Genomic DNA, 144,179 nt, shown 5'->3' with positions numbered 1-144,179 from the left:
GTTATATATTTCCAAGTACTTCAGTTGTTAATATTAATCTTCAAAACATAGAGTTCATTGGTATAATATTCTTTTCTTTTATGAAACATAGCAATTAAAAATTTTAAAGGTATAGAAATAATTATCTTCAATTGTCTGTTTTACTTTGAGAGAACCACAGATGCAGAATGTAGCCATATTAGGTGAATATGATCGACGACCGGTAAGAATATTGAACAAGAACTCACTTAACATGGCAGTTTTGTGAGATCGTACATTACTGTACAATCAAAATCAACTCTCTGACTCTTGATATTCCAATTGAAGTCGTCGGGTTCTGGCAGCAATCATTGTAGAACTCGCAGTTAACATTTTGTGTTTTCCGACTAAACTTCTTAGATAAACTTTATATAAACTTTTCACTTTGAATCAAAAAAAAAACCATCATCTTTGGTTTAATTTTCTTGACATCACCTTGTTAAATCTCCGGTCATAGTGGTTAGCATACTTCTCGGATAGATTTGGGACATATCTGATATGTCTTCGCAATGCTTAACTTACACAAATACTTTCAGCATGTTTTTAACATGTGTTTGCATTGTTGAACTTTTGAGAACTTTCGATCTTCCGTCAGAGTGTGCACAACCCAGACCAAATCTTGTGATAAAATTCACTATCTATGAGTGATCACTGCATTCAGAATGTATATGATACTATTTTCATTGGATCTTCTACGTACTGTATACATATATATGTGTGCATGTATTGTCATATCATAATAAGCTTACGTTAATAAAGTACTCCAATTAGGTAGATATGAAAATATCATCAAATAGTAAATAGTTATGCACTTCAGTTAGGTATGATAGTGTGCACATCAAAGTCACTACTTATCTATAAAAAATCACGGTGTTCAAAGATTTGAAGAGCACATTTTTGGCAAACAGTAGCCCTTCGTGATTTGTTGAAAATTTATGAATAAATATATTTTTGTTTGATAACATTGCATAAATTTTAATATTATTTTCACTTCATTAAGTTTTTTTTTGAAATTTTGATTACATATTCATATATATATATATATATATACGTATATATATATATTGTATATATATAATGGCAATCATTCAACAGTCAATCAGCGTTACTAAAATGCCTTTTCAATCGCTGATTTTGAATTTCTCCTAATATTTATTAGCAAGATTCGAATAGATTACGCACGAAAATTCAAGCAATAAATTTTTAAAAATATGATTTATGAAATTTATAAAAAAAAAAATAAAATATTAATTTTTGTTTTACATAAATCAATAGCTGAAAATAATAAAAGAATTTAAATTTATACAAAAATTAAACGAAAATACATTTAAAGCAATTTGAAATTTAAATGCATATAAAATTTCTAATTACAATAATCATCTAACATACCATAGTATGTATGGAGTTATATAGTATATATAGCATATATACTATATACTATGCCTATAAGTAGAAGCTTACAAATAAGAACCATTTGCTTTTTCGGGTAGTGCGAATGTTAGATGATTATTGTTATGATTATTAGATGACTATATATAGTATATATGCTATATGTACCATATATACTACATTTACTATATGTACTATATATAGCATATATAACATATAGAATATTTATAATATATATAGCATATATAGTAAATATAGTATATCAGATCAGTTCTTTTATTAAAGTTAAGTGCATTATTTGTGTAGGAAAATGTTATAAAATATTAAGAAATAATAGTTAACAAACGCCAATAGTTACTTCACTTATCACAATTTACCACGAAGCAAATGAAACTATTAAAGTCAGTATAAAAACGAACATAAAACCATTTGAAATACGACTCGCAATAATCAAAAAAGTAGAAGTCAAAAGTATTAAAATAAACGTAGAATCAATGGCTCAAATCATCCTCGGATGTGCGAAAATTGCCAATACCGTTAAAGCTAAATATAAAAAATAAAAAAACACAAAAAAAGAGATATTAAAAAATTTTAAAATTCAAAAATGTTTAAATTTAAAAACTGGTTAAAATATTTTTAACGCAATTTTGGTGTCATGCACATTTGGTAAAGCGTATGAGCAATATTTTATATATTATATGTATTTAGCATATACTAAAAAAATCTTCAAATTACTAAATACATGAAAATTGCAAATTGACAAAGTATAAATTGAGTACAAGTTACAAATTTGAAATTGCTTAAACTAGCAAAAATTATTATTTCCTTCCAACGATTTATAGTTTTTATTAATGAATTCACGCTGCATCTTGAAGACTCTTTAAATATGACAAATATTTATAATTGTAGTATTGAGTATTGAAAAATTACCGGACAAAACAGGCTTTTCATTTACCCTGCAGTTGGCTTCAAGCACATATAGTCAAGAATTTGTTTACAAATTACATATCAAGATTTTATGATACTAGCTGTAATTAGGAACGAAAAAAAGTTAAAGATATATTATAAGATACTAAATCAAAAAACATAGAGACAGAAAGATGTTCAAAAAGTTTTGTGCCCCATCTAGAAACGTACGTTTTTATGTTTTTTGCGGTTGGTTCCTTTAGAACACAAGCTCCAATACATTCCGTAAAATATCCATTTATGCCGGATAACAACTTTTCGCTCTTACCTAGAATTTTTCTTCTCCGAACCAAATTTTAAGAACACTAATTACCAGAATCCGGTCCAATGAAAAAAATTATTAAAAATAATTTTTGCAATAAAAAACTATTATTGTTTGCATTTGCATTTTCATAATCCAGCGTAAAATCCACTTTAAACTGAAAACTATTTATGTATGTTAGTACATAAAATATAGTAAAGGGTGATTTACAACAAGGTTTTATTTATTTTTTGCTTATAAAAAACGTTCGTATATTTTAAATTAACCATATTGACTGAAGTGCAATAAACAAAATACATAAAATTTTATTAAATAAATTTTTGTTGTTGTTTCACTTCTGTTCGAAAACCTCTTTATATAAAAAATTATTACAAGAAATAGTAAATATTCTTAAACATATATTTTAAATTTGCCATTATAATAAAATATGTCCAAATAAATATTTTAAAACCACTTAATTCTTGGAAATACTTAAATAAGACAGCAAGGAAAAGAACACATTACGTTATATAGTGTTGCATTACCTTCTCTTAAGAAATCATCTGCAAGGATGATTAAGGAGTTTAAAATCATCTAATGAAGTAAAATGTGACCTCCACCTAGTTTCGTTTTAAATAGTAATACTATTATAGGAGTGCACAGTAAGTTATCTGGTCTGTTATTCAGGCCCTGAATTAATGCTTCCATATAACTTGGAAAGAAATTTTCACTATTGACATAGCTGATAATATAAATTATATTAAAGTTTTAAGACTTCTATTCTAACCATAAAAATCAGGTGAAAATATAAGATCCATTTATAGACAGGTGAAATTTTCATTATTGACATAGCTGATAATATAAATTATATTAAAGTTTTAAGACTTCTATTCTAACCATAAAAATCAGGTGAAAATATTAGATCCATTTTTAGACAGGTGAAATTTTCACTATTGATATAGCTAATATTAATTTTATTAAAGTTTTAAGACTTCTATTATTACTATAAAAATCAGGTGAAAATATTAGATCCATTTGTAGACAATTGAAATTTTCCCTATCAATATAGCTAATATAAATTTTATTAAAGTTTTTAGACTTCTATTGTTATTATAAAAATCAGGTGAAAATATTAGTTCCATTTTTTGACAGGTGAAATTTTCACTATTGATAAAGCTAATATAAGTTATATGAAAGTTTTAAGACTTCTATTGTTACTATAAAAATCAGGTGAAAATATAAGATCCATTTATTGACAGGTTAAGAATAGAAGCACAAAACATAAGCAAACGTTTTATCTTACTTTCGGTCAAACTACAGCAGTCTAACTATTCTATAGACCAATAATATTCATGAAGATCATACTGTATTATATTATTATTATTGTTAGGGGATGTGGCACTGCGACCGTCGTGTCTATTGTGCCCTCTTCTGGGCTTTGAGTAGGTCTTTAAGCCCTGTTGCGTCAATAAAATACTGTATTATATACTGAATATGAAATGCAGATATTACTTCTATTTTTTTGCTATTATAGACAATAAACACAATAAATGAGTAAATGTTTCCACTTATTTTTGATGAAACTATAGATGTCAATATCTTTAATCTCATCTTAGAGAGGTGAGAGTTAACAAGACCATGCTTTGCAAACACATTAAATTTTTATAATAATCAATTAAAATTTTAATAAATTCACAGGGATCAGCATTCTAAAGTTTCATCTATAGAATATAGTAAATAATAGGTGCATGTTTTGCTAAGTAAAACGGTTTAAATTGAAACTTGCTAGTATTTTTGTTGAAGGGTCTTACATTTTCAATATTAGGTTATGATCAAGCTTGTAGCCAATCTTTCAGATAATATCAGTAATATTAAAAAAATGTTTATTTTATTGAACTTTAATGATATATAAATAGTAAATATATAAATACAGTCATATGGACTCCTTTTTTACAGTACCTCAAATCTCTCTCTATAGCTGGGTGCTTGGTCATGGTTCATATTCGATGTTTGTAAAAACTAATGCATTCTCATAAATGTGAATCCCCTAACATAATTATAGTAATTACGTTTTTATTAATTTTATTAAATTCATATTCATTTTAAATATAATCAAATTTTTTTGTTATTATTCTTTACATATATAAAAAATACAAATTTTAAAATTTATAACTAAATCGAAATAATTTGACTACTTAGTACAAAGTCATTATTTCTCTATCTAAAATATTTTATTTTACTATTTCATAAAATTAATCTATATATTATTTTATTAACTACATTTAGATTTATGTAGCTTACCGGAAGCTTTATAAGTTTTATAGTCTAATATTTACTTGCTAATATTCGTTATAGTGGGTGTGGTTGGCTTAATATGATTTAATATATTTCGTAAATTTTATTTAATTTTTATATTTTCAAAAGATATTGTTTTTTTTACATTTTTTTATACAGCTTTTATGTTTGATATTAATTTTCGAAAAAAGACAAACGACTATTTGCGTAGCAATTAGCATATATTTTAATGAAATTAATTTCGTCTGCATTTCCAAAGCTGAGCTGTCTTAAATCGAACTATTTCAGTATTCATACTCATACAATACAATATTTATTTGTATATAAAAATGTACAAAATATCTTGTGCCATAATTCAGCATACAAAAGACAAAAACTCAAATGCGTGTCATCGGAGCCAGCATTTATCTATCCATCGAACAATACAAACCGATTTGATATATTCTGAACTTGTTTTCCAAAGTTGTCGCTATTGTATCTTGTATCTTGATGAAATTAGCAATCAATGTTGAGACTTATTTTCTTTGTACAGATATACACAAACACACATGTACATTTGTATTGATCACGCTTTTGCAGTTAAGAGGAAAAAGCAACGTTGTGAGATTTAAATGCTTAGAATGTAAAGATTTGTTTAGCCATGTTAACACCTTTTTCATATTGTCAAATGCTATATAAATTTTGTAAGCCAAGCTAACGTCATACGCTACATATATTTGGTAATTATCTTATGTAATTTATTACATTCCTACACCACCTGAAATAATGGTATATAAAGTTACTACATCTGTTTGTTATAATAGTCTTATAATAAAACATATGTTGTAAAGAGATTTTCAAAAAGTAGTGAACTACAACAACAAAAATTCTTTTTTTTAATATTATTTTAATTAATTAAATCTTTGGCTGACCACACAGCTATTTCGAGTATTGTCCAATACCCATCATCACATTTTGGAACTGAAACTGCAAGTACTAGAATCGAACTTGTGCCCTGTCAAATTGGAAGCTCAGAGTCAGCGCTCCTTAACGAACTAACACAGCTTATATTGCTATTTCATGAATTTATTGAGTGATGAGTTGTATATAAAATATGTGAAAGAATTAAAGTCAATTTGCTGTTGAGTTAGCATTAGATCCACTACTAGTAGATAACAGTCTTCTTTTGTCATACGGCTATAATTAATTTATTAATTTAATCTATAATAAATATATAATAAAACTATAAAACATAAGTTATAAATCACTCTTTTGAATTTATAATTACTGATCTTGTTTTATAATATATTATTATTATATAAATGAATTTGTTTTTTTTGTTATTACTTTTTAAAGAAATTTAAGCTTGCATAATTATGAGTTAAACACAAATGTGTTTGAAGTGTTAATACACAAAAAAAAACAAAGAAAAAAATAAAAACAAAATTAAAATTAAGAATGCGTCTTGTATCTTATATCTTTATTTGTTATAGTAATAAATTTGTTTCCTACAGCAATTCCGAAAATAAAGATAGAAACTACAACAATGGGAATAACAAGCTTAAATCGAAACTAAAATTAAAATCACAAAAAAAGTAAAAAATAATATAAAAAATTTACTAATTCAATATGCGACCTTGAGCAGTTTTATATGCAAATAATTAGAATACCCGTATCTAGATACATTTAAAAATTTTAGTCAAATACAAAAACATAAAACAATTCCAAACGTACATGCGTCAGAAGCCAACATATGCAATCGTGGTGAGCAATGAAAGCGGCCGGAGAGGCTGCCAGTTTGCTAACTTGTCCAACAAATAGGAAATGCATACAAAAGTCGTAAACTAAGAAATTAAACCATAAAAATTCAAATAAAATCTCAAAATGTGTACAAAAATAATCAAATAAATAAATTATTTAATTATTGGGATATAATTCGGATTTTCAATATCAATTTTTAGACTTCATATAACTTCGGATATGTGAGCTCAATAAATTAATAAAAAAGCGAAGACGTACTATATCAAATATTTGATCAAAAATAGTTTGAAGGTACAACAATAAACTATTTTAATTAATATTAATAATATTGATTATAACAAATAGATTTATATATCTATAAGTGATTTTCAAGTTTGTTTTCATTAATAAAAATTTAACTCAAAGTAACATAGAATCATTGATATTATATATATATCAGTTATATATGAGTTGAATTTTGAAACACATTTATATGTGTCCATTTTACAAAGAAAAAAAAATTTAAACTTTCCTTATAAACAACATTCTTTATAACTATGTGATCTGTAGACAAAAATTTTCGTAGTAAATTTTAATACCAAACTAACTTCCCTTAAGCTTCTTGTCTGTTCAGATCTTGCGCTCCCAATAACTCCACCAATATTATTGAAAACTACTCTCTGTGAGCGGCTGAACTTTGTCCCTGATATAGCAGTATTTCATTATTGATTGCTCTACGGATCTAATGCTTCGTCTCGGCCAGCCAGTTTTACCTATTGTAGTAGCATATAGTATCCAGTATAGTATATAGTATAATATAAGTGTATAAGTATTTCTATAATTATATTATTGTTATATTATTACATATAAGAAATATGTGACATGGCAACATGTATATCAGACAAAAGAAAGACAGCTCGTTTTAGTTCTTAACCGCTCGACCACAATTGATCAGAAGTGAGCACAGTGATAAGAGCACACATTTAAGTTTAATAAATTTAGAATGTTCTCAATTACAGTAATTTAATTTAACATCGAAAATTTTCTCTTATCTGAATGGACTTGCCTTCTTGTAGATATATTTCTTCACACAATATATTATGCTCGAATCAATGAACTGCGTCAGAAATCATAAAGTATGATAATTCGTATGAAATCATTTCTGCATTTGAAATCATTCTCTTAAATAAATTTTGGACAAAAAACAAAATTCTTTAATAGACCAGACAGATTGAACATTTGTGGTTTTTTGTGTGTGCATAGTTTTTGCATTTACATAGCTGCATAACCTATTATAACTATGTACTTATGCATCTTAGTTGAAATTCAAATATAATCAAATCTTAGACAGTGAACCAGAAAAAATAATAAAAATATAACATTACCAGTAACAATGCCTATAACAATGCTAGAAACAGTATACTAATTTCGGAATAAGGGTTTCATTACGCTTAAAAAGTTCCTAAGATATAAAGCTCTTAAGTCCCAGTTTACACTTTGATGTGAAGTGCTTAGTACCGTCACTATGTCACTTAAAAAAAGACAAAAACGCTATCTCGTCAAATTTAAATAATTTAATAGATCAGTCGTCCTTATAAATATATACAATATATATATGTTTATAAATAAAAATAAGATATTACCAAAGATATTCTTCAGAGTTCAAAATCTGTATTCCTTCCAATGAACATATTTTGTCACATTCAAAATTTTAAAATGTATAATAAATTATTAAAAGATCGCTCCTATATCAGAATATGCTTGTATGTTCATATTACTTTCTTTGGAATGCTTTTAATATTTTAAATATATATACCATAAAGTACTTCGATATTTCAATAATCCGTTAATAAACTTTATTTTTAACGGAGTAATTTTTGTTTCTATTTCAAAATTTACCAAAGTCCAGTATAAACAATGAAAAATTTTGAAACCCGCTTGACCAAAATATATTCGATTTAAAGAATCCAGTTTTATTATGAAAAAATCTCTATAGTTTATTATTGTTCTAAAATTGATACCGTTACCGGAACAGTAAGAATGCTATGAATTGCTGTTTTGTCAGTTTATGCAAACCCGTTAACCTGCACGGTTAGAGCAACAAACTCAACTAAAATATGTTAAATATAAATTAAAAAGCAATAAAAACTAAATGCAATTAAATATATATTACTAATATTAATATATACGGAGACATATGTATATATTAATGTATATATATTTGTTGTATATATCCTTTTGTTATAATTTTTTTTTTAATTTAACAATTTATACTACAATATAATAGCTTATATAAAATTTGGGCTTCAATTGAATTAATCTTTAGAATTATGAATATATTTTTTAAATATTATATATAAAGTTTTAAATATTAATGCTTTTGTATTTTCAGCAAATGAAATAATAAATTAATTTTTATTAATAATAATGTTATAATAATAATTAATAATATATAAAATAAACTGATTTATCACTATTCATAAATATAAAATACTTTTATAAGCAATGCATCTTTTTATATATGACACAATATTAAATAAAATAAATAAATAAATTTGAAAATAAATTTCTTTTAAATAAATAATATATTACCTAAATTTTTATTTTCTTATGTTCATATCAAAATGATTTTCCATACAATATACCAGATTAGATTCGATTAAATTAGGTCAGATTAGGTTGTATTATGTTTCCACTGCGCCTTAAATTTTTTATGTTAATGTAATAAGGACTTGAGCGTTTCTATAGGCATAAGCTGATTTATGCCTGTGAAATAGATATAACATATAAAATATATGACAAATAATTTTGGTCATTTCCATTATGGGAAATTTGTTTTTAAGTAAATATGTAACACAGTTTGAGGCTTAAACCCTCTAAAACCACCTTTTAAGAATTAATGGAGAAAAATTTTCACAGCCATGTGCAAATTTTATTCCAGTAATCCAGGGAGAAAGATATGAGTAGGCTTGTATCAAAAAATTCATACCAAAAGAGTGGTTTTCTATAAATTAACAATATAAATTTCATAAACTAAAATTAAACTAATTTTTAACTTAAATTTTTAATGTCGAAAATGTGCCCATATTTGTATGAGACTTCATAAGGACTGCATATAATTCATATAATTTTATACTTAATTTTATTTTACTCTAAATATTAACCAAATTATCAGGCTTTTTTCAAATCAATAAAAAAGAACTGTCAAATATCGAAATAAAGATATAATTAAAAATTCACTAAAAAATTTATTATAGATTTATGACTGAAAGAGCAGTGAGGTTAGTATGCGACTGATGAGCACACAATCTCACTTAAAAATACAATATATGACTTAAATGTTCAAATTCTTCACTTGGCTAATTTATGATTGCGTTATTTATTATTAATTTTTTTTAAAACTTTTTTATTAATTGCAAATTTTTAATGCATTTATTATTTTTAATAATATTTCTTATATATAATTAATGCTTTCGTCTGCACTTAATATTATTTACACGTTATTATTGATAAGATTAATTTTTATTTTTTACCGGTCATCATACAAGTATATGGCATACCGGTAACTATTACTCAGTAAAAAAATTCTCAGGCTGGCAGTAACAACAACTGGCATGTGCTAATATTAACTAATTCCAAACTTAACTTTTTGCAAGATCAGTTAGTTAAGATCAGCGTAGTTCATCCCATTGAATCTCATCATCACTCAGCGTATTTCATCAACATTAAAAAGATTCGACACACCGCCACCGTCGCCACCAATGGCGAATGCTTCACAAAAAAATTTGTTAAGTATTTTATGGCAATGTCGGTAACGGTGACTTGGAGTGTATAGACGAGTATTCCGGCCACGTATTGGTGCCGTCTTTAGTTTCTTTATATGGATATCTGTTTTGTATCTGCAAGCTATTCTAAAAGAAAACATGTTTGATTCTACAGCTAAATATTATTCTTCATTATTTTGTTTTTGCATTTTTCGTTAGCAATGATCATATAAAGAGTAATATAAATTTATTAAATTGTGGGTAATAAATTCTAAGGTAATTTCTAAGCCGGTTTTTTCACTTTTACTCTCAGCATCATCATCAGTAATAACCACAACAACAATCTTATAATGGTGCACATGTGCAAAGAACCTTAACTTTTTTCTTTAATTTAACTTTGTATTTATTAAATGGAATTTGTTAGATTAAACCATTTCATGGTTTTATAGTGCCAATTAATTATAGAATATGTTATCGTTTAGCAGGTTATCAGTATATCTAATTTATATACTATAAGGACATGGTCATTTCAAATTGAAATCAATAAATTATTAAATATATTTTATTTAGTTAAAGAAATATATTTAGTATAAATTCTTAAATTGTTTTATTAAACAGCGATATATATAAATTCCTTTAATTCCTAGAAGGAACATTCGAACGAATTGCAAACTGCGAACCTGGAGGAATGTGAACCTGGAGAGACAACATCCATTTACGGAAAAGATTTTGATTATATGGTAGTCAAAGGGTTCTCTTCTGATGGCCGTAGACCTTTGTGCAGTAGAAATTAAGTTTAAAACGTTTCTCATTTATCAAATGGGTTGTCATCTAATAACCTTGGAAGCCATTGTCAGGTAAAAATCAGGTTTCTAATGATCGAATGATTAATCAGAGTGATTGCGATTACTTTTAATAAGATTTGTGATGAACTGATCTGATTATAACGAAGACAATAGAATACAATAGGTACAAATAAAGTGTAGAATGATATTTCTCAGGCATTCTTGATTAGTGTGACAATTTAGAATCTTATTAAAAAATTGATTATCTCTCAACGCAATACCGAAATATTTTTGGTTACCCATAGCATTAGAGTAATTATTAAACCATTTTTCTTCGTAAACATTCGATTAAAGTAGCTACCATTACAAACTAATATAACAAATTTTATTTGATTATATGATCTGTAAGGTAATCTATATAATTTTTTTCGTTTTCGAATAGTTGAATTGATGCATATATATAGCAAGTGGATATATTGTACAGCTCCAATGCGGTATTAACCCAAGTTGTCTAATTAGAGACATTGTTCAAACATAACAGTACCTTAGCTCCATCAACTTTAGATGGTAGCATTATTAAAAGCATTCTTAAGCAGGAGTTGTAATTACTTTTATTCACATTTCAGTATTTTTGAGGACTATAACAATAGCTACTTATCCTTTTCCCTCTAAATACAGCGCTTTCAAATTATTGCATTTAAATATCGTCTACAAAAAACTTTTGACAGATGGTTGGAGTTTTCGTTAAAATTTCCAATTAATGTTCGCAATAAATCGCTGATCGCTTTGGTAAAATTTTATTCTACAGTTCCTTAGATGATTATTGACTTCATAACTAGTTTGTTTAGAAACAGAGTAGTGTTGTTGTTTTGCATATTAATTAGAGAGTTTTTGTTTTTTGCTGCTCTAAAAAACGGTCAATACAACTTATATTAAAACCAACTTTAGACATATTTCTATTGTTCTCGTAAAGGACTTCAACAAACAACAATAGATCAAAATTTGAACTATTATCAGTTATTAGTAATTGTTTATAAACTATTATTGTTAATGACTGATTAAATTAATATAATTTTATTTTCATAGATATTGTAATTACACAACATATACATAATTTAATATAATTGTTGCGTAAAATAATTTTATTGTTAATACTCGTATATGGAATTTGTAGAAAATGGGTATATATAATGTTGGAGCTATCTATATAAAATATAAAACAAATCAAATAATAATCTATAAACACAAAATGACTATTTAAAGCTTAAACATCTTTTGAACATCTATAAATTATTAATAACTAATTGACTATTTTATAGCTTCGCTCAACTCTCTAACACAGTCCCAGTTGTAACTAAAGTCCTTTGAAACATATATTAATACATTATGCATCATGGGCAGTCATAAATAATACTTATTGTGTCTTGTTTGATTTCGCATGCAATTACACAAATTTTACTACCAATTTATCTTAATTGAGCACCTTAAATCTAAGTCTTAAGACTATTATAAAATTTCAAAAAAAAAAAATTATTTTTCGTTTCTTTAGTCATTTTTATTGAACTTTAAAATGACAGTGCAGCCAATAGTATTGAATATTCCCACAGTATATGATTGATTTATGTTAAATTTAACTGAAATGATTTCTTTTATTGAAATCTATTTTTTTGTTTTTGTTCGAAGCAAATTGATTTGATTATGATTCCATAAACGCGGATCTTTGTCAGATATTAAACGCAAGAACCTTGTTTCATATTTAACACGAGCTATTTTAATTGTGTTCACACAATATCTCAATAACTGAAACGAAAATGCTCCGAAAGCTGGAGCGCATGCGCAGTAAATCGCAATCAATGGGCAAAAACACACACAAAACTATCAGAAAATACACACCTTAGACATTCAATAAACTAAATGAATTATGGTGCAAGTTTCATTGGAATAAAAATATAATAAATAAAAAAAAAAACTGCTAATCAGCATAACAGACACAAAAACATTATTATGGCCTGGTCATCGCCACCATCGCCATCACCGTTGTCTTCGTCTACTTCTTATACAATTTTTATCGCAATCATGATCTAACCATCATCGTCGCATCATTTTAAACCAATTGTCCATCCATCATTATTTGTTATTGGTACATTACTTGTCGATCTATACGATACTAATTTTTTCCAATTATCGCTTGGCTAGCAGCTCGCATTTCCAGCTCTGCTGGCTGCTTCATCCTCGTCAACTCATTGTTCAATACTAAGTATATATATTCTTATTTTTGTAAAAGATTTTGCGAACTTTCGACCTTGTCTTTTGAAGAAAGACACACAATTGGTTTAGAAAAGGCAAGTGGTCATGCAGCGAAATCAGTTTAATGATGCCGTGCTTTACGAAATGCTCACCACACTCTCTACCGATAGTGCGGAGTGTCGTGCTAATTTATGAGCTATTACCTCATAAAGATGCAAGTCTTGGCATCTACACAATATAAATTAACTAAATGATTTTTAAAATTTTTATTTGACTTCACTAATGCTGTTAATATGAATTTGCATTTTTTAATTAAATATTACCAATTTAGTATAGTTAGCAAAACTTTTTTTTTCGAAAACTTTCTTTTAGCTAGTAAGGCGCTCAGTTTCAGGAATTTTATGTAATGTTATTTTTACCAAAAAAAATTGAAACACTTTATAGCACAGAAATTAAAATTAAACTTAACCTTAGCTATTATTAATTTATTATTAATGTGTTATCGAATTATCGATATTCGTTAAAGCAACACATAATTCTTTTTGTTATTTCATTCAAAGTAAATAAAAATATTAAGAAATTACGTTCCGGTACAGAAATTAAACATAAATACTTATAATTAGTTTTTATTAATATATTATTAGTGTGTTATTAAATTATCGATACTCGATTAAAAAAAAACAGATTCAAACAAAAACTTGAAAAAAAAACGATCATACTTTTATCATTTTATGGAATATTCTTATTATTCTATGAAGAAAAATAAACCATTTTAAGTTTTTAAAATACACAAAATTTTAACTATATATAAAGATTTATTGTATGTTAACTAAGATATATTTATTATATATTTTTAACACATTATATTAATTATTTGTTATTATATATATATAATTATATACTAAGTTATATTAATTAGAAATCAAATATCAAATTCTTGTTTTTCCTTAATTGAGAAAATATGCTGGAAATCTTAAATATTAGGGAAGTTATAACAAGAAGTACTATATACTTTAGGCAATAGAAATATCTTTATATTTAAATTAAAGTTAATTATTTTTGCCTAAAGCTACGCTTCTTATGACAACAAACACAAAGAAGTTATTTTTTTTTGAAATTTAGAAGGATTCGAATAGCATAGAAAAGACAATCACAAAAATTTAGTTAATTTATTGTAATATGGCTGCCAAATTAATAATAAAAAAAAATTAGTCAGGCAGAAAAGATTAATAGCTTCTGAATAATCTAGTAATACCATTAGAAACTCCTGAATAACCAATGAATACATTCTAACCACTAAATAGGCTAGTAATACCACTAACATCATGAAAATAGTTATCGAAATATTATCATAATAATATTATATACAAATTATAGACAACTTTTTAGTCAGTGGCAAAGTCTAACTGTGTATTGACTTTTTAAAAAAAATTCCAATAGTTTCAAAACCTATCCACCTTTATACGGTGGATAATTCCAATGCAAATGTTTTAAAGTGAAGTATTAAGAAGAATATAAAGAATTAATATACGAAAATTAAATTAAAAACAACTTACTTTATGCGAGGTTTCTCGCATAAATATTCGGTAATATTCCAAAAAAAATTAACTTTAAACAACCATTACTTTTATTCAATAAAAGTAAAATAAGTGTTAGGTATTAAAATAAAAATTTATTTAATAAATTAAAATGTAAATACAAATTATTCAAAAAATTATCATCATTTTTATTTAATACAAAAATATTGCATTTTTTTTTAATTGTTAAATTTTTTAGAAGACTCTCTTTTAATACATAAGGAGTTTTTTGACTACATTTTTTTTTGGTATAGTTGCCTCTTGGTACCTGGTATGTATCTTAATAAATATTGAAAATGGACCTACAACCATACGATCTTCTTCGTTCCTTCATCCAAGGAATCATTTGCAAAATGTATATATATATTTGTATGTATATTTAATATACAATTGCAACATAATATAACCAACTAATTTTGTGAGAATATGAAAATATAATTAAATAAATATATATATATATGGTATATAAATCAAGTCTTACCGAAATAAACGTTAGATTAATTCATTTGGGTATGTTCCATAAGTGAATATGTCACAAATCACTTGAAAAAATGTATGTATCCTCTATTTTAAATTATTAAATTTTATTTTGAAATTTTTATTACGAATTTTTATTTTATTAAAAATATGGCAACTTCTTTTCATAACTGTGTGGTATTTCTTGTGCTCTTAGAAGTTATTTAAATTTTTCTATATATTTTGTTTTTGTAAATAGCACGCAAGCTTTTAACTGCTTAAGCAGTTGATAATATCGATACTACACCTTTTGTTCAAAACAAATAAACGATATACAAGTATATTAACTTACTCTATAAATATATACACATATACAATATTTAGTTATTGTAAAACAATATGTGTATTATTAAATTACATATTATTTACATGTATTCGTGCCTTCCCATAGAGTTTGTTGCCTATCATTAGTGCATGGACTGCACATCGTTTGCTCTATTTTCACCATATTTATTGGCACACACACATACATATATTATTTGTAAAACACTTTCTTATTGTCTCTTTTTTTTGCTCCGTTAATATATTACTTGATTAATAAGTTTGTTACTCAAGATCATTGCTATAACGAAGAATATAATATTGTATCAAAATATTTTTCGTAGTTATATGAGTTTATAAATTATTATTATTATTTAAAAAAGCTTTATATTTATTTAGAAATATAAAAATTATTTTAAAAACAAATATATATTAACTCATCCTTTATTGCATTAATTGAAAAAAAATTTCTGCGGCTGCGCTATTTGCAAATAATTATATGGTATTATTATAATTATTAAATTTATTACATTTCGTATATGTGAAATAATAATTATGAAATTATTATTATATGACTTTTTATGTTAATTTATTATTTGATTTAGAATTTTTTTACAAAAAAAAATTTTAGTTGAAAATATTTTGTGTATTTTGGTAAGAATTTCAAAATGGCGAACCGTATCATTGCTTCACTTAGAATTAACTGTTTTCAAAATTAATAGCATAATTAATACAATTTAAACATATTTTTAATTGGTATTTTAATCACACAAATTAAATCACAAAATTATCAATTAAAAATTTTAAGTTTATCTACTATTAAATTTAAATACTAATTATTGTAGTCCGTCTTTTGCTAATATCAATCACGACTCGCCTTAACGAACTTTTTATTATTGATATCATGCAATTGCTTTCAACCATATATTTATTTTTTTTTTTGTTTCTCCCAATGTCTTAGCCATAATCAGATTAGTACTGTACTAATAGGTAATAAACCATAAAGCGATGTCGATGCAAGTCAATACAAATTATGTAAATGTTTTAAAAAACATTATTCATGTTAATGATCATTAAACATTGGTTTTTGTTAATTGTGATGTGATAAAAAAATATTCCTAAAATTTCTATTCAAACAATATCCAATTATTTGACTGTTTTTTGTTTTGTTTCTAAATAAATGTTTTCTTGTTTTTGTTTTGTACTATACTGTATTCTTTTTACAATATTCAATCTTATAATTTTTAATTAAATATCATTAATTAAACAATAATATAATCAAACAAAAATTGTACTTAACTTCTTTTTATTAATAAGTTTTACAAAATAAATTTATAAACGAAGAAGTTTTTGTTTAATATTAATTACAAAGCCCTTCACACAAAAAATTTGCTATTTTCGTAGTAAATATTCTCAATTGAATTTTCAAAGACAACTTTTGACTTTAAACGGATAGTTCAATTTATATACATATAGATTATATACTCATTATTTAGAATTATCTAAAATTACTTTATATGACAGCTAAATTTTAAAATCAGCCAATTTATTAAAATTGCTCTGCTCACAGAAAGTCTCTAGGCAGACAAAGTTTCGATCGATTAATTTAATTAGTTATACAAACAGACATTATCAGATCATTACGATTTATCAGACCGATACAGAATATGTCATGTATTTGAGAAGTGAAGCAGCGGATCAACATTTAGCAGATAAAGCATTGAAATCATTTTTCCATTCTGTAAATAATACATTTCTGAAAAAAGTAAATTTTAACGACAATATTATTTTTAAATATTTTTTTTCGTTGTTCGATATGTATTGCATCAAAAATTAATTATATACTTTATCTTTCCTAAATTAATATGCAAAGTTTTGCTTTCTGCAACCTTCTTAAATTAAATGGAAGAGAAATAGATCCCATACAAAATTCAGGAGAACAAATAATTACCAAAAAAGTGTACATAAGGATCCAATGAAAAATATCCTTAGGTCTGGAAATTGTTCGAGATTGGCTATTATTTTTTTGAAATGTTGGAGAGATTTTGTTGATAAACTGGAGTATTCTATAGAATATTGCAAAATAAAACGCTACAAATTTAAAATAACAAATATATCCTCTTATAAAAACTTGTAGTTTGACATACAATACACAAATTGTTTTCCGCATACATTAGCTAACAGATCTAGACCCACAGTAAATTTTTTTGATTTAATAATTGAAACTTTATTTCAAAGAGCAAAATTTTAATGCAAACTAAGAAGTTATATCAGGTATACACAGATATTTTGACGATGTTCATGAGATGCAGACCTTAAGAAGGTTAAAAAATATTTAACATTATACGAAAAGGTTGATCAAATATATACCTGATAAGATAGATATACTATAAAATATTCTTTATAGTACTACTTTATTTGGTCTATTTTTGTGCTTTAAACACCTTTTACTGTGGCGCCTAAAAAAATACTAATTACAATGAGAAAATGAAATATCTGTTGCGCCGCTTGCATCTAAATAGAAACTAATTAAATTGGAATAGTAAAATATCGGTTGCTGCGCTTGCGTCTAAATAAAAACTAATTAAAATGGTAAAATATCTGTTGCTGCGCATATACCCTAATAAATAGCATAAGATAATTAAAGATGTTCTCGACTGAACATATTATCTTATTATATTAAGATAAGATATATGTTCTTACTTGAACAGTTATGTTATGTTATACATAATAATATATCTCCATTTCTCTTATTACAAACATTTTAAGCAACTAAAGTGTTCTATATTCAGAATAATCATTATATTGTTTAGTATAAAGATATATATTATAAGTGTAGTTTAAATAAATATGATGTAAGCAGATCTTAATTTATATTGTGAAATAGTATTGTACGTGGATAATTTATTCGTATAGTCGAATTATTTAAAAGGTGATATCTTAAGTTTTATATCTTAGTTTTTTTCAACTAAGATACTCATACGAATATTAGTTGACTTAATATAATTAAGTGAAAGATTCGTCATTATTCCTTTTCATATTCATATTTCTTCCGGGGAAAAAATTCTTGACTATTCCTATTAAAATTAACGCAAATATTAACTAAAATTAATTATATTTTGTAATATTTAAAAATGACAAAACACTAACGAACTTGGGGAACATGATGTTGCCATTTGCTTACTTACACAGTTGACCATATTAAGCAATAATTTTTTCCACTATTTATGGATCTTTAAAACTCTATGCAACCTCTCGGCAAAGCTAAAGTACTCATATTCCTGTCATTGGAAACACGGACATCATTTGTTAACCAAATTGTGTTCGCCGGTGTTCGCTAGTGTTTGCCAGTGTTCGCCGGTGTTAAAGTACCAAAGTATCTTTATACCTTCTTTTGTAATATTTTTTGATTAATATTTATTTAAGCGGTTTTGTTGTTATTGTTATTATTATTGCTGCTGCTGCTGCTACTGCTGTATGTGCGAGTACGCTGTTATTATTGTTGTTGTTGTTTTGTGAGTACGTTGTTGCTGCAATTGCATATTTGAAATGTGCAATATTCGTGTTTAAAACATTAGTTTTTCATTTGTTTAGTTTTGAGGTTGGTTTCAAATAAACAAATATAGTGGAAGAAATTCGCATGTACATCATTTATCTTAATCGCACCAAAGTTTTCTTGCTAATTGTTAAGTTAAGCAAAAATGTTTATGGCCAAGTTGACTTGACAGTATGCACCGGCAAAGGAAAATAGCGGCAAATATATAGTGCGGGGGGATAGCAAACCCGTTAATACCCTTATTAAATTAATTAAGTTTTTCGTTTTTGAGGTTTTTTTTCTGTTTATACCGTTTTTGCTTTTAATTTATGTTCAGACAACAAATAGGTTTCAACCATAAATAAATTGACTTAATGCATACTTTCAAAATGAAAAGGTGTCAGTCATTTCAGATATTTTTAAACATTTCATAAACCAAATAATTATAGTATTTTCTTAATTGTTGTATTTTAAAGTAATTACTTGGCATGAATATTCCTCATAACTTGCACATGATTGAATATTTATAAATAATAAGAAAGATCAAATAACGTCATGAATGATATTAAAATTAAGCAAGTTACCTGAGTATCGTGGAATTTAGGAAGGTGTGGGAAATGCATTTTTCTTGCGGAATCGGTAAATGCAATGAAAATGAAATCACGTAAACATAATTCGTCTAGCTTAACTGAAAGACTTTGAAAAAGTAAACAAATATATAAAAAACCCATTTATAATATATCCATGACTTGGTCTTGTAGTATAAGCCTATTTAAAATATGCAAATATTTAGAGAATTTATCTATTTGCATTTTTAAGTTAACGTGGAATCTTTCTTAGAAATTTATTTTAACAAAATAATTTACGATAATTATAGTACATTAGTTATAAAAGTTATAGTAAGGTTGGTGGACACATACATACCTTTTAGATTTCAGCAACTACCCCCGTAATTTTTACTCACGTTGTACAATCAACATATGTTATCCGAATTAATTTATCCATGTTATGTTATCCATGTGTTGTCTTATCCATGTTGACTTATCCATGTTGAGTTATCCATGTTATGTTATCCATATTGTGTTATCCATATTGTGTTATCCATATTGTGTTATCCATATTATGTTATTTTATCCATATTGTATTATCCATGTAATATTATCCATGTTATGTTATCCGTCCTATAATATATATTATGTTATCCATGTTACGTTGTCCTTGTCATTATATTATACATGTTATGTTATCCCTCTTATAATATATATCTTATAATATATATCATGTTATGTTGTCCTCGTTATTTTGTCACATTTTCCTGGTTATGTTATCCGTGTTAAATTATCCTTGTTCTGTTATCTCTCTTATATTATCCACGTTGTGTTATCCAAGTTATCTTATTATCTACTTTTAAAATGTAATAGCCAAGATTATTAAAGAAAAGCGTTAATTTAAACTTATGTGTCGCCAGTCCATGTTTCGTTGTTCTTGTTATTTTCATCGCGTTACATTATCCCGGTCATGTTATCCGTGTTAAATTATCCTTGTTCCATTATAACTGTTAATTATCGTGTTAATTATCCATATTGTTTTATCCAAATTATCTTATTATCTGCTTTTAATTTTTTTTAAATTTATTAAACTTATATGTCATTACTCTGTTTATTAGATCAGCGGCGAATGTTTTCCAAAAGGATAACAACCAATGTTATGCTTCTTAGATTATATTGAAAGACAAAGAGATATTTTGTTACCCATATTATGTTATTTAATTCAATTTAGTATCAACAGCTAAAGTACGTGGAGTCCATAGTTTTTGTAAGTGATTACCGGTACGAACTGTAATCATATGTTTGGATATAGTTTCCTACTCCGAATGAAAGTAATGAATACAGTCACGTCTACGTGATATCAGATTCACAGCTCAGAGCAAATGTGTTAAATGTCGATTGATTTGATTAATAGTCTGACCATTTTCACATGTCATGTTACGTTAATTGTGTTCAACCTGACATGTTAAAGAAAGAGGCGCCCAACAGTTTATGCTTGGCTGGTGCTGTGGTATCGTGTGCGGATAGACATGTACTACAGAAGATTCGACAGGGCTGTAAGAACTGGTTCGATGCTATTCTATAGTCATATGTCTCGTTGGGACAAATCTGGTTCCTGAGAAAATATGAGTCCAATTTCTATCACAAAAAGTTTGCTTGTCACAAAAAATGGTCGTAAATCATTGTATTCGATTTTTTTTTAATTAATCATAACTTTAATATTGTTATTGTTATTAATTTAAGTAACGACTTCATCTCAATGACATTATTCACAATCCTTTTTGAGTTTGCAATGTATACATACATATATATATATACATAATGCAATCTAATTAGATTTTTCTCATAGTTTTAAAAGTATATTACAATATCTAAACATTGTGTGCTATTGTCATTATTTAACCTTTTCAATAATTTTGTTATATATGTATGTATGTATGTATGTATGTATGTGCGAAATTAGTACATTGGCAACGTTTTTAAAGAGTAGGTGTAGGATACAAAAATCCATTTACTAATTTATTTCTCACAATATAAATAAAATTGAAAGTATTTTATATTTTTTTGTTTTTTTTTTTTGGTTTTATCTGTAACTAACCCACTAAAGCAACATTAAATTCCGAAATGCTTTACAGCCGGCAAATATGGTACATGATTTTGTGCACATCTTCTCGTTATCTTGTCTCTCCATAACGCAGTATCATCCATTAATTTATGGCACACGTACAAGCTAGAAAAATGCTGTGAATTTCAACAGTTTGTACCGCAATCAAATCTAGCCTCTGCAAAAAATGGCAGGGTTACCAAGGCGAATGCAACGTATGCATATGCACACCTTCCGAGTTCATTATTATCTTCATCATTATTGTCCCGATATTAATTTTTTTAAATTATATTAGTGCTTCTTGGGTTATACGATAATAACTTTTTTTTTGCTCAGTTTTTTGGATGTGGCCAACTCACGTTTCTGTTGTCTTTGTTATACGCGGGAAAATATGGAACGACCTGACTCAAAAATTGTTAACGTTGTTTATTTCCACTTACTGAGCTGTACTGAGGTGTACTAAGCAGTGAAATACTGGTATGTTGTGTGCTATGTTGTTCTGTGCAGTACTGTGCAATACTGTGCAGTACTGTGCTCATCAACCAACTCGATTACTATATTTTGTTGTTAAATTACATGAAGCAGTGTTGCTGGCGTTGTATGCTATTCGCATGAAGTCAAGTATTTAGCACAAAGCTTCCCAACAGGTTGCAAGCGACTATATATACAACATCAAGCACATAGCATTCACCAACAACAGCAACACCAATACTAATAAACAAAAAAAAAAAAAACAATGGATCCAACAATAACAACAACTCTAACTCGCTTTAACCAAATGGAATATAGAAAATAGAAAAAACGAATCCGTTGATCTTGGTAACCCAATGCAGCATGTCAGGCGCAAATTGAGCCTAACCCATATATTTGTCTGTAATGCGAATAAAATTTGATTTAACAGCATAGGCACACACCATCAACCGTAAGACAGACGGCAAGGGAACGACTTTTTGACTATAAAGACAATAACAAAATTTTTAAATTTAAAAATTCAAAAGAAAAAAAAACACATTGCAGTTTACATATTTGCAAAATTTGGGTTACCTCTGCATCTGGTGAATCAGTTTCCATTACATTAGCATTTTGGGAACTAAGTACTAAGTACAGGGAACTTCAATTCAATGCATTTCACACTCGTAAACCTTCAAATAAAAGTGGTTTGGTAATGTGAGTCTATTTATAAATTGACAGACTTATGTTTTGAGATATTGATGCAGAAATTAAACCTAGTTTAATAATCATTGTTTCCGACCTGTTCACAGTGTTTAACTGCTATTACAATATGCATTATAAGTTTTAAGTTAAGTTTATAATATGCATATAAGTTTTTATTAATTAATTAAGTTTAATTTTAATTTTTAAATTTATTAATTTAATTAATTACAAATTTAGAGGGGTTTTGGCTTCTTGTGGATAAACACGATTAGTCATCGCTTCTAATTTGACAGGCACAAGTTCTAAGCCTGGCACTTGCAGTCCAAACAAATTATATACGGACTATAAACTAATTAAATAAAATTCGATTATTTCCAAAGAGTACTTGGCAATACTCGAAACAGCGTTGTATGGTCAGCCAAACTTCAATAAAATTAAAATAAATTTTTGTGTTTGTCCTTGATTTCTTTCTTTGCTATTCAAAACCCCTCTAAATTTTAATAAAGCTTCTTTGTCACCATACAAAGAAAGTCAAGCTTTACAGCAATACAAATACTTTATTCATTAATTACAAATAAATTTAAAAAGTTACTTAAAAATGTGATTTTTTATTTGTAAATATTGATTAAATAAGGATATATTTATTTAAGACATATGTAATTAGACCTGTTTAAATTTGCTCTACTTTAAACAAACGAAAAAGGCTGCTCTAACATGCCTAGCCGCAATATGCGCACTACGTTGCTCTGGTATTCTATTTGATGCTGGACTTTATTTTCTTTAAATAATGTTATTTATTAATTCAACAATTTGATTATCCTTTGTATTGTATACAACTCCATTTTTCTAGTTTTTTTTTTTTTGTAAAAATTTTTATTTTTAAATTATAAATTATAAATTGTTCTCACAATAATTTTATTTTTCAATCCTACTGCAAATAAATTAAAAAATAATTAAAAAGTGTCACCACTCCAGTGTACCTCCTATAGTAATTTTATTAATATTAAAATTCAGAATATAAAAATAAATACACAGCTACTTTTTTTTACCTACGGATATATTGATAATTATAGGAAATATACGACAACATAATATGCGCAACACGTTGTTCTGGTGTTTCCTATTTCCTATTTGTTGCTGCAAATAATATAATTTTTTTTAATATTTCGCATTAAATTCTCATTTCCCATTTTAATATAAATACTCTATTTTTTTTAATTTTCCACTTTTTGTAAGCATTTTTATTTTTTTTTTAAAAAAAATATCTATAAATTAATTTAATTATTCATTAATATTGCAAATACTCGTAAATTAAAAAATAGGTGATTTACTATACTGTAATACCCATAGTAGCTATATTAGAAATCAATATATATAAAAATAAATATACGAATATTTTTTTTAATACACGGATATATTTCAAAAATATAGTATAAAATAAAAAAAAAATATAAAATAAAATATATAAAGTATAATATTTAAGAAAAATATATTGAAAGTATAAAAAACTGATATTTACAGGAATGCATCCCAAGTTATTGCCATATATTAAGTTTGCAAACATATATGCAGCGTAAAGTATCTGTTTCATGTTCGGGAGTGAAACTTTTCAAACATCATACATATTAAATAAATATATATTAAATGTATTGACAGTACAAACAACTAATATTTTCAGGAACGCATTCTAAGTTATTGCGTTATATTAAGATCGCAAACATATATTCACTGCGAAGTATCTGTTCCATTTTCGGGTGTAAAACTTTTCGAACAACACATATATTAAATAAAAAAAAATTTAACTATATATTATATATATAATTAGTTATAATTATATAAATAAATAATATATAATATATTTATATATACCATATAAATAATTAATTGTTTTGTTATAATGCAATTATATATGTATTATATATAAAATTTAAATTTTTTATTTTATTTTTTCATATACCTATGTAGTCCGTATTATATACTCCAAAAAAAAAAATATCTATTTCGTACATTAAATTAATAAATTGTTAAATTGAATATACTATTACAATAATATCTGAAATTATTTATAAAAATTCACAACGTACAGTTCATATAATTTAGTGAACCTATGTAAATATTGAAATTGATATCACCGGTATTATTTGGCGCAAAATCTACAAATTTCGTGGCATCAACTTGTGCACTACGAAACTGTTATTAAATCAATAATGAAATTCACGAAGCCCGCAAGCTTAGTTTTACACCATTAGATTGATGAATATGATACATACATATATATATGCATGTCCATATATATAGAAGTGTATATAGTGATAAATTCACAACGTCTGTGAAGACGATACCAGCAGCAACAATCATTGCCCGCCTGGCCATGCAATGTAATAATAATGAACATCAACTTCATGATCGAGATGAGCATGGAAACTTGCGAATTACCTTACCATCCCAAGCAGTTGCCAACATATACCAAAATATTACCAACTAACAACAACATTTGGCAACAACTCCAAACGACAACAACGACGACACATTGCTAGGCTAATAGCGATCGTGGAGTTCACAGAACGCACCCATAAAGCCAAAGATTTTGTTACTTAGGTTTGGTTTCATTTCATTCGAATCTCATTTGGCTTGGTTTGGTTTGGTTTGTTTTGTTTTGGCTCAGTTCAGTTTAGTTCAGCTTAGTTTGATTAGAGTTGTTTGCATTTTTGGTGGCTTCTCCTAATACCATTCCTTCATGATTCGACACTGTTACTGTTACTAACACTGGTACTGGTACTGGTACTGCTATCGTTGTCGTTGTTGTTATTGTTGTTGTTATTGCTAGCACTGTTTGTATAATCACACGTATCTTTAGTATGCCTGCGCGATTATTATGGATCAAACTATTAACTTATTGTTAACTGCAATTCTTTTATAATGTTCTGAAACGAAAATATCTTTTATTCACTGCTTTAGGAACTTTATGTGGCATATTTGTTTGATGTGTACTTTTTTGCTAGATATTCCTAGCCATAAGTCTTAAGTTAAGGCAAGGTTTTGAGGTTAACAAAGGTGTGATAATATTTTAAATAACAAAAAGACATATTTTAATTTTTTTATTTTTTTTGAGAACTCAAAATTTGAATTTCAAATTAATTTAAAATTAATAAGTTGTACAAGTTATTTAATATAAAACAGAGATTGTAAGTTAGTTTTTCAATAGGTGAGAATAATATGATTGTATTTCATATCCCAGGTCCAAAGGCTTTATATTGACACTAAATACTATTCATATTATTATTTTATTTCTAGTATTTAGCAAAGTTTTGATCGCATTTTCTTAATTAATTTTTTTTTTAATTTTTTTTTTAATTTTTTGTTTTTAATTTTTTTTTTTAATTTTTTTTAATTCTTAAAAGCATTATGTCGAAGTGATTTATCTGCTACGTGATCTACATAAAATTTCAAAATTATTATCTAATCACAAAGAAGAACTTTCTTGCGCAAATCAACCTACTAATATGTTTTTAAAATTGTTCTCGACCTACAAAATTACCTATGCCTTTGACCGTGAAGGTCCTTGCGCAGTCCAAATATAATTTTAAGAACAGTGTCTCTTAGCCAGTGATCCATTTTTAGTTGGTGAATGTTTTGTGTAGTGTATGCAAAATCTTATTGAAATGATAATTTTGTCTCATCTCTCTCAGTTATGGTTTTAGACCATATTTTGAAACATTTTAATAACATACATTCTTATAAATATTATACTGCAATCTCAAAACATCACAGCAGAGAGATTTTTCACCGTTAAAAAAATCTACACTTAAAAAGCACTATAATATTAGGAATTGATTATAAACATTACTAGTTTTATTCGACTATATGATACTATATGAGTTCGACAAGCGTTTTGGTTGTTGTCTTATAAGAAATCAAGAAAAAGTAACGAAGTTTGGACAACATAATGCCTTAAGTCATTACTACTAACTTGACAGGTTTAAAATTCTAAACCATACATTTATTGATTGATTGGTTGCAGTGGCTGCCTATTTGATAACTCTCATGTACCTTAATTAGCGATTTTTTGCAGTATTGCTACCACATGGCTCACAAGAACCCCTAGAAGAGTAAAGACTAAATTCATCCCTTTGACATTTGGTAATTTATGAGGTCTCTCGTCTTTACCGATGAATAGTTTGATAAACTGTTAAACAAATAGCTTTCTAAAAACCTAATTTTCTCGATACCAAAGCCGGATATTCACAGAGAAAATTTGTTATGATTTCTTTACTATAGGTTTCCACAACTTGTGCAGTGATAATGGTGGGTGCCTATACACCAATGATCAGATAGAACTGCAGTGAGACTTGCGGTGTTTACGCGTTCTCTTTTGATTAGTTCCAAGTATCTAATTTTATTATAAGTGAGCCATATTAACCTAGAAGTTGCACAACTCAAACATTTGTAGTCAATTATAAAATAATACAATAATTATAAACGAACTTTAAATATTTCTAAAGCCCAGCTAAAAATATTCAATTGAGTAAAATTAAAATTTTGTTTTTGTAAATCACTATTATTCAAAAACTCTTCAATTTTTTTTAACATTTGTTTTATATATAATCAAAAATAATTCTAATAAGCTAGAAAGGAATATAGTTGTTTGAAAATATAGATCTCTAATATGCATTAAAGGTGTTCAGCTATCTAGGATGTATTCCACATTTGTTAATTTCTTATATAAATTGTAAATAGTTGGTTTGGAACCAGTTAGTATATGTAAATAATTTGATTTTCATATTATTTAAATAAATTTTGGAAAACATTGAGTCACATGTCATTGCAATGGTGGTTAATAAATTTTAACTATAATGTTGTCATTTTATAATAAAATTCGAAATTTTTTCTGCTTCATTGCAATAACTTCCTTGAATGCAATGCCTCTTGTATCAAAATTATTTCATAACTAATAATGATTATCAGATATCATCCGAATATCTTCAAACTACAAAATACTGAAATATCTTTTTATCATGCACCTATTACTTTCTAGCATAATGTGACTTTTCACCATAAGTTTTTCCGTTAGTTTAAACAAAGCGATTAAATCTCAAATCTCGAAAATCTAAAATCCAAATAAGAAATAATATATGTTTTTTTCTCGAAACTCATTTCGTTTTAATTATTTTTAAATCTTTTGCATAATAAATATAACTTTTTGCCATCTGTGGCGCTTCCACACACGCAAGCATATTAATGAAGATGTTTTTATCGCAGTTGCATGCAAAAGTATCTTTTCCTGCACTTCGCTCTACTGAAAACTCAAGTAATGTAGATTCGCACGTCTGTCTATTGCTTAATTGCTTTTCAGTTTATAATAATTAGCAAGGTATTTTAATATGAATTTCTCATTATCTGCACTGTTTGCTTGGTGTTTTCTATTTTTTTATTATAAAAGCCTTTTTTGTGTTTGTTATACGAGTATTGATAAAAAAGATTCGAGTAGATTTCAATGACTAGAGTCACGAATTTACCGCAGGATGCGGCAAATATTCATATAATTTGACTAAAATGTTTATATTTTCCTTTTAAAGTGCAATAACTCAATAGGTGGTTAGTACGAGACGATTGCAGATTGCATTACATATCAATAGAGAAGTTTATGCTTAAAAACTGCACATTAAAAGGTTGAATTCGACTTATAATGACACCAACTCACAAAAAACAAAAACAAATAAAAAACAGTGAAAAAATTGAAATTTACAACAAAACTTAATTGAAATTAATAAATAAATTTTGCCAAAACAGTACTTTCAATTAAATTTTGTATTAATCGTTAACATAAGGAATATCTGTAATTTGAAAAAAAATTGAGATTTTAGTTATTTATTAACCTAAAAAAATATATTGACAACAATTGGTAAATGTTTTCCTAGTCATTTTAAGACGAACTATGCATTTGTATATCTTTAAGTATATATAAAAAATATATCTTCACATGAGAATTGAGTTAATAGATGCCATAATAAAATTAACATTTAAATGTTGAAAATTTAATTTGTAATACCTATACTTATATGAATAAATTACATTAACGAATTTACACAAATACGTAGGAGATACTTTTTTTAATATAGTTCGCCATTAGAGGAATAAGTAAACATACATGATTCTATTTTTTTTTTTTTCATAACTAATATTTTTAATAATAATTTTATTTTTTAACAGGCTAATTGGTCAATAATATACTTTTTTCAAAATTTGTTTTTGGTTTTAAAAAAAAATTTATTTTAACCGATATTTCGACTATAATCTATAGTCATCATCAAGGTGGTTTATTTTTGAATTCCATTAATTTTTTATAAACAGTCCACTTTTTTTGACTACAAGTAATATTTCAGAAAAGTTGTTCTAGATTCATACAAAGACGCATGTGCATGGACTAAAAAAGCATCTCTCCGCGTTGACTTTGATTCTATAAAAATTTGCTTAGCGTAGTGACGTCTATGAGTGAATAGTGGCAAGGAAATGATGTACATTTTATCTATTTGACATCAAAATTTTAGAGAGTTCCATTGACATTTTACTGTCAATAACAGTTAATATAATGTCCTTTTATATATATCGACTGTGTATCTGTAAGATGTATCTGTAAGATATACAGAAGAAGATAGTAAAAAACAGACTAAGAAAATTAAATCAAAAATTTGAGTCTTTGCACTCTTTTTGTAACATACAGACAATTAAAATCACTAGAGATGTCAGCATTTTACATACCTACATATATGTTAAAAATGTCTCGAAGAAATCCGTCAAACTTGATATTTCTAATACAAACAGAAAACAAAATATCAGAATACGACAAGGATTTCATAATGAGAATAAAGGGAGAGAAAATCAGGATTCCAATATACTGACCATTATCTTCGATTTATAGTGAATTATTTAATTCACATAATGAACATTCATTTGTTTTAGTATAATTTCACACTGAGTACTTCTGCTGTAGTAATTGCTGTTGGCGTCCTATATATAGGTGCGATCGTACCTATCAATAATGACAGATGTTAGCAGATAAACACTACTTCTTATTAAACTGAAACTATGTTTCTTTTGTTGCGATGGGTTTGGTCTATAATTCAGTTATTTCCTACATTTGCAGTTGCTTTTGTCTTATAAGTCGTTTTAAGAGTCGTTTACAAGGATCTCCATCTCTACTATTACTGAAGCAAAATAATAGAGTAGTAACGGCACTACAATTTCTCACGATATAATTGTGACATTAAACCCAAATAAAATGAATATTGTTATTTTTACTTATCTCAGTAAAAGATAATACAGTTGATGATCTTAATTTAAGAATATTTATATATTCATTGCCATCGTGTAATTTTTGCTAAGATATGCATTCGTTTTATTGGTTGCAATCCAGTTATCGGTATGGTAAAATTTTTACTTAAACTACTACAACTAACCATTGTATGATCACCCACTTCAACTATTTCCACTATCATTAACCACTTAATGTAAATATAGATGTAGATGCATATACGGATATACCTGCATCTATTGACTGTCTACATATATACATATATATTTATATTTATTTGTATATATTACAGTATTCATACTATAGTATGCACATAAATCTATTTGTTGTAAATTAATTTGCCATCGCGGTTTGTGGCATATGAAGAATTGCCTCTTTAAATTTAATTACTGGGTTTTCAATACTTTTTTTCTTCTCATTTCATTTTGTGCGCTATAGCATTTACATACCCAGTCTCATATAAGCATTTTTATTGAAACGGCTAATACAAAATATATATAAACATATAAATACATTTTTTTATATTCCTCAACTCATAAGTAATAAATATTAAAATTATGCAAATAAAATTTGTTCAACTTGTAAACCTCATTGGCAAGAAAACAATTAATTTTGTTTTTATTTATAATTTTTATGAGTTTTGTAATTTACAAATCATTTATTAAATATTTATATTTATGTATTTATAAGCAGTTATTCGTATAATTATTTCTATAAATAAATGTATGTATATTGTATATGCACATACGCGAGAAGATAAAATATACATTTTAGTGGAAAAAGAAGCTGTAATAATTTTAATTAATTGTGGGTGAAATCAATATATAAAATTTCAAATCAAATAGACACCAGAATTAAAAACAGTGCCTTAAGACTGGTAAGCGAATACCCTTACACAATTGCATCTAAGATGCAATTGACTTGGCGGCTGAGTCAAGAATAAGTTAACCAGTTAGCCTGCCGAGCACTTTAGAAATAATTAAAAGTCATAAATTAAAACTTAGTCATTAATACTAACTTATAAAAACAGCAAATCCGATGATTACAGAAGAACGTTTATTCATATGTACAATTGTGATTTACAATTTATTAAAAACAATTTTTGGAAATCATCATTATAATTATTATTTCATCATTTAAACTATACTAAAATATCACAAACGATATTTACATAAAATATATATATATCTATATCTTACATATATATATTATAATTCACTCTTTAACATTGACTTACATGCTTCATATAAAGTAAGATACTATTAAATAAACTTCATAAATAAAGTAATAACAATTAAATTATATTTTTTGAATTTAAAAAAATTAAATAAAATTAAGTTTAATTAAATTAAGTTAAATTAATTAAATTACATTTAAGTTAAATTAAATTACATTTAATTAAATAAAATTATATTAAATAAAATAAACTAAAATGAAAAAAAATATATAAATAATATAAAATAAAAATAAAAACTAAAATAAATAAAATAAAATTCAATACAATAAAATAAAATATCATTTAATAAAATAAAGTGAAATAAAATAAAATAAAATAAAATAAAATAATATGAAATAAAATAAAATAAAATAAAACAAAATATCTTTATTTTATAATATAAAACAAGTGAAATAACATAAAATAAAGTTAAATAAAAACAAATTCAATAAATTGAAATAAACAAAACGAAATAAAATAAAATATCAGAAAAAAAATTAAAATAAATCAAATAAAATCCAAATTAATAAAATAAAATAACATAAAAACAAATAAAACAAAATAAAACAGCAAAATAAAATGAAATGAAATAAAATAAAATAATATAAAGTAACACAAATTAAAATAAAATAAAACATAATAAGATAATATGAAATATATTAAAATAAGTTAAATAAAGTATAATAAAACTAAAAAAAAGGAAAAAATTAAATTAAGCAAAATAAAACAAAATAAAATATATTACAATAAGTAATATATATTTAGAATATATATATTATATATAATAATTTCCTTTATTATATATTAAATATAATAAAAGAAAATTAAATTAAATTAAATAAATAAAGTATGGTCAAATAAAATATAATATAATAAAACAAAATAAAATAAAATATAATAAAGTAAATTAAAACGAAATGCAATACAATAAAATAAATTAAACTTAAATAAAAATAAATATGAAGTAAAGTAAAATAAAATAAAACAAAATAAAATAAAAAAAAACCAAAGAAAAATAAATGAAATAAAATAGAATAAAATGAAATAAATTAAATTGAAATAATACGAGTATAAATAATAAATAAAATAATAAAATAAAAAAAAATATAATAAAATAAAATATGATAAAATAAAATCAATTAAAGTAAAAATACTTTAAAGTAATTAAAGTAAATAAAATAGATTATAATAAAAAAAATAACATAAAATTAAAAAAAATAATAAAATAATATAAAATAAAACAAAATATAATAAAAAAATAAAACGAAGTGAAATAAAATAAATTTAAATAAAATTAAACTAATTTAAAATAAATGAAATTTAAATAAAATAAATAAATTGATTAATATTAAATGACAATTTAAATTAAATTTATTAATAAACGCAAAAAAAATTGCAACCTATGCGTAATCTAGCCTTGATTCAACTAAATTGGTACCAAAGATATATAAATCGTTCGATATTTTCAATCCAAATTTATTCTAAATAGTCTTTTTCCAACTGCCTTGCTCTTGATATACTAATCAAACTCGTCTAGTTCATACCACTTTCTGGCGTCCTCGTACACGTTTTTCTTCCATCTCAGCTTTGGTCTGCCTCTATGCCTTGTTATCACCGGAGTAGCATTAAATACATTGACCGGATTTTTTTCAGGTCTCATTCTTACAACGTAAGCTATCCATTGTAGTCTTTATACTTTGACAAATCTTTTTATATATTTTCATTTTTAAGCAGGTCATCAATTTCTTTGTTTATTAATCTTCTGAATGTTTCGTCGTCCATTCAAATAGGACTATATGCTTGGTGAACTATCTTCTTTCAAAAATCTGTAGCACTTCTTCGTCCGCTTTTGTCATTGTTCAGGACTCCAAGCCATAAGTTACTATCGGTAGTATTATCGTTATATATAATCGGAGTTTAATTTCTTTAGATAGTAGTCTATGTATTTATAAAATCTGTTCGTCGCTTATACTCTGACATTTATAGTCATTTTTATATCATTATTTTTATCAGAGAACCAAAGTAGCTGAAGTTGTTTGCGATTTCAAAATTATATTCATCAATCGCTATGCTTCTTGCATTTGCATTATCCTTTTACCTTGTTAACTTCAGATATTTTATTGAAGTTTCATTCAATTGCATAAAGATGTTTGACAGTTCTCTTTGGTTTCTTGCAATAATTGCAATATCATCTGCTTACGAACTCAAGAGATCTCAGATCTCTCAAGCTTTATATTGTTAGTTCTATATTATATTGCATATTGTGTTATTAACAGAGATATGCCAAAATTTTTAATTAAATAATTGAAGTGTGTACCACTTACATACCGTCATACACACATAGATGTCTCTACGCTAGGAATATATATGGAACCAGTCTTGGGCTTAAAATTGACTGTGTTTATAACTAAAAGTAATTGTTAAGATATTAAGGGTTTATTAAGTTAACAACATCTATGTTATACAATTTTTTTCAGTTATTGGACAAAAAATCTTATCCTGAATTAATACCATTTACGTCAAAAATACCCTTCATATGTTACAAAAAAATATGCATACATATATAAAACTCTGAAATCCATGTACACAATCATTGAGCCACAATTGTGTACATACCTTAGACTAATAATATTGTGCAATGATTGTGTATATTTTAGATAAAATTTAATGATGCATCTGAATTGCTTTAAATCAAATTAAAATGCTAAAATTTTCTATCAAAAATATTCAATTCGATTTTAATTGTTGCATGTCGAAATCGACCAAATATGATGGTTCTCTGGATCATTAAAAATAATATTTACATCGAAGTTCTAAATTCATGTATCACAAATGATTTGTTACAAAATTTTTGCAATTTAATTACAATTTTGATTTGGCTATTATTTTTATTATTTTTATTATAAAAATTTATGTTCCAATTTTCCATATTTTGCAATAAAATTAATGTCGCATGCATTTCAAAGAATTTTTGTTACCCAGCAAAGAGGCAAGTGAGTCAAAATTCAACAAAATTCCAGTTTCAACAGCAACGGCAAAAAAATCGCCTAAATAATATCTTTATAAATGTATTATAATTTAAGTGTTGCTTATTTACATTTTTATTAATTTTTTTTTTTTTATATACAAAATATATACAATTTTGTATATTTTTTGCTTTGTTTATTTTGGTGACCACATCAAACACATAATAACTGCGAAAATCATCGAAGGCCATCTTGGACATTTCAAACAGAGTTGAGTGCGGATTTAAACCGCAATAAACACGCAAGCGGCTGCGCATCGCACATCGCACATCGCAAATCGCACATTTTGCATTTTAAAACGCTTCCCAACCAGTTCAAGACACACAAATCAAGTAGGAAAAATAGTCGTCAGACAAAGCTGTCGTTGTCAACATCGCAATCAATATTGTACCGACTAACAGATCCACATATGTAACGAGCATTCGTTTACATGCAGGCAGACAAGCTAGGGGACATGTTCTTACAATCGCTCTTGCGTCGCTCGTACGTCGCTCGTACGTCGCTCTTACGTGTAGTTCAAATTTAATCTTCAGTCTTCCATTGACAATTCACAGTCTTCTCTAACACTTTGGGAAGAAAGCGATACTCTAATGTTGCATACATTATATTCTCATAATATACTAATTTTCAATTTATATGAAAATATACTATTCATTAGTGTGAAATATTAAGCTTATAAAGAATAATTAACATAGATGCAGGGTACAGCATTCATAGCATTTTTAATTAATTCACATTTTGAAATTCTCCAAGTTTCCAGAACACGTCGCTAAAAAGTGTTCTAAGTAGAATCTAACGATTAAAAATTATTTCATTTTTTTCATAAGATTTCAATTATTTTTTTTTTTTTTACTTAGATTTCATATTTTTTACTTTTCGTATTGAAATACATTTTAATGTCTGCTTCCTTTAACAATAAGTTTATAACTATCTAGGGGTTTTGAGGGATTGAAATAGAAATAATATATATATATATTTAAAATATTATTTACTTACAATAAACTAAACAATTTATTGTAGTTGTTGTTTCTTCATGAATGTTCGAACCTTTCCAACAACATGCTGATGAGTAGCCAGGGGCTTGGAGGAATTGAAGTAGAAACAATATATATATATATATTTAAAATATAATTTACTATTAATAAACTAATCAAAGTTTTGTAGTTCTTGCTTCTTCATTAATGTTCGAACCCTTCTAATTTTCTTTTCATCATAAGTCACGTCACATTCGACAAAAAAATCCACGTCAATAATTAACTTAAACAGATTTAATCTTAAATACACTTCAAGCCAACCTTATTTATTAAATTATGTATTAATAATATATATAAAACCCAAGATATCATAACCCGCGACTTCTTTTTATTTCCGAATATATTAAAATAAAATTAAACTAATTAACTAATTTGAGTTTTAGGCCGCTCTAATATTGCGGAAAGTTGTAAAATTGTTAAGCTGAAACGGTACGTCACTACCTTTTCGGATAACACAATAATATTTGTATTGGGTAAGCTAGTTTCCTTCTTTAGTCATCTTATTAAACGAAAAACTAATCACATATCAATGAAACTTTGATCAAAAATATCCAACAAAAGAGCATGCAGATAAGAAGATAACTTTATATGCCCCCAGTAGATACTTTTGTAGAAGTAACAATTGAAGACATATTACTATCCAGTTCTCTGCAGTCATAAGGTTAACTTATTAGAAAGTTTTTACATTGAGGAATTGGCATATCTTTCCACAGTCGATCCAATAAGGCTTTTTAAGGTTTCTATTTTAAACCCAGTTCATCTAGAATATGTTAAAAAGTTAAGATAAATTTCGCTAATAGTATAACAACGGGACTTTTGAAAAACGAAATGAATTTCATTTATGCTATCACAAAGGAGCCTTGAGAAGGACGCATAAATTTTTTTAATAGCATTATATAATGACAAGATAAGACACAAGATAAATTTTTTTTTGAATACAAGGTGAGTTTCTCTTATAGTATCAAACCGAGCTTTTGGGAAGGATAGAATAAATTTCTTTAATAGTGTAGCATTGGGGTTTTAATAAGACGAGATAAATTTCTGTCCGTATTACAACGGAGTCTTGGGAAGTGAGCATAAATCCCTCTAATAGTATAACAACAGAGTTTTGGAAAGACGGTATACATTTCTATGATAGTATAATATAATGGCCTTAGGAAACATAATATAAATTTTTAATAGTAGTTTAAAAAACAGACTTTGAGCAGACGATATAATGTTCTCTAATAGCATCATAACTGGGTCTTCGAAATGCAGCATGAATTTCTCTAACAGTATCTATATGTTAGAGATATATAACATATATATAATATATATAATGGTTTTAGGAACAAAAGATAAGTTTCTCTAATACTATTTACACGTGTCCTTGGGAGGACTAAAATAAATTTGTCTGATAGTATCACAACGGAGCTTTGGGGAAACGAAATAAATTTTTCTGATAGTATCGCAACAGGGTTTTAAGATGATAAGATAAATGTATCTAATAATATTACAACGGAGTTTTGGGAAGTTGAGATAAATTTGTCTAATAGTATTACAACGGAGCCTTGTTAAGGCAGCTTAAATTTCTCTAATAGTATGTATCACAACTGTTGTAACAATTATAAGACGAAATCTTAGAGCGAGCTTAAGTCATATCTAAAAAGGTGTTCCAACAGTGCTTCTCAAACTGTTAAGATTAATGAAATAGGTACATACTGTCACTCTGAACTACTCTGAAGGAAAAAACTTTATATTGAAGTTTAAATTAATATTTTTGGTATAATTTAAAAATTCTCGTTACTTTTTGAACAAACTCTGATTATTACAAATATTGAACGAATTACATAAATTTGATTTATTTTATATATTTGTATATGACTTATTGTATATATAATTACTCTTATTAAGAATATTACTTTAACTTTTTAAATATATTATATGATCATAATTAACATTAAAGATTCTTTTATATTACAAATTTCATATGGATATATTTATGTCTATATAGTTGTGTTTTTGAACACAAAGTCTCTTTTTTTTGTGAAATAGTCAAAACTATCACAATCACTACTGATTTCAATTCATTCAATTTTATATATTTTTAAATGTCTGTCGTATTTTGTAGCAATTAAAATACTTACTAAAAAAATTTACTCATATAATTTGTACCTGTTGTCCACGATTCTAACGAATTAATAAAAAACCCGTCATCTTTTTTCTTGTACAGGTTATCCAAAGCTGATAATTGTAAACGTTCAGAGTATTGTGGCATTCCATTAATTATGGTCACAGTTCAAAGCAATGCGATAAAATTTTTTATTGAATAATGCACATAAAACCAAACATTTTTCGAAATTACACAAAAAATAACGATAAAAATATTGTTGCGAACGTTCTGCAAGGTTAAAAATTGCACACATGCATTTGCATCAGAAGTTGCACTTGCTGCATGAGATTCTCAGACTTAATCTTAATCAGTTCGTTATTTTATTATTACAATTTTTTTTTTTTTTTTGTCTTGAAAATTCCAACTAATCACAGTTCTAAGTGTCGACTTCTACTTCTACTTCTACTTCAACTTCAACTTCGAGCAAAATGTTGCGCTCATGTTGCGATGTATCTTTTACTGTACATGCGACAGTAAATGTTGACTGCAACATTTGCATTTATATTTGCGTTTTATGCAATTTATTGAATATTTTGTTTAATGTATATAACATTATAGCACTATTTGCATATGCATCCATTAATGTGAGCACATATTGTAGTTGCATATTTACTCATTCATACTATACTATTATAATTTCAATCTAACATATTTGTATTCATTCATGAGTTCTTTAGCTCCATTAAACATCCAACATTATTGCCGACAGTTTATAAACATTTTATAAAGTCTTTAGAATATTAACATTGATATTTTGCAATAAAATTTTATGCTTATTTGTAAATTAATATAACATAATTTTTGCAGTGCCTCAATATTATTATTGAAACAATTTAATTTGGTATGTTGATTTACATTAAGACTATAACATTTCATAACTGAAAAATGCAACCTTTGTCATGCAAACTCTGTCAGTAAAAGATAGTTGCAACATTGGCCCCTATTTGGCCCAATTTAACTGCAACTTTTCGGAACATTCTGTTTTGTATTAGAAGTTAAGTTCTATTAAAAAAAATAGAAAAAAATTTTGTAAAGAAGTTTTTCGAACAGTAGGGAACTACAACAATAAACATTCATTATATATAATTTTATTTAATTGAATTTTTGGCTGATCATACAGCTGTTTCGAGTATAGCCAAATACCCATCATCAGTGGTCTTGGAAATAATTTTTGTATTTAAATATTCGTAAATTAAATGCGTTTATTTTTGTTTTTTAAAATATACTAACTTTTATTTCGAAAGTTTTTTTTTTTTTGTGTATCTCTACACGTGTTTCGGGAGAATTCCTAATATTAAACAAAAATTAAAACAAAAATAAATTCGTAAATTATTTTCTGACTCTGCACTTAGCAAAAACCACAGGTCTGATTCGGTGAATTCGGTGAATCGGTGAATTCTGCATTCTCTAATATATATTTCCAATAACTCACTTTAAATAATAACTTTAAATGCGAAATGTAAGTCTGAGACATCGTACTATATACTATAATCATACCATCACATAGTTTCGAGTCACATTACCATGCATAGCTTGTCGTAGGAAGGGTAGACTTAAACCAACTAACAGTACAGAAATTTGTTTTCAGGAGGGATAGGGAATAAACTGTATTTTTTTTATAATTAAATAATATCTATGCATGCGCCCCGATCTAAAGAATGTATTGTGCGCTCAAAAGTCCAACTAAAATAATTCTAGACTATTTATAAATCTCATAATTGCTGTGGGCTTAATTGTACCTATTTGATTTAGGACCAAAATCCCGCTGCCATGGTAGTCAAGTCTACGTCTTGCCGCCGCTGAGCAGTTGCATAGAACATATTCTGGTATTTCCTTTTCCTCATGACAGGAATCACTATCACCTACATTCTTCATGTAATAATTGAATCTACAGTGTTCTGTAAAAAGTTAAGTGTAGAGTTTAATATTGTTTTTGCTGAGTTTTAGGGATAGCGTCAACTTTAATGTGTTCACGATCAATGTATCTTCTTGACTAAGGCATGCCAATTTGGGCTCTCCAATGTTCAAGTAGATTTCTGTTTCTGTCATTCACATAATAAGTTATTTGTGAAGCTATTTGTTACACCGCATAAGCGCTCTGGATCAATGATCTAGTATGTTCTAGGATCTAGTATGTCTTACCGATAACTCGGCATCTAAACTACCTAAACAAAAAATTATATGTATTAACGAAAAAGTGGGAGTGTATGTAAAAATATTGACATAGGGGAATATTAGACTATAATCAATACCACAGATTGCATACGATTAACAAAAACATAATCTACATAAAAATAAAATAAAAAATCGAAAATAAAAACATTAAAAAAACGAATATGAATATTGTCACATTTTTTTAGAAAATGTTTATTTTATAAAAAATAAACATATACAAAATATAAATATACATTTAAAATATATTTTATATATATAAAATTTTCTCTTATATAGATAAGAGAAGGTTATATCTATGACCTTAAAGATCCATTTATTCCTATTGTGTTACCATTGTGTTACCGCATGAGAATTTAGAGGTTCGAAAACCACGTTGAAGTGGAAGGAACCTGGAGCTGGAGTATTCAATCATCTAGCCTGGTTCCTTAAACGTCTATGATCTGTCAACAAACCCCTACCACATGATACAGATGCCTACAGATGCAGATGCCTTCATATCGGTTTTATAAAGTATCTTTTCTTATCTTATAAACCATAAAAATCCACTGTCGGAGACATTTGAAAAAGTACGGTCGCAGTGTTGCCATCAATTAAGAAGTTATGACAGTTTAAAGTTGGTCACAGTTTAAGTGCGCTGCCCAATACATTACGATATAGTGTTATACTACTATATAGTTGTTTTTATATATATGTAAATGTAAATCAAATTAAAAGATTCTTCGCTTTCATTGCATACAATTTGTTTGAAAATACAACGCTTAATGTGTTTATTATGCTAACTTATGCATAATTAAATGATAAGATCACATTTCGTACAGTTTAAAACAATGATTTAAATATCAATCCTATTACGAGTTCTTCCAATTGATGAGTATCGGCAATAAATAGTGAAAGTCTTTGCAAGTCACAAAATAAAACAGCGCTAACATGCATCTTAGCAAAAAGCATTAGAAGCAAAAAAATTACCTTATAATAGTAGGAGGAAGTCTATTAAATGAAACAGAAAACACAGTACGGGCTTAGACGAACTACCAAAAAAAAAAAACAAAAACCTGCAGAAAAAGGCACTTAAACATGAGCAATCAGACATCGTGGGTTTCCAAAGCTGATACCATCAAAGATGCATTGGTGAACCTGCAACGGTGCTTAACAACAAAAATAACTAAACCGGCAAAAAAACACCAATAAACGCCAAAAAAACCAAACCAAAAAAAATAATTCCCTTTCAATGTAATATTCTCACAAACAAATTCAATTTCACACGAAATTCGACTGGCAAACTCTTTTAACGTCGAACGGACGATAGTTAAGACAGCTCAACAAATAGTACCGAAAATTATGGGTAGCGGCATTCTATGTGTGCAGTGCTGTGCTCTTGTCTTTCAGTCTTGTCTTGATATGCAGGCTTGAATATGGCTTAAGCTGGGTTTTTGCATTTGCCAAGCATGAAAATGATGTGAACTCACCTCACTTGTACGCTGATTGTGTGGCAAAGTGTGTAAAAAGTTCAATATGCTGCCATTTCTTTGGGTCACCGGTTGGGCGCTTTGTGCAGACACTCATTTAATTTAGTCACTAAGTTTCATGATAAATCGATGAATACACAAGTAATGAACACAGTAATTATGTTAATACTAATAATGAAACTTGAAATAATGATGTTAATGATGACATCGTTACACGTAATGAACGTCCTTTAAGACTCATGTTTTGCAGCTATAGAAGTATGTACATTGAGTTAAATACACATAAAATAATTATTGTCGATCAGAAACGACTAAGATACTTTGACTATTTTTAAACAAATTATTCTCATATTGGATATAGTTTTTGTACTTCAAAAAGAGATATATAGTTTGTTATTACCATATTTGGTATGCTCTATCTAAACGAAGATTTTAAATAATTCAAAAGAGAACTTCTTTCGAAAAAAAGATTATAATATATAATACTCCAGAAGATAAAGATTCTTAGGAAGATACTTCTTTGATAGTTTATCAGACTGTTCATCGGTGAAGATGAAAGACCTATTAAATTACCTAAATTCGGCGTTATGGATTTAGTCTTTACTCTTCTATACTAGGGTTCTTACTAGGCATGTGATAGCAAAACGGCTAAAAATCGCTAACGGAGGTACATGGAAGTTATCTAATGGCCCACCACTGCAACCAATCATAAGAGAACTAAAACGAAAAACTTTAATAGAATCATGTAAAATAACTATATGTATAGCATATATGGTATTTATAGTAATTATAGTATAGTACAACAACTTTTACTATATTTTAACATAGGTTTTAGTTAATCCCGTATATAATTACTGATTTCAATAATAGTATCACAATACATTTCTAAAAAGATATGTTCTTCCGACATAGATAGTAATATATTATACACACACTCATATATAAAAAAAATCATGTTGACAAGAAAATAAAATATATCATAAGTTTCAAAGCTTTAATTCTCTTATCTGAGATTTCAATTAACTTTGCAGAAATATCATATTACTGAATCTCTACAAACTAATCAATAGTTATATTTTTTATAATTAACTAATTTTATAATATATCACGCTGAAGAAGCCTCGCTGAAGAGAGGGTGTTTTAGTCCGTATACTACATATTAATTTTAGGGCACACCATTCCGACGACGGTCGGTTTGACGGTGCATAAAGCATTCCACCTCCTCACCACAAAAAAATAAAAAATAAAAAAAAAAAAAATGTATCACTATAATTATTTATTTGTAATAATATAATTACTACTACATGACAACGGCAATTTTATAGACTTATCACTATTAACACCATTAGCTTCTCCAAAATTCCATAGTCAGGTGTTAAGAATATTTGTATTAAAATACTTCCAATATAAGTAAATCTATTTGAAAAAAATATATTTTTTAATAAAAATTTTTATCATCAGATTATATACCAAAAACTGGTTCACACGGATTGGCAAAGTATTCTTCCAAGTCGAAATTTTTCTATAAACTCTAATATGGAGTCTATTTTACAAAGTCTTATTATTTTATACGATGTGAGAGTCCATCCTAAACATTTCTTTCATTTATACATCAGTATCCGGCAAACTTCCAACACGTGTTGTAAGATTTAATGGAACCAGTTTCATTAAAAACTAATTTTCACTTTCATGAACAGAAAACTTAACATATAGTGCTCTGCCAGATTTTCAACCAAGATATATTTTTCGCTAATAAATCAATACCGGGCAAACTTCTAACATGTGTTGTGAGGTCTTATACTCTTTCCAATTCTATTTTAGTTCTGTTATTAGATTTCTAGTTTTCTAATGTGATAATTTAATATAGTGTTCTGTCCGAATTCCTGTTACGATTCAGAAGTTGTTTTTACTTAGTTATATACAATTCCTAAATCTTTTTAGACTGAAAGTTTCTATATAGCTTTATTTTCGAACAAATAAAAAGAAATTCCCATCTCCTAAAACATAGAATGGTTTCAGGTCTACTAGAGGTATTATAGATACACCCCAAAATTGCTAATAACAACTGAAATAAGATCTAAATAAGATCATAATTGAGTGGGAATATTCGGTTAAAAAGTTAAGTCAAATCAAAAAGCTAAGTCTAAGTGTGTGTCTAGACATTCATACCAAATTCTTGAGAAAATTCTTTGTTATTTAATAACACGTATTAGGGTTTGCTTTTGTTACAATAGGACTCTTCTGGGAACAGTACCGACTGTTGAGCGATTTCACGGCAATAATGTTAATAATAAAAATAAAGGGTTTACTTGTCTTCTTCTTTTTTTACAGTTAAGTGGATATGATTGTACCATTATATGGCGATATATATAAAAAATATACCCTTAGCGTCAACATTTATATTCAATTTCCGAAAACTACTCGAACCGTTGACTTTATATTGACTTATTAGAAAACACTAAAAATAAATATTCAACTATTTTTGAATATAAAACTTATAACTATTTTAATACCAAAATACTATAAAAATAACGGCTCTACGAATATACCAACCACGTTTAAGTGTAGAGCACATAAAACCTAAGCTCATCATTCACAAATGAATTTATGTCTATCGACCAATGTGTTTGGACCGCAAACTTCTATTGTGGTTCATAGTTCGAAATACGTCACAGGAAAAGACCGCGCTGTAAATACACGATAAATAAAATAATAAATAATCAAAATAGTTACAGAAAGGCACAATCTAAGCCCAGGCGATGCCATGCAATCGAACGTATGTATAACGTACAGTTTAAGCTCGAGTAGACTGGGCCAATCTGTCCAGGCTAAGCAAAAATCAACCTCAGGCCATTACAAGGCATGTTGCAAGCGCAAAAGAAAATAATATGTATTAGTTATATAGTTATATTATATAAAATAAAAATAAATGAAAATATAATAAAAAATTTTTTTTTTCAAAAATTAGCAAACTTATGTAATCCTAAGAAGACACGAAGGAGTCTCTACATTTTTACTTATCTTTATTTTGTTTTTTGCTTTTTTTTTGCATCTTTTATTTCGGCATTGTTGTTGATCTCTACAATGCAGTGTTGTTGTATTTTGGTGTTCCCAAGTCATTATAATAAATTTGCAAAAAAATTTTTATAAGCATAATGCGGCAACTTTTTGGAGTTGATCGGGTAGTAAAAATCATACAACAATAATAATAACAATCGACCATTGTAAATTAAAATTGACCAAATACGACATACGACATACACGTATATGAGAAATATCTAGCAAAATTAAAGCAGCTTATCCCCAAACTTGCATATACTAATTCTTAAACAAACATGATGTATCTAGATACTTGTACAGAAATGCATATAAAAAAATACATGTGGATAACAACAAAGTCAGCCAAGAAAATAACAATAATAATAAATTAAATTCATTACTTTTTTTCAAAAGTTTTTTTATAAAACGAAAACAATTTAAACGAATTTAAATAAATTCGCTGAAATTTTGAAATAATTTTTCAATATATATAAATTTAAATAATGTATCTTATTAACTTAAATAAAAATGACCCAAACAGATACGTTGGGAAAGAATTTCATTTAACAAAAAATCAATCCTCTCATATGATAGATAATACTGATTAATAGAATTAACAAATGTTTTGAAAAAAAATATCAAAATAAACTCTAATGTAAAAAGTTATAAATAATTTTAATCATAATTAATAAATAACCAGGAGTCATTTATGACATTACTTAAATTAATAACTAATTAGACTCTACCAACACTTATATTAACTGTTAAAAACAAGCTTATATAGTAGTATGAAAACTATATATAGTAGTATAAAAACGATATAGTAGACTAAAAACAAACCTTCCAATAACTTCCCAGAGAATTAATATAACATATTACTGTAATTAATATACCTATAACATATATTACTAAAATTTATGTATATTTCATATAACTTTTAATGAAGAACCAATGAAGAACGATTGTTAATTACAATATATATTAAATATAATTATTATCTATAAACTTAGTTTTTAATATTAACGCATGTTCCCGCTGTCAAATAAAATTCAATTAAAAATATAAAATATTCTTATAGATATGTAAAATACATCTATTTACTAGAGGGTTACTTTTTATATTAATAAATATGCCGGCTTTTAAAAAAAATTCAAATAAAACATATATACGTATGTAGAATTACTTTTTAATATTAAAGAATAAACCAAATATCACAAAAGTTCTAATAATAATACATACATCTATTTATTATAGCATTAGTTTTTTGTTTTAAAGGATATACTGGAAGTTTAGTAAAAATATTATTGAAATAATTTAAATAAATATTTTAAATAAAACTTTCTCAGCTGTAAAAAAATTCAATCTTTTTCTTTAATGACACAACAGTACTTCATTTGTTATAAGGAAACTTCGAGGTATAAACCTTCAGATTTCTTTTATGTTTCTACCATAGGTTGTTTATCGCACTACAAAAGATCAACTATACTCGCGGTACTCTGCTCTGTTAGGAGCCGGTACCCTGTTTATTTTTATTCTAAATAGAAATTCTCTCGTTTCTTTGATCAAATTGTTCCATCAATTGCTCTGCATAATCATTCCAACCTAGATATTAAGTAACTCTTTTTCTTCTGAATTTAAAGCTATATTTAATTGTTTTTTCTAATATTCATTCATTCTCTCACCATATCTAAGCTATTGTGATTATTATATGTTAGTTTAGTTAATTTTTACTCTCCCAACTGTATTTCGAATTTATTGAAAAATTTTGAAAGTGATACCTATTAGCCAGTAGAAGAATCAAAATTTATACGCCATTTTGATATTTTATTTTTCTTTTGAGTACACTCAGATATCTATTTCCAGCGCTCCATTTATTTTTTTTTATTAGCAATTAGAAGCTGCAGTGTTGGTGAGTTTTTTACAATTTCACCGAAAATCGCGCAGTGATAACCTTCTTAACTTCTTAAAAACACTATATACTGCTCTTTGAAAAAATACTACTTCTACAAAAAATAATCATATATATTGTATATATTGAAGCATCACTTTTTTTTTATTAACTTCACAACTATACTCGTATATAGCTGTCATTAATGAACTTTTATTCAAGCACCTACATATATAGGTGGCTCAATCATTACCTTAACCAATCATTATTTCTTAAAGGCTCTCTGAGAAAAAAAAAATACTACTTCTACAAACAATAATTATATATATAATATATATTATTGCAATGCTTATGTGCAGATTTATACCGAAATACATAAAAATAGGTTTGTAATAAATTTCTGATTATTCGCCCTATTTGCGAAAATTATCAATTGCTTTAATATAGCCATTTCGGTAAAAATATATAACCAATTGGAAAAATTGCCAACAAAGACGTGATCACAGCCAATCTGAGTGCAGACACGATGCAGCCAGTTTCTGCGGCAGTTGGCGATGTGGTAGCAGATGCTGCCGTAGTTGCCGTGGTTGCCGGTGTCACTATGGAAATACGACTAAAATGTCTGCAATGCACATGAGTTTTTTTCTAATTAAGACATTCGATATAGAGTTTGCGTGTGGAACGCAAGGCAAGGCTCATGTTAAAAAACTAATAAAAAGGGAAATAACCAAACTCATTTCAAAGGAAAATATAGAAACTGAAAGTAATGGATAATTGGGCGGTTCGAAAATTTTGGCTGTAGTGCTTAAATAATTAATCGTAAACTAAATTTAAAAATAATTAATATGAAATTACACTTTTTTTTATACAATATACAACTGATACATATGAACTTATAAGAAAAATAACATACATATATACATGAATTTTAAACTCTTTTTTTTTCTTTTCCTTTTTCCTAAATTCTTAGGAAAAATAGTAATTAAAAAGCACCGACAAGTGCTTTGGTTATCCTCTTAAACCATGCCAAATCATTGCTTTTAATTTGATAGGTTCAAAGTTCCAAACCAAATTTTTTTATTTCTACATTTTTTTTTAACTTGGCTTAACTATGTCAATTTCACGGTTCAACCCAAATAGTTCGTCATGTCACCGAGTGAGATATTCACTATTAATATAAATTTGAGCAACGATTTTACATAGAATATTTGTCTCAGAAACTTCTACCATATAGATTCTTGATCGTAATTCTTTGTCACCCATGCTTCTTTGCCATATAATAGGCGACGAATAAAATGTGCAACTTGTAGATAAATATTTTCTTTCATCGAGAAAGTGAGTGAACTACTCAATAGCCTGTTAGCAATAGTTCATAATAGCACCTATTGGCAGGTTTTACGCTTAATCCATATAAGAAATTATAAGAATTATAAGAAATAAAAAAAAATAACAATTATTTCACTTTTAAAATGGGTCTAAGATTTATTAAAATCAATAAACCCACATTGTCTTTGGAATTAAGATACAATTGCTTCTTCGATTCGTAAAAAGTATTAACCGCCAAATAATTTCCAATACAAATCTACAAAATGGTCGTTCTACATCTGTTTACACTTGGGTCCAATGTAGTTTAATCTATTCTAAAACTATTGGATAAATTGTTTCACCAATATTAAAATTAATTTACTTTATCATAACATCACAATGATAAGTTAAACTGCTTAACAAAGCATGTTTTGAATATATCTGTAATAGAGCGATCGCTTCATATTAACGAGTGACAATGACCGTGTACGCCATGTGAGTTACCTTACGATGTACCTAGTGCTGAAGAATCAGCTGAGATTATCATAATCTACGGTTAGTTTAGTGGAAAATTATCATTCGCGTGCAAACCTGAAAATTGTGATAACCTTTCGTTTAAATTTATTAGTTAATTCTAGTTTCAGTAATGGCCCATCTCATCTCAAAATGTAACATATGTTTAGAAATTTCTATTGTTCCAAACAAAGGCAAGGAATGGTTGGAGGAGCTGGATACACACTTAGCACATGTTCCTAAGTAATTTGTCCTTCAACAAATTTATTTATTAAAAATTTAGAAAGAAAAAAAAACTTCTGATATTAATTTTCTCAATTTAAGTGTTGATTTTATTATTTAATTAAAAATCTTTGACTTTAATAACCAGAATATTTTTAAATAGTATTTAGGAAGAAGCGACTTTCATTTATCATCTAAACTCTTTTAAGAAAACATATTTCATACAAAAATTACGTATATGCTTATAGTAAAAAGTCGTGATGTATATGACATGAATATTAAATATAATCAGAATATTGGAGGCATTAACAAATGATAACCAAAAAATAAATAATATCTGTTAGCAATGTATATAATTACCATTTAATTGGCCACCACTTAACTAACCAAAAACCAAAAAAAAAAAGAATAAACATAACTTTTAGAAAACTTTAATATTAATTCTCTGCAGATAAAGATACTTTCGTGTTCAAAGCAATGTACAGACAAATCAACTATTAGATAAACATATGTACGGACATAAACATACTGTACAGGAGTTGTGATTTGTGGCTTTTTATTACGCTTAACTTTTATTTACCATTGCAAAATTCACGACCCTCAGTGAAACAAGTTCCAAAACTTCAAAATTCCCGCCTGCATTCGTAGTTGCAACTTGTTCACCTACATTTACGCTTCTCGTGCACTTGTCCAAACGGTGCGCATATTTCAATATCTTGAGATTCGCACTTGGTAGCATGAACGTGAGGCACGAAACGCAATGTATCGGATACTAACAATTTTTATGGATATGAAAACAAAATTATAATGTTCATAGCGTATAAAATGTTATGACATCTGCTATTAAGGCTTTTAATTTACTAAGATTGCAGATACCCTCCATTCTGTTTTTGACTTGGTACATTGTACAATATTTCAAAATGATATCAAGAAGTTTATATTATCAAATAAATCAATACTAGTCAAGAAATTGCTTAAAGAAATTTTAAAAAGCCTCCTGCAGTAAAGTGTTTTTAAAGTGTTACTTTGCAAAACATTACAAACTAAGATTTTAATAACAAAACAAATAGTTTACCAATTCCCACTTATACAAATAAATTTTGTACACACAAACAAAACAACATCATTGTTATTGCAAAATAAATTTTATACACACAAACTTATTTTTCACACAAGACAACAACATTGTTATTGTCAAATGAATTTTATACACACAAACCTTTTTTGCACACAAAACAGCATCATTTTTAATGCAATATTTTTATTTCTTATGCATAAATTCAGTATTTACACCGGCTTTTGCTTACGTCAAAGTAAAGAAACAGAATAAAATAATAAATGAACCCTTATACTTAAAAATATATATAATAAAATATTATATAAACATTTTCAGTACTAATAACAAAACTATATTAAATTCTTAAATATTTCCTTGACACAATGCATGCTTACTAATTTATATATTGTTTAGTTAAATCAAATTTTTTTTATATGTATATCTATGTTGTCTTCCACAAAGAATATGCATAATATAATTTTTAAATGTCATGTGATATTTAAACTAGTCCCTGAGGATTAACTGACACTTAGAAATATTTTATTTCCATTTTTTTTAATAGCTTGGTTTGGTTTATATTTCAGAACGTAATATCAAAAATAAATAACTAAAATTATAATTTTTGCTTTATTATAAATCTTTACAGGTGCATCCGAGAAGTCATTAAGCGCTACAGACCGTTTAACAGCAGCAAATTACAATACAGCAACTGAAACAACATCAACGTCCACAACAGCAGCAACCAACAACAACAACAACTTAACATTAACCGTCGTTAAACCGAGCAAATCGAAGAACGACAAAACATTTCAAGCTCCACAGAACAAACTTAGCAACTCGAGGCTTAATAACGCTACAACAAGCATGTTACTGTTGCAACCAAATGTAAGCTATATATATATGTATATATTATAGATCCTTGAGAACCTTGAAACTTTTACTTAAGAAAAGTCACAAACATTTTTGTATGCTCTAAAGAGATGCTAAAAATATTTGTATCGATCCCTAAAAGACTAAAAAGCTACAAATATATCTCTAGATGCTTACGAAATTTACGAGCTACAAGTAATATTATAGGTCCTTGAAAACACATATATTTTTATAAATCCCATGGAATTTTAGTAGTTAAAATATTTTTATATTTTGTTATAAATATTTTTATAGAACCTTAAAAAGCGTAGAGTTTTAAAAACTTCAAATTTTTTTATAGATCTTTAAAATGCTTAAGAGCTACATATCTGTAGATCCTTTGAAGCCCTTAGAGCCACAAGTGGTTTCGTAAATTATTAAGGACATAAAACCGAATGTAATTATAAGGCCCAAGTAGGTATTAGGCTCAAGTAACTATTAGACCCAAGCATATTTTTTAGGCGTATTTATTTAATCAATAGCCTTATAAATAATATTAGAAAAACTTGTGAATATCAGGGCTTTCCAAAAGTTATATTTAACTTTTTTTTATCTATTAATAGTAAATGGTTTTCATGTAAATTATCTAAAACATTATCTAAAAGTTTGAAAACTAAAGAGTTACATATTTACAAATTCGAACATTTTTATTTGGATTAATATATTCGCATTTTTGTAAACTAGATATATACATTCAATATAAAAGTTAATTATAACAGTTTTAATATACTACTACTACTACTATAAAATAGAGATTTGCTACACTGTATCCAGAAATCTATGCATTTCCATCTACTGAGAGCAGCTCCAACGTGACTATTCATATATCAGCGGAATATATGATACTATGCTTCGCTCCACTATGAATTCACAAATCTATGTATTCCTATCTAGTTTGAGCAGCTCGAACGTAACCGTTCATATACGAATCTTTTCCAGTAATGGCTCCACTAATAAGTCACTATGTGTGACCCTCCACGTATTCCTATCTAGTTTGAGCAGCTCGAATGTGACCGTTCCTATACGAATCCTTTCCAGTAATGACTCCACTAATAAGTCACTATGTGTGACTCTCCACTAAGAATCTCCAAGAATCTTTGCATTCTTATCTAGCTCAAACTTGATGGTCAACATTATTCTGGTATAAAATTTTAGTATTTGTCTGATATTTATAACACAAATTAGTTAATAGTCACTATAGAACAATGCTAATTTCCTCTAGCATTTTTGAAGTATTCAGCCGTTACAAGTTTAAATATAGCATTTTCAAATCCTTTATATTGAAAACGTTTTCAATTATTTATGTTAATTTGTTGATGAAGTTTTGCAAATTTCGCATATGCCCATCTAATAACTTATAGACACTTTTGACAATACCTCTCTAATTGAATTTGCATTACGTTCCGCCTAATATGTTTAAAATATATATTATATATATTCAGTTTCATATTTTCCATTTTACAATGAAGTAACCAACAGGCGTGACAAATTAATTTTCAAGAATTAACACCTTACACACGCTATACAGGACTCATCCGTTTCAATCGTAAGGCATTATGAACGCACCATAAATAGGGTTGAAAATCGTTACAAGGAAGCACTTAAATAGAAAAATGATTGTGGAAAAAAATATCATAAACAATTTATAAAAATTTAATAACCCAAAACATATTAGAAAGTGTAAAAAGGCAATGGAAATGCAAGAATTATCCTTACCGCCAACTTAACCATAAGCATATAAAATATTCATTAAAGTCTGTCCGTATTGTTTGCTTTCCGTAATAAATCTCAAACCACCAATCAGAGTTTCTATTATGTGGCGCATGTCTGTGCCGCGCAATATATTTTAACTTTAACTGTTTTAACAAATCAAACTTCTTATTCAGTTCTTTGTTTTATGTGAACCATTACAGAGCTCTTTTAGTTCTCTTTCTCCGTTTGACAATTTTTCAACGCAACAGTCGAATAATCAGCATCATCACCTGAATCAGCACAACCAAATACACTCAAATAATCTAAAACAAGAGGGACAGCAACTGTTAGCAAATGAGGAACAACTAATTGGCAATCTAACTGGTACAAGTGTCGAGCAAACAGAGCTCATCGATCATACATTTCATCAATTGTCAGATCTTTTCTTTCCAACTGACTCAAATCAATCATTACTATCTCCCAGTCTTGATCAACATCCAAACTACGCTGAACCAAATACACAACAGACGCTACAAGAACTACATTCGTCCTGTGAAACCTTAATTGGTAGCAACGAAGATATTACAAGCTCAATTGAGAATCTGACAACATTGACCTGTTTGCGCGATAAACGTTTATCCTCAATACCTGAACAGCATACAATAAGTACACCGAGCTCAGAGCAAGAGCATTCTTTATGTTTTGATCGTACAACATCACAGGAAATCGGTCTATTAACATTACGTTCAAGTAGCGATCCAGCTATAGCATTGCACACACTAAAAGAACATCAAGCATTACAGCAACAAGCACAATTACACAACGGTCGTACCGGTCTTGAACCACTAATTTCGCCAATTAGCGGGCCGCTCTCATGTGGCAGCTCATTACCGAGTTTTGAGGAAACTTACTCTCTTAAGTATAACTCAACTGCAGCTAATTCACCTACACATAATACAACATTGAATTTAAAAATGAATGACGATTGTTTCCAACTATCAACAACAGCCGAAGTGATCGGCAATCATTTGCTTAATCAACATTCGCAAAATAATCAAATGCATTTACATCAGCAAATTCAACATCAGCAACATCAACAGCAACAGCATCAACAGCAACAACAGCAACAACAGCAACAACAACAGCAACAACAACAACATCACCAACAACATCATGTACAACATCATCAAGTGACACAGTTAAACAATAATAACGGCGGTAATAATAGTAATACTACACTGAATTCTAATAACAACAACAACAACACTAACAATTACAACTATCATGGGCACTTCAACACCACAACTGCATCGGCAACTTCGCCAAGTTCTTCGGTCTCATCATATGAGTGCAACAACAGCGCTATTCCAACTGGTTCTACAACGGAACAGAGTCAAAATCATAGTCATCATTTCAATTCCACCACTGACAGTTTCTATCCACAATATCACTTAACCCAGCAACAACCTAATGTAAGTAGAAAGTTATAGTTTAAGCCTTAATGCAGGAACGGATCAACTCAAAAATATATAATATAATAATATAATAGTGATGAAAGATAAGAGCATTTTGTCAACCGAAAACTATTTATATCTATAACTCAAAATCATAAGTGACTCATTGAAGTAGAACTCTGAGATTTTTCCAAATCCCTGAGTTATCTCATCTTATCTCATCAAAAAAAAAAAAAAAATGAGTTGACTCTTTTTTGTACTAAAGGCTTTAATTGTAAATACAATATCCTAGTATCAACTATGGCCGCAGTGCCCTGCCCCGTTGGTCGTTGGTACTATGTTTATTTCATTTTTCATTTTATGTTAATAACCAGTACTAGTCTCATCTATTATTTATAATTATAATAAACAAAAATAAATTTTATTTATTATATATTTAACGTTTTTAATTTTAGAGTTACATCGTATCAAACGCAATGGATCGTTATTCTCTTCCAACGTTTCCCACTATATCCGAACTACAAAACGTAACAGGCACGACAATTTCCTCTTTGCGTCGCTCTTCATTACCAATACAGCGCTCAAATTCCCCAGCCAATCATAGTCCAAAGCTACCCAAACTTGTGCTCAGCACAACTGGTCTACAACAACGTCATCGACAGTCAGGACATCATCACCATCCACTACAGCTGTCAAGTGCGCCAAGCTCCGCTTCCAGTTCACCAAGTTGTCATCAACAAGCGAACATTAACGTTACTAACACACCAACAACTGTACTCCAATACAATAACGGTAATATCAAGCATATGCATAACCTGAATAGCTCCTCAAATGAGTTGCTTAACGGTAGGGTCATACAGAACGCATCACAGCTTTGCGCTGTATGTGGCGATACAGCAGCTTGTCAGCATTATGGCGTACGCACCTGTGAAGGTTGTAAGGGTTTCTTTAAGCGTACTGTACAGAAAGGTTCCAAATATGTTTGCTTAGCTGATAAATCTTGCCCAGTCGATAAGCGGCGTCGCAACCGTTGTCAGTTTTGTCGCTTTCAAAAATGTTTAGCTGTTGGTATGGTCAAGGAGGTAGTACGCACAGATTCACTTAAAGGTCGTCGCGGACGTTTACCTTCTAAACCAAAATCTCCACAAGAATCTCCGCCATCACCACCGATATCATTAATAACTGCTTTGGTTAGAAGTCATGTAGACACAACACCCGATCCATCATGTTTGGATTACTCACAATACAAAGAACCAAATCAGGAAGACTCGCCAATTGTTATGAGTGAAGCTGAAAAAGTGCAACAATTCTATAATTTACTTACCACTTCAGTTGATGTTATAAAACAATTTGCTGACAAAATACCGGGATATGGAGATTTGTGCCCAGAGGATCAGGAATTACTTTTTCAATCAGCTATGTTAGAACTTTTTGTACTCCGGCTATCATATCGAGCACGTAGTGATGATACTAAAATGACGTTTTGTAATGGGATTGTACTCCACCGTAGCCAATGTGAACGCTCCTTTGGTGATTGGTTAAATGATATTTTGGAATTCAGCAAGAGTTTGCACAACTTGGAAATCGATATATCTGCATTTGCATGTCTCTGTGCACTAACTTTGGTAACAGGTAATAACTAATATATAAATTTTAAACTGTTAAGTTATTACTTTATATATAAGTCTGATACAACAAATTTAAAACAAAATATTTGATTTAAAAAAAAAAACAAAAATGTATTTTCACTATAGTTTATTACCTGACCCGGTCTCTACACTAACTAAACTGGCAAATTAGACAAATTGACAAGATTTTTGCATACAACCTCACTTTTTCATTAAATATACAAATTTTTATTTGCAAACAAACTTCAAAATAATAAATATTTGCAATCAAATATAAAAATCCTGTCAAAGTCTTAGCAGTGTAGGGTCCGAGCTGAAAACAACAACAAATGTAGTTATCGACTATAATTTAATCGTCTGCATAACATGACCCTTTGAAAATTTATAAAAGTTTCATATATTCGAGCTGTTCGAAGCCTCGTGCATATTAATGTTCAAGGATCTTTGTATTTGAGCAGAACGAGCCGCTTGAATATATTCGAATATTATATATTGCTCGTGCATTTGATAAAATAAAACGAAAATAAAATTAAACATAAGTCACAGTATTTGGAATATTTTCGAGCAGCTCTAGTATCACTAAATATTTGAAATATTTCATGCAAATGTTAAAGTTCGAGTATATTCGAACTGCTTCAGTACAGTATTACTCGCACACTTTGAAAGACTAGTATGAATACATAAAATACATCGGAGCTTTATATATTTTTCAAGCTGTTCTAACAAACATTTTAATATTCTAAGCTTCAAGCATTTTGTTGTTTGAAACTACAAGCAGTTTGATGTTCGAAACTTTAAGCACTTTAAAAATATGTTTGTTCTAAATTTCGATTATTTTGATCTTCGAAACTTTTAGCAATTTGATTTTCCAAGTTTTGAATAATTTGATGTTCTAAATTTCGTGCAATTAGATGTTCCGAATTTCGAAAACAATTTGATGTTTAAAATTTCGGCCATTTTATTAATCGAAACTTTAAGTATACTGTTTCTCGAAATTTTAAGCAATTTAACGTTTAAAACTTCGAGCCTATGATGTTCAAAACTTCGAGCCTATGATGTTCGAAACTTCGACCCTATGATGTTCGAAACTTCGAGCATCAACAACAATATTGTGTTCAAACATTTTCTGGTTTATTTATTTGTATTAAACGAAATCAAAATAAAATGTAACGCAAAAAAGATTTTCTGTTCGAGTTATTGAGTATCTCCAAGCAGCTTGAAATTTTTCGAAATTATATTATTCATATAAATTAAATTGCTTTAATTTATATTGTCAGCATAGTTCTTTATATCTCGAAAGATTGAGCAATCACAGAAATCCACTTGGCACTAAAAAAATTACATATCTCAGAACTCCCATTTAGGAAAAATCAATTAAACTATTATATAATTTAGTCTCTATTTTTCTTTTGCTCGATAACAAAACTCATTACACAAAATCGTGAAAACCCCTTATATATATTTTTGACTAAAAAATGAAATCATTTTTGTAGTATTAAAATCTCAAAATGTTATAATAATTATTCTATATATAATGTATAAAAAATTAGTGAAGTAATGGAAAAAAATAAAATAAATATCAAAAATAAAAAAACATATAATAAAGTTAACTTTGACTTTATATTACAGAACGGCATGGCTTAAATGAACCGAAAAAAGTTGAGCAATTGCAGATGAAGATCATTGGCAGTCTACGTGATCATGTCACTTATAACGCTGAGGCACAAAAGAAACCACACTACTTCAGTCGGTTACTCGGAAAGCTACCAGAACTACGTTCGCTCAGCGTGCAAGGACTGCAAAGAATATTCTATCTGAAATTAGAAGATTTAGTGCCAGCACCAGCACTAATCGAAAAAATGTTTGTGGCAAGTCTACCATTTTAAATTACCCGAAACTACCACACAAAATGTATTAGAAATTATTTTATAGACATTAAACATACTTTTAAAAATACAATATTTTCCTAAAGTTTTTAATTTTCGGCCATTCTTAAAATATTTAAAAAAAAAAAGAATTAATTACTTATTTATAATTTAAAATTATAATAACGCCGAAAATATTTAATTTATCTATTAAGTTAATTAAAAAAATAAACAAATTTTGCTCCTTGACATTTAAATTGAACAAATAAACTAAGTTAATAATAAAAATACAAAAAAAGATGAGTTTTAGAAGTAAAAGAATAAATACTTCCTTCTACAAGCTAACAAAAATTACTCAAATATTTAATATTTAATTTAAAAACTAAATTAAGTACTTATCCTCTCCAACGAATAAAAACAAGTGCTTAATTCAATGCATTTCTGTGTACTTAATATGGCCTCAATAATTAATTATTTTGGCTAATTAAACAGAGACATTTCCTTCATATCATATACGTATATATTATTATCTGTATTAAAGTAAGTCTATTATAAAATAATTATGCACAACATTGGTAGCTATTATTTTTTAAAAATATTTTATATCATAAAACAAATTAATATTAATTAATTAAGTGTAGCATTTAAGTAAAAGGAAACAGCTTTTTCGGAAGTACTAAGTTAGAGTAATGCACGTATTTGCTCATCTACAAAAACAAAAAAAAAAGCATTTCCCATTACAGTAGCATTACTTTTATAAGTTTTTGTTGTTGTTTTTGTTGTTGTTTTTGTTTTTGTTTATTTGTGTGTTAAAGCATTACACATTAAAATTGTTAACAGAGTAATTACTTCAATTACCGATATCAATAAATATTTAATTTATAAATTACTTTTCTATCTACACATACACATGTATGTTATTTACGTGAGTGCGTGTGTGTGTAAGTTAACGCAAAAAATGGGTAAAATTATGCCTGTGGTCATACGTGACTTGTCGGACTATGCCGTCGTCGAATGTAATTTGACGGTAATTGTTTAAATTAGTTATGACCAGAACCCAACAACTAATATGAAAGAGACTAACTTTGTTGTATTTTGTATTAAGAAAAAGAATTAGAACACTGTACAAATTATTTAATATGGATATGAATTCTACTTAAATGGTTAAGCACTTAAACTGCCAATGAAAATCAATGAGCCACTAGGGTCCAGATTTTATATTAATCAAAAATTGTCTCGGGATGAGAGTTTGATAAATGCATAAATTTCGATTAAAGATAACTGATTGAGTTGAATGCACAATTCCATTAATTAAAAATTAAAATTAAACAGAAAGTCTAATGAAGCGGCATACCCCAAATTCCCTTTAAGCTGCTGAACCAATTATTCAGAGCGATTTTTCGTCTAAGCTAGAAAGATGCGCGACCGACATTAATTTTTCAAAATTTCCACCGATATTTCCGTATTTTGCGCACAGTAGGGTTTACCACTATGGCAAAAAAAACCGAATTTAATAAGAAAAAAATAAAAATAAAGAGAATAAAGAAAGAAGACTAACAAAGATATAAAGTTTGATTAATACTCCAGAGTTCTTACTAAAAAAAAACTTAAGTTCACACAAGTAAGGGATTCCACAATTTTACAGATTATTGGATCACTTTGATTCCCACATATTTTTGGCCCGCGCAGTTATTGAAAAAGCTAAAGACAATATTGCTTATGATTAGCATATCTCACTGTCACAGCATTTTTAAACTTACTTAATTAAGTGACCATAATAATCCGTTATCAGCTTTTGGCCTGATTCAGGTATTTTTTATACTACCCAGACCTTTATTAAAATAGATGATCTCTAATTATCATATTTGTTGAACGTTATAGGACTTAAGTTTTATATTTAACATTATAAATTTTTAGAAATTCTTTTTCTTTTTATTCTTCTTCTTCCTATTCTTCCTATTTTTCTTATTCTTTTTTTCTTATTCTACTTCTTCTTAATCTTGTGGTTCTTAATCTTGCCGATCTCCATTTATGATGCTTTCTTGCTACTACCCATTCAATAGAATTTTCATCTTCTGCTTTCACTTTCTAAAAATAAAATATTCATTATCATTATAATCTTATGGCATTACAGATCTGTGAGACCTTAACTTTTATTAACTAGATTTTTCTATTTCTCTCGATACTACATTATCTCAATTCAGCTTTGACGCCATTAATACAATGCATGCGTAGAGGATTATTGGGTCGTACCTCTAAAACTATACAGAACGCGAGTGTTTAGATAAGTGGTTTTCTTATACTCTACTCTGCTTCATACTCTGCTCAAGACAATTACTACGATTTAGCAAATGTCACAGTGCTTTCTGGTCTTCAATAACACAATAATAATCATTTAGTAATTTCGCTACAATATAGCCTGAGTAATCATTTTTTTTCGGAACGAATATAATTCATAAGATTATTCTTTCATAAACTTAAAAACGTTTTATCAATTATTATCTTTTTTGATGTCGAATATATTTCATAAGATTATTCTTTCATCAAATTAAAGTATTTTTAATAAATACTGTCTTTTTCGAAACCGAATATATTTCGTGATATTATTCTTAGCGAAAACTTCTCCAATGCCGTATATATATCTATTTATCTACAACTAACATGATGTATGTCGTAATTATACACTTTACATACATAATGTATAGGAAGAAATGATCGTAGAAGAACATGACCTTTTTTCAAATCAGCAAAATAGGTTGAATCGATTTGACTATATCCATATTTTTGTAATACTGCCTATTTATTTATTCAATCGTTTGTCTCGTCTGTCCATCCGTGTGAAGATATGAAAATATGGAAGTTTCGGCAATTTTAACTACAATCTTTTCTTATTTTAAAACAACAAATAAAAGTCTATTCCTTATCTTGCTAGAGTTTTTATATATAATTTTCCGATTCAATGTAAATGATCATGTTTACGACTAAATATAATTAATATACGAAACTAATAAAAATAACCTCACAAATAAATAGTAATAAAACACATTTTTTAAGCAGGAGACCCAGTGCACCGCTTCAAAGTGATCCATTAGAAGCAGACCAACAAGTCATTGTAGAGTGTTTATTTGGTATATAATATATTAAACAATTTGACCGTGGTACAGGCATAATGTTACACTAATAAACAAATGCATTTTCTAGTCAAGTCTTAAAATTAAGCTCTACTTAGTAATTTTTACTATTATAAGCTTTATATAAAATTTTATTTGAAATTTATAAAATAAACATTATTTTATATTTGAATTTTATTTATATTAATTTCTTAACTTTGCCCTAATTTTTGTTCAAATAAGTAAATCCAATTGAGCAAATAAATTTGTTTTTAAATAAAAAAAAAATTTACAATTTATAATTATTATTATGTAATTAATTATTTCTAATTAAAAGTAAATTTTTTTTAGCATTTCACAGTATATGCATTACAATTACAACTACTCGTTATATACTATCCAAAAGTGATCTCCATTCTTATTTTTATATAATAGAAAGTTATACATATTTACATACATAATATATTTTGAAAAAATTATTTTTATAGGGAATCTTTTTGATTTTATGTGTTGTTATATATTGTAAACGCAATTGTTGTTTTTGTAATGCACTTAACATTAGGCCTTCACTTATGTATATGTGTTTTTTTTATAAATTATTGGGTAGCGCCTATAAACCCGCATATTCTTAAGCTCAATATTTTATATGTTGATACAAAAATCTCTTATTTTAGCATAAGAATAATATTAAAATATATAAATTAAATTAATTAGTGTTATAAACAAAAAAAAAAAGAACTATATTAAATCAAGCTACGGTTGGCCTATTAAAAACGTTTAAAAAATTTAATAAAATTATTATTAAAAAACTACTCCTTAAAAAATCCTTATATAAATTCAAGTACCTTTTCTTGTGATGTATTTCATATGTTTAAATTGTGAATGTGATGTGAAAATGTGTTAATTAAATTTTTATTTCTATATAAAAATAATTTTAATTTTATAATTAATTTTAATTCCCTAATTGCTAAAAGTGATTAAATATTAGATTGAATATATTACCTTAATTATTAAAATCTCATGTTATACTTTTATTACATTGATTTAAATTATATTAATTACTAAATTAATTAAATTAATTACATTATTCCTTTTTCAACTATATTGGGTAAACATATAAAAATTTAAACTATTTTAAAAAAAAATTTTTTTTTAAATAAAATATTTTTACACTATACTCAAATTTTTTTCATATTTAAATGGTATATATGAAATATTAGTTTTTGCTTAAAAATGAAATTAAAAAATGCAATTCAATTTAAAAATTATATAATTTATTTTTAATTTATAATTTGTTAAAAATTCTTTTTTATTAAAGTTTAATTAATTCTTCTTCAATTTATATAAACTTTAATTCTGTAATAATTTCCATATATGAAAATTGGTATTTTTAAAATACTTCAAAAATATTTCTTTTTAATTATTAATTAAATTTTGCCTTATATTTTATATATATATAATATATTATAATTTCTAAAATTTGCATTCTGTAATATATTCTTTAATTAATAATTTATTTATAAATAATATTCTATATTAAAAAATTTTAAAAACATAAAACAATATTAATCTTGTTATCAATACGATTCAAAGATAAAATTATTAATATTTCATCAATAAAACAATTATTATTTTTAAAATAAAACTCATATTTCAATATACTATATATCAATCGTAACTGCTATAAATTTTGATTTTCTTTCTTATTTTTTTTCATATTTTTAATTTTTCCAACAAAAGCCTAATTTGTGCCTTTCTATAAGAAAAAAATTATTTATAATATAAAATACTAAGCAAATTTGCATTAATTTTCTAAGTGTAATTCCAAAAATAATTATGTTACTCAAATTAAAAATATTAAAAATATAATTGGACTTAAATATTTACATTAAAAACTAAAAACAATTTTTTGAAAATAAGCTCAGCAGCACGGTTGCCACTTGAAAATTTTTTTCTGTACCAAAATTGGTTTAAAAAGGTACCATTTCTGTAAAAAAAGGTCCAAAAATTTTCTATTGTCTTTTTATAAGAAAATACAATTTATATAAAATGTACAAAAAGTATAAAACAATACAATATCCACAATAAAGTTGGGTCGCCGAAAATGTACCATTTTTTGAACATGAGTACCAGAGTACCAAACGGAAAAAAAAGTACCAATTTTGGTACTAAAGTACCATAAGTGACAACCGTGCTCAGCAGCCAGCCAAGCGCTTTAATAGTGCTATTGATGCACTTCGCAGGAACAATAGAGCGCAGCCTACTCCTTCAAAAAAATGCATCTTTCTGCATTACCATGCCATTTAAAGTAAGCATTTCGCAGTTTCAGTGCAGATTCAATGGACACATTTGAAGCGCATTTAAAGCGCTCTACGCATATGGAGAATGGAGCGATTGGTATTTCAGTGAAATGGTTAAAGAAGCAGTTGGGCATGGAGAGCAAGGCGCTTCATTAGTGCATCATGTGAGAATCAAATAAATTTGCTGAACTAATATATAAATATATATTTTGTGCAATTTGAAATTAAGAAAACACTATAGGGATATTCACACTCTCGGGATATGAAAGTCAATAATCGATTATCATAGTAATATCGTAAAGTGGCAACAACAAAATACGTGTGATCGTACTGAGTCTTGTTATTACCGCGTTGCACAGTTACCAAGTTACTCAATTACCAAGCTCATGCCCCGTTATACTGTATACCTCTCTTTTATTATAATGAAAGTATATATTTTTTATAAGTACTAGCTAGTGCATATCTGTCATACTATATATCTATATTTTTCTTTAGTATTTTTTTTTTTTTGTATAATTAAATGTAATAAGTGCGCATGTGTATATGTGAATTCGTTAATCTAATATTAAATTTTCTATATATTGTATATATATATGTATGTAAGTATATGTATATATATACAAATATATTTATGTATGTTTATACATCTTTTTATATTTGTATTCACTTTTGGGAATACCCGTATTAGTATAGATTTTATGTATTTAATCTGAATTGTGATAAATCGTTCCCAAATAAAATAATTTAAATTGATAAAAGTTTTAAAAAAAATAATAAAAAAAATATATATATATTACTAAATAATTGGTATACTTTCACCCATAAATACAAAAAATTATTATATTAAAATTAAAAATTATACAACAAAAATAATTTTAAAAAATTATATAACTTTAATTGGAATATAAATGTGTAATAAAAAATTATTTCCCTATATATGTATTAAATAAATTATTAAAAATCAAACAAAAAAAAAACAAAAAACAACCTTTTCATACACTTTTGCTATATATGCGATTTTTAGGCTTTTTTTAATTAAATATTATATATTTATACAAATTCCTAATTTTAGTTATTTCTCATTGTTGTTAAAATTAGCTAGAATAATATTTATATATAAATATATATATTTATGTACATATATATTTATATAGAAGCAATGAAACTAAATAAAATTTTTTATTAAACATTATTAATTTATAAAATATTAATTCAGATGCACATAATCGTTTATATATATTTATATGTATTACCTAAGTATGTGTATGTATGTATGTATGTACATATGTATACATATCTGTTTATATACTCATATAACTTACATACAACGTTTATATACATATATTTATATATTTTTAATAAAACTTTTTCACAATTTAAAAAATATGCAACTTCAATTTAAAATTGTTTGGTCAAGACCAAATTAAAACTACATTATTATTGAATATATATAAAAAAAAATAATTAAATAATTAAATAAATAAATATGGTATAAATAAGCTAATTCAAATTAAGTGTTGAGCATGTGTTTGAAAATCTAATTGTAGTAATTATGTATATTAATATATTATTTAATATTTAAATTAAATTATTCAAGTATTTAAGATAAACTAAGCAAAAATAATGACATATCATCAGAAGCAAAAATATACATTAAAATATGCACACAAATAGCATATATATATAAATGATTACGTACAGAATATTATTTAATATATTATTAATACCTTATTAGATAAGTGAAATTTCAATAATATAATTTATTTTACACATTACCACAGTTATTTTATAGAATGTTATAATTTATTATAATATATATATATATATATATATGATGATCTTTTAATTAATATTTATATTTTATGTTATGTTTTAATTTGTTATACTGAAATATGTTATATATATACATATATATATATATATATATGTATATCATAATTTCTTAAGTTTCAAAAACTCATTTTTGTTAATATAATTAAAAACTATGACTATTACATATTGAATATGATTAATACGTGTGTGTGTTTAATAGTTATATTATAAGCTAACCATAAAGAGAAATACATATTTAAAAAATATTGATATGAGATATTTTTAAATATATACATCTACAGCATATATACAAATAATTAAGCAAAAAAAACAAAAAAAAACAAAATATTAAAAAACGTAACTTACTCAGAATGAAGCAAAGTTTCAAGTTAAATGGATTTTCTTCTTTACATATTTATATATTGTATATTTTATATCGGAATCTTTATTACATTATTTTGTATTACATTTAAGCTACTTTTAAGCATGAAACAGTAACCTGAAAACTAAAAGAACCCACAAACTGATAAGATTAGAAAGAAAAAGTACCTTATATGCAGTCTAACTGATACGAACATGACCAGAACTAGTACTATATGAGTATCTGGAGAACTAAAAACAAAAAAACTGTAAGTGCAAACTGAAGAAAAAAAAAGAAACTGAAAACTTAAAAAGTAATTGAATTTAATTTTTAAAAAATTGCATAACCAAAGGTTTTTGCAATTAAAGTATATTTATATATATAGAGTATATGTGTCCTTACAAAAAAAAAAAAAAAATAAAAAACAGGTACAGTTATGTTTTAAAAACATATATAATATATATAAATATATTAAAAGCAAATAAAAATGGAGAAATATTTTTTTTTATTATTCTTATTTTGTTAACATAATCCTTTGTTTAATTACTTAAACAAAATATGTTATATACAATATATATATTCATACATTTGCTAAATCCTTTTTTAATTTTTGTAAAAAAAAATTAAATTAAAGCAATCGCCAAAATAAAAAAAAAACAATGCTGTCTCCGTAAGACTTCAGGTGGGATTTTTGAGAAAACGACTAATAACAATATATTGATATTAATATCTATTTTTCACTGACACAAGGTTATAAAGAAATTTTTTTCAAAAGTATATAATTGAATTAATTTTTTAACAATAAAATTAATTTTTTTACAACTACATAAAATAATTTTTTTACAAGTAAATAATTAAATTAATTTTTTTAAAATTACATTAATTAAATTTTTTACAAGTACATAATTAAATTAATTTTTTTAAAAATACATAATTAAATTAATTTTTTTGCAGACACATAATTAAATTAAGTTTTTCAAAAGTACATAATAAAATTAATTTTTTCAAAATTATATAATTAAATTCATTTTCTTACGAGTACATAATTAAATTAATTTTTTACAGTTGCTAATTATGTATTATTAATTTTTTCAATAGTAAATAATAAAATTAATTTCTTAAAAAGTATATAATTCAATTCATATATTTTTTACTAGCACAAAATTAAATTAAAATTTTTTACAAGCATATAATTAAATTAATTTCTTTACAAGCACAAAAATAAAAATATAGCTAAATACTATAATTTAATATTTTTGTTAATTTATGTATGAAGAATTAAATGTAATTTAACTATTAATATTGTTCTGTTTTTTTGACCACAGAAAATGAGGAGTTCAGATATTTACTTATTATTAATTTAATATTTAAAAATTAAAGTTCTTGTGTTTTTATCAAAGAAAATCTGCATATATGAAATTAATTCAATGAAAAAAAAAAAAAATAGTCATATTAAAAAAAATATAAAAGTAAATAATGAAAAAATATAAATTTATTTATTGTAAAAGTCGTTTTCTCCTACAATTCAAAAATATTTTTTATTTAACATAAACCAATTTTAATGATATGAATACATTAATGAAGAGATTTATTATAATACGTTTATCTGATAACTCAATTATTTTAAAAGAAATTCAATTATTTAAATCCATACAATAAATATCATTTTCTAGCCTTTAAAATGCATGGAAAATTTGTGTGACATGAGTTGAGTTATCACTTAAACATAATACTATATAACATATAAAGAAACTATATATAAAAAAAAATATTTATAAGTATATATACATAAATAAATGTACATGCAAAGATGCAGTGACTTGGAATAATCTACTTAAATCCAAGCTAGCCACTGTTTCTATGAATGTCACTTTCATAAACACCTGGATCCGTCTTCAAAACAATATTTGCAGTATATAATATATTAGATATAATATATATTGTTATATACTCGTACAAATTGTATTTGTAAGTTTGTAATATTTTATTTGATTTCATTTTTTATACTCAATTCAATTATACTCAAAAATATGAAAAAAAGATACCCTTAAAGACGCTAAACATAATATAATGCATATATCCATATTTACATTATTAAAATAAGTACATACAATATATAGACATATATATTCATACAGAATAGATAAAATTAATTTTTTTTTGCATATTATCTCTACTGAGTTTTTAAACTAATATGCTCACAAAGCATTAATTTATATATCATTATGAAATTATATATGTAAATCAATTGAATTTATAATTTTGATTATAAATCATATTTTTTGTTATGAAAAAAATAAATTTTAAAAATTGTCTAGGTATGAATATAATTAAATAATATTTAATTGTTTTTTTTACGAATTATTTAAAATGTTAAAATTGATTTTAAGTGCGAAAAAAATTTTTTATTGTTATTACAGTTTTGTCTTCAGAACAAACATTTTTAGATACATGTATGTGAATGAATAAATATTTTTCTTAAAATAAATGTTTAAGTAATAAGCATAAATGTATTAATATCTCAACTTTACAACAACAACTGCAAACAAACTATGTAAACAAGACAAATTTATATTCCTTTGAATTTTTGTTAATAAATATATATATATTTTATTCTTGAATGTTGAGAATGTTGTTTTTATTTCATAAACTCGTAGTTAGACTATATGTATTCTATCTAAAATCTGTACGAATGTTAAAATCTTCTTATCAAAGATTTAAATATCAGACAGTAATTCCATTTCTATAATGGTCTGTATTAAAATATACAAATAATATATGTTTAGATTAGTGATGCCACTACTTCTACTACTACAAACTTTCAGTATTGGATTCAGTTACTAAAATAGTCATAAGTAGGCCATAGTGAGAATAGGCAATTGCATATGTTAAGATCAATGATGTCAACTACTACTACTACTACAAACCTCTAAAATCTAATCTAATTACTATAATGGTCCATATGTAAATAGGTAACTACATATGTTTAGATCAGTGAGGTCAACTACTCTACATATACTATAAATCTCCAGGATTTGAACTAATAATGACAGGGATTCTAAAAAAATTAACATATGTGACATACATAACATATTAAAATATATGCCCATCTGTTCAATAAGGCTCACAACTTCTTCATCAACCAATTTATTTGACAAAACATTTTCATATTTTAAAGTTCTATAATGGCCAATTAACAATATGCCTTCTGGAGTATATGTAACATTTTAAAATTATAAAGTTAATTTTGGAGCCATCTATTGGCAAATACCTATATCAATAATGTCAACAACCATTGCACAGATTCATCTAATTTGAACCATGGGACTTTAACCTTTACGAAAAAAGTGTTTGTTGATTAACGGAAAGAGTCCGAACATCTAAAAGTCTTATAACAATATATTAGGTCCTTTCTAGCAACGATTTAATACATTTATTTAACAAGCCTTTAGTTGCTGATCCCAAATTATTTATGATCCTAATGTTTGCTTTCTAATTATAAAAACTACTTGAAAGCATAGTTTATTATTAAAAATAATACATAATAGTACATAATAGATTAATAGTACATAATAGATTAATAGTACATAATAAATTAATAGTATATACTAGATTAATAGTACATAATAGATTACTAGTACATAATAGATTAATAGTACTCGAATAAAGTACACATTAACAATTTACGCCTTCCATAGAATTTCTGTGACTTATTAAAGCACTTTAAGTGGCGTACAAAAAAAAAACAGTAGCAAATGATGATTTCGAAAAAGAAACAATTTAATAAAAACAATTGAAGGCACAATCAATTCAATCCAACCCAATAGTCATGCAATATATCATTAAACCAACATATTTAGAAGTTATTCCATTAATATAATACAACCTATCTACTTTAGCTTCAATATGTTTATAGAAACTTGAAACTAAACAATATGAGAATTATAAATTAATTTTTTATATAAATTTATGCTTTACTTCTTACCTATTCATAAAAATAAATTTTTCGATAAAAGTAAAGCGTTTCTGGACATCCAACAATTTCTTTTCAACATCATGAAGAATATACCATATATGCAAATCAAGTGAAAAAGAAACTGTTTTAATTAAACTGAATTGGAAAATAACTTTAAAAGCCACCTCTTAGTAAAATCGAAATAGTGTCAACATTTATCTAACAAGATGCTATATATCTCTCAATTAATATATTTATAATCAAAATAGCTGTAACAACGTTATCAAAATACAGTTCAATTCCCCAGATCAGACATTTTATGACAATCCTTTGAACTGCTAAGATATGATACTTGAATTTGGGTAAATATGTATCAGATTGTAAACTGTAAGGAATATATCAAACAGATATATCAAACAGAAATTAATATTTGTAGGTATGATATAAACTTACTCAACTAAACAGTTATGTTGCCCTGTAGTTAAACATTTCTGTGTTACAAACATTTTAAAACTATTAATTTACCATTTTTGGAAAGTTAGAGAACGTTTCTGGAATGTAACTTCAAATAATCTTCAAAAGTTTTTACAGTTTATTTCCTATAACATTTCTTGCCTGTGTAGAGTATTTTTCCAACTGTAGCAAAATAACACTTCACCGAAGAAGGAAGGTGTGATCATGTGCTGCAGTTTTCTAGGTAGTTCGGCTAGTAAGAAACTAATTAACTTTTTAATTCATCTATATAAGAAAAAAGTTTATTAAAGGGTTTAATTATGTTAAAACTCATAATTTAAAAACAGAAATGATGCGGAACTAATTTAAAATATTAATATTTTATGTTTACATTTATTTTAAAAATAAAAAGTAAAAATTTTTGTATCGTCTTCCTTCGAAAATTGATTTTATGGTACTATGGTGCGTATGAGTAACGTGAAGGACGCCTGATAAATTAATTTTTTTTAATTACTTCTAAAAGGAATATCACACTGGAAATATATAATTTTTAAGTAGAACTTATATATTAATCTGAATCAAAAAAAAAAAAAATTGTGTGACATATTCCTTTTTTTTTACTGAAAAATCGTGTATATTCGTTTGGTGTGATATGAAGGATAAATAAATTTTTAAAAGTACTTCTAATTACAATATCGTCCTGAAATTTTTGGGTTTTATGTAGAATCTTATTACTAATCGAAATCAAAAATATTATATAAGAATATATGTAGTATATTCTTTGAAAATTCATTCAATGGAAATGTAGTACGCATGTGCTTGATGTGTTTTGCGGGAGAAAAAAAATATTAAAAAATTTCTCGAAAATTTTTATTTAGTAGTAAAATTTAAAACTGAATCAAAATAAAATATAAAAATTGAAAATTTAGCTAAAAGTTTTGAGAAAAAATTTTTTTTGAAACTTAACGGTTAATATTAGTACTTAAATATAAACAATTTTAATTGTTTAAACAATTTCATAAAAGTACAATCAATTATCTTTGAAACGCTGTAAATTTCTACCTTTTATAGAACTTGAGAAATAGCCATTTGAAAATGTGTACTATGCCAATTCTCAAAACCCCATGGGTCCATATCACCTAGGAAAAAAATAACAAAATTTTTTTCAGAGATACGGGTCTTCTTATTTTATGAAAGGAGCTCATAAAAAAAAATTTCAGCCAAATCGGAGATTATGAGGTCAAAAAGGTGTCCGAGTTGTAAAAGAATGACCCATATACTGTTGTTAATAGCAATTGATACAACATAATGCTTTCTCTATGCACCACAATCTATAGAACTGAAGTGAATGCTATTGTAAAAGCATGAAATTTTGTTAAAATAAATAACTGTAATTCTATCATCTGTTTATAAAACAAATCTGCAATTGAAAAATTAAAAACTTCAATAGAAATAACAAGATAGTCAACGTTATGAGTGACTAGCTAATAGGAAACAAAAAAAAAATATAGCCGGCAACGAATATAATACCGAGCTATTACTGAAAACAAAACGAAAGCGATTAATGCAGACAACCCTCCTCTAAACCGCAAAAGTATACTCTCCGAAATCACAGTACCCCAGTAGCTAAGTTCTCAACAGGTTTCTATTTGTTATCTCTAGAAAAGATACCTTTCTTGTGCAACATAAACTATCCTATCCCTATTAGGAATTTTCCTGATGAAGATAAAAGCAAATTTGCCAAAATACGTATAAGAGTATACAAAGAATACGATCGAAATGAAAATTAAAATCCTTAAAAATAAAACCGAGTTGATCCTATCCCAGTTAAGATCAGGATATAACTACGTGCTAAACAGGTCGTTGCTTGTCACACATTTCTTCAATTCTCAATGTGTGCCCGAATTGCAGCTCTATTCCAAATAACGTCGCACATCTGTTTTTCTACTTTAATGTACATTATAAGTGACCCCTCTTGATCTATGGTCACGGGTTCCTTTACCTTTACTCAGGCTACTTTTAATTAAAAAAACCCAAGCCCTTATACCTCCCATATCTCGAAAAACACTTTTATTTCTTAACTCAATCCAATACTTTCTAACCTTACCTTTTATTCGTATTGTAGCTCTTTCCATATTTCGTGTTATATACTTAAATCTAAATGGATTATAGCAACATCAGCAACGATGCACACTTTAAATAATATGTCAAAAGATGGAATAATTTTAAATATAAACACATATATAAACTATTTAATCCTAATAGTGTTAAATCTACATAGCTAATGTATATTTAATAATCCAATAACAATGTCTTACAAATGTTTGTCCGCTTCCATACTGTAGTGGTTGCAATATATTAATTCATCAAGATCTGAACGAAACAGTGCCTGTTTGTACTTTCTGTAGAAAAAACAATATATAGGCTAACCATTTCCTTTTGGATTACCAAATTATCGAAAGCACTCGATTTATATTGAAATTAACAAATTAACAAGATAAAATCATCTCAAGTATTACACATTTTGGATATATATAAATCAGAAACAGATCAGTAACACATATTGTAGCACTAAATATAAGAACCGCCAGTCCCAACAACTACAATTTAAGTCTCCAATCCACACCCACTAGCTAATAACATGATTCCCTCTCACTCAACCGCTATCCATCCACATTCCAACCGACGTATTCGTCATGTTTTCAATTTCTTTCATATTAAGTGCTTTTCAGATCTCGACGGACTACAACAACAACAACAATAACTACTAGTACTACTACTGTTCTCTTACTACTACTGTTCTTAATTTAATAAATAAATGAAATCTTTAAATCGTTTTTGTTATTATGATTGTTCTTTATTTAGTAATCGTTTGTTCACATCGATTTTAATATATATATATAAGGTCATACATACATATATATACTGATATATATATATATGTATACATATATATATATATATATAAAATAATATATATGCTGCCTTCATAAAGACATTTACATTTGAACTTTTATCTATCATTTACAAAACACTAGAATTATTTAAAATACGTAACTTGCACAAGATATTTTAGAATTAATTTTAAAAATTAAAAATTATTTTATAATAAAAGTCTTAAAATCGAATCTCGTGTAAGCATATTTTACATTTAATTTTACATATATAACGATAGATTTGTTGATATATTTATGTTTTACGAATTGAAGTTTTCATAGCTTCGCAATAAAACCGCATAAATATCTTTTACGACTTTCGCAACGTTTATGGGCTTTACTCGATGCTATTATAGCTTCAATTTATTTTATTTTTTTAGTCGCTAAAATATCTAGCTTTAAAATTACTAATGTAAAAGTATTAAAATCTTATTAATCGAAATTTTTGTCTACGTTAAGAATAATTATTTTTGTTAATTTAAGAAAAATAGTTTTGAAGTTAGGTTTTCATATACATAGACATATGTCTAAGATATAATCGGTTTAATAAGTTTATTTAAAATGATTATCAGAATTCAAACGTTGTATAATTTTTAGCTGAAATTAAAAAAAAAAGAAATATTAATTGAAGAAGATAGTACTTACCTCTGTTTTATCATTTATATCTGATATCCGATAATTTTTGCAAAATCGCACAAAAAAAAACAAAGTTATATTGGTTGATAAAAAATGTGAATTACTTAAATTGGAAATTAAATTTAAAAGACTAGGAGTGAACGTAAGAAAGAACCGATTCGATTCATGTTCAATGCGTATATAATTTAAACTCTTTTGGATTGAAAATTGCGACGATAGGTGTTGCCACCACCATTTCTGGAATTATTTCTATCAATACGTCCACCAGCGCCGGAACCATTTCGTCCATTAGGATTGCGTTGACGTGAGCGATTGTTGCTGGTACCATATGTTTGAACATTAGCGGAATATTTACCAGATGGTGGGGCGTAAATTTTTTGATCATTCCCAACCTTGGATTTCTTCTCAACATCCCTTTGCCGATCCTTATCAAATGTAATTGGAGCATGACGTTTATTTAAAAGCTTATTCTGCAATAAATAAAATAATATGTTCAATTATAAATAAAAATACAAAATAAAGAACATAAATAATAATAAAAAATAAAAAACATAAATAATAATAAAATATAGAGAATATAAATAAATATAATATAAATTTATATAATATATAAAATATATAATATAAATATATATAATATAAATATATATAATATAAATATATATAATATAAATATATATAATATAAATATATATAATATAAATATATATAATACATACATATATAATATAAATATATATTATTATTTATAATATAAATATCATGTAAACAACAAAAATTACATGGCGTAGAACAATCACAAATGGAACATCCATAACTATAAATGAACTGAAATTTATGGCACAAAATCGTCAACTTTGGAAAAACTTTGTTACGGATGTAAATAGGCTAAGTTCTATATATTAATTATATTGAACATGCTTATAATAATAACAATAATAATAACAATAATAATAATAATCACAATAAAAATAATAATATATAAACAACAGATATATAAAATTTTATAACAATAAAACTTAAATAAAAAAAAAATATTTTTTATTACATACGTTTTTTGGTGTAACCCATGATAATAAGACATCATGTTTGAATATTGGTGGTGAATGGAAAAGATCACGAATCAAGACACTTATATTAGAAGTAGTCTTAAGTGCAGTTAGTTTTACTTGATTCTCCTCAGATTTCAATTCTTCCTCATTTTTACCCTTAACAGCTTCCTCTAACTTTTTAATATAACTACAAAAAAAAACATTAGGTAAATATAAAATATTTTAATATTATTTATTTAATTAATTTTACCCTTGTGTGCCACGTGCTAAATATTGAAGTCTAGAACGAAAATCCTTCAACTTTTCTGGGTCATTAATAAAAGAAAAAGAATTAGTATTCTTTTTGCCTAAGGTGTGCAAAGCATAAAGAAGGCATTCTGCATGAGAAAACTCGAACGATGGAGTAGTATTTCCGACGTCTTTATCATCAAGCTGTGGCAACGGCATATACTCCTGTTAAAATATATATTTATATATATATATATATTAGTATAATATGAGGAACAGTTACTGTTTATAATATATCACTATTTTGTTGTTGCAATTCACTACTGTACGAAACATCTTTATTAAAGACAATACTTTCTAATAAAAATAGTAAAACAGTCAGAGTGACTGAAAAGAAAGAACTTAACATTTTATCAATGCGCTAAGTATTACTTTCTCTACTATTTCTAAAGAAATATTGTTTATTTCTTTTTTTTTATAATCTAACTTAAATTTTAATGAATTTAAACCTAATGAATAAGAAAAGTAAACTTATAATCTATATCAGTTTTAGTTTTGTTAGTTATTGTTAAGTCTATAAGAAGACTTAATAAATAAATTAATATATTATTAAAGCATTAAAGTGTATTAGAACTATTAGTAGAAAAAACTCTCTCTATATAATAATGCTTCAACAAATACTTTAAATATTCCATAATGAACAACGAATCTACTTTATATTTAATTTCTTCCATTTTATTTTACACAAAAAAGTATAACAGCAAATGCTCGAACAACATATGATGTTTCAGAGCTAAGTGCTCAAACATTAAACTACTTCGAATAGCACAAACATTACTTCATACTTTACTACATAGTAAAGAGTATAGTGTTTATAACTATTTTAAAAATATTATATTAAATTATTTCTTACCCTTAATACTGTATAAACGGAATCAATACGCTTTACTGCTTCAGGCAACACATCACAATATGGAGTCATTTCTGCAAATACTTTTAGTAGACGTAATTGAACTTGATTTTGCTGAACAGCAGTTGCCAACATATTCCATGTTGCTAACGGAAGTAACTTGTCACAGACATATTCGACGAACTCCGTAGACTTAATGGTATGCTAAATAAAATACACATGTTGAGAAAATATAATTATTATATATTCATAATTTCATTTGCGTTTAATATATACTTACAGAAAAGTATGGCATTGCATGAGTGGAACACTGAATAAAACGTTCAACAATTTCATCATCAATGGTGATCTCATCAATATCATTATTTAGCTCTGCTTGTTCTTTTGCCAAGTTAACCAATTGAGAATGACCAGTGATTGTTGAACCCAATTTTGTGGAACCTAAGATGTTCATGCAGAAGTGGAAGTCATCTGCACTTACATCCTATAAAATATAAATAAATTATAAATAATTTACAAATAATAAACACAATGTATTTTAATATATTTGTTTGGACACAAAAAGAGCACAAAGAAAATATATATTTTAAAATTATTTTTACAAGAGCATATATTAATATTCAAAAAAATGCTAATAGATATGAAATGAATTCTATATACCATGGAATTTAGTATAAATTAATTTATATTGTATAAATGATGTTCAGTTGTCAGAAAGATCTATACAATTAGCAATTTTGTAACAAATTAGAACTAAATGGTTATATCATGCATTTCCATATAACATTAAATTATTTTTTGCGATAACTTTTTTTTTGTAGAAGTTAACAATATATAATATATTTTGAATTTAAACTGATTATAAAACTTTTATATGAAATTATAAATTACAATATATATAGCACTTACCATTAAAATCTTTTTGATTTCATCAACAATATATTCTTCAACCTCAGATGTTATGATAGCTGGTCCCATTGGCAACAATTTCTTCAAAATGTACTTGAAACAACGTTCTCTAGTGACTTCATCTCCATTAGAGATTTGTTGAAACAAGCCAGCCAATGAACCCTTAGTGTCTTTCTATAAATAAAAATATCGATATTTTATTAAAAATGTCTTTTCATATATAATCGTAAATAACTTATAGTGATTTATAAATAAACTATAAACAATTTATAATAAACAATATTAAAATGAGTTTATATTTTAGTTTACAATTCACAGCGATTATTTTATATTTAAGGTAAAATAAATTTCTGTTTACAATCTTGGTTCTTTATTAAATAAGAGCTTAGGACTTAAACAAATCTAAGCTATATTAACGTTTACTTTATATATTTTTAGAACAGTTAAAGACAAGTTTTAAAAGTAATATTGTGTAAGTTATTTAAGGTTTACCTTATATATTTAATTTAAAATCAGTTATTTACTACCTTTGAAGTGTTATATACATATATGCATACCAACTATGTACTGATAATTTCTAAAGTATTATGAAAGTAGCCAACAAATAATAAATTAACTTATTTAATAGGTTTGCAAAAGTCAATTATTACTTCATAGACTTCAAAATAGTTTAATGATATGTAATCATAATAAATATTTCAATTATTTAAAAAGAAAAAGTAAACTACATATATAATTTTACAAGCTTCAAATTAATTATTAATTAGTTATTAATAATATATAATCATAGTATCATAGAATTATAAGAGACGATGGCCAGAAATTAATAAGAAAAGATCAGAGGAACTAATCAACCTATGCCGAAAAAATGTATCTAAGATAGTGGAAATTATTACGGGACACTGTCCGTTGGAAGAAGCCGTTAGGTTCAATATCAGAACCTCCTTGCACTGTAGACATTGCATGGAGGATGACGAAAAGGAATCACTAATACACTTTCTGTTACAGTGTCCTATTTTCGCAAGAAATAGACTCTCCTACTTAGGGTGACACTTTTTCAATTCGCTATAAAAGCTAAATTCTATTTCCCTAGCCCATGTCAATGTCTTTGTGGACAGTACTGAATGGTTATAGTGACAGATGTTAAATTCTTAAGGATATCACAATGGATCTCATGGTATGAGTGCGTCTTCGAACGTCCCTAGTAACTTAACCTAACGTAGTAAGAGACGAAGTAAAAAGTAGAAGAATAGTACAAGTAAGAAATAGAAGAATAGTAGAAGTAAGAATAATAGTTTCTTGCAACGTAACTAATTTTAAAAATCAAATTAATTATAGAATTAAATATAATAGAAAAAAATATTAATAAGAAATAAAAATTTTTCAATTTTGCCTGATCAAATCATAGAGTAATATTGGCATGGCATTCTTTGTAGTATGTTCTGAATTAAGTTCTATACTCAAAAAAGAATAACATAAAAAAATACATACTGCATTTTATAATACATTTATAATAAAATGCTTACTACCTCTACAAAATAATAATGCTAAAATTTAACAGTTATATATAACTATAATTAATTAATTTTATCATTTTATAGTTGGTTCATTATTACGTTCTAATATAATATAGTAAGTGAAATTGTTAATGGACTTTGACAACAACTTAACAGAAACTCTATGTAAAAACATACAAGTCAAGTAAGCTTTGTGGCAGTTGGCAAATGAACACAGACCCTGAGCTTCAAATTTGGCTGGCCACAATTTCAACCCTTGACACTTGCAGTATTAAAAAAAGTATTTACGAATAATTAAAATTAATAATAAAAAAATAAATTGAAGATCATTGATGTTGGATATTCGGCAATTCTCAAAACAGGTGTATGATTAGCTAAAAATTTAATTAATTAAAAATAATAAAATTTTGTTGATGCAATTCACTACTGTTCGATAAAACCTCTGTAATAAAATTATAGTTTTTATAAAGAAAATAGTTTCTTTTGTCATAACCGACAAATAACAAATATTTCAAATTTAATAAAAATATTTCAACTAAAGCAGCACTAAACCATTTCTGTATTGACATTATTGCTATTGTAGCTCGCGCAGAACAAAATATAGCGAAACATAACATATAAAAGAAACTACAAACACAAATACGTGGATTAAGAAGAGACTGTTGTTTGGGATAACGGATCAATGTGGCTTAAACTAATCTGTACATTACGACATGAGAATATTAGTATGTACATACCTTAATAATTGTTTCAAATGCAGAGAAAACTTGTTGCAGCTCTACAACATCTGTTAAAACCAGCAATTGTGCCAAGGTATCAGCTATACGAGGTGTTTGTTGTGGATTATCCAAGCATAATTTCGGCAAGTCCTTGATAGCTTGCTTACGTATCTAAGAAAAAAATGTACATTAGAAATATGAAGTGCACCATTAAATATAAACTAAACTTAATTAATTTAAATAAACAAAATACGCACAAATTTGTTAAAGCACTTACCTGTATATCATCATCCTCGCAGAGATCAAGCTGAGCATCAATGGCGTTATCCGTTAAATCAGGAAAATACTTAAAAAACTTTCCAATAAATTGGGAAGCCAAACGTTTTTCTTTGGAAGAACCTTTAACAGCATTTAGAATAGTTTTATATTCCTCAGCGTGCTGTCAATAAAATAAAAAAATTAAGTGAAAACTATGTAGATATATGTCAAATGTAGCGGCTATTCATTAATTACATACCTTTGCCTTATCCTCCCCAGCTTCCGACAATACATCATAACATTTGTATAAATGTTCAATTTTATCCATGATAACAGCAGAGCTTCTTACTTTTTATATATTCACTTGTTTATTTGCTCCACAGAAAAACTTCTACACTGAATTATAATGAACGAATGCGTTCGATGTGTAAAATATTGCCAGTATTTCTTGTAAAGCAAAAGGCATGACGATATTATTGGTGTTGCCAGATAAAATAATCGATAGCAATTTATTTTTATATAAGAGTTTTTAAAAATAATATATATAGGTTTAAATATTTTTTTTTATTACAGATATAAGATAACCAATGTAAATATATACGACATTTAAAAAGTATATCAACAAATACATAATATACATTATTTACAATTTTTACGAAAACAGTAAATATTTCTTTTACATGGCAGCACAAAATTTATTTGTGTAAGTATATGCATCCCGTTCTTACAAATGAACTACAAGGCATATTCTATGTTGTTATGAGCTAAATTAAGAGCAAAGCCACCGAGTGATATTCAAACTGATAAAATTTAAGCAGCTTAGTTTAAATTGCTAAAACTTTTTTAAAGTTGTACCTAGTATTTGAAGTAATTTGCTCTAGATAGTATATCTTCCGATTTTATGTAAATATTTTCAGAACATTTAGGACGTAAGTGAAGATTTTAATTATTTAAGAAATGTTAATTCATTTATAAATAATTTTTTTGCAATTTTAGTAGGAAAAAATTTCAAAATGATTAAAATGTCAATTAATTAACAAATAGTTAATTTTAATGTTCAAAAGTTAATGGATATTTAATGTATGGGTTTTTTTCGTTTTTTTTTTAAATTCATTTATCCACATGTATGTTAAATCCTTATGAATAAGAAGAATGTATGTTGTCATAACAAAAATTACCATTCAATAATAAATTTTAGTTTATTGTAAAATTTGTTAATTGTTTAATGTGTATATTATATTGTTTAATGTATATTTAGGACGTGTGCGAGTAAATTGAGGGAAATTGTAAATTATGTCGGTATGGCAACGAATGCTATTATTTACCAAAATTTCGAGTAGGGTAAATTAAATAAAAGTTATGTAAATTAGGTGTTACCATTATGAAATTTTTATACGATTTTTAATAAATAAATAAATAAATTTGAAAACTTTTATCCAAAAATAATAAATAAATGCAATGAATAAATAAGCAAATATTTACGTAAATGCAGTGCAAAAAATCCCTAGAAAATTTCAATTTATTTTACCTCAATTTACTTGCATTCGGACACGGCCTTAATGTATTTTATTAGTTTATTTATGTATATAATATATGTATTGTACATCAATATAAACGTATACAAAAACCAGTAAGACCGTAACAGTTATTAAATAAATAAAAGCCAATTAACAAAGATTTTATGGTCTTTTAAAATAAAATTTAAAAAATAATAATTGACTCTGCTTTTTAATATTTTTTTCAAAAATAATTATTATTTGCCTTTTACATTTCCACACACAAATAACTCGACCATTTAGCTTATTTTTTTAAAACGCAAAAATAATATTTATTATTTTTGCCTTAAAAACGAAGAACTTGAAAATAAGTATTACTATTAACAGACAAAAATTAAAACGCTTTGTTTGAAATTTATTTTGAAAAGTAAAAAAAACTCACAACCCGAGCGTATTGATTGATAAAATGTATAGAACGATTGGTACAGGTAGAGTTTATTTTATTTTCATTTAATAATTATTGCAGTTATAAGTCCGATCTTGTATTTATATAAATTATTATATATTTATGAACTTGAAGTTCAATTCGAAGTAAAATGTATTAACTAATTATTTATATATAACATCTTAAAATTGTCTTTGCATTATTTTTTTATGATCATTTATGGAAATAATCTTCAAATGTATTATAACTAAACTGTGTCATTAGAAAAGAAATATTCATATTAAAAATGTTAAATAAAATAACTTTATATACACTAATTATTTTTGTTTTGTGTTCTTAGGAATGAAATACTGAAAATAAATATTTTCTAAAAAAAAAAAATACTTTCTTTTATACTTAATTTTATGGTATTCATATTGACAAATGAATAAAATATAAAAAACAGTTCCTATTGAAAGCAATTCAATGTGAAGTTCGCCAGTTGAGCCTACGTAAAGTGGATTATGAAGCGAATAGTACTATACACTTGAGGACTAGTGAATTCGCTAGTTCAGAACTAGTCATGTATGAAAAAAATATTCATAGGCATTTATATTTGGTTTTTAATGAGTATACTCTAAGTGTTGAAATTATGTCTCGTTGCAGTTCTCTGGTGCATATGTCGATTTCTTATGTTTTGACACTGCAAATTTTCTTTATATTGTTAGAGTATTATAAAAGCTTTCAATTCAGATAATGCAATTATTTCGCAACAATCCATAAAAATGATATTCTTTTTCTGGACATTTCTTTACCTACAATCGTTTTCTTCGAATTATTTTCTTTAGAACTATTATATAAAGCACATTTTATTTCTATAAAAATAAATACTTATAATTTATAAAAATACAAGATTTTATATTGTTGTAATTAATTATATAATTAATCATTTGTAATAATTACAATAACAACAAGCAAACACACACAAGGCGGTTTATTTTGTTCTGCTTGAAAATAAAATTCCCCGATTTGGAACTTATATTTGGTTCTCAAAAATAAGTTGCACACGAGGAGTTTTCTTTTTGCACGCAAAAATAATAAATATTTTTGACCGAGTTTTTTTTGTTAATTAAATGAATTAATTTTTTATTAATTATTACTATTTTTACTTTTAAAAATAAAAAGCAGAATATAGGAGTTATGTATGTGTGGAAAAGTAATTATTTTTGAAAAATGTAATATAAAGCAGATTTATTTTAAAAAGAGAATATATATAAAACATGGATAATATAAAATTATTATTTTTATAATTTTATTTTAAAACGGGAATGCTGAACACTCACACACTTAATGTCAGTGCAACGAATATTATTGCGGGCACATCTTTTCGCTGTACATATCTAGCGTTTATGCCTTTTAATACAATAAAGCATACTGCCTTCATATAATATATATATATTAATATATATAACTCACCAATACTGCCAATAAATTATAATCAAGTAATTAATTTAAGCCTTCTCCACTACTTCTTACTTTCACAGAAGAAAACTCTATTAACACTACTGAAGCAAAAAAAAATTTGACGTATTACCTACTATAAAAAAACAGAGCTGTATTTATAAATCTATTACAATGAGATAAGGCCTTCTTGAATGTAATTTTAATAATAAATTATTCAGAGCAAAACCATTTTCAAATAATTTCTTAAAGCATGTTATGATTATACTCACGTTACTGCAACTGTTGTTGCTTGTAATGCAAAATGTAAATTTGACACTCACAACTTATCTGATTTTGCATTGAAAACAACAACAGTTGCCGTGACGTGACATTAACCGTAACATGTCGTTTAAGCGCTATTTTGAAGCCAACTTCACAGACGTTTTTAAAGTCTCAATACTGATTTAGGTATGACTTAAATTACTCAATTTAGGATTGAGTTTCACTTTGTTTCATTTTTTTAAAAAGTAACAAATTTTTCAATATTTCTTTATAAATAACAACACAGGTTTCCAGCTGATTAATCATCAATATATTAAAAAATGTAACAATTGTCAAAATGAAAACCCGAAACGATAATGTAAACGCTAAATCAACTTTAGCAAAGTTCGTTGAATAAGCACGTAATGTAAACATAGTATAGGAATAATAGTATGGGCCAATGTTATTGGAATTCAAGATTACTTCATCCGACCTTCGCTTTACTAATAAAAGCATATGTGATGCCACATAAAGATGCATCCACGCCAAAGCGAATGCTTGCGAACGAACGAATATTCGAAGGTGAATCTCCTTAAGAAAACGTTTCTATTGGTTAATAGCACATACACACTGTCTCATTTAGGAGGTTTTACTCATTATAGTCACTAATGAGAATGATTTACAATACAAAGAGTTTTCATATAAATGACCTTATTAACAATAAATTAGCTCATTTGAAGTGAAAAATGTCAAATGAAACCCTTAAAATTAAATTTCCAACAAGCGATATTACCAGAATTTTAAATGAGTGTCATATGTTTTATATATAAAATTTAAACAAACAGCAGCTGAACTGTAAACAAACGTACTGAGAAAGTAAATATTTAATAAAATCGTTGTTTTTATCAATTAAACATGTAATATTTATTTTTTTGTGTGATATATTATTAGTGAAGTTTATTAATTTCATGTAAAATATTCTATCAGCTGTATAATTGAGCTCATAATATGAACGTTCACTCATTAATATAACTGAGCAAGTACCTAAATGGGACAGTGTGAATATACTATAAGATTTTCAGGATTAAAGTCAATAAAAAATAGCAAATGAATTGTTCAAATATGTTAGCTTATCTGCACAAAAGTACACATTCCAACTTTTAAAACCTGTAAATTCTAACATTTGTCATTGAGCAAGACTGACCAACATAACTACACATAGAAATCCTTGTCACCTTAACTAAATTAAAAAATAACTAAAAATAACTAAATTAAATAGTAACTAAAAAAACACTAATAATTTGACATTTCAAATGAACGAAATGAATAAATTCAAACTCCATTGAAAAACTTAAAATAGCTCTTAACATTCACGTAAATGTGGTAAATAAATAAGTGAAACTTATTTATTACCATCCATGTATACGGACAGACAATAAAATGTTTTTATGCTTTTCAAAACTTCTATTTTCGATTAAATAAAGTATTCTTAAATTTATTGACACATTTTAAATATCCATCTACATACAACTCTAAATACTGTATAAGCTCTTAGGATCGACAATTATGTCGTACCTACGTGTTATGATATATGTAATCAATAATTATAATTACTTGATATTGATATTTTCAATTGTTTTTCGATGTAAAATATTTGTATTTTACAAATCAAAGTTTTATTATATCTCCGTATCTGAAGTTTTATTATATTATTTATATTTTATTATTATTTTATTTATTTATTATATTATTTTATTATTTATTTTCTAAGTGCCAAGCTGAGAGACTAGTGTATTAGCTAAAATACTCATGGACAAGCACAGCTAAAGCGATTGCTCTTGCAATATCCAGAATATATTATTATACAATAATATATGCTATTAATATTTTGTTCATATTCATATAGAACATTAGGTTTTTTTAATATATCTATTTAACATGCTAAACTCGTGTTATGCTGCTAAAATGTAGAAGTGTCAAAAGCTGAATGGAAACAACGTGAGTGCTCGTTTTGTATGCTAGAAACAATATATATTAAATCATAATTTAGTTATCTCAGGTTTGATATACATAATGCGTAAAATTACAAGCAAAATACAAGCAAAAACTTAAAAATAGAACGAGAGTAAGTCGAATATATGATAAATATAAATTTCAAGTTCTTGCTGACAATATTTTAAAGCAAATAAAATGAGATAATTTATGTAAGTATTAAGTTTAAATTTTTTGTCAGTTAAAAAATATAGCAAAAAGAAAGAAAAAAAGTGTAGACAACAATTTTAAATTAATGGAATTAATTTTAATTTTGTTATTTCACAATTTCACAAAACTGAAGTAAATAATGTGATTTAACTTTTCGAAAGTGCAAAATATGTTTTATGCTTCTTCTTGCTGTTTAAATCATTACTTAAAAAATAGATAAGATTACAATAGCTGATTCGACAATTCGAATTTAACATTTAGCAAATTAACTTGTTGTGTGGCATGTTAATTTGTTAAAATGTCGAATTTTGACATTTCATACAAAATATTTAGTTATTACTTATTTAGCATGAATTTACCATATAAAAACAGCAAAAAAAGTTATTATAACATAAAAAACAGTGTTCTAACTTATAACAACCTTTTTATAGTTTTTCAATTGTTAAATAATATTTACATATTTGCTGTTCGTGTACTGCTAACCAGACGTCCAGAATTATATTTATTGTGATTGGAGGAAAATATTCATAAAATGGACTAGATTACTTAATCCAAGAAAAAAAAATTTACGTGGGTGGAAGGTGTGATTTTTCAGTATTTATTGAGTTACATGAACCCATGCGTGACTTTTCAGTATTTATTGAGTTACATTAAAAGAGCCCAAAAAACATATAGTCAAATAATCTTTAAAACAATTCATTCACATTATAGGAAACATATACCATTAAATATATTTTAATTTGATATTTATTATGTAAACGTACTGCAATTAATTACGAAATTATTATGGTTCTAACTTAATTTTTTTTTTTTGGAAAGTTTTTAATCATGTTTGCGCAACTTTGCAGTTTTCTCAAATTTTTTTTTTAAAATTTTTTCGTTTCATCTATATATATGAATATTCTATTATCTTATAAGTATTTTTTGCTTGAAGATTTACCATCCATTTTTTATAGTTTATCGTTACCTATAATCGTCTTTAAAGGAACAGAAAAAAAACAGTATATAACTTCATAAATTATACATATTATTTTATTAAAAATGTTTATGAAATGTTTATGATATAAAAACATTATAAAGTAAGTTGAATGATAGATATAATATCACAGAGAATTTCAATAATTTCTAAAAACATTTTAAATTAAATTTTATTAGTTGTTTAAAATGACTGTTAACTGTTATACCAGTTACATTTTTCAATTTCCATCTTCATTGTAATGCCGCTGACTTTTTTGGTGTCAGTTCCTGCAAAAAAACTTATTTTGGTGAAATATACTATGTTCTTCATCCTAAACAAAAAAATCCAAAGTTCTGATATCCGGCCATGGCATTGCTTTTCTCTCTCTATCCAACAATGTCAAAAAGTGTTTTTTCTTATACAAAATACCTAAAATACAACTGCTTCCTTTTGGAAGCATCCATGGCGACTAGTGCCCAAATGCATATTAGAGCTTTTTCATATGTGTATGTGTGTTATTGCTTGTTTCCGCCACTCAAGTGCATCAGTGCTTACAATTTTTATATGCAACCCTGTGTAGAAATGTCATTTTGTTGTTGTTTTTACATGTAATTCTTAATTTGTTGCTTATTGTCAAACTTGAAATTGCGTTTAGAGAAGGCGCTAGTTTTCAAGTTTTTGTTTTTAAATTGAACAAAAAATTTGATTATAGCATTAAAGAAAATTTTGCTGTAAAAAATGTGGCCAATCAATGAACTTTTGCGTTTAATTAGAATTATTTACTCAATTCTGCTGTTTATATACATGCTATTGTATAAAACTGGTGAAATTTTAACATATATTATATTATTTGTTGTCCGTCTTATCACTTACATGATTATTGCTATAAATCCATGCGGAATATTTATGTTTTTTATTGAACTTATTAAAAGTACATATCGGTTTGTTTTAGAAATTCTAATATCATGTAACTATGTTATTATTTGGTGTAATGATGCAATTGGAGATATCATTGAGGGTGTATGTAGTTTCATGGAAGTTTCTGTAAACTATATCAAAACGGCATACGATAACGTAGTGAACTTCATGGAGTACTTGGTAAGGATCTGTGTTGAGGCATTGTATTTCATATGCGATTTGGTATGGATTATCCTTGGAAGCGTGCCAAGATTTATAATATTTTTGTCTAAAAAAGTGTGGATCATCGAAACGCATATTATATGTGCCACCAATTTTATAACAGATGCTTTTGAGTTGGCTTTATTTGCCGACAAATGGAACCTAGGCCTAACATTGTTTATCCTGTTATCTATCTTCTTATTTAATCACCGTTTAAGAAAATTGACTTCTATAATTCGTTCCTATTACAAAAACGTACGTATAACTCTTACATATTTATATATCTAGTTAAATTTATTAAATATATTGCTTCATTTTTTATAGTTACGTCGTAAATTTATTGAAAAATTATTTTATTATTGGTTGCGTGTTTCTGAGAGACGTCAAAAAAAAGCTGCTGTAGAATCGGATTCAGAGCGGTGCATTATATGTCAGGACAGAAGGAAGTCAGTGTTACTAATGCCCTGTAAACATTTGTGCTTATGTGTTATATGTTTGGTAGGTCTCTTACAAATTGATGACGTCAATAACACTTGCCCTATGTGTCGATCGCGCATTGTTACTTATATCACAGATATATTTATCTAAGTTAACATATCTTTCATAAAGTACATTAACCACAACATTTGTCTATTATACAAACAGATCTACGTTTAAACGCGAAAAACAATTTTTTTCAATTATTAATTCGATTTATTAATTAAAATTACCCAAAACTATGTACAAGCAAAAGACTTATAGATTTGTAAGTTAGTTCTAGTCTTCTTAGAACCAAAAAAAAAAAATGTAAAATTACGTTAATTGTTTTAACTAAAAACTAAATTAATGTATATAGAATAGATAGATAGATTGTTAAGTTCAAAATGACCACCTTATATAAAAGGAAACCAAATGACATGTTAAGATTGTATGTAAAAGCAATTTCAAACAATTAAAATCATAAGTGTGCAACTTATTGTGATAACACAACATTTAGAGCCTAATGTTATTGCTCTTTGTGTTGTATAAATGATTTACTGTAATTGAAACTATATAAAAATAAAAAGATTTTAAAAATCAAACAGCTTTTTATTTACATTATATCTAAAGTTCGTTGTAGGATTATTTATATCAATTGAACTTTGCACTCTTTTATTCTAACTTGGTATAGAAAAATATATATATTGAGGAAGCGTGAGAAACTATTAAATTAATTATTTTCTTATATAAAAAATCTAAAACGGATAATGTATTAACAGGAAATATTTAGCAGATTGATTACAATTCCAATAAGTGAATTGCAGTGAAGAATTCATAAGTAATAATATTTCAGCTTAGACGGATTGCATAATTAAAGATAAAAACTGTATGTTCTTATATTTTTTAATTATGTTTAGCTCCGATTAGACAAGCACTACAATAAATTTCGTTTTCCTTCCTTCTGTAGAGGTTGAGCAATCATAATTTCCCAAAAACTTAATATTGATTTATGAAATAGCACTTGATTTTCAATACCATAAAATTATTTATTTTAATATAAACTTAAATAGGTAAAACTATTTCTTTAACATTACGATCATCTAACTCTAATGTATAATGTATTGAGTTTATACGAAAGTATCTGCTGCATTAAATACTAGACCTTTTTCTGTTGCATATTCAACCAAGTGTAAATGCAAGTGAAATATTGATTTATTTCTATTCACTTTTAAATAGGCTTTCTAAACCTAAAGTAAATATTATCGCTGAAATGTTGTAGATTACCATAACAAACATTTAAAAAGTTGACTAGATACCCTAACCAATTTACCACTTTATGTGACTATATATTTATTGCACCTGTTGCCATTGTTGGGGAACGCACAATGGTTCATGAAAAACTGAAATTCACAAAATATATAAAAAAAGAACCTCTACCAAATACCACAAAATTGTGGATAATTGCGTTAACCCACTTGTCTTAAGTTTACTTGACAAAACTAATCAAATTCGAAAATCAAAAAGACACCCTGTTTTACAACTACGAATATAATTTTAAATTCACTGGATGTTAAAAAATAACTGTTAAATATTCTAAATCAATACAAATTCATTCAATAGGCCTAAAACACTTAGACAATAAATACAAATCCTTGTAATATTGCTCTTAATAATTACGCCAGGAACTGTTAACGCTTGAAGAGAGTATACAAAAAATCTTCGCCACTCATACTATCGAATCAAATATAATAATATATGCTAATAGCTTTTTCATTTGTTGACAAAATCTAAATTGGAAAATATTGCACTGCTAAGTTTTAAAAATTAAATCATACCTAAATTTTGAGTAACTTTTGATCCTCTTTCAAATTATAATTTTAGTAATTAAGAAATTTATAAAACATCAAATTTTCTAATTTATGTCACAACATAAAATAATGCATTAATTCGTTTACTTGAACCATATTTATGTATGGTTTTCTAAAGATATAATCTAAAAATGATAATAAAATATGATATTATAATATATGTTATAATATAGAATAACCTAGTTATAATAAATAATATCTAGTTATAATATATAATAACATATAGTTACAAAATATAATAATAATATATAATAATGATAATGTATTTTATCTTGGACGCCTGTCATATAATAAACATATTAAATTTAAATTATATAAGGTTTTACGTAGTATCAAGATTCCGAAAAATGTAATGCAATTTAACCGTCAAAGAATAATTTATACACAATAATAATATATAATAATATTGAAACATTTGTAGTGAACAAGAACGGTTGATTTTAATTTAATTACCGCGCATTAAACTATATATCCATATTAATAATTAAAATATCAACTTATAATAGTTTTGGATTATATGTATTGTGATTATAAAATATTTCCTTTACAAGCAAGCATACCAAAATTATCTATATACAATTAAGGCGTGCCTAAAATCAAGATTTGAAATGAAACTTTACATATTAATAAATAAATGAAAGCAAAATAACCTTTAACTCTAAGAAGATGGAGGAGGTTGTTGTGAATTGTTGCGATTATTTCCTCCGTTATTTTGTGGACTTGGTGGTGGAACAGATGACAAATGATTAACAAGCGATTGGAAGATGTGTAGCATGTCATTAGGTATTGGGGGAGAACCAGCAGCCGGGGCGCCATTAATATTAGAAAACATTTGTCCTATAGCATTCATAATTAGTGGATTTTGTGACATGTTCTGTAGTTGCTCCAAATCAATTTCAGCACTATTGAAAATATTACGTATTGCTGGATTTGACAACATTGCAGACAGTCCTTCAGTTATTTGTGGCGCAGAAGTTGGTAATTGACGGCGAGCATTACGTGCAACCTCAAGATTATTACGATAATCTTGATTATCAGGTCTACATAAAAAGAAAATATAAAAATTATATATTAATATATTATTTACAGTCTTACTCCAGTTCAATAGCTTTAGTATAAGCTTGCTGTGCTTCCTCGTATTTTCCTAAATTGGAATATGCGATACCTAAACGACCATATGCTTTGCTGTAACTTGGATTGTATACTAAAGCCGATTTGCAGTCAGTTACTGCACGGTCACTATCTCCCAGACGAATATAAGCAGCAGCTCTGTTGCAGTAAAATATTGGATTTTTGGGATCAAACGTTATAGCACGATTGTATTGCAATAGTGCTTCATTATATTTCCCATCTTTCATTAATCGATTGCCTTCATTCTTAATTGTTTCAGCCAATTGCAATGATTCAGGTTTACGTTCGATATACAATGACTGGAACATTTCAAACAAGTCAATTTCCTTCGCTTCAATTTTTTCTGTTGCACTAGTGCCAGCTGGTGCATTTTCAGCACTTTCTTTAGAACTTTGTTCACCTTCTGGCTCTTCTAAATCAAACGCCGCTTGAAGACATTGAACTGCGACTTCTACACTTTCTTGGGCATCTGACGACAAGACGTTTAGATCGATCTGTCGCTTAAGATAGTCCACAAAAGAGCGTATAAAAGTTTTCTGTATTTCGTCTTGCATTATTTATGGTAACACTTTTACAGAAATTCACAGGAATTTAATTTACAAATTTCTTAGAAACACGTCGAACTGTCTCGCAGCCGCTGCAATGAAAACAGATTACAAATGTCTACTTTTACTCGTAATGTGTTCGTAAAAATTGTAGAGTCTAGAAACAATGAAACGTCAGTTGTAAATTTTGCGCTGTCATTTCAATAGAATTATTATTAATTAACATATATATATATATATTTATATATATGATATATATTTTTTTGTAATATTACTTATTTAACATATATATACCGGATATAGCTAACTTTAACCTTTCACTCCAGTGAATTTAGAGATAAAATTTTAAAATTGTATATAAAAAGTTATATATTTTCAGCTACCAAAATATTCTGAATATATCAATTTAAGAAAAAATTTTTTTATATTTTAAAATGTCAACGTTGTTAAGAACAAAATAAATTTTACCTAAACTTACTTTGTCAAAAAATTTATTCGACAAAGTAATGCCTAGAGTATGTTTCATTTGCGATAGTTATATTTACTTTACACATATATGCACTATTGAATATACCGCAATAATAATGTGTTTACACAGCTCAAATAATGTTAATTGTGATTTAGGCCGTGTGTGAGATTGAATAAATGGTAAATTGAAAGAAATAGTAAATTATGTCGATATGGCAGCGAATGTTAGTAATTACTAGAATTTCGAGTAGGGTAAATTGGATAAAATTTAGGTAAATTAAGTGTTACCATTATGAAAATTTTATAAGATGTTTAATAAATAAATTTTAAAACTTTTTACCAAAAATAATAAATAAGTGTAATAAATAAATAAATAAATATTTACATAAGTGCAGTGCAAAAAATCCCTAGAATATTTAAATGTACTTTACTCGAATTCGCACACTGCCTTAATATAAAATAAAATAATTAAAATAAAATTTAAATTTAAATAAATCTGACGGCGAGAATATATATTGAAGTAAAGTTCCTTTAATTAAAGTTCAGATAAAATGTTACATATATTATATATTAAGCGTTAAAAATTATATATCACGTAATCGTTTATGTGATTTGAAAATTTTAAGATTTGTACACACCGCACAAGTAATAGTAATTCTGATTTAATATTGTTATTCTTGCTAGTTAAAATATCTTATTCTGCTTATAAAATCAATTTTGGTGAACGAAACTTGATCGTTGATATTGACGAATGGCGCCGACACGTAGACCTAACCGTTCTAGGTCAAAATTTATATTAATAAATGCATACAAACATCTGACCTTTTCACCTTTTTTTGTAAATATGTCAAAAACAGCTTCCTCAAACTGTCAAAATGCCATGAAAACCTTTTATTTGAGGTATGTTCAATGGATTCCTTTGCATTTGGAACATATGTGGAATGCATTCGAACGTCTTTCATACAGAATGTGAGAAAATTGCTCATTTTCGCGCTTGAAATTTTATATGCAAGAATGAGCCATTCGCTACTCATATTCGATTTTTGACCAAAATGAGCCATTTTCGGCCAACGTAAACGCCATATTACCTTCAACAGGCACATTGACAATCAGCTGTTTGAAATGAGAACACATGAACGACAACGAATGTAAACACTTTCAAATGATAGATTTGAAATGAGTTATTTGCGGCCAGTGTAAATGCCATATTAGTTAACACTTTTTAGATAGAGGAATTCAATTAGCGATGATTGCATGTGAAATTAAGCAAACAGAGTAACAAATAATGTACATGAAATCGAATGACTTATACCATAATAAATATATTGCATACTATTAAAGAATATAAGGTTCAAAAAATATATTTTTGAAAATTCGTGCTCTGTTGTGCTTATTTATATTTGACAAAATGGACTTCTGTGATTGGTTTTCAGCTCAAAGTCGATTTCCACCAGCAAAGTTCGTAATGTAAACATAGTGTCAGAGGGGCCGTATACGCCTATTATATACTATTATATAATATGTAGATTAATAATGCTAACAATAATGCTTAATTGCTATTTTCAAAAATAATATTACTAATTTTTTAATTTATATTTTTATATCAACCTTGCCAAAGTGTAGAATACAATATTCTACGACTAAATATACAAATGTATGACGAAATTGATTAGACAATTCACACTTTCTAAACTGTAAAATATTTAATATATTTTATGTTATATATATTAATTTTATATAAACATATAGAAAAAAAGTTATATTTTAATGTATCACTCTTTTCGAATAACAATTCACTTTTGTAGAGATTTGTATGAATTACGTAAAACCCATTTTAAAGATGGAGTATTAACTCCATTAATTTATTTAAAAATGCAACTCTGTCGGGCTCATGCTACATAGACAATAGGTTTCTTATGTTCAGCACATATTTTGTGTATACTGCATGTGGTATAATGATGGTATGTCTCTTAATTCATATCAATACACTATGTAGGGTATATCAATAACTTTAAGATCAGCATTTATTTTGAGTTTACTCTATTGTTGATTTTTCTTAAAATTCCTTTAGTTTCACATCAGAAAGCAAAGTTGGTGGGGCTATGTTTTATGCTGTTCTGTTTTGTTTATAGACTTTCATATAATTGGGTGTGTGGTTATTTCCTACATGTGATATAAAACAATCTCAATTCTTAAATGTAAACATATTTGAAAATGGCAATGACCGAAATATAAAAACCTGCGTATTGCAGATAAATGCATTTATTGTGAGGATTTCAATTAAAAAACTCAGTGAGTTCCCCTTTACACCAAATAATTTATTGCAAATTGTCGAAAAAACAAACAGCAACGACCGATACACAAATATCGTTTAGGAGCCGTTTACGTTGTTGTTCCCACTCGACCATAAAAATATCACCATAAGTGCGTGTACCACCATTCCATATTTGTTCACCTGTCGTCGTAGTTGCATAATAAATATTTCATTTCACTAACTTCACTGTGATGGTTCGCCTTACACGCAGAGAACGCCAGGACAAGATTGTGCTATTGGCTAGCATCAACAAAGTAAATATTGGCGATGAAACCGAAGCTGTGGACAATGGTTCGTTATAAGATTTTGCTTGTGTTGTATCGCTTCTTGTATTGAATTTGTGGTGCTTATTTTCTTTGTTTGCATTATTTTAAAAAGATATTAATTCCTTCTTTTTTTTTTTTTGTTATGTTATATATTTATAGTTTAATATTATTAATATTAAATGTATGTGAATAATTATTATTTTATTTGTTATTATCTATATAGATGGATATGTAGTAAATTATAAAAATCCTGTAAAGTATAATGATGACACTGATGCCATATTCTTAAAGGGTCTCCTACTAAGCAATCCTTCTACACCAAACAAGGATATATTGGTAAGTTAAATTAGAGAAAATGTTATAATAGAAACTACTTTGAAGTGTTAGTAATATATTAAGCAATATGGCTTTGTTCCTAAGCTAATTGCATATTTAAATCGTAAATATCGTACATTTCTTAAATATTTTTCACTTTTGTTTAAATAAAAATAAAAGATTCTCTTTTTTTAAAATTGCGTTTAATGTCAAAAAAGACTAGTGCCAATATGTTTGTTTTTATATTAAATTATTTATTATTTAATATAAAAAGTTTTTATGATAACTTTACATAAGCGCTTAATAACACTATACAGTTTTACTATATGTATTTTACATACATATATGCAAGCTGTTACGAGAAGTAGATCAACAGGAAGAGCGACATGCTTTAGTAGGTCATCATGCGAAATGCAGCAGATAATTTTGTTTATTGGCTCCTGAGACTTAATTTTCTAATTGCCATTATTTTGGTTATATATTTGTATAGTATTTTTGTTTATAGTAAATAAATTTTTTCTATTAAGAAAATATTTTATAAATTAGGCTCAGCATTTTTAGCTAATCTGTGTTAATATTAAATATTAAATATTCATTAAAATCAGGGAAGCAAAAATGGTAGACATCAAATTAGGTGCAGGCGTATGTACTATATCTAAAACAGAATTTGAACTCAAATATATATTACACGATTTATAAATATGTTTCTTGTAAAACAAATTTTTATTATATATTTTTTCAACTTCAACTTCCATAACTCGAACTTCTTTAACTCGAATTTTCTATAACTCAAATTAAAACGAGTGCAACAGAGTTTTAGAGCAAATTACATACAATTCTGCGTCCATAACTCGAACTTCTATAACTCGAATTTCTCTATTACCCGAATAAAAATATTGTCACGTGCCAATAGGAATACGTGAAAGTGCATTCTATAAGTCAAATTTTTGTTTTAAGTATGAATCCATTTTGGTGTTGGGGGAAGTCCCTTTTTCCAAATCAAATGTTTCAGTTTTTCTTTCTTATGTTGCTTCTTTATGCAAATGCCAGTCGTTAGCAGCGTGTTTTAAAGTAAATAAAATAACTCCCAATGCTACTTTTAATGATTATATTGAACTTGACAATTTGTATATCAAGCTTTCCTACAGACAACGATATTATTGAGCATTATAGCTCTCCAATCCGATTCTAAGCGCAATAGAAAGTGATGATGAGGGTTCGGTGGATTCTTCAATAGCCTTCCAAGAATAAAGTAGAAAACTCATTCAAAATTCTGAATTTTTATTTACAAACGAATGATACTACAACTGATGATCACTAGAAGGCTTCAAATAAATTGGAGTCCTTTTATATTGAAAATAGAAAATAAGAAAAACAATTAAAATCTCAAACCCTAATTTCTGAATGTTTTACTTCACTATAATTTCTGTGCTCTATTTGATTTCAAATAAATAAATATCTTAAAATGTAATTTTAGTTTCTTTCAAAAAAAAATTCTCTAACTCGAAATCTGCAGAAGTCGAAGCTTTTCTTTGCAAAATGGTACTTTGAGTTATAGAAGTTCGACTGTATATATATATATATAGTATATAATATTTGTAATACTTAAATGTTGAAGATCATATAAATATTTTATAAAAGGTTTTTAAAAACCCTTTCTTAAATTTAAATTCAAAATCTTTTTTTTTTTTTGGTTATCTTACTTTTTTATTCAAAATATTTCACACTAGCGATTAGTGCTATCTAAAAAAATCCTCCTTTACACCTATTGCAAGCAATTTTATTTAAGTGAGGATTTTATTATATGGGAAAAAGCTAAAAGCAAAAATGTCTTTATTGACAATATTCATAAAATAAGAATTGCTTATATCATAATTTTATAAAATAAAATGAGTTAATTTAAAAAAAACAAAAATAAACCAAGATTTATGCAATATACGTTCAAGAGTAATTAAAGATAGTTATATATGCTTGACAAAAAATATTAAACTATATATAATCTTACTAATGTAGTAATATAAATGTCATAACAAGTTTAATTAAAACATAAAAATGTCTAAAACAAGCCATAAATTAATTTACAATATTTCAAAAAGCTTTTTCCTACATAAAAAAAACACTTTCTCTCTAATATATCAAATTTTCTTTTAAAAGCTGTTTGAAGATCTTTCTGCTGCGGGTCCGAAGATTCAAAAACTTTGTGTCCAAAAATTTTTGTATTACCATATACCACCACTATGAGATTATGTAATATTGTTTAGTCGGTGTAATTACCTATATGAAGTGGTTTGTTACTGAAGAAACGTAATACACGTAACACTTAAAGATTCCCTTAAGCTGATATTAAAAAACTATCTTTAATATAAAAAAAAAAACAACAATTCTATGAGGTTAACATATGAGATTAATATATAGTTTTATTAGTGTTACCATATGTAACACTTTTACTTTATGTGAAATAACTTGGTAACCCTATTCTTATTTGACCTACTTTTGAGAAATATACTGTAATTAATGTTAATGTGTTACGTTATAAAGTGAAGCTGGAAGAATGTAAGAACCTTAAGCTTTACCATTTGTATACATAATACTCGTTTAACTCAATTTGCTGACTAAGTAATGCTGAGTGTGCACCTATTTACATATATAATGTAAATGAAAATCCATGAAGAGAAAATGAAAAGCCTAAGATACTTGCTACTCACATGAAAATCTATTTAATTATAGGCCAACTATATCAGAAAGTAGTTTTTTTTACTGATTCTTCTAATTATAAATTAACAGGTTTTTCAATTTGAATATTTTATTAAAATTATAAATCTTTAACACCTATTTTTTGCGAAGATTTTATAAGTGTTTATAAAGTTAATGTATTTATAATTAATTTATTTTGCTGAAGCTTTATATACACTCTACTAAATATTCTATTATATGATGAAAATCTGCTTAGTATCAGATTCATCTATACATCTATAGCTACTATCAGGAAGGTATTACTCTTGTGCCCTCATTTTAAGTACTCTGTAGGGTTATAAAGATTTCATATATATGGTATATATATGTAAATCTATTTATTAAACGATTTTTGCGGGTTAATTGGTCAAATTTTTATTTATTGTTAAAAATAAAAATTGAGAAAAAGATCGATATTTCGACTTAAGTCTAAACTCATCATTAGAAAATTTATGTATATAAAATAAAATAGACCTTATATTATTTCTGAGTACTAAACTATAATATTGTGAAGGATTTCTAAATTATATTTGTTTGTGATTGTGGGATAAAAATGACATTAATTTTTTTATAAAACTAATTAGAAATCAAAATCAAGGCGGAAACTTAAACATATTTGCGCGACTTTTCCCTTTTTAGTGTAAATAATGTGTTTCGTGAAATTTTTTCAGATTTAATCTTAAAAATAAAAACGTAAATAGAGATTGCACGTAAAATTAAATTAATATATAAAAAATATTGAGTAATTGTAGTAAATTAACTTTAGCGACATTAGCCTATTGGATTGTTGCGTTTTTGTGTTATATAAAATTATATTAATTTTGCAAACAAAGTGTTTGTAAATAAAATAAATGTAAAAGTAATAGATTTGTTGATTAACATTCTAACATGATTATACTTATATTATAAATATACTTATATAGTCGTCAAAACAATGTACATAAGTGTAGTCATATTATCTTTAGACACCTCCTAAGGATTAATCATCCTTATCCATTGGATTTCATATGTTATAAATCTTTAGACTAAAGTTATCTTTAGACATCTCCTAAGCATATTATTTAAAGACAAACGGATTAATCATCCTTATCCATTGGATTTCATATGCTATAAATCTTTAGACTAAAGTTATCTTTAGACACCTCCTAAGCATATTATTTAAAGACAAACCGCTCAATTATCCTTATCCAGTGGATTTCATATGCTATAAAATCTTAGACTAAAGTTATCTTTAGACACCTCCTAAGCATATTATTTAAAGACAAACCGCTCAATTATCCTTATCCAGTGGATTTCATATGCTATAAAATCTTAGACTAAAGTTATCTTTAGACACCTCCTAAGCATATTATTTAAAGACAAACCGCTCAATTATCCTTATCCAGTGGATTTCATATGCTATAAAATCTTAGACTAAAGTTATCTTTAGACACCTCCTAAGCATATTATTTAAAGACAAACCGCTCAATTATCCTTATCCAGTGGATTTCATATGCTATAAAATCTTAGACTAAAGTTATCTTTAAACACCTCCAAAGCATACTATTTAAAGACAAACCGATCAATCATCCTAATCCAGTGGATTTCATATGCTATAAATCTTTAGACTAAAGTTAACTTTTGGGAACGAGAAAAAAATTAATATTTTCAATTAATTTAAATTAATTAATATACAAAATACTATAACGATATAAGTCTTTAAATGTACTTATAAATGAAAAAGTGAAGTAATTAAATCAAAAGTTTTTCAAACCTCGCTTTTTATTTAGAGAAGAATATGTGAAAAAATTAAACGTTTTCGAGTGAACACTGTATAATTAAAATAAATTATTTTTAAATTAATAAACCTTAAATTAATATGTATATAGAGAGCACAAAAGTTTAATTACTTCATATATGGAACTTTGTTTATCTTATTAAAAACAGTCTCTTCACAAAGTGTAGAGTATGGAAGGTATCTATTTTAAAAAAATGACGACGTTGTTTTGAGTTTTTTTTTTAATCGAGTATCTGTACTTACAAAATACATAATAACCAGTTTTATTTAAAAAAAGAAAAAAATTAATACCTACAAACGGAATACATATTGCATCTCCGTTTTGAGCACGTTTTCGATTTTTCTTATTGTCATAAGCGTTATCATGACGCCACTTTGGTCCAATGAATTGATATGAACATTTATGCTTTTGGAATTTTGTTCAGTAAGCATAAAATCTTAATAAAAAATTAGTAATGCTTACGAATTGTGTATACAGGGTGCTTTCACTTATTGCTACAATTTTATTTTTCAAGTAAAACTTGTCGTTACTAAATAAAACTTCAATAGAAGTACATATATACTAAGAAGACTTTTATAATAACTTTTAATTTTATTTTTATTTCAAATAATATTCAAATTATTTAAATAATTAATTGTTTATTATTCTTATTTTTTTTAATTTCAAATTATTTAAATTTAAACATTTAAAACTGTTTCACAGATATTTTATTAATTCTTGAGTTTTTAATGCTGTTAGATGGCACTTTGGTTTTGCTTTATTTTACTATATATGTATATATGTGTGTTTAACTTCCTCTACTTGGGGAAATGTAGTAAAAGTGCACTATTTAGTGAATAATTCTTTTGTGATTATTATGAAATCAATTTTGTATAATAATTTAGCTTTTGTGCATTGTGGCATTTTCCACAAATGTCTCGATACCTTTAATAAATTATTAAATGATTAAAAACCATTGATGTTGAGTTTTAAAAAAACAATTCTAATTGAATTATATTAACTATTTATATTTTATTAGATCCTTAATTAAGTTCGACAATATATAACGTAACTGATCATATTCAAAGGCTGATTCCTCCACAAACGACTTTAAAGCCTGCTTTGACAGCAAACAAGATTATGTTGAGTGTTTAGTGGGATTGGAAGGGAATTGTCTAATACGAGGTGTTCAATACTTGAACGCTTTATTTAGTGTTTTTCAAAGTGGGCGACAACACTCTCTTGTGGGCACTGGAGCTGTAGAGAGGGGCAATGGATGGGTATTGAAACGGTTTGTGATTTTCTTCTAATATTTTTAAAATTAAACTCAAATGAAACCGTGCAATTTCGGCTAAATGTTAAAGAACACCTTCATAATTATAGGAAAATAAAATCATTGTTTAAATTTGAATAAACATTGATAGATACAGGATAAATTCAGAAACAGGAGAGGCCTCTATTGGCATACTAAAATAATATTACAGTAGTAATAGCAATTGTGATACGTAAAATGTGAACTTCAAAATTTGAGAGAGGGGAGCGCTAAAAAATAAACGTGTTCAAAGTGGTAGATAAAATAAATTTTAGAACATCTGGGTTAATAAAACAATTTAAGAAAAACTACCATCATTGACCAACAGCAATTGAGTTGTTTTATTTCATAACATTACAGGTCATTATGGTCTGAAATATCACCTTCATAAACTACAACTATCTGCTAACTCGGAATGCAGATTATGCCTCGAAGATGAGGAAACGACCATGCACATTCTTTGTGACTGTCCACCTTTAATAACGCAAAGAAGAAACCTGTTTCATAAAGAATTTCTGTCACCAGAACAGATTAAGAACTTTTCTCTAGATTTAGTTGTAGAATCTATTTATAAAGCTTTAAGGGGCTTTGTTTAATCAATAGTGAAAATGGTACAATAGGACTCTTCTGGCCGCAGTACCGGCTGTTGGGCAATTTTCACGTCTATTTTGAATTTTCACAATACCAGATCACACATATCTAATTGTTTGGAATAAATTAACGGTAGTTGATGGGAAATTTTTCATGCAAACAACGTATAGCCCGGACTTTCAATCATCTGACTACCATTTGTTCGGGTTTCTGCATTCTCTTCATAGTGAAAAATTGGTCGACTCAAGAGTTGTTGAAAATCATTCGACCAAGTTTGTCGTCGATAAACCACAGATGTTTTACAGGAATGCAGTTAACCAAAAAATGGCAGGAGGTTAAAAATGATATAAACTTATAGTATTAACATTATAACTTTATTAAAATTGATTTTTAATATTGAAAATTTTTGTTTAAAAATCTCCCGAATTCTTTTTATGTCATCAAAAAATTGATAGACCAAAAACCACTTGACCAAGTTTTTCGCCGAGAGATTACAGAAGTTCTACATAGATAAAATTATGAAACTTCCCGAAAAATTTAGACTTTATAAACACCAATTTTGAATGATGATAATCCTTTTTTTAAAATATATAAAAAATTGGCGTATATTTTTTATGTTACTCAAATATTGACCGTTCAAATAGTTGCAAGAAATCTCTGGGCTAGGTTTTTACTCAATAAATCATAAAAGTTCTATACTGATTATAAATTATGAAGCTACTCGAAAAGTGGCAAAAGGTCATATATAATAAAAGCCAATATAATTTTTATTAAAATTATTTTTTAATAAAAAATATTTTTATTTAAAGATGTGCCAAGTGATAATGACTTGACTTAGTTTTTCGCCACTTAACCACAGATGTTTTACACCAATGAGACTAACCGAAAAATGACAAGAGGTTAAAAATAATAATCGTCAATATATATTTTATTAAAATTAATTTTTAATAAGAAAATTTTGTTTCAAAAATGTACCAAAAAACGGCGAATACTTTTTATACCACCCAAAAATTGGCAGACCTTAAATCACTTAGCCAAGTTTTTCCTCGATAAACCACAGAAACTTTACATGGTTAAAATTATGAAACTTCTTGAAAAATATAAACTTTATTAAAATTAATTTATTAAATTAAATTTCTTTTTAATAAAGAAAATTTTTATTCAAAAATGTACTAAAAATCTGTGAATACTTTTTATACCATCCAAAAATTGACAGACCTTAAATCACTTAGCCAAGTTTTTCCTCGATAAACCACAGAAACTTTACATGGTTACAATTATGAAACTTCTTGAAAAATATAAACTTTATTAAAATTAATTTTTAATAAATAAAATTTTTGTTCAAAAATGTACTAAAAAACGGTGAACACTTTTTATACCACCCAAAAATTGGCAGACCTTAAATCACTTAGCCAAGTTTTTCCTCAATAAACCACAGAAACTTTACATGGTTACAATTATGAAACTTCTTGAAAAATATAAACTTTATTAAAATTAATTTTTAATAAAGAAAATTTTTGTTCAAAAATGTACTAAAAAACGGCGAATACTTTTTATACCACCCAAAAATTGACAGACCTTAAATCACTTAGCCAAGTTTTTCCTCGATAAACCACAGAAACTTTACATGATTAAAATTATGAAACTTCTTGAAAAATATAAACTTCATTAAAATTAATTTTTAATAAAGAAAATTTTGTTTCAAAAATGTACCAAAAAACGGCGAATACTTTTTATACCACCCAATATGACAATATTTAATTTAATTTATTTTGAAATATTTTTAAAAATATATTTATTTCGGGTGAACATTTGTGTTTCGTGCTTTTATAAAAGTTTTCGTGTTTTAACACTGTTAAGTAGTTTTTTTGTTTTGTTTTTTGTTTTTTACTATTTAACACGAACTTTTACCCAAGGAGTTGCACAAATGCTTTCCAGCGTTTGTATTGTATTATTGATGTTGTGTCGCTGCTAAGTCTTTGCTGTAAGGTCTTGTTACTCTTAACGTGTGCTAAAATTCATTTGGTGTTAGTGTTAGTGTTAGTGTATACCTGCTGGTAACAGAGTGTTTCACATGCACTTGTGCATATGTGTGTACTTGATTGCATTTAACATTCTCTTCTCTCTTCAGTTTGTTTAATATTTTATTTTTCTGAGTAACAAAAAGAGATAAATATATTTTTAATTCATGACTCGCGCTCAAAACAAATTCAACAGTGTGGTGTGGTCTGGTGTGGTGTGGTGTGGAGTGCCGTACATTGTGACGTTGTGGTCGAGTCTAACTAAACAATAGCGTACACACCTTTCTGATTCGAATTGAGTTAGTAAGTAAAGCTATTTGGTGAAGTTCTGATCGGCGAGCCGTTGAGTAACTTGCGTTAAAATCTTGCGTTAAACTACAAAAAAAAAAAAAACCTTACATATGTTATACTTTAAGAAATGAACATTTATTGATTTGTTTTGATTTAAATTGAATTAAAGGTGTTAAAGAAATTTATAAATGTGTTTTTTAAATATATAAGAAAGATATATAATGTGAGTTATATGCTGAAACGTGGCCAAGAATGTTGTTCAGAGGGGAAAAAAATATATATATTTAAATTATTTACGTTTTTTTATGTGTTAATTTTTTTTTTTTTTGTGAAAATATGTTTCACTATTTATTGTTATTTGTTTGGATTGCCTTGTCGTTAAAGAATTAGTGCCTTGGTGATAATTTGTTTTTGTTACGCTGGTAACAACAATAACAAATAACAAAGACGTTCAACAAACTTTGTTGAAATTCATTTATAAAAAGATAAAAATTAAAAAACTTTATTATGAATGTTTTGTATATATGACAAAGTGCTGCCAAGTTATGCTGTTTTCTTATTTAGTTTCAAAATTCAGTCAGAAAAACTCATATCTTGAGTTCGGTTTTTTACTAGTTTTTACCAGATTTTCAGTGTTGTTTTGATGTTTGTTGTTTTTTTTTTGTTTTTGTTTTCGTTTTTGCTTTTGAGTTGTAATTTTTTTTTAATATTCATTGAATTGTGTAATATATTATTTTAAAGCTGCTCCTGTTGCTCTTCTTGCTCTCCACAACACTCAACATTACGTTTTAATTAAAAAAGATCGCTCTTTGACGCTCAACTTAAACTAATTTGTGGCTTACAAATTTGGGAGTGGCTCAAAAGAATAAAAGTTTATAATTTTGGTAAAAAAATATTGTATTTAATATTTGTAAGTTTTAATTTTTTTCTTCAAATTCTATTATATATATATTATTCTCACTTTTATTCATTTTATGTTGTTTTAAAAAAAAAATTTTATTATTTCATAAATGAAATAATAAATAAAAGTAGTGTGCTCTAGTGTCTGTCTGTCCGTGAATAATAATAAAAAATATATAACCACAAAAAAAATGTAAATTATTAAAAGTAATTCATTTCATTTAATATTATTATACTTCTAAAACATTTCACTTTTTAGCGTAATTAATTGTTAAATTCATTTTAAATTATTTCACTTGTTGCACAATGCGTCAAGTAATTCGTGCGAACGTAAATGAAAGTATAAAAGGCTTAAAGAGGTTAAAGCCCTGCTCAGCATTTGTCTCAGCACTTTTTTGTTGGGTATATGGCTTCGGTGTGGAAATAAATGAAAATAAATAAACATTAAACATTACTTATCATCGACTTTGTTATTAATATTGTTGGGCGTAAATTGAAATTGAAAAGTTGTGAATGTTAAATAAATGTTTAAAATGAGTTAAATGAAACTAAAAAAATATGTATATATTTATATATATGTACCTAATATATATATATATATACTTAAATTTTAGCAGGTGTGGCGTGTGGCTTGTGTTGCACGTGAATTCTTTTATTTTTTCTACTATTAAACCCACTTTATTAGTAATGCAAATAACGTTATAGAGAGTTAAAGAGATATAGCGTTGAAATTTATTAAGAGTTATTGAGATATGACATTGAAACCTTAAAACATTGAAACTTATCGCGTTATACTGTTGAAATTTTAAAATTTATTAAAAATATTATTAAGATATAGTGTTACAATGCTATAACTCATTTAAAATTACTGAGATATGGTGTTGAAATGTTCAGAAGTATTAAAAATGATCGAGATTTGGCATAGTAATTTAAAAACTTGTTAAAAATGTTTAAAATATGGCAATGAATCTTAAAATTGATCTAAAGTTATCGAGTTATGGCGTTGAACTTTTAAAAATTTGCTTAAAGTTATTAAAATATGGTTTTATGGATTGAGATATGACATTGAAACCTTAAAACATTGAAACTTATCAAGTTGTACTGTTGAAATTTAAAAAAATTATTTAAAATTTTAAAGATATATTGTTAAGGTGCTTAAGGTGTAATAAAATATATTGTTAAGGTGTTAAGGTGTTTATACATGCAATTCGATATAAATGTATTTGACTATATGACAAATTCATTTTTTAAAAGTCAATTCAATAATTATACTACGTTTACACTAGCGCATTTAACTCAACAAATTTTCAGTGAGGTGTGATAATTGTAAGTGTAAACACAGTATTAGAGATAACATTTTCAGATTAAGTATGGCACAACTTTATAAGAAGTTGGGTGTTTCAAATATTTTTAGAATATGTTTACAATTATAACTTAATTAATAAATTATGTTCATATTATACATAAACTATTCTTGTAAAATATAGTCTCGAAAGACGCTATTATTAATAATATTACTAAATAACTTTTATAAATTTGATTTTGGTATTCATTTACTTACTGTGATTTTAATCCTTCTATAATAGCATATTTAGAATAGTTGTCTCTAGTTGTCTATAGTTCCATTCCAAACAGTTCAATCAAAAGCCTTTAAATCAATGTTTTCACAAAAATAAAAACAAAAACTTTAATTTTCGACTATTAATTTACTGCATTGCAAAGGAAAAGAAGCTGTAACAATTGAAACGTTCTTATTTTAATACGAAAGTGTAAAAAATTAATTTATTTATTTCATTTTTTGTTTTGTATTTCTAATGTCTGTTGAAAATTTCATTTTAATTTACTAAGGTAAACTGATAAATTTATTCACAGTTGATTATTTATAGATACATATGTTGAATTATTGATTTAAGTTTACTAGAGTAGTTTGATAAATTTACTCACAGAAGTTTATATTTGTACTATATATAATATTATATATAGTATATATTCGTAGTATAGTTTTATTTATTTAGTTGGATTTCATAGACATGTTTCATCCTTGTTTATATCCCGTAAACTCCGCCTACTAGCCCGCTTAGCAGTTTCATTCAGTTGTACCGATTGATGTCAGATCGTTTCTGATCTAATCCCTTCTTCGTAGATTTTAACCTTCCCTACAACAGTTCCTACCAGTGTGTACCAAAACAAACCACAGATTTCGCTGATTTTCAATACGCTATGCCAATCTCATATATTACACTGTTCTTCATTCTATTTAATTCGATATTCAAATAGTCTTTCAGTTTTTGAGATAGTCAAATGACTATTTTAACATAGGCTTTTATTTGGTAACTATATCTATCTATCAATAACTGTCAGAACAATCCAAATTGATTTTTTTCTTAGTGATTACTTATAAAGTGAATAAGTTGGTATCTCGACTGTAATACATTTGAAAAATATTTATTACAAAATTTGAAATTACTTTCAAACCGATTTTAATTTGAATACATCAGCAAAATGTTTTAGATTAAAGTTGTAGATATAGTTAATACCAAAGATGGTTTCAAAAAGATATTAAAAGGATTGCAGACGAAATCAGTTGCAAGAGAAAGAGACAGCTACTTTCTCTCCTAATAAAGTAGGAGAGAGAGATTTGCAGCTATTGGACAGAGTAATAAAATCAATAAATAAATTTTCATTGCAATATCAAAATTGTTGATTGTCAAGATTGTGCAGGTTCTCAGGTGTCTATATCACTTCTACCATATCACTTCTTGATCCAAATTAATTTTGATAGCATTAAAAAATTATCAAATGATAGCTTTAAACGATAAAAAAACCAAAACTTAATTTTATATTAAGTCTTAATAGCCGATGCTAGCATTTCTGGTAGCTTTATCTAGTAATTATCTCTATAAATATCGTTTAAATTGACTTCCTCCTCACGTACAACTGACATTTTATGAAAAACATAAAATGGAACTATTTATAAACGAAGAGTAATCTGTTCACAGATTTTGTTATAAAGAATAAATGATTTTCTTTTTTGGTCTATTGTAGTAGTACCGTGGTATAATTCCTTTATATTTTTGAGCATTATGATCTTCTTTCCGAGGCACAAGAAATAGATCATAAAAATGAATCTAATAAGATGACAAAATAATTGATTTTAGAATGTTTTTTCGATTCCTTTACAATCAACTTTATTGTTTCTTTTTCAAGGTACTGTTAGCGGTGGAATGTAATAAATAATACAGTTATTCAAACTCTGGTTTAGTTCAGACATATATATATATATATATATATATATATATATATATATATAAAGAACCATTTAGGATTCTGAAGAAATAATCATTCAGGTTTCTTTAAAAATAATCATTGGATTCTTAAAAGAGATTCATTTAAGATTCTTTAAAAGCAATTATTTAGAATTCTCTTTAAGAATCTTAAAAAAGAATTATTTGGGAACACTAAAAAGAAATCATTTAGGATTCTTAAAAAAGAATCATTTGGAATTTTTAAATGAGAATAATTTTTGATTTTAAAAGACAATCATTTAAGATTTTTTAAAAATAATTATTTAAAATTCTTTTTAAGAATCACTTAAAATTCTTTTTAAGAATCATTTAAAATTATTTTTAAGAATCTTTAAAAAGGATTATTTGGAAATGATAAAAAAGGAATTATTTAGGATTCTTGAAAAAGAATCATTTTGGATTTTTAAAAGAGAATAATTTTTGGTTTCAAAAGACAAACAGTTAGGATTCTCTTTTAAGAATCATTTAGGATTTTTTTTAAAATTCATATCGGTTTCTTTTTCAAGAATCATTTAGAATTCTTAAAAAATAGTCATTTAGTAGTCTTGAAAAAGAATCGTTTAGGTTTCTTTTTTTCAAAGTGCACATTTTTTGATTGACTGGAAGTGTTAGTTTCGCGTGCCAGTTTTTTTATATATTAATAACTTTTTTAAAGCAATAAAGACCTTTGCAAATTTGAAAAAAATTTTCAAAATTTTATTTATATTATTTATTTATATTTTTATTTATATTGGAGCTTAAATAAAAACCAGTATACTTCAGTTAAAAATTTCTTACTAGTCTAAATGATTGTGTCTTCAATTTATTCTTCAATGTTTATAAAGTGAGTGCAAATGACTCAAAGAGCAGGCAGCTTCTTAGTAATAAGTTTATAATTTGCTTGTGTTAAAAAATTAATATTAAAAAATATTGTTTATAACAATAACAAAGGAAAACATAATGTGTTAATGTGTACACACCACTTAGAATAGCAAAAGAAAACACATTTTCATTGTATTTTGTGATATTTTCTGACTTTCGCCTGACTGTTGTGCAGGCCAGGCCTCATTTGGTTTTCTCAATTTCAACACGACAATTATAGTGAATAATGAGAAAAGTTAGCAGCAAAACATCTATGGCTTCCCTTTTGCAGTCTCGGTTAAGATTCGGTTAGGATTGAATGGGTTAAGTATCATGCATTTGGCTCGCTGGCAAATGTCTTCATAAATTTATTGAAAAGAATTTTTCGTGACTAATTTTACTCTGCCAACATTTTGTGTGAGAAAGCCAGAACAGAAGTAGTTCAAGTTTAAATACTGGGTACAAATCGTCTTTGTTTGTCACAGTAATTAAATTTGTTAATAACAATTGTAGAGCAACCAACTCTTTAACGAGTAGCTGTTTTTCTCTGACCTTAGACTCTTTCAAGTGTTGTGTCTGTGTTAAGTTATAGAAATACGAAATATGTGAAATACGAGTATGTGGTATATATACAGATATGAATTAATAAACATAAAATCATATTTATTTGTTTAAATGTAACATAACAGTTGAAAAGGTTAATCAGCACATCAGCACATACGAAGTTCCACAAGACAGAAGCTCGAATAATTGCTTAACTCAATTATTCAATTAATAACTCGTTATGTACGAGATGTTTTATCATGACCTAGGCAATTCCAATAGATATAAGCTAATTGTTTTTTTTGTCTTTCATTTTTTACTGACTGCACATAATAATATAATTTTTTTCAATTTTATTTTTACAGTTGAATTCGAATAAACCGGAGCCAGTGCCAGCATTTCTTCCCGTTCATTTAAATAATAAGCCAATTTGTGACGATATTATAAGAAAGTTTTCTCCATCGCGACGTTTGGAATCTCGTGAATTAGCAAAACTATTAGCTCAGCCACATTTTAGAGTAAGTACAAACCATGCCCATTACGATTTAAAAAGTTACACATTAAATTATTTTTAATTCTAGGCGCTTATTCGTGCACATGATGAAATAGGTTATTTGTACGAGAATCGTTTAAAAGCCGCTGGTGGATCTATTGTTAAATTGGAAACAATATCACAACGTAAAAGTAGTTATCTTTTTCCTCCGGAAATACTTAAAACCAAAATGCCCGTAGAGACAATAAAAATGGTTGGACTACGGCGCGATCCAAATCAGCCGCTTGGATTAACTGTTGAAGTTGATGAACATAAGCAGTTAGTAGTAGCACGTATATTGGCTGGTGGTGTTATAGACAAGCAGGGTCTCTTACATCCTGGTGATGTGATACTTGAAGTCAATGGCTCACCTGTTCATACGCCTGAAGAGCTACAGGTTGAAGTATCGCGAGCGAAAGAAAATTTAACATTGAAAATTGGTCCAAATGTGGAAGAAGAAATAAAATCAGCGCGCCTTACATTAGGTGGACAGGTAAAACAAAATGGAATCTCAAATATTGAAACGGGTAAAAAACTAACGGTAAGTTGTGTTAGCAATGTCTGTGTGTTTGTAGATAAATTTGTATTATATTAAGTTATTTACATTTAAATTTATAAATAAATTTATTTTATAATTTATTTAACTAACTGCATATAATTAAGTAAAAATTTATATAAATATAAATGACAAAAGCAACCACGAGTGTAATGATAGTAATAATGTTAGTATTATTATACTTATTTACTTACTTATTTACTTACTTATTTACTTACTTATTTAGTTGGCCATTACAAACGTGAGTCGTTCTTGGCCGCGTCGAGTAACCTCCGCTAGCCAGTCCGCTTAGTTGCTTGCTGTCGCCAGTTGATAGTAACGAACGCCCCCAAATCGTTGGTCACCTGGGCCTTCCATCGAAGATGCGGACGTTCTCTACCGCGTTTTTCACCGAATCATACACCTTTCTAGCCGGAGCACTTAGTTTCATTATAATAACAACAATAATTTTCGTTGTATTAACACAAATTTCAGCCGTGTCAGTATATGACTTAACTCCATTGTGGTAGCAAGATTTCTTCAACTTGCCACAACCTGATTTGGTTGTTGCTGTTTGGTAGCCCGCTATGAAAAATGTTAATACATACATGCTTGTAAAATCCCTTTGGCGTGGTAAACGACACTTCGTCGTTGTCATTGATGAGTGGCTCCGGGACGTAAACCACCCAGTCGGTTTTGGAATTACCTGGCTTGGTAGTTAGCTCTAGTGATATGTCAGCAGGTATTTTCCACTTCTCCTTATATAAACAATTATTCAACATTTTACTACGACTTTTTGCGGATACAAGCTAGTTTTAGGTCACTATATAGAGTGCTTCGAGGCTCTTTGTAGTGTGCTTTGTAGCTATACTACTAGACAGAGCTACGAAGCATTTTTTTTTTAATTTGTTAAAGTATATTTTTAGACTAGATCTTAGTAGAATCTGTTCAACTATTTTCGCCTTGTTGTTATGAATAATTATATGACATCCTTTTAACTCTACATAAAAGTTGTTAGATCTCGGGCCTCCGAATCTGCCCTAGTCTTTATGTGGCAATTGTTATTTCCACCAAGAACCAGATGTTTTGGAGCAGTTATACCGCTGAACTCTCGTTCGCCATTGCCTCATATGTTTAAAACAGGGGTCACTACGAGAAGGTTGAGGATGACATTTGTGTAGAGAGGCTTTTTAAGAGGCATATTTTATATACAATGTAAAAAAATTTTAATTCATATATAACATTATTTTTTATTTAATATGTTGATTTTGACTTGTAAATATTGCTTACATTATTAGACTTGAAATGTAAGCAATTTAGCATGCATTATTGGTATCTATGAGAGAGATACTACCAAATACCACAATTAAAACATAATGTGATTTTTATAATTTGTTGAATTTGTTAAATAAACTTTAATTTATAATTTTAAAATATTACTGTTAAAAAAAAGCTTCAATAAATTAATATAAATTGTCTCAAACAAATAAGTTTAATATTTACAATAAAAACTTTTTGTACCATACTTTTTCATACTTTGATCATTCATTTATCTGAAATGCTATATAAAAGTAATTTTTTTATAATACAGTAAACTCACTGTTTAACAAATACTTGATATAAGAAAATCTCTAAACGACAAATATCTTAAAAACCTTTCCATTAAGGAGTAAATGTTGCCAATAAAATGTATATAAATTAATTAAAGGCCTCTTAACATTATATCTTTTGTTATACAGAGAGTCTACTGTAGTTTTACAATTCTACTTATTGATTTTATTTTAATATTAAGTTTATTGTTAAGATTGCGATAATTAATAAGTTACATTATTTTGCGTTCCTTTTTCTGTGTCTAAGCTTCTTAAAATTTAAATATAAAAAAAGCATTTTATATATATTTTATAAATCGATATATATATATACGTTTATATCAAGTTGTTCATACTTCATATAATTAGTAGTTAGAATTTCCAAATTGATTTCTGTATATATATATATATATTATAAACGCAAGTTATATTCATATATCCAGTATAAACAAAAGCAGATAATGTAACTAAGTAAGTAAGATACAATTTGTGTAATAAGATATGTACTTTATTTAAATATATATATATTTAAAAATAAATAAAAAAAATTAAACAATATTTTCATTTTATTTAAATTTAGTGTTATATGCGTGCTTTATTTACTTACAACCCATCCGAAGATTCATTGTTGCCATGTAAAGATATTGGTCTCGCGTTTAAGTCCGGAGATATTTTGCAAGTAAGTTTCAACATGCAATGCTATCTTTCTATTCATTCAATCTACTATTAATATATTTTAAATAATTTTAAAGATTATTAATGTGAAAGATCCAAATTGGTGGCAAGCAAAAAATATAACTCTAGGAACGCCTCAGATTGGTTTAGTACCATCACAAGAATTAGAGGAAAGAAGGAAAGCATTTGTAGCTCCCGAAGCTGATTATGTACACAAAATAGGTATTTGTGGTACAAGGGTAAGTGTTACAAATAATTATTTAAATATTATAAAATGTTATTTATAAAAATATTATAAAATATTATACATAAAAAAAATTTTATATATTCTGTAGATCTCAAAACGAAAGCGTAAAACTATGTATCGTTCGGTTGCTAATTGTGAATTTGATAAAGCGGATTTAATGTTATATGAAGAGGTTACTCGCATGCCACCATTTCGTAGGAAAACTTTAGTGTTAATTGGTGTCTCAGGTGTAGGCCGACGTACTCTCAAAAATCGTTTGGTAAATAGTGACCCAGATCGTTTCGGTGTTGTTATTCCACGTAAGTAAAGATGCAATAAAAATAAGAGCTTAATAAAGATTTTAGACTACTAGTAGTATATAACTTTATAAAATTTATTTATTTAATGTTGAATTATAATATATTTATGACGCTGTATATATGAATTATAATATATATAATGTACAAATTCTTTAAAATACTTACTTAATTTTATCGAAATATTTAGTTATAACAATCAAAATGTATCATTGAGTAGAGAAATACTTTTAAAAATATATAAGAGTAGAATAATGAATTATACAATCGTGGAAACCCTATGCTCCACTAGCAGAATATGAGATAATAGAAGAAGAAGAATAAATTATACAATTATTGCATTATTGTATGAATTGTTGCTTATACAATTGCAACAATGCATAGTGATTTATGGAATATAAATTGATTGCTAAGTAATGGATCTATTCCAAAAGTCTATAGCAATTTAAATAGTTTATTCATGTTATTTTATTTGTCTAAAAATATAAGCCACAGCAATGTTATAAGTATCCGTTTTATAATTTAGTCTCTTACTAATTCGAATTTTAAAAAACTGTCTCTTTCTTAATGTAAGATCTTTACATGGTCAAGATCAGGTTTATGTTTGCAGTCAATACAATGTACAGCCAATGTTATATTGGCTTCAGCAACACTTTTACAATGTTATATTGGCTTCAGCAACACCTTTACAATTCAGCTAGTATTTTAATAATATATAATTTGTTTTAAATATAAATAATAAGTTATTGTTTTTTTAATTTCTATTTAAATGACCAATTTGCCCGCTAATAAATTATTATAGTTTATTCATATTTAAATGTTGACAGACTTCACAATAATATTGACAGGTTCCATAAAAATGTCGATAGGTTTCCTATTATAAATATATCTAAATTAAGATTAATCAGTGATTACTTAACTAAACACGAACGTAAAGGTAATATCCTTTAAATATAAGAATGGAACCTCATATCTGCAGATTCTATGAAATATATTCCAATAATAGAACTGCTTGCGTCCTGCGTTTGCTAGAATATGAGATCGGTGCCTTTATGTGATTTTTGTTAAACCAAATAGTGATATTATATACCTGCTTTTGTTGTTGATGTTGTAATCAGTACACATCTGCCGCTATACTCTCTTTTGAAAATGTTAACCTATACTAGTTCGTCCAACTCAACTATTAGGTGCGGCCACTCTTGGTAGGTAGTAATACCTATGCCTATTTTCTATTTTTCCACTTAGAGTATACTGTCCTCATACTCCTCGCAATGTGTAGTATCTAAATAGTATAAATACATGTATATATTAACTGTACACACCACAATACTTATGTTATAGAAGCCCATCGAATTCTGGAAAGCAAGGACATCAAACGATGTTACGATATATGCAAAAGGAATAGTAATAAAAACAAGAATAAAAAAGTATCTATCACAATTATGGTCTTAATATGTATTTTACAAAATAAAAATAAATATTATAAATAAATATAAATAAATATTATAAATATAAGAAATAAATATTATAAATATAATAAAAAAATATAAATATTAATATTAATATTATATATTCCATTTATAAAATAAAAAAATAAATAGTTATGATTTTTAATTTTAGATACAACGCGTCCGAAAAGAGCACTTGAAGAGAATGGTGTAACTTATTGGTTTACCGATAGAGAAGAAATGGAAGAAGAAATTAAAATGAACAAATTTTTGGAATATGGTGAACATAATGGTAATCTATATGGGACTCATTTGCAATCAATAAAAGATGTTATCAATAATGGCAAGTATAAATAATTTATATATTTTATACCTAACATATTATATTTTATATATATATTATTTTTAGGGCGTATGTGTGTTCTAGATTGTGCTCCAAATGCATTAAAAATTTTACATAATAGCCAAGAATTGATGCCATTTGTTATTTTTATTGGCGCGCCAGGCATGGAGCAGTTGAAAACGATTTATGCAGAACGTCGTGCTACTGGATCTAACAAAAACTTAACTGTAAGACTAATAAAAACTTTTATAATAGTATTATGGTTTAGTTAGTTAAAATATATGCCAAGTAGTTGGCTTAAAAATAATAAGGTATCGGTTAAGGCGTCCTTCCTCAGTAGAACAAAGTTGAGGTTGTTAGCAGTTATCTGATTGGTCGTTATACTCTGTGTTACTATATTAACAAAATGGATCTCTCTAAGGAGATAGAATATGTATATGTGCCGTGTGTGAAGGTTAGAGAGATCTCTAGTTACATTCTTTGTGACTTTTGGAATTTGATATAGCTGAGGCTATATCTGTCTTCATTCATTGACTTTCATTTGAAGATCTTCTTCTGTCTTCTGTTTAGTTATAAAAGATTTACCATGATTGCAGTGCCGTGCTCTCTTATAAAGCCGGCCATTATACTGTATTGAAATATTACGTGTTGGTCTTATAACTTCAGTATTTATTTATCTTTAATCAAATTAAAAACGAAAAAGTTATCTGTTGTTTTAATCATTTGAAAATAACTATTAAATTATGTTCCTAGTAATATTAAAACTAACCTCCTGTAATTTTTAAATTTTAGTTTGATCGTCAAAGCTCTATACGTTATAGTTCAAGACGTGCACGTACACTGGAATCTCTTGCTTCTTTATATGAGGTAATATATTAAATTATTTGTATATTTATTTGAAAGTATGTTTTAAAATTTAATTTATTCATTAGGATGATGATCTTATTGCCACTGTGGAAGAAAGTGCATTTGTCCAAAGAAAATATGAAAAATATTTTGATATGGTGATCATTAATGAAGATTTCGATGAAACTTTCCGTCAAGTAGTGGAAACTTTAGATCAAATGAGTCACGAAGAACAGTGGGTACCAGTAAACTGGATTTACTAATTTCACGACAAAATAAAAATAAATAAATAGATAGATAGTTATATATATATACATATATATTTATTGTTATACCTATATACTTTACAATATGATGAAAAACGTATAAACTATTTTATGACTATTGCTTCCTGTATTTGCTCTTGATGGTAAGCCTTCGATGTACACGAGCGTTTCACAAGTGTTCTTATTTAACGAAATCACAAAATTCAGATTTTTAAAAACAAATTATAGGAAAATATAAATATATTATATTATATATTATTATATTATAATAAATAATAATGCTGCGAATAATGTATACATAAATGTACATTATATATGTATAATTTTAAATGTTTTATATTTTAATTTGATTTTTAAATTAGTGGTGTCTATAAACACAAATATATAAATATATATGTGTATTTACAAGTTTGTTGTATATGTTTAATTAAGTAAAATTCATTTTCAAACAAATTATTAGATAATATGAATAATTAATTTAATATGTCTTTATATTATTGTTAATCATTGTTTTTATTTTATTTAAAAAAAGAAAAATTCAACGAATTGTAACACCGCTAATTTAAATTTCTATCTTTATTAATTTTTATGATCAACGAACCTTTAAGTTTTTAGGTATTTTTATAATAACATTGTTTTATTATTTTTTATTCTTTATTACTGCCTTTTTTAACAGAGCAACATAAAATAAAAGTTATATATATGTATATTATAAATTTGTTCACAATATATTTAATATTAATTTTAAAAGTAACAATTTCGTCCATTTACAAATGCTTTATAAATTGCAATGCAATAATGTATTTTGTTTTTAAATATATATATTATATATATTTTTTGATTACTATTTTATTTATGTATTTATAGTTATTTTATAACAAATTTTTTTTTGTTTTTGTTAAGTACAATTACTGAATTCTTTTATTATAATTATGTTTATTATGTTCTTTTTTAATGAAAATAGAAAAAATTATCCCGCTTAATTATTTCAGTTTTTATATAAGCTTCTACAGCTTTTGCATATATAGCCCATTCTTGAATACTTTTCCGTTTAGACAACAATTTTTAAATCTAAAATATTAAATAGTATATGCTTTTTCTTTGTGCTAATCTGTAAAAAATTTTAAATAAATAAATAAATATTGTATTTGGCTCAAAAACGAAAGTGTGTTTTTTTGTCATGTAAATTTTATAGTTCCTAAAGCAGATGAGTCAGAGTTCAAAAGTCGCGTGCCTACAACAAACAAGTGCTGCCTATTACTATTCCAATAAGAGTCTCCCAATGCATCTTGTATCTAAGCAATACTATCCCCTCCACACTACCGTCAACCAATCAAATTTTAACCCAGGTATATGTATTTGTATTTCGTTTAATGGTTCTCGGTCTCCTAGGGTTACAACAACAACAACTCCTATTTGATATTCACCCTTCACACGAAAAATGTACAAAATGGAATATATTAGGAATCGTAAAAAAATTCAAGAATGGCCGGGTCTATGACTAAGTGCCATTTACCATCACCAAAAGGGATCATACCAGCACGTATAGCCCTTTCTTTCCACCCCATTAAAGTGGCTGGGTTTGTCCATCTTGACCTAGGTTATTATTGACCTAGGTTGATTTCAATTAAAATCCCATCCATCCACAATACCATCAGATTGACAGATGTTTGGATTATAAGGTGGATGCATAAGAACGTTTCTGGGCGACTTGGCGATTGCTTCATTCAGACGGTCCGGTCCAATCGGAACAGTACAATTCCGAGTTAAGTGTTTTGCAGTAGGGGAGCAGCTCAAAGTATATCATTCCCTTTTAATCCCATAAAACACACTGCAACACTTTCCTGGTAGTCAATCCTGGCTTGGCCGTCATTTCAGCCAGCTCACGACGACTCGTCCACGACTTTCAGTGCTTTTTCTTAAATTATTAAACAAAGAATCGTATTTGACTTGTTACGGGACTTCTAACATGATTATTAATAAATTAACTAATATTCACATCATATATTCACTCTGATACATAAAAGATTTCTATTACCAAATAAATTTCTCAAAGGATTTCAGAAGCGTCGATCTATGAAAAGAAATGCATATTATCTTTTTATTCAAATCACATTTGCATTGAAATTTTTATTTATAGAGTTAGTAGACTAAATTCAAAAATTTTTTATTCATAAAATATATTTTCTATTGGTGACTTTAAATTTAAAAAATACGAAGTCTAAATTAGCAGTGAATGAATGAAAATGAGAAATAAACGATTCGGTAACTTCTTTAAATTTTTCAAAAAAAACAACACAAAATTAACTCCACTTGAACTGATTAAAAGTGGAGGGGAGATGTGGGTCAATCTAAAAGAGAGCGAGAAGGAAGAATTCTCTCCACATAAGCCTCAGTTTAATAATAGTGATGATTCGTTAGATGTTTTTTTTCCCGTTGAAGAAAATCTTACAAAAAGGGGAAGAAAGCGGAAGCGCGGAGAAAGGAAGGGAGCGGTAAACAAACGTCGCGCTAAGAAAAGGAAACTAGGCCGTCGTGGAGGGTAATTGAAAAGACAAAACAAAAACCGTGCAAAAAAACGTGGGAGACAACGTTGAGTTCTAGACAGGTCTGGACTATAAGGTGAATGTGTAAGAAGTTCCTAACCAAGCTCCCGGAGTTTTTGGCGCATCATTATCAATGTGTGTAGCCTGACGTTGTCCTGATAGTATACAATTCCTCTCCTACTGCCCTGTTTTAAAGGGCTTTCTGGCCGTTTTTGGAAACCACAATAACATTTTTATTAGTTTTATTTAAAATTTTTCGACGATAAATTACTTAAATAAATATATATGTATATATTTCAAGCAGTTATGAAGTTAATTCAATTTTGATCAGGAATTTTATTTCAATGGATCCGGGTTTTATTTGATACCATTCGGAAACAATACTTATGCATTTGTATTAAAAATTAGTTAATTTTTATTCTGGTTATAATTATTTGCTTTGTCCTAGTGAAAACGCATAGTTAAAAAATTTCATCAAATAAAGAAACTTTTTTATATATAAAAACAATTTTTGAACCTACCGTCACTGAAGTTTATACAACTGAGAAGGAATGCACAACCGATATATTTTTTTGCTTCAATTCTGAATTTCGCCCCGATGAAAACAAAAATTATTTCAGTATTGCCTTTTACTTTTAGTTACATCAACATTAAAATAATGTATTTCTTAATCAATATATTTAATACTTAATACAGTTATATATTAAGATATAGATAAATGATAATACTAGATAATACTCTAAATGGCGATATAAAGACTATAAAAATTAAAATGTATGAGAAGTGGAAAAACAGCGCGCGACTTAAAGGTCTATTCTTCCTCCACCTAAGATTATTTTAAATATGAAAATTGTAATTAAGACTACACAGATTTCTGGCCTTGTCACCAACACCTTTCTTTATAATTTGGTTCTTTTTTATAGTTTATGCAAAATGATGTGCTTTATCTAGAGCCAAAGCAGATTGCAGATTGTAAAATCACTTTAGCTGAGAAGAGTAGGTAGGCCGCTAAAGTGGAAGGAGGAATAAATCCTTTACAATTAACTAAAAAAGCTATTTTGATTTCACTATTTTGACTGTTCATATTAGAACCAACCAGATGCAGTGATAAAATCAAGTATCTAGCCAATACTAAAACCACCAAGTGTGTTAAAGGATGGAGCGGTCAATAGCTTAAACCTGCTTGTAGACAAGCCTCAACATAAACACAACACGTGCTCTAGTGTCTTCAGTTTAAATGCCTCTGAACATACACTACATAATGTACCACAGGGTAGTCCGAACCTAGCTGGGACGAGTTCTTTCAATCAAATTTTCTAAATAATAAATCAAGGAACAAAATTTCAATTTTTAAATATATATAAAGAAGAAAACATATTTTAGTAAAGTAAAATAAATTTAGAAAAATAATCGACTGGCTCTTCTGGTCCACTTTCATAATCAATAACTGCTAACCACGCTCATCTGTGCTTCACTGTTCAACAAGTTCAGATTTGGCAATAACTTAAGCAGTTAAAATGATGGCTAAATAAAAAAATGTATTAATGTAGCTAGAATTTTTATGACTTCAGACGAAATCTCTATACCAAATACTTAAGTATGTACATAAAATATTTCTATCATTTTTTTTTATATACATATATACAACAACAATACTACATACAACCGCATTTAATTACTTTTTAAATCCAATATCATATTTTGTTTTTCATTTTATTAACACTATGGATTACACATAGAAAAAAATACTTAATATATTACTGCTTTATGATTTAATTAAATATTTAAGTTTCATTCTTAAATTCCAAGTGTTTTTTCCATGACTCGCATTGGATTTCGATTATATTCGAAGAACTCAGGAACACCAATGAAATCGTCAAAATTAATTGCTTCGTCACGACCAAGTATAACATCCTCCATCATGTGGCTAAAACGAAAAGCACTTTTTCCATATATCATTTCTTGTTATAAGATGTTGGAATTACCTTGATTGCAAGAATGGCAAACGACCAATACGTTTGGCAGATTTTAGCTCCATATTAAGCTTGAGAACTTCAGCTAAGCCACCTTGATTTCGCAATACCATCATATTAACTGCGTGATCATCAAACTTAGCTTGAACATTTTGCAAATCATGTATTTGCTCCAATTGCATTAAACAATTTGGTTCGCTTGGCCCGCCGGGCTTACCTGTAACGTTGAGAGTAGTTGCACTTGATATTGGATCCTGTGACAAAAGCAAAATTGTTTAAAAATGTAAAGAATTTATAATAGCTTCCACAAACCATTTCAATTTTATTTAAAGTGCTTTTTTAAAGAATCCACAATAACCAATTCAACAGCCAATGACAAAACAATTTGTAATGATTTAAGTTAGATGTGCTCAGTTAAATGGTTTTGACAGTTTTGACGTTTCTTTTGGTTAAATAGTTCAGACGTTGCCACCTCGTTTACTATCAAAACATAATAAATGGGCGCATATATTATATATATATATTTAATTATTAAGGTTTTTTTTTTTTTGTTTTATATTAATTTTTATTCTCAATGATTTAAGAATTAGATAACTTTTTTAAACTCGTCTGTTCACGATTTTTTACACAATTTTGTTAAGCAGTAAGATATTACAAATTCCCAATAAAAAATTATTTTTCTTCATGTATATATTTAAGAAACATTCTTTATTTTTGTAATATATAGAATAATTCAGCTAGCGATTTTGGTTGGCTAAAATCAGAGTACTTATGATTTATAAAATGTATATAGCTTTGGAGTGACAACTGGTATATGAATGTTTTACAAACGTGCTTGATAACTCAGCAAATTCTGATAAAGGAGCTATTGACTTGAATAAAAAGTTGTATGAAAGTATAAATTTTACTTAAATTTTAATATTATTTTTTTTATTGTTACCATGCGTTTTATGTAAAACAAAACATTAGTAACTAAATCAATTACTTTGGCAGCTTACGATGCTTCGTCACCGTGACCAAATTAAAAACATTCCTCTTTTTCAATTTAATTCAATTCAATTTCAAACTATTTTATTTCCTTTTTGGTAGTTGACGTTTTGCAGTTGCAAAAAAAAAAGTTACCTTAACCGAGGATGTCTAAGATATTAGAAATATAATTTTTTTTGATAACTTATCAGATGTAATATGTCTGTCAGTATTAATGGCTGGTTTATTATATATTTCAAAATATGTAAATTATATATATATATGTGTGTATACACATATATTATATATTATATTATGTGTGTATACACATAAATAGAAGTATTCATAAAGTTAGTTTTTGAAAGACAAACTAATGTGAAATATATAATCTGAAGGTAAAAGAACCTTATTATTTTAAATGCGAATGTATTTATATGGCATATAGTGCATAGGTGTGTAAGTTATCTCAATTTCTTGAAATTAGTGCTGTTTTAAGCTGTTCATACCAAAACTTATATAAAAAATTATCATATGATATTTACGTAAATATATTTAACGTTAAGTTAAGTAAATACATTACGTTCTATTACGAGAATGAATTTAGTTGTGATTTCTAGTGTTTATAGATAGGAGAGAACATTTAATTGTTTGTGATTTTGGTTTATACAAGGATTCTTTGAAGCCATTATAAAAACAACGCCAAAAAGTATGCAAATAATAATGCGGTATGGGAAGTTAAAATCTATCTGATAGATTATGCTACGTTTGTACATTACATCCCAGTAATAAATCATGCAGTGCTCTTTTTCTGAAAAATCTGTACAGAATTATTTAAACATTCCTAAATTTTATAATTAATTCCATTAAATAAGGGAGCAGTTTATAATTGAATACCTGCAATGCGTCTTCTAGCTTCAAGCTGGAGGATCATGGTAGTGTTTTCTAAAGTAATGTTAAGACTATTCATAAGGCAATTAAGATTAAAGAGTATATTAGGTTGTTGTATAACGATGTGTATATATACTCGAATAGTCAAATTGCTATCAAATCACTCATAGGTGTAGAAACGTTCAATATCAGTGATGTTATCTCTTTCATTCTCTCTAAGTGAGAGATTTTAGATTTGTTTAGAAAATTAGATGATGATTTTTAATTATAGAGAATTTTTTACTTTCTAAGATATACAACAGCATCATTTTTATATACCCAAAATAATTTTTATATTTTAATAACTACTTCTAAATCTTTTTAATTTCAGAAAATAGTTTTATATTCACAACGAAAATGTAGGAACTTTAAAAGATAATAAAACAGTAGTAGACGAGGAGAATGAAATGATATGATGCACTTAAAAATCAAAAATAGTTTAACTTTTATATCTTTCCTATCACATAATAGATATGAAACTAATACACAGCATATAACAGTTATCTAATAACACTTTTTTGTGTTTTGTATTTTTATACCATCGTCAGGCATCTCCTAAATCAGTTCTTGCTAAAAGCAGATATTTGTAAAATAATGAACAAATACTCCTGGTACGGTAAAGTTTTTTGTAAACCAGTACATCCCGCTGTGTTTCTAGAAGTAGCGAGAGTCCTTTGTCAGCGAAGTCGCAACTGCAACTATTAGTTTGGGTTCTTTTCAGAAAAATTATTTCGGCGATATATGGTTTCACAGTACTTCTCTATCTATTTAAGTAGAGCGCTTTTCAACTTAACAGGATTAAGTTTTTCTGAGTAGAAGACTTTTGATTTGTATTCCATATCCTCGGGAATAGGTGTAGTATTGTAAAATATACTGTTTAATGAATAGTGTGGGTTTGTTTAAGAAATGGGCATATTCATTCCGATAAATCATTTAACACTGACACATATCTAAAATGGCATGTTAAACTTTAAGTTCTAATGCTGTCTAAACGTGTTTATAGTTTTTAAAATATTTATTTATTCGTTTATATATACATACTTCATCGCTTCAAAAGTATTTCTCTTCTGAGAAAGCACGCATCATTGAACTGAATTACCTATAGTTTCACCTCCTCAATCGTGTCGAAATGATATCCACAGAGCGGTCTCTTCGATTTGATCTAAGTCCAATGCAATGTGAGATTGTCCATTATCGTGATCCATCATTGTGGAATTATTTAATAAATAACTCTTAATATAATTATTGCACAATACTCAAATAATATTCCTTGTTAACAGTTTGATTACACAGAAGGAATTTATACCTACTATGATAAACGAAGGTAGATTTATTGGTCGGTTGTTTTTAGGTCGTTTGCACAGATCGAAGAGTCAAAGGCAGTTATCATGCATTTCATCTTATTTAGTCTTAAAGTATTGCTTGGCATAATTTAATGCCATGTCGTTTTTCCAAAAAATATAGTGCTTTTGATACCAAACGAGATTTTACTCTCTTTAGGCACAATACTTCGTTTAAAACATTCTGCATTGATTCAAATTAAATGTTTACAGTTTCATTGAGGTCTCTATTTGTTAACCGATGGTTTTTGAGCTGTAAATGATTTCTTTAAACTGTGCCTTAACACCTGTCCTCTGATTTATTATTCTCTTTTCTATAATAGTGGCTAGAGTAACCGCCTACATAGAGTTTACTTTTGAATAACCCATTTAATCTAGTTGTTCTAACTTTATTCACAATTACCTATCTTTAAACTCTTACAAAATTATTCTTTATGGCTTAGATATACTTCAAAAATTATAAGCCTCTTGATCATCTACTTCATTTCTTTCCCTAGATGAAACTCTCAGTCCCGGATCTGCACGATACCCTGCTCGGAATCTATTCTCTATGCATTCCTAAGAGGTGGTTTTAGTAGGTTTAATCTATTGTAAAAAAATAAATAGCTTCAGTGAGGGCTCTAATTGTCTTAAAAAAATAATTCCAGTGAGGGCTCTATTTGAGCTGTAAATGATTTTTTTTTTCATGTTGTTCTTTAGTTGACGTTGTTGATCGTCCAGGGCGATACTTGTCTTCAATCTTTTTTCTGCCTTTTGTGAGTTAGAGAATAGGTTTCTGCAACATTTTTTAACTTTCACAAAACACCTATGTTATTATTGAACAAATTGGGACCAATAGATAGGGATATGAGATTTGATACAGATGTCAATTAAAATACAACAACAAACCTTAACTTTCTTTATCAATGCTCATCTTTGGCTGTTTATTATTATTGTTAAGGGATGTGGCACTGCGACCGTCAGGTCTATTATGCTCCCTTCTGGGTTCAGAGTAGGTTTCTAAGCCCTCAATAAAAAGTAGTATAGAACCTCCTTCACAGAGTTTTCCTTTTTCCTCTTCCAAAAGAATACACATTCCCAGGAGTCTATTCCATTTGTGCATTATCGCAGGGCATTCTAATAGTACATGTGTGGCCGACTTACTACTCTCTTCGCAGTATCTACTGTTTGCATCCGTATGTATGCCTTTTTGGCTCACAGGCAATAAAAATTTTTTGATTGGGTCAGTGTCACTTGAATGGGACAGACCTGCTTCTCAGCATGCTCATGTTGACTTTTGTGTAGAAGGCCGCCACTCCAATCTAACCCAACTACCAACCTAAGACACAGAGTTGTGAAAATCCAATAATTTGCGTATGTTAAATGAATAATTTCACTCTATTTTTTGATAACAGAATGCAGGCAGTTGACTGTTTAATTCAAAGGAGGGGTAGGGACTATGATATGGTTTCCAGCTATTTAGTAATGCTAGTGCGTCAAATATTGAAATTATCCAAAGAGCTCAGTCAAAAATACTGAGAACAATCACTGGTGCCCATGGTATGTTAGGAATTAAAGTATCAAACTAGGATCTACAAATTCCCTTAGTTGAAACTGAATTTGACAATATAAGAAAAAAATACAATAAAAGCCTGACAGAATATGTTAACTTTTTAGCAAGGAATCTAGCACTTCTATCCCTAGAGCTGACCGTCCAGTCATTAATTAATATTCAATAGCTTCAAGTAAAAATCCCATTCTTCTTTTTAGTAAAATCTGATAAAGTTTAACTTCTGTCTTAATAAACCACCTAACATTCACTGTAATGAAACTTGATCCATTGATCTAAGTGAGGTCTGTGATATAAAAATTATGTTGAAGCTGTTTTGAGCTAGTGTACCTAAGCACTTATACTCTTTTTTAACTCGAGGTATTTTCAAAACCCCTCTTTGCACCTTGACTAGATTATTGTTTATCACTTCATCAGACTAAGCAATAATTGATATAAGGTTTACTTATTTTATTTTAGGTATACAATGTATAGTTAAAATAAAAATTGTAATATTATGTATTAAGTGATAAGATTTTAAAACTTACTTTACACAATAAATAAATGTATAAGTATTAACAAAAAAAAATATACTTAGATCTCTTACCTTTTATATTTTTACTCTTATATATTTTTATATATATATTCTTTGCATCTATCATAAAGTTACTTATGGTCCAGTATAGGTAGATATTTTTTGATAACCTAACTTAAACAGATATTTTTTATAGCAGATTTATTAAGCCTTGTTTTGTCGGAATTTGGTTTATCAGTGAAACTTATTTAATCTTAAGGGCTCCACATTATTCTATATAACTGATAACCATCTATTTTTTTTTACCTTTCGAAAGCGAAAACAGCATTTATGCTATAAAATAATTAAAAAATTATTAAACAATAAAAGAATTTATTTTTTACAACCTTATAACAATGTCGTATTTAATTCAACAATAAAAGTTATTGATTCTATTTCGTCGTGTAAATAAACATCATTTGCAGTAGACACCAGATAGATAGATATGTGTTAAGTCCGACGTTATGTGTAGTTTCAGTTAAAAAAATATAAAATTTTTCTCTTCTTCCTAGCATTTTTATTACATTTCGGTATTTGTTTATAAGCTCTTATTTTATCGAACTAATTAATTCGTCAAACAAACTCAAAACGCTTCAAATTGAGGTTTCTATTGTGTTGTGGATCTGTTGGCTCAGTGGTCGCCCACACCTATTAACGTGTTTTACTTGGTTTGGTTTATTTTTGGCTTTTACAGTCTACAGTGTACAGTGTACACATTTTAAGGCTAAAACTAGTAAGACAACAAAGATTAATTAGAGGATGTGCACTAATAAAATTCTGTCGCCAAACTAACGAAATACTCGTATGAGATATGGAAAGAGTTAATGAATTAAACTGAAAAATTTAAACAAACAAACCCAAAGTTTGTACGCAAAAATTTTTTGGAGAAATAATTAAGAAACAGGTGGGAGATGAAATTCACATCCGAATTTCAAGAAAATAGGGTTCCATCAATTGTCTGCTTCAAATGATTTAAAGACAAAAGAAAGGGAATAGAATCTCTGAAAGTGCTATCAATATTGAATTGAAGACCTTTAAGCCAAACGAGATGTAGTAGGAAAAGTAGAATGAACCAGTGGCGTAGGAAGAACTTGGTAAAGTGGGGAAGGAAGATTATACTACAAAATAATGTTTCTTTAGCGCTTTTGAGGTATAGGCATAAGTTTCTTCAGGCTTTCTGTGAAGTTTCTGCAAAGAACACATTTAATTCTCAGTAGAAATTAATTTTTTTTATTCAAAATCCCAGTTCCTGCTTGGCTTTTACAGCAAATCAATCGTTGAGGGATTTTGTTAAGTGCTGCATTGCAAGCGCATGCCTCTTCGATACGAATAGGCGATAGCACTCGGTTAAGGGATTATGGAAGAATGTTCTATCGAAGCAATTTCAAGTTGTATTTTACTGGTTTTACCGTGTGACTGTATGAAACTCATATATTCGCTATTGGTTTACATTTAATGGAGAAGTGAAATGAAATGTGGAGACGCATAAATGTAACAACGCATAAACGCTCTAATGCATCTATTATACTTCAAAGCACTTCAGACGTAAATTTGGTTCTGCTGAATCAAGAAGAACTGCTCTTAAGCGCATCCTACGTACGGAGTGGAAATAAATATAAGATTGGTGATGTAGATCCCGTCTTGTCACGGTTGAGTCTTTATTACATATTACAGCGCTAACATATAAGGTATTTTATAAGCTGGTCTTTAAATAATTTTTTTTTATGCTGATTTGTAATGACAAAGAAGATTTAGAGGGCTTCACTTGTGATTACTCTTTATTTTCTGTAGCATTACAGATTTAAAGTTTTTCTAATCTGAGTAGTAGAAATAATATCATACTATATATGTGGTAAGCACGATGCTTGCACAAAGAAGAGGGTCTTCGGGATCGTTTTGAAGGTTTTCGTTTTGTAGAGGTGTTCGTTACTAAATCCTCTTTATAAATTATATTGTATTTTTTATACTTTCATAATCTGAAATGTTTTCTAACGTAAGTGGTAGAAACCATGGTATATATGTGATATATTATTACATATATAATATATATATGTAATATGTAATCCCCCGTAATGCTAAGAGGTTTTATACTTTGAGCGGCAAATTTTATATGCTTTGTTTTAGATTAACATAAGCTTGTTACTATATCATCTATGATGTAATAAAAGGGTTTCATTGAAATAAAGTGAGACCCTAAAGTATCACTTCAAGAAAAGTTCAATCTTAAATTGTTGTTGACATGTGTTGAATCATTGAATCGTTGCACAGACCATCTAAATTAATTTATGTGAACTTGATGGGCAGAGAAGTTTGTCATTGTTGCTAATTAAATTATTTTAATTGTCGAAATTTGGATAAATCTCACGAATTATTAAACAAAAGAAATTGATCAACAAAACAAACAAAATCACTGTTCGGATCTTAAAATTAAATGCGTCAATATGAGGAGCTGGTATTATCGGTATCTTGTATCGTCTGACTTCGACTTTATGCAGGCTACAGATGCGTCAAAGACATCGACATTTTTGCGCACACTGTGCAATTACTTGAAGTGTTAATTTATTGAAATATTGTGTGAGATATCTGCGGATATTTGCGGAAAAAAAATTGATAACCGTGACTTAAAAAACGCTAACCCTTAATTCAACGGTCTATTAAGTTGAGTATATAACTGATGATAGTATGAAGTAGAAACTGGAGCTTGAACTATTTATCAGCAAAAAAAAAAACAATAAATATTCTTATCATATTTTATTACTATAGAAATTAATAATGCTAATGGATCTTCTCTTATAATGACCTTCTTCTCTCTTTCTTTTATTTTATTATTTTTATACTTTCTGTAATTGATAGTACTTCGTCATCACCACTTTTATTATAGTTCTTATTGCTGTTTTCATGAGACAAATTCGACGTTGAGTGAAATGAAGGAGTTTACTACCTTTACTTACTGATATCCTTTTCTTCTAGTGGAGCATAGGCCCTAAGTGAAGAAGTTTACTTACTTATTTATTTATTCCATACTCCATTAGGAGCTCAAGGATGCAACAAATGTTTTCCATCTATCTCTATTCTGTGACAGTTGTCTGAGCTCGTTAAACGATTTGCAAGTTTCAGTGTTTATAATAAAATTAAATGACAGTGTACTATTATTACTAAGTGCCCCCGCAGGAAAGAGGTGACAATATTCCCGAGGTATGACATGACGAAGTCGTAAGAGCCGATTAAAATCCAATAAACACTACCATTTATACCCAATGGGATATAAATGGTAGTGCATGAATTTTGGTTCCGGCATCCCGATCGAACATATAAATCTGGAACCGTGCGGGTCAGTACACACAGCTTTGGCTGTCCTACTCAAGTATTTTGAGTATCTACTCAAAACTACGCGAGCAGAATGATTGGATTTAAATATTTCCCTTCGATGTGAAGTTGTGATTTCAACTGGCTAATGTGATTCAAAGAATAGCAGACCTGACAGGTATTTCTCGCTCTCTTCTAAAGAGAACTATATCTAAACGTATATCTTTTATTGGAATCGTCAGAGTTTGTCAGAATTCCAATGAAGTCATTAATCGGCGCCTCCATTAGAGTTAAGATATTAAAAATCTTTTTAAAATTATTTTTATAATTTTTTATTTTTTTTTTTATTTATTTTTTATTTTTGTTTTTTACTAAGAAATATCTGTAATTATCCTCTGGTGATTTTTGGAGATTTAAAAATTTGCATATATTTGAAATCTATTGCACATCTTTCACACTTCTTGAATTATAGCATTATAGTGAATTTGAAATGAGTCATACACGCATATTTGTTTAACAGGGTCAAAGGTTTCTCTGAGATCTTCGTTCATATATGAGCAAAAGTATTTACAACTTTTCAGCCTTTAGACTTCACATGCATAGGTGGAAATGGATAAATTAGGGTTCCGTATATAAGTATTATTGGTCATACGATATGAGTTTTGACTTAAAAAGTTTGAAATAATTATTATTGGTACCATAAACTACCATGCTTCGTGATTTGATTATAATCAATGTCCCTTTCATTAGCGTTTAACATCAATCTAAGGCATTTAAATTTATCCACAATATTTAACCGGATATCAACTACAGTAAATGTATTTTAACTTTTTTACATTACTTGAACTTATCATATATTTCATTCTGGTATGATTTCTTCAGGTTTTAACCTCAACGGTTAGACCCTCCATTATAGTATAAGCAAGTCTGCAACGTGTTATCATCATAGTATCTTCTGCATAAGCGTAAATTGGGATTCATTTATTGAATATACGTTCTTCGGTAGCGGATATCTTTTAATTTATTTGGATATGTCATTTTTTTTCAAAGCAAATTAAGTAAGGTCTTCGAAAGATAAGAATCTATTTCAACTTTATTGTTTTTATCTGAACACGGTAGCACATATTTTATTTCTAATGCTAGTACCACAATTAAACTTTAAAATAACGTATAAATTAATAGAAGAAATAGGGGATCAAGATATAAAATTCAAGTAACAAAATATATTAAAATAAGAATACTTTTACAAGTACTTTACTTTCATTATATAGTATACACTTTGAATAAGTGCTTCAAAATATTCCAAAAGTGCTTCATAAAACTACTTTTATTAATAAAGAAAAAGTTTAACAAAATCATTGAATTAATCGTAGATATACAATTTTAATTATAAAGATATACTTGATTAGAGAATATAAAGGTCAAGATTCTGGCTTCTATATAATTGTAAATGCTTTTAAACTATAATTAAAAAAAAAGTTGAGTTTCAAAAATAAAATTTTTCTTTATAAACAAATAATAAGACATAAGCTATTTTATGGCTTCACCTTTCAAACCCTTCAAACTTATCAGAATAGTATACTGAAACGTATGCTAAAATCTCCATGGTAGATCAGAAATGAAGACATACACAAAAACTTGTACGTCGACAGTGTGCAAAAGTATATCAAAGGTAGGCGCTGAAATTATTCGATTCTGTGGAAGCGCACAATAATTCAGAATTGCATTCTCTCAAATTGAATGTAATATATATTCTGTCAAGAAAATATGCTGGACTTCAAATTATCTAAATCATTTAAATGGTCACAGGAGCACTATTGAGTACAAGAGCTTTAGATATTAACTAGCGTTTGATCTCGCAAGAAGAAGAAGGTAGATAGTAACCAATTTTGTCCCCTATTTAAATATCGGTGTTACAATACTACTCTCAGAGTTATCTATGGTAATTTAGAGATAAGATAGATAAGTTTGTCATACAAGTTTGATTAGCTTTATTGATTTTCTACTGTTTTTGTTCTATTTAGATTTTGAGATAGCTGCTGTATTCTCCTTATATCTTAGAAGTTACCTATATAAGAATTGTTTGGAATGATTCTGACTAAATGAATGCCAGATTAATCCATGTGGTATTGGTAAAATGTTTCTATTTGTATTAATAATAAATTTGAAAATGGTTACAATCGTTACATATAATTAAAAAATTTGATTTTTAAAAAAGAGACCTATATTTTCTATATTTAGACTTTGAGTTCTGAAAGAATATTTTAAGGATTGTAGCGAGAAATAAAATTTTTCTATTGATCGAGAAATGATGAGTAAGAAAAATAATATGTATAATAATTTTGATTTTCGCATTTTATGGAAAAATTTATCACAAAAACAATAGGTCTCTTCTTTGGGAATTTTTGGATGTAAACTAGTGTTAACAATCGATACTTCCCTGTACACATTTTGAGAGAAAATTGAAGATTGTTCCACCTCAAGTTTATTCAATCTATGATATTTATTTATTTATTATTATTTATTAGTAAGTTAACATTAAAATTAAAAGTTAACTAAAAGAAAAAATTTAACTAAGAATATGGAACTAGACTGCTAGGTCCTTCGCCCTGAGCTCAACTTATGATATATTTATAACTCTATATAAGAATAGACTAAATGAGCTTAGTACGGAGATTAAAAGCAAAAATTTTAACTAGTTTTGAAAAAAATAAACTTTTAAATGAAAAATTAAAACTGTTTGAATTTAAAAAGTTTCTCATAAATACCCCCATCTCTATTTGAAATGGAGTTCTTGACATTCTTTTTAATTAAAAATACAGCAATTAATAGATTCTTCATTACATATAAACAGCAGATATAACATATTGTAGAAATAAATCGTACTAATAAGTTTCAGAATTTTCAGATTCAGATTTATGAAGATCTATGTACTGGTAAAGGCATTTGGGTGTCAGTAGTGGAACGGGCTCAAAAAGTCAAATGTTTTTAAGCTTTTACAGAATAAAGCTTTATAAAGTCCTACGCTTTGACAACACGAAACCGCAAAAGGTACTCACATAAGGTGCTCCGTTAAAACAGTACGGATTAGCATAATACCATAGACCAGTAACGGTGTATAGTACTTCCAATCTAATTACGAATATATTGATAACTCTTACACGTATAAAAGATATATATTTCCATATATATTTAAACTATTTTACAACCTTACTACCACAATCAATAGGTTTTTTAAGATATTCAAGCTATGTTAATATAATAAAATATAGTAATCTATACCCGATTTGGCATTTAAGTTGCATTAGTTAATTCGATAAGTCCAGTATAATGTTAGTAATAAAATAATAAAAAATAATAATATGATATGGGTATATACAATCTCGAGTAACGAGTTCGGTAATAGAGTGACATGGTAATATTGTAAAGCTCCAATAACAAAATATATGTACGCAAAACGCTCATTTACTCATTTACCAAGCTTATTACACGAGATACAGACCTCATATATATTTCTTCATGGTATAGATTTCCGATGGGATGCTTATCGAAAAGATTAACTATAATATTTATTAATATTAAATTTATGAAATCATAATAAATCGTTATTATGAATACAGTCTGTACATTTTAAAGTAAGCACAGATTTCTTGAATTTTGGACAAATAGTAAAAGAAAATTAGAATGAGATTTTATACTAAATAAAAATTATAATATGCATTATTTATATTAATACTGATTGTTTGACGTCACTCAATTTCAAGCTGTCTCTATATTAGGCATAAGCTATATATCTTTCCATTATCTACTTTATAAAACGACACTTCTAAGCTAAGAGATACTGTTGTATCTCTGCTACCATATTCTATGTAAGTGTTGATTTATTCTAATTAATCGATGGTACTTTGTTATCTTACAGTTTATATTGTAGCCTACACTATAGAAAAATCTTCTATGAACATTTCAGTAGATTATGGCTAGTTCGAACAAATTTTTGTGTTAGAGTCCCTTCAGAGTCAACCTCAGAAATGTCTTGATAAAAGCAGTTTGACAATTCCAATTTCAATTTTAATTGTTGTAATTATTGATAGGGTGCAAAATATATAATAATATAGATTTTGGTTTAGATATAATAGATATTCTATGACTACATTTAATTTAGTCATGTGTAAGTACTGAGTGTTTTTTTTTTAATTCTTGTAGAAATACTTCTTTGAGGCGCAAGCATACTTTCTATATATTTATATTTATGGACTGGTTTATTTAGTTGATTAATCAGTTTCAATGGCTCCTAATTACGTTGTGTTGATGTATTTTTTTTTTTTTGATTCGGTGATATTAATTAAAGGATCGTGACTTGAGCCTATATATGGATACATAATATTAACTTATAATCGATTTTAGACTTATGCAATAAAATGAAAGAATTAAACTTATTAGAAATTGATATCTTATATATTTCAAATAAATAATTTTAATATTTATTCTACTATTTACTTCAATTCTCTAAGGTTCATAGGTTCATATATAAAAAAGAAGTGATTTGAGTAACAAATTTTGGGCAAGATTTTCTGATTAAATATTTAATTTTTTTTGTAAAGAGTGTAATGATATATAATATATAATTAAATAAAATCGTTTTTAGGGGTGTTTTACGCCACAAAAACCGATAAATTATTGACATCTTGGGAACTAGAATGAGTTTTTATATATTCCCTCTCAAATATTTTGAATATGCGATTAATGTCCTCATGAAGAAACTATTGCAAACACGATATTTATGCATAAGTATTCGAGGAGTATCAATAAATTTGATATAAGTTTTAAAACTATAGTTTTTTTTTATCGTTTTTCCGATAGTTTTTTCTACGCAAATATTAATTCCGTTTGAAAAGCTGTTGTAAAAAAGGGCTTTTGCGGCTTTATTAATTTGATTCTTACAGTTTTACGAATGAGTACATGGGTGTTAATACCTTATTAACCAAGTTATCGTTTTTGCAATAGTTTTCATCATAAATATTTATCGGAAAACTATTAAAATCTCAAGAAAAAGCAATGAATAAATAATCTAAGATAATCTAAAATACACTAAAGTATTTACGAGTATTCAAAAATATTATAGATTCAATATAAATTTTACAATCATCATTTTTCTAATATTTTTTGGATGATTTCCCCGCGAAAAAATTATAGAAATCTTGAGAACTAGAATAAAAAAGTGTGAGAAAATTTCTCTATGAAAAAACTAACGCAAGTATTGTACTTATGGTATACTAAAGTATTCGAAAAATATGAACCAATTTGATATATGTATATTGGATAGCTATGGTTTTTCTATAGTTTTTGTGAAACTTTTTTTTTATCGCAGAAATCATTATCACCTTCATTAGAAAAATTATTGCAAAAATGATCTATTGCGGTGAGCCGTACTCACCATCTAGTACCATATATTACATTTTTTCTATTAATATAAATAACTATATTATTTTAAAGAAATATAGAAACTATTCTTGCTTCATAAATTAAAGCCAACAAAAGTCTTTACTATGGATCAAAATTTAGGGGAATCATACTAAAGCGTAAAAGCAAGTAAAACCGATAATTGCAGAGTTTTGCTTAAAAAAATAACTTGAAAAAGTAACTTTTTAAATTTCGGAAATTTTTACTGGAACCTTTTTCAAGCCACCTACAAATTAAATCAATTTTAGCTGACAGCAAACAAAAAAAAATATACAAAAAAAAAAAAAAATTAAGTAAAAAATACATAAATATATGTACGTACAAACATATTTCCGAAATGCATTTTTAGGGAAAATAATATCTTTTATGCACATCGATAATAAAACCAAGTCTCCGATAAAATTAAAGTAGAAAAAAAAATTGTCAGAAGTAAAAATTTTTCACACCTACATGCTAAAAATCGAAGGCAATAATATTTAAAACAACAAAGAATCTATCTGCAGATATAGAAGTATGTATATATATTTCAAGAAACATATACACATCTATATATATATATATATATATATACATCTATGAATTTCATCGACATCTGATGAAAGTATGTATTTACACAAAAATATGTACGTGCTTTTTTATTGTAAAAATTCATGCTTGCTTCTATACAAACACTTGAACATATTCCCAAAAAGTAAATATATATAATAATTAAAAAAAAAAAATAAATAAATAAATAACATCACAAAATTACATATTCTTTGAAGCATATACTCCTATTGCAGATTTGTTTGCTCCATGTATATTGAGTAGATTAGATTAGATTAGATTAGATTTAAAAATTAGTTGGGAACTTGTCAACACGTTACTGCATCCTTGAAGGATTATTGCGACATACCCACTTTAGTTCCATAGACGAGTAACAGTTAAAAACGTCATTATGTCCTTTGAAGAGATGTTGTCTAAGTGGACAGGCAGTTGATAAGTATCGAAGTTCCGCAAATTAAATGATTTTTGATACAATAAGTGGGTTCGCGGAATGTTTTTGGATCTATTATAAGTAGTCTGCTCATCAGTCTGCTTACATTTGATTCGTCAATATCATGATGTCCAAAAGCTGTTACAGAGTTTTTTCTAGAAAGTGTTTGGAGAAGTTTCATGTATACTCAGAATAATTTCGAGTAAATTAAATATAAAGAGGTTTTTGAAAAGTAGCAAACTACAACAACAAAAATTCTGTTTTTTTATATTATTTTAATTAATTGAATTTTTGGCTGACCATACAGCTGTTTCGAGTATTGCTAAATATCCATCATCAGTGGTCTTGGAAATAATTCTTGTATTTAATTATTCGTAAATAATTTTTTGAGACTGCAAGTAATAGGAATAGAACTTGTGCCCTGCCAAATTTGAAGCTCAGAGTCAGTGTGCATTAACTTTTTCGCATATATTTCTGGATTTTTGTTAATTTGCTGCGAAAGTTTAATTAACAAATACACTTGCTGTGTTTATATTAGAACAAAATCATAAACAAGCTGTAGAACAATTGAATTAATTAATTATATTTTTATTAATAAATTAATTATGCTATTGAAGATTATTGAACTGTTTGAGAAGATACATTGTTATATCGAAACTTGTAGTGTTCCTGGGTAGGTATTTCTTGAAGGATATCTTTAAGGTGTGTAAAAGTTAACATGATTATTTAATGTTAATTGATTGAATATTTTATATAAGATGCGATGTTATATTATATATTAGTTAAGCTTTAATTTAAGTTAATTTAATTAAGTTAGTTTTAATTTAATAATTAAGGTTTACTGATAATGAAACTTAGATATTATATTTTTTGTTTTTAATTTTAATATTCTATTTGCAATCTGTTAGTAATAAACAAATCTTATGACTTTTATAATATATACATATATAATAATATTATATCATAGTTATATTGTATTGTTATATGCATTCAAATACATATTATAGTATTATTATTATACTATATATTATTCCTTAATATATATTAATATTCCATATTTCGTGTAGTTAATTTTTGTTTGGTAGTTTAGTTGGCGAGGTTTTATTGAGATATCTAAGATCTCCCTTGTTGTTGATAAGTGGTTTGGCGAGGATATTTGGATGACATAGTAATTGGATTTCATGCATCCAAATCGGTTTCATATTTGACTTGTTTATCATTAGTTGGGTTTGACTCCCGACCAATCATATATCAATTATATAATATCTTGTATCTTATCCTATATATTAAGGAATATCATATACTAGTTAAAGATGGTAAATGTGTCATTTATTTGCATTTGCGATTCATTAACCAAAAAATCATCTTCATATGTAAAAAATTGATAAACAAAGTTTAGTAAATTATGATGACAAGTATATTATAACCACATATTTATTACTGGAAAGAATCTTAGTCAATGTATGCCCTAGTCTTTTCCTTACGTGATTTTTTTAATGATTCAAATATGATATGTAATATAAGTCTTAAGTCTTATAAGTCGATAAGTCTTGGCTTTCATATATGTTTTTGTTTCATGATTCTTTATATCTGTAAATCCACCATATTAATTTAAATACCACAATATACCATATATATGTATATAGTAGTAGACATATGTATATAAAGATAACCTAAGCGCTATGGAAAACGTGCAGTTGCACAACCTTTTTAGCATATCTCGGCGTATGGCACAATAGATTCCCGTGGTGTATTAAGTAGAAATAGAGTTGAACCGAAACTGTTAATGTTTTATTTGTTCACAACTGCCCCCGCTGTCTTCGCTGCCTTCGGTGCAGCACTCTTTAACTCTTTCCCATTTTTGTTTACATAAGCAACCATTTGTTTCCTTAAAAACCCTATAAAGTGTTTTCATATCGAATGAAAAGCGAGTGTGCCTTGCCGTTTGGAGTTGGCACAAATGCATTTTGTCTGTTTCGGTCATCGGAAATGTTAATATTTGGAAAAGTCTGTAAGCAATTGTTCGTCACGCCTTTTGTGTAATTGTTTTAATTTGCCGACTTTTTATTTTATTTGATTCGGTTTGGTTTGTTCGAGTCCAGTAAATTTGTTCATTTTGGATTGGTCTCGTCTGTTTGTTGGTTTGGATTGATTGATGGCTGTATGCACATGCGGTATGGCTACTTGATTACACGCTTCTCTCGACTTCCAGGAAGTGAAACGCTTCAATTGCAAAGGAATTCACAACTTCAAGTGATGGAAGTTACTTTTAATTTTTTGAATACCAAATTTTGCTATTGTGAGTAATTAAAAAAAATATTTCCTCTAAAAACTGGAATATAAGTAAATTAACAATAAACTTTATTATCGAGAAATCACGCAAGATAATACAAAAAAATCGGACTATGTTTTATGTGGTTCATTTTCGTTGAGATATTATTAATATTGATATTTTACTTCCTATTCCTTCTAATTTCAGTCATAACTATAAAATGATAGACAATTGAATCGTTCAATATTATAATATATCTTGCATAGTAATACATTTAGAATATAGTCAAAAATTACTCCCACAATTAAACTTAATTTATCTCATTACATTAGAAATCATTAATAACTACAACTGATATAATGACCATCCGGAATTAACGTCGATTTTTTAAAGTCAAACTTGGCTTGGAATATACTCACATCTAATTTTAAGACTCTATTGCGATATCGATACAATGATATATTGGTTATTGCTCATTAAATGATTTGCTCGTTTCTTTACTGATGGTTCTTCTCCATGTTGTCCGCGGCCCACTGCGATTTCTTTTCCCTGCGGATTCCATTTGAGTGCAACATGAACAATTTCGGTGTTTGGCTTGCGAAGAGTATGCCCCAGGCATCCGTATTTTCTCTGAAGTATTTCTTTATTTATTGGCTGTTGGTTAGTTCGTATCATGAAGCGTTCATTACTAATATTTTATGGCCACCATATTCTTAAAATCTGAAGCAGATATCTATTTACAAACGTCCTGATTTTTATCCTGATTATCCTGATTTTGGATTACTGTTACGATATGGATTGTGTAGCAACCGGTAAAAATAACGATAAATATTCGTTTTAAGAATTATTATAATTTTTCGCATGCCATTACCTATGTCAGACTTGTTCGCCTCCAGTAGTATTTTGCAGCCAGTCTTATTAGTGCTACATCTTACTAGTCGGATCAGTTGAATTTATTTGTAAGGCATGACCAAAAAACTAATTTGCTAAATTTTTATACATCTAACTATGTCAACATCGCGGTATAACAAAAGAGCACAACGTTCCACAGTTATCGATACTCGTTACAACTACGGATGGGTTCACAGATTTCGTCCTTTAAATGGCCGTAATACCATCTCATTACTAATTATAATTGATTGAGCTTCTGTACCATACAGATACATAAATATATATGTATAAATATATAATATAATTAACAATATACATATATATGTATATATATATATATATATATAATAAATATTTAATAATAATAATTTTTCAAATATATGCATAAATATTTTAATCAGCTTTTGATCTATATATGTTGTTACTCTTAAATTTAAATTTTGCTAAATTTTATTTGCAAAGCGTTTTATAAAGTGTGTATACCAAAAGTCCGCAAAGAAAATATATATCCAGATAGCTATTCGATTTAGATATAACATATGTCACAGTATTTATGCAGAATAGAAAATTTATCATAGTATATATCATCTTGATATATACATTATCTTTGCCCATAACTAGTTGTAGTGCTTACATCCCTATGAAAAGATCTGAAGTAGAATTCACAACGAGTCGACAACTAAGAGCATACTTTAAGAGCAGCAGAAGAAACATTTGTTGGTGTATTTTTATTATTATTAAAGGACAGGAAGCTTTGTGATTTGAATAGATTATTATGCATAACCTTGATTTTTAACTATATGTATTTAGACTTTTTATAAATTTTAGCACAATTTGGGGTTTATTGTTCCATAATTTATTTGGAGACATAACAATAACACATAAGTTGTGAAGGTTTTTAAGCAAAAAACTAGATATTCGTTAAAAATGTGCATTGAGTTTTTGAAATCCATTCGATGAGTTTATAATATATGTTTAATAGCAAAAAAAAAATAATATACGATTCAAGAGATATTTATAGACCCAAAGCTCTAATACTAGTTAATGGCAATGACGAATTTATAAAATATGTTTAGTAGCGGGAGATTTCAGAATTCAAGAGATTCAAGAGATCAAGAGATTCAAGAGATTGAGATGGCAAAGTAGAACAAGGATGTCTATTTGATGAATTTATATTATGTGTTTAATAGAAACAAAAAGTATACGATTCAGGAGTTTTTTGAAAGCATTATGCTCCATTACTTGTTAATGCAAAGATAAGAAATCGGTAGGAGTATACCAATCAGATAGGTAATATTTTTAAATAAGTAAACAATTTTTTTTGTGGAGTTATTACTAAACTATCTATAATTTATAAAAAATATGTTGCTATCTAATATTTGAACTTTACTCTGTAATTATTGCAAAAATGTTTACTTTATTTTCGTAGTTTATTAAAACGAACACATAAGCCGTAATTAGTTCATGGTCTATATTTAACAGGTCACATACATGATGGGTCCGGAACTTTTTTATTGACTAGGACATAATACGCTCCTTTCTCTCATAAAAATAAAGGAGAACCAGAATAAAAAGGATTACTGGGATAATACACCAGAATTAACACAATCCAAATGACTTATTGGTGAAGAGGAAGAGGATATAAAACTCTGTAAAGTAGGTTGTATACTACTGTTAATTGACGCAACAAGGCTTAGAGACGTACTCTTAACCCAGAAAGGGGAACAATAAATCCGATGGTCACAGAGTTTAATTCCTGGTAGCTGTAATCCAAAAATTATACTGCAATTATATAATTTGCATCAATAGTTATTTCCAATGACCACTGTTATAAATCCGCAACAGGTTAGATCAAGTATTTATTTGTTTAAAAATTAAGACATTTTTTAGGGTACAAAAATTTCCCCTCTGTTATCAGTTTCTCTATTTGAAATAGATTTCTTGTTATAGGACAAAATAATATTTAATCTCAATTAGTTGCAAAACTGTTTCTTGATATATAACATACGAGTAGTATAGTTAATTTTCATTTACGAGTATATGTGTAGAAGTATATAATCTAATTTATAATTGAATAATATTAAATGGAATTATTTTCTGAAATAAAGTTTATTCAACAGTAAACTGTATTTTAAGAAGGAGATGATGATCATTTTCTTCACATTGATATTATATGTACATATAATTATTTCCATGCCACTGATTTTACATCAATTAAGTGAAGTGCATAATTATATGTGAGAATCCAGGAAATTGGTATCTTTAGGCAAACTAGATAATCAAGGGTTCTCCTTTTTTTTCGTTTTGTAATTTCATCCAATCAGCACAGTATTGGAAATTCAAGGTAATTGGCAAGTTACTCGTTCGAAAAAAAAATTAAATAAAAAAAATGGTGTTTATTTTATGTATTTTTTTAAGACAATCTTTAACCATCACATTCTCTTCATTCTTATTTTCTATGGACTTCGTAGATGATTTATTATTGTTTGAGTGAAAACGTGTTGCAGATGCAATTGTAAGTAAAAAGAGAGATCAAACTATAAACTTTATAATCTTTTAAAGATCAGAAAAGGAAGACAAAAGCAAAAGCAAAAACAACAACATTATTTTATTATAGGAAAGATTGCAGTTGTCTTAATTGAAGCCTGTACGCCATTGGATCCAATAACATCAGCTGCAGAGGCTCGTAGCATTCGTAGTCGCATTCGTATTCGTAGTCGTATTCGTATTCAATGAAATGAAGAATGGAATTTAAACTGAATCAGCCATAATAAAATTTTTATGACATGCTTGGTATGATGGTATGATGGCATGATGGCATGATGGCTGTGCTATGTGTTAGTGTCAGACGAACAAAAATGGAATATATCATTTGAGCAGCAGATAGTTTTTAATGTGGAAGACAAAAGTACTTTCAATCGATAAATTTGATCCCGCTAAGATTGTATGTCTTTATTAGTGTTAGGTTACCGTCAAAAGACATTGCATAGCTCATTTAAATGTTTTGTTCGTTTGACTGTCGGTATGATCGATGACTTCAATACTTCAATATAACGAAATCTAAAGTAAAAAAATGGAGAAAAAGTTTTATGCCTTTATTGCTGTGAAGAAAAAATTGTAAAGTTTTATGTTAAATATGCATTTACCAATATGTTTATATACATACATACATACATATATGCGGATACATGCTGCACATATATGTATATATAATATGTAGGTATAAGGCGAAGTAAAACATTCATACCTTTTTGAAATTTAATGCATTAATTGGAATCATCTCATCTTTTGCAAAAGGGGCCATAAATCTTTCTAATCGTTGACTTTCGTACACTTCTAATGAATTCAAAAAAAAAAAAATAATTATAAAAAAAAAACTTAACTTGAAAAAACAATAAATTTGAGAAGACACTTAACGCATTTAAAGCACCAATCAATTTTATGTCTTTTGTTTTAAGTTTTATTAATTTAATTATTTTTATAAAATTTTATCTGATTAACTAAATGGAATCTTCAGGAATCTTCAGGAATCTTCTAATAAATTAAGCACCTGAAGGAATTGCTCTGACATAAAAATCTGACATTGAAAACATCAATAATTGTTTTCGTTTTATCCTAATATTTGCATTGATTATTTTCCAAAGTATCCGAGTACAGTCAAGCTTCTAGAATTCGAACTTCTATAACTCGAACTTCTATAACTCGAACTTCTATAACTCGAAATTCTATAACTTAAATTTTCTATTACTTCAACTAAATAGAGTGCAATAGAGTTTAGGGAGCAAATTTCATCTGATTAACTAAATGGAATCTTCAGGAATCTTCAGAAATCTTCTAATAAATTAAGCACCTGAAGGAATTGCTCTGACATAAAAATCTGACATTGAAAACATTAATAATTGTTTTCGTTTTATCTTAATATTTGCATTGATTATTTTCCAAAATATCCGAGTACAGTCAAGCTTCTAGAATTCGAACTTCTATAACTCGAACTTCTATAAATCGAACTTCTATAACTCGAACTTCTATAACTTAAATTTTCTATTACTCGAACTAAATAGAGTGCAATAGAGTTTAGGGAGCAAATTACATAGAACTTTAAAAAAACTCTTTAACTCGAAATGTTCATAAGTCAAACCTTTTCTTTGTAAAATGGTACTCCGAGTTATGGAAGTTTGAGTGTATCGAAAAGTATCTTTAAAAAGTATTTTTATACATTTTGAAAAGTCTTTGAAAAGTAACTCTGAGTATTGAAGTTTTAAAATAATTATAACACAAAATTTAATATTTGTCAATACTTTTTTTTTGCTTAATAAGCAACATAATTAATATGGAAAATAATTTATATGTAAATTAATATAAAAAAAAATTAAACATTATTATACCTATATAGCAACTTTTATATAATAAAAAAGCATTTTTATGACTTCTCAAGAAGTGTTTATTCAGTACTTACTCAACGTTCATCAAGCAATATAAAAATCGTAAAGATTTTCAATTCTCATTCAGTTTGATATAATTTTATTTTGATGGATACGATTAGTGAAATCTGAATTTGTAATATTTTTAATAATTATTTTAAAGGACGTCTGAACATAGTACATCATATGTTAAGCTTTAGTTTTGCCATTTTTTAATATATAACGTTTAGCAACCATTAAATATGGTCAAATTATTAGAGTTTGCAGGCGATGTGTATTGCAAAATGGCAAATTACATACAATGAATAGTTATTTAATTAGTATTCAATAAGTCAAAACAATTCTAATAAAATAAACATTATGGAAAAAATAGACAATTTTGTACTCATATAGCAATATTAATACAATAGACCGTCATCTGTTCTATTATTTAAAAATGCTTTGCTTATTAATTGCTTAATGGTATTTGTTTCGGGCAAAGTACACAATATAAAAATCGTAAAGATTTTCAATTCTCATTCAGTTGATATAATTTTCGTATAATACATACGATTAGATAAACTTGAATTCGTGATATTTTAATAGTTATTTTAAAGTACGTCTGAAATTCTAGTTTATATTTGACAATCTTTTCCAAAGAGATATGTAAAAATGCGATTATGATTATTTCATTGATAAATATGTGCGCACTAATAAAAATGATAATAAAAATCTAATGATAAATACTTTGTAAAAAATATCCAAAATTGATTAATATTTGTGAATTATTATTTTTTAGTGAAGTTTTGGAGCACACACTTTGTAGAACTCTTTGAAAATCAAATTTGATACTACTACTGCGTATATTTAATTTAAATAATGACAATAAAAAAATATTTAATCTTTTTCATTTATTTAAATATTATTTTATGAATTCTTATTCGACATATGAACTACATTTGGATATATAATTAGTCTATATATCTATATCCTATAGTCTACAAAAAAGTCAGTCATATGAAACTAGCCAGAATTAGACATATTAGTTTTTACATCTGATATAGCAGTTTTTAAAAATGTCTTCGATAATAGACTTTATTGTCATCGAAATAAAGTCTATTATTGCTTTTGTCCAAATTTATAATGTGCTGCCGAAAATTGATAAATTGCTTAATAAATGAGACATTTAATTTTGTTCCACCAGATTTTTTAGAGAAAAAGTAATTGTTAAACAGTATATCTAAGCTTACAGTTAAGTTACTTAAGCTTACATTTTTATAGAAGACTGTGAAGAAATCATATAAAATCGAAACGTCTGCAATTTAAAATTTCAAACACAAAATGAAATAAGTGCAGAGAATAAATTCAAAGTAGATAAAAATATACTAAAACCGATGTAGATTCTTCCTATATAACCGCGGCTTTCATGACCCCAGTCACAAAGTTTACCGCTAACTTCACGCTTGCTCATCTGCTCCAACCCCACCCCCTTCTCTATAAACCAATTTCCCTAATGTACGGTTTGCATTCTGGCTTAGATAAATCTAGTTCACTAGGTACTAAGTCTGTTTTTTTTCTCTCTCCCCTGATTACTGGAATGAAGTTTTCACAATGCTGTGGAAATCTTTTCCATTCATTCTTAAGAGGTGGTTATTGGGGGGTCAAGTTTCACACGTTGGCTGTCGATGCTTCCACCTATTGTCAAAAAAAAAAAAAAAAGATTTGGATTTACTTATAATTCAATTACTTAAAAGTGCTTAAAGTTCTACTACCGAAAGTTTACAGAGATACCAAGCAATGACCTTGCGAACGATAATAAATGCTCCATGGTTTATATCACAAACGATTTAATACACAATGACCTCAGCATTATTTTTGTTAAATTGGAAAAATAAGATTATCTAAAATAAATATAGTAAAAAAGATTAATTTACGAAGAAAATGTTTTACTTATAAATTTTATAGATTTTAGTGGTGGAATATGGTAACTTAATAGACAACATATCTAATATAACTTAAGTTAGACGGGTTGTATATTCTATAATTTTAAAGTAAGGAAACTTAAACAAATATTTTATCTATAATAGTTAATGTAATTATTATTAATTGTTTGACTTGATTTTAATGAGTAAATGTTAAAAATATATATGGTATATTTATTAAAATACAAAAAAAAATAGAGAGAAGTCGCTATCATCGTTACAAATAATTTAAATGTTTACCCTGAACCCACAATACCACTTTTCCAGTTAAACCATATATATATAGAAATAAATCATATATAGAAAAATAATAAAGTTACAGGATAAATTTTTTCCATGATTGAAGAACGTTTATTTTATGTGTCAACTTTTTGTAATAAAATAAGATCTTGGTCATATATTTAGAGAGTCATTGCCTCATGGGTTCGCTGGCTATAAGCTAAGGTAAAAAATCGAATGTGAATCGAATG

General features: G+C 27.0%; 5 protein-coding genes across 11 annotated transcripts; 2 read left to right on the top strand and 3 right to left on the bottom strand.

The window, feature by feature from the left end:
* The first annotated feature begins 50,231 nt into the window (after window positions 1-50,231).
* Window positions 50,232-57,100, top strand: LOC119688326 (probable nuclear hormone receptor HR38). The gene is made up of 6 exons (XM_038103003.1): window positions 50,232-50,410; window positions 52,348-53,139; window positions 53,272-53,598; window positions 54,036-54,332; window positions 54,417-55,212; window positions 56,838-57,100. Exons 1-6 carry the CDS (start codon window positions 50,390-50,392, stop codon window positions 57,092-57,094), a joined length of 2,490 nt encoding a protein of 829 aa, XP_037958931.1. The 5' UTR covers window positions 50,232-50,389; the 3' UTR covers window positions 57,095-57,100.
* Window positions 57,101-72,184: 15,084 nt separating this feature from the next.
* LOC119689115 (apoptosis inhibitor 5 homolog) lies at window positions 72,185-81,706 on the bottom strand. Its single transcript, XM_038103859.1, has 10 exons — window positions 81,626-81,706; window positions 78,489-78,676; window positions 78,249-78,410; window positions 77,990-78,142; window positions 75,736-75,909; window positions 75,107-75,310; window positions 74,830-75,030; window positions 73,939-74,141; window positions 73,689-73,875; window positions 72,185-73,106 (listed from the first exon to the last, which is right to left on the bottom strand). The coding sequence occupies exons 2-10, from the start codon at window positions 78,555-78,557 to the stop codon at window positions 72,822-72,824; spliced, it is 1,638 nt and encodes a 545-aa protein (XP_037959787.1). The 5' UTR covers window positions 78,558-78,676; window positions 81,626-81,706; the 3' UTR covers window positions 72,185-72,821.
* Window positions 81,707-88,959: 7,253 nt separating this feature from the next.
* Window positions 88,960-102,281, bottom strand: LOC119687118 (small glutamine-rich tetratricopeptide repeat-containing protein beta). Of its 5 annotated transcripts, XM_038101311.1 has the most exons (4): window positions 90,430-90,524; window positions 89,555-90,292; window positions 89,110-89,499; window positions 88,960-89,049 (listed from the first exon to the last, which is right to left on the bottom strand). In XM_038101311.1, exons 2-3 carry the CDS (start codon window positions 90,142-90,144, stop codon window positions 89,118-89,120), a joined length of 972 nt encoding a protein of 323 aa, XP_037957239.1. In that variant the 5' UTR covers window positions 90,145-90,292; window positions 90,430-90,524; the 3' UTR covers window positions 88,960-89,049; window positions 89,110-89,117. The 5 variants fall into 5 exon arrangements, with proteins under 5 accessions (XP_037957239.1, XP_037957240.1, XP_037957238.1 ...); XM_038101312.1 differs by lacking the exon at window positions 90,430-90,524 and adding an exon at window positions 102,194-102,281 and having other exon boundaries at window positions 88,960-89,499; window positions 89,555-90,227; XM_038101310.1 differs by lacking the exon at window positions 90,430-90,524 and adding an exon at window positions 102,194-102,280 and having other exon boundaries at window positions 88,960-89,499.
* LOC119687117 (MAGUK p55 subfamily member 6) lies at window positions 92,670-114,839 on the top strand. 3 transcript variants are annotated; one of them, XM_038101305.1, is made up of 12 exons: window positions 92,670-92,801; window positions 92,856-93,208; window positions 93,407-93,519; window positions 108,157-108,309; window positions 108,373-108,864; window positions 111,028-111,126; window positions 111,200-111,361; window positions 111,458-111,668; window positions 113,286-113,456; window positions 113,523-113,683; window positions 114,249-114,323; window positions 114,389-114,839. In XM_038101305.1, exons 2-12 carry the CDS (start codon window positions 93,109-93,111, stop codon window positions 114,563-114,565), a joined length of 1,914 nt encoding a protein of 637 aa, XP_037957233.1. In that variant the 5' UTR covers window positions 92,670-92,801; window positions 92,856-93,108; the 3' UTR covers window positions 114,566-114,839. The 3 variants fall into 3 exon arrangements, with proteins under 3 accessions (XP_037957233.1, XP_037957235.1, XP_037957234.1); XM_038101307.1 differs by having other exon boundaries at window positions 92,748-92,895; XM_038101306.1 differs by lacking the exons at window positions 92,670-92,801; window positions 92,856-93,208; window positions 93,407-93,519 and adding an exon at window positions 102,281-102,426.
* Window positions 114,840-118,848: 4,009 nt separating this feature from the next.
* LOC119689641 (proteasome maturation protein) lies at window positions 118,849-119,512 on the bottom strand. Its single transcript, XM_038104513.1, has 3 exons — window positions 119,400-119,512; window positions 119,100-119,341; window positions 118,849-119,041 (listed from the first exon to the last, which is right to left on the bottom strand). Exons 1-3 carry the CDS (start codon window positions 119,400-119,402, stop codon window positions 118,912-118,914), a joined length of 375 nt encoding a protein of 124 aa, XP_037960441.1. The 5' UTR covers window positions 119,403-119,512; the 3' UTR covers window positions 118,849-118,911.
* Between the last annotated feature and the right edge of the window lie 24,667 nt (window positions 119,513-144,179).

This window comes from Teleopsis dalmanni, chromosome X (assembly GCF_002237135.1).
Source record: "Teleopsis dalmanni isolate 2A chromosome X, ASM223713v2, whole genome shotgun sequence".
NCBI classification, from domain to species: Eukaryota; Metazoa; Arthropoda; class Insecta; order Diptera; family Diopsidae; genus Teleopsis; species Teleopsis dalmanni.
This window is presented reverse-complemented; position numbering and strand designations above follow the sequence as displayed.

What these genes read in the sequence shown, in the direction of transcription:
- LOC119688326 (XM_038103003.1), top strand. Translation starts at nt 50,390, where the DNA reads ATGTTACTGTTGCAACCAAAT. An exon ending in AACTATCAACAACAGCCGAA is followed by an intron (nt 53,140 to 53,271) that starts GTGATCGGCAAT and finishes CAACAACAACAG; the next exon opens with CAACAACAACAACATCACCA. An exon ending in TGCACTAACTTTGGTAACAG is followed by an intron (nt 55,213 to 56,837) that starts GTAATAACTAAT and finishes TTTATATTACAG; the next exon opens with AACGGCATGGCTTAAATGAA.
- LOC119687117 (XM_038101305.1), top strand. Translation starts at nt 93,109, where the DNA reads ATGGTTCGCCTTACACGCAGAGAACGCCAGGACAAGATTGTGCTATTG. An exon ending in AACCGAAGCTGTGGACAATG is followed by an intron (nt 93,209 to 93,406) that starts GTTCGTTATAAG and finishes TTATCTATATAG; the next exon opens with ATGGATATGTAGTAAATTAT. An exon ending in GATCTAACAAAAACTTAACT is followed by an intron (nt 113,684 to 114,248) that starts GTAAGACTAATA and finishes TTTAAATTTTAG; the next exon opens with TTTGATCGTCAAAGCTCTAT.
- LOC119687118 (XM_038101312.1), bottom strand. Translation starts at nt 90,144, where the DNA reads ATGCAAGACGAAATACAGAAAACTTTTATACGCTCTTTTGTGGACTAT. An exon ending in ACTAAAGCTATTGAACTGGA is followed by an intron (nt 89,500 to 89,554) that starts GTAAGACTGTAA and finishes CTTTTTATGTAG; the next exon opens with ACCTGATAATCAAGATTATC.
- LOC119689641 (XM_038104513.1), bottom strand. An exon ending in TTGCCATTCTTGCAATCAAG is followed by an intron (nt 119,042 to 119,099) that starts GTAATTCCAACA and finishes TTTTCGTTTTAG; the next exon opens with CCACATGATGGAGGATGTTA.
- LOC119689115 (XM_038103859.1), bottom strand. Translation starts at nt 78,557, where the DNA reads ATGGATAAAATTGAACATTTATACAAATGTTATGATGTATTGTCGGAA. An exon ending in GCGAGGATGATGATATACAG is followed by an intron (nt 78,143 to 78,248) that starts GTAAGTGCTTTA and finishes TTTTTTTCTTAG; the next exon opens with ATACGTAAGCAAGCTATCAA. An exon ending in CATGGGTTACACCAAAAAAC is followed by an intron (nt 73,107 to 73,688) that starts GTATGTAATAAA and finishes TATTTATTGCAG; the next exon opens with AATAAGCTTTTAAATAAACG.